We start from the raw sequence: 144,179 nt of genomic DNA, 5'->3' as shown, positions 1-144,179 counted from the left end.
GTTTCCAGATTCAACATTTTTCCGTGGTAAGCATTTTACTTATAAATAAGCATTTTAGCTTTTGTTAATAGCAATAAATATACGAAAGAAATCAAGCAAAACACAACAAAATCTATCATTCCTGAAGGTGACATGTCAATATTGCACTTCAGTGGCTGTTGTCCTTGTAAAATGTTGACGTACATTCCTTCACGCTGTCTCTGTGTAGCAGCATGACTGTTGAGGCAATCAGGGTGCTGCAGCTAGCAACTCTTGTAGAAGAGCCTATTACAAGTTAGTGTAATTAAAGTCAGCATTCAAAGCATTTCAAATAATCAAAAGACCAGCCAGCCCCCAAATATAGGCAGAATCAAAGAGTCTGGTGCAGAAAGAAACCCAGTGACCCTGAAGGCATGAGCAACCAACCCAAAGAGATTCAATGCCAACTGAGGGAAATGGGGGAGGAACTAATGGCATCAACAGTGGAATAACAAACAAATTCAGGAGACTTCAAAAAGTGAATAATTGGGCTACCAAATTATATATGTTCTATAAGCATTTGGACTAAGAAGAAGTCTATGTGGTTGGGGTGCCCAGGCTTGGTTTAATTCCCCATCAAGGAAGGCAGTGGGAGTTTCCTTCTCGATATCAGTCATGGCAGCCAGCAAGCACCAGTGTAGTTTTGAGTGGCCCCACATGCACAGTCAAACCAGGAACACTCTCTCCTCTTCTCATTAATCTTGAAAATGGGTTTGTACACTGAAATGTTCATCTGTTTTATACACCAGCGTCAGCTGGTCCCTACAAACCTCAACACATCAGTGCCCTTAAGCCATGATAATGCTATCACGAGGTTGCACAAAATACTCAGCAAAATATAGTCTGCTGCTCATCCTCACAGCTGGTTAGAGCTCTTATTGAATACTCAGACTTCCATGCGAATTCATGGATTCCCCAACTGTTCAGTAAGCTAAGCAACACTTCCATCAGCCATACATTGGCTCTGTCTGTGTTTCTAATAACTTTAGGAGAGAAGCAGAAACTCCTCATTGTCTGCGTGATGGAATTCTCTTAAATGGTAGACCTGGGACCAACTCATCCTAAGGGTAAGGCCAGCAAAAAAAAAAAAAAAAAAGAGAGAATTTGGTCCAATTAATTTAGCAGGCTGTCAGCCTAATGTTTGTTTAACCAATGTGGATGAGAGTAAAATTCCCCCACAGCCCCTTTTAAACACCTCAACTAAGAAAATAATCTTGAGTATGGTAAAGAGCACGTTGATATCCCAAGGGAATAGAGAAAGTGCAACAACAGAGCGCCTTATACAGAAGGGGGAGTGTTAAGCATATTTAAACCAAACATTTCTTTCCCTTTCCTTTGGGATAAAACTATTTCCCATAGAAACTAAGGCTGTGCCCCTACATGTGTAGCCCGGGGAGAGATGCTTTGATGTGAAAGAGAATCCTGGTAAAGTACCGGATGCAGAAGCCAATGTGGAAATAGGAGGGACTTCCAGAAGCAGGAAAAAGCATTGTCCCAGAGGGGCTTCTATCACCCCCCCAGGTCGTCACTCAGACTGTCTGGCTAGTTTCCTCCTGCCGGTCACTGTGCTGCAAGGAAAGTCCTGTATTAGACGCGGGGCAAAAGTTTATAACTTTTCCCTTACTTTAGGCAGCTGACAAAGTGAAAATGTGAGATTTTATGGCATAATGTGGATGTAAAAACTAAAGTGAGCATCTCATGAATTATGAACCAAACTCTGCTTTCAAGTGTACCACAGATGGAGACTCCATAGGTATTTCAGCAAAGCAGGAATGCCATAAATTGGATTTAATCTGGGGAAAATGGGAGAGCAATTTCTCCCTGCAAGCTTTTGGAAGGAATACAAATAAAGGAATGAGAATATTAGCATGAAATTCTTATGAGTGTACACTCTTATGAGCTATGTGGTAGGATGCAGGGAACGTGCACACGAAGTGCTGATGATTTGCTTGAAATTTCCTCCTCCCATCGGTCTCAAAGACACATGATGCTGGGGGACCTGTCTGTGTGTAAACACTTGCCCGGTAATCCAGGACTGACAGCCCATGGTGAGCCTGTTCTGGAAAATAACATCGTGCTTTTTCTGTCTTGTTCTTTTGAAGAGCCTGCGATTACTGCCTCCTTCCTGCACCCCTCACTGAGATCAGTGCTGGTGGTCGCCCGAAACTCAAACAGAGAGCTTAGAGAGAGCACTGCTAGTGCCATCATGTCACACACAGGTAGCAGAAGTTCTGCTCATGGGCAGCTTCTGGTCACATGCAGAGTCTGCTCAGCAGCAGCAAAAGAAAGTATCAATCATGATCACTCGTCATTGTACAGTAAGTCTGTCCCCCAACCTCCCATCCCCCACATTTTCATCAACATCAGTGTTCCTGTGGATGCTGCTTCTGAAACAGTGGATAAGCAAATGAAATATCATTGGATCAGAAGAACTTACCCAGGCAAATGGCACTATGATGGCAACTGGCGAGTTTTGCCTCTGTCAGGATTTCAGTGCAAGCGCATGGATAATAAACTGCATCATTTCTTTGCATGCTCTGGGTCACAATGACCCATCAAGCGGGGCACTCTGCAACAATGCATTTTTCAGCACTTTCACGGTGAAGCCTGAGATGTGAAGGCTTGACACTGCACCCCAGAGTAAAATCTGGCACCTTGTTTTGCACTCAGAACAATGTATTTGTTGAATTACTTAAACGTATTTCTGTGTTGACTAGAGGGGACTTCATATTTGTGATCTCTGAGGTTAATGATTCAGGGATATTTGTTAGGAAGTTAGCACTTAATGCTACCTCACGTAGATTAACCTGCCTTCAGCATCTCCTTGCACTGACTACCTACCAAATACTCTACATGCTCTACCTGGTGTTCTTAAAGCTAAACAGAATATAGGCACTTGGACCTCCAAGCAGCAACATCTCTGTCTGAGGGCACAGGGAGGTTGGGACCCCTGCAAAGCAATCCACAGCATCAGCATCTTCAATGTCACTGCTAAATCTCATCAACATTTCCCTGGGTGGCCAGCTGGCAACTCAAGGTCTTTTGAAATAGTACTGAGAGTCGGGGAAAGCTCCAAATCCTGTTTGAGGAACTGCTCCCGTACAACGACTGGTTTCCTCTATCTCTTTAATGGGAGTAAGAGTATTTTGCTCTTGCATAGGGAGCCCTGAGGTATATTTAATTAATGCTCATTATGAACTCTAAGAGGAGCTTGAGACATAAACATTATTATAGCTTCAAAGCCTAGGGGATCACTCAAGTTTTACTCAGCCCTCTTACGCTGGCAGAGTTCTTACTGACCTCTGGAAAATCCAAGTAGATGGAAGAAAGTCTTCAGAATTTGACCCATAATGTAGCTGTCTCTCACTCCTGGGCTGGATTTCACTCTAAACTATCCTACATTCTTCGTGCCTCATTTATTCATTGAACTGAGCAGTCATTCAGAGGTGTTGCTCCACCAATAATGGTTCTCACACAAATGCCTGCTCACTATCAAACAGCCTGGCCCTATTAATAATAACTTTAAAGGGAACAGAGAAAGAGGAGACAAGAAGTAGATTCAGTTTAATAAGACTTTTCTTTCACCCAAGTTTTATGTTCTCCTCTTTTATCTTTTTATCAAGGCAACTGTATTCTGAAAAGCCTCAGGGTACAATAAACAACAGAAGGTGATGCAATGGCTGCTCGTTATTGCTTGATGGGTGAATCATCCTGCTAGCTGTTATCTGTATTATTGGAACAGATCACTCGAGGCTTGCATTGAACGTGGCCCACAAAATGCAACACCACAGTCATGTCATGATGTGACACGTCGGTCTCTCTTTCTTGACGAGTTTCCTTTCAATTACGCATAAATAAAGATACGAGAAAGGGTGCACATGGGATATATTAACAATTATACCTGGGCCTTTCTTTTATCGATGCTTGGTTGGTACCAACTGGCCAAAATCTGCAAGCTTTGCACATGTCAGGGAGCAGCTGTTGATGCAAAAAAAACCTCCACTGATTCAGCAGGGCATCTCAAATGAGCGAGTGCTCTCCTTTCAGGAGTAGCATTGAGACTTCTACCCCACTCAGCTGCTTTACCCCAAACACCACATCCTATGTAATGTTTACAGTATCTCGAGGTACTCTTTTTTCCTGTGTTTCATGACTATTGTATTACTGAGACCAAACCAAGAATGCAGTGCTCCCACCAGGGATATCTCGTCAATAAAAAATGCCAATGCAAACATCTCTACCAAGAGCAAAATAACCCCTTTTATCTTTCTCACACATGATGTCTAGTTTACATGAGGACCTCAATAATTAAGACACCTAAATGATACACTTTTGACGTTGGAAACCTAACTTTTGGTGTTTACACAACTTAGCAGCTGTGATATGCTTTTGCTTTGGGTTTTTAATTAGAGTGACCTATTGTCTTTTTACATCTGGACTCCATGAAAACACTTTGGTCCTCCAGGAAGCAGGCAGGGAGGCAGCGAAGTAAATTTGTGACTTTAGGAAGTGCCTGTGCCGAGCTGTCTCTAGTCAGCCTCTGCAAACCAGACCTTGTTTATTCCACAGTATTTTGTGGCATTTTCTCCCTTTGTTTCTTGCAAGTCTGTGTGTGCCATGTCCAACGCTGAAGCCTTCAGAGTATGAAGTAACAGCTCCAGTACCATCAGCTGTCCCCTGGGAGTGGGATGCGGCATTGCATGGCTACAACCAGACCACATAGTGCCTAGAGGAGAAAGAGGGGCTTACACTTTATGCTGAGCTATCTGTTCAGAACGAAAACAGGACAGAGATCTCCCCAGCCAGCCCTCCAGACTAGGCTGGGAACTGCAGAAAAGCCTGGGATGGGATTAGGAGTAGCTGCTTGCAGCGGTGTCGGACACCCGTTCCCTCCCTGCCAAGAGCACGTTCCTAGAGGCTCAGCACAAAGTCCCAGCAGTAGTCTCATCATCCTTTATGAACCTCACAGACAAACGGAGCCAGTTTGACTCCCCTGTCCCAGGCAGAAACGCTATGGAATAATAGAGAGGGATCCAGGTGGGCACCTTGATCAGCGAGGTACAGCACAGGCTGCATTTGGAAGCCAGAATGTGGCTGTGAGTGTGTGCCTGCAGCTCCTTTTAGCTGCAACCGTGTTTTGAAGGCAGATTTGTCACTTAGATTTTGATTTGATGCGTAGTGAAGAAGCAAACTTTTCAGTGATAAGCCCTTTCTTCCTTCGCCCATTAACATTTCTCATTTTCTTTTGATTTAAAAGATTTACAATGATGGCAATGAACGCTCATGCATTAGGAACAAGCGATGCCACTAAATTCTTACAAAAGAAACGAGAAAGAGACATCCATCGTTGTGATTTGTATTTAGCTCTGCTTTCTCTGTGAAGGAGTGTTTCTAAGATGAAAGAAGTCACTGTTATTGCAAAGCACTCTCCATTTTGAATCCAGAAAGTACAGGAAGCTGAGCAGTCCCTTTGTTCATTCAGCTAATACTACTGCTGGAGACAAAGCAAGTCATGAATCTACATAGTTTTATGTTGATTTTGCTTTTCTTAGACAAAAGCCTTTCTAAGGGGTGGGGTCAGTCAACAAGAACGGAGGAAAAGGGATTTTCAGTTACAGATGTACTGCCTTCTGCGTGCCCTTGGTCAGCTTTCATCTATTTCACTGCTGTATACATTAAGCTATGGGGAGATCAGTCCAAAGAGAGAGGGAAGGAAATCTCAGAATAATGCTGGCATCCTGGGAGCAACCTTACCATGAAGATAGGGAAGAGCAAAGCCCCCGCTACCCCGATTCACCACCCAGCCCCCCCAGCTGCTGCGTGTTGGGTGTTCGGTAATCACCAAGGACATATTGATGGGGTGTCCCGGCCTCCCCCCATTTTCAAAAAATTTATTTTTGAAGGGTTAAAATTTTAATCAAACCTTCAACAAATGATGAATTTCTAACTATTCTAAGGAAGCATGGGTTTAAAATCTTCTGGAAGAATATGGTAATTTAAGAAAGATGAGTAGATTTGGTGGCAATTTGAAAGTGAGTAGTTCTCAGATATTCAGAGCACTAATTACTTTCCGAAATTTAAACATTTGTTAGCTCTACTTGAAAAAAAAATAGCATGAATTGTACAAATTACATCATATTTACATCAAATTTAACTATAGGATCTTCTAATAGAAAAGGATTTTTCCCTTCTTGATTTTCCTCTTTCACTTCAATTCAGGGTCATAATACCAAGCCAAGGAGACCGATGATCTTGGGTTAAATCTTCAGCAGATTGCTGAGCAGAATTCAGCACGGTAGACGAGGCCTTGACAGAGTGCACTATTTCTCTTCTTGGTACATACTTGAGATAAAAGGTGGAGTGACTATATACGTGGTATAGTAGCCAAAAAAAAAAAAAAAAAAAAAAGCTACAAGAGGAATGAGGCGAGTTAATTGCATGACAAGAAAAGACAGGAAAGTCTCAGGAAAACAGAAGCAATGCTAAGCTGTCCCTGCGCTCACTGACCTGAGTCCGGAGACATGTGTTAACAGCGCACACCGCAGCCTGAGGCAGAAAAATGTGATGTGGTTGACAAAACTGTGGCATGACTAAAGACAGAGCATATGAATTGTATTTATGTACTAGTCTCTGAAGTGGAGAGCATATTGTCCAAGCAGCCCGAGGGAGCTGGATCATATGCAGCTCCGTGTGCAGCATAGTATAGCTGTATCCCATTAAGAAGCTAGTAACAGAATAAATTAAATATCCTCTTGGAGGCTAAGAGTCCAATCCCTCTGCACTGAAATCAATACAATTTTTGCCATTTATTTTTAATGGGAAGAGAACCGAGCCCTTTCAGCTGTTACTCGTCTGAAGGATTCACATGCACACAGAGCAGTCGGTAGGACTAGCAGCACAGAGGTAGATGGCTTGTGCTCCCACAAATGCCCCTCTGCCCCTCAGAACAGCTTGCATGGTGTATTGGGACAGTCCTACTGAGCCCTGCCCAGGGCCAGGTGATGCCATTCCCTGAGGCAAAGCTACCAAACACTGTCTTTCACAGCAACTAGATCAGCCTAGAGAAGAGCAACTTGTTTTCTGGTTGTAATATACATCTAGATGTATCCTGAAAGATAGTAGGATTTCATGGGCTGCTGTTAATAAAGCCACCACCTGCTACCTTCTTCCCTTCCCTCCATGATTTTGTTTTCTTTCCTTTTCTTTTTTTTTTTTTTTCAGCTTCATAATTCACCTCCACACATGTATGACTTTGTTTCCATCTCTCTTAGGAAACATACAAAGGTGGAGAAATAGCCAGAGCCTTAGTACACTTGCTGTCTCCCTGCCCTGCTTTTTGGGAAGGACAGACTGGATCCCGTTGAGCCTTCCTCTGGGCAAAAACAGAGGACCCTGGTGATGTCAGTGGAGCTAAACCAGGGTAAAACATGGAAAATCGAGAAAGAGTTGGTCACAGAGAGGACCATGAGCTAAAAATATGGGCTAGGACTCTGGGTCCTGCATGATGTGGACCTCTGCATGCCCCTGGGGAAGCGCTGCAGCACGGCACACGGCCTCTTGCCACCGCACAGTCAGCAGGGGCTGTACTCTTTAATAAATCATCTTACTGCACTGCTACGTGAACACCTCTCGCTCTACATAGGTAAACAAGGACACGTTTCATGTGCCAGAGCGGCATATTTTAGGTGACTGCTTGCTTATCTCATTCCCTTAACCAGTTGTTGCTCTGTGCGTCCAACAGCAGCCTGTAAAGGTGAGGCCTCTCTGAGATTTTCATTGCAGGTACTCAGCAAGAGGCCATGCAAGCTTTATATGAAGCATTGTTGTACAGCACCAGCTTCTGACCAAGAAGTCAGTTGCTCCACAGTGACTCCAGCATCTCCGGCTTCAGACAGGTGTGAAGCAGAGAAATAAAACAAAATTCCACAGCTTGGATCATTTTTTCTCACGTCCGCTGTGGAGACCTCAGGGCAGTTTTCCTGTGCGCATGGAAAGCGCATCTACTTACATGGCCACCTGCACACACAATTGTGTAGGATGAGGACATATGGACAGCTCATCTGAAGTGCAGGCATGCACTGATCCTCTCCCCATTCACACCTCTGCAGCTGGGAAGCGTCCTTGGGCTGGCAGAGCTTGGGATCTGACTCTGGATGGCTGACCCAGGGCAGACAGCCTGGCTCTTGGAGCTCTTCAAGGCTCTGCGGGCGGATGGCACTTCCCCACAGCCCATCTCCTGACCCCCCAGGAGCTGGTGCTGTTGCTGGCCAGAGGCATTTCCCAACAATTTGTGGTCTGGCTCTTCGGTGTGTGAAAGGCCACACGTTTCTGATATGTAGTGGTAGTGAACAGAACTCGCTCTGCCATAGCCAGCCTGGGGGCTGCACAGCGAGCTCTCAGACAGAATCACACTGCCGTGGTCTGGATGCCTTGGCTTTATTGGCATCCATACTTTTGGGATGCTTTCTGAGGGCTGGAAATGTTTTTCCCAGTAATTCAAGCAGATACAAGACCTGTGGCATGATATTGAGTTCACAAGAAGAAATGCAGCATTGGGAGTTTTCAAGGTTTTCAGCTTTCATATGAGAAGCAGCAAAGGGCAAAACAGAACTTGGAGTCTGAAACAGCATCGATCTATCTAGACGACTAAAAGACAAGAAACCGCTGAGGTAAAGAGAATGGCTGATCTGAGAGCATGCAGAGCCATGGCAAGTACTCTGAGAGCCCGAACGACAACACCAGGAAGGGATCGTGGATAAACAAATGCCAACCCATGGCATATGGAAGCATGGAGAGATGGCCTGGACTCACCAACATAGCAGGACGACGAGACCACAAATTGAAAACATCCACATCAGGTTCCCTGCTTAATGCTAAATTCTCCTGAGCTGCTGTTGGAACGAGAAGTGTTTCACCCTCAGCTGTTGACATCACCTGGATCTTCCCACCACCGAAGTGAAATATTGTCTGGATACTCCCGACATGAAAGTGAAATATTTTCTGAGCATTCTCATCTTTTCTACATTATTAGCAACGCTTTCAATATATTCACATTCATTTGATTCCAAAGAGACTACATAATTCCTGGATTATTCCTTCAAGACATATTTTTTTTCTTCTAGAAATAATCTCTTTTGCTCTGTGTTTCTTAAACTTCTTTTAACTTATACCAATTGCTCTTAACTTCCTAGTTTTTTGTTTGTTTGTTTCCCATCTCTTATAACTGCTTTTAGGTTCTTTATCTTGTTTGAATAATCATTATTTTTACTTGCAGGTATTTTCTCTAAAACCAATAGAATACAAATGTGTAATTCTGGCTTTTGGCCATCTCTGAATATGTTTCTAACCCAGTTCTCGATTACAATGTGTATTTCATTTTCAAAACTCTTCCTCCAGCTGATTTGTCCCATAGGACTAAAGGAGGCATCCTCGCCCCTCTGCCAGCACTACTGATGGGCCTGGAACTTCACAAGGGAAGCTTGGCATTTTCATGCCACACAAAAATAAGCTGTGGTATCCCAGCCACCAGCGACAGCTGGGCCTCCAGTCAGATGGAGTTTCAACTGTGTGTTTGGATGTTTGGTGGAGAGTCTTCAGACCATCTGAAGGACATTGCTTGTAGCTTCCCAAACACCTTACCATTCCTCAGCGTAGTAAATTGGACATCAATATCAATTAAATACCATTTTTGGTGGCTAGTTGTGGCATTAAAAAATATAATAATACAAAAGTATGTGTTGCTCATATTTTGCCTCAAAACACTAACTGTGATCTTGATTCTCGCCTTCGGGGGAAGCTGTTTCCACTAAGACTGAGCACAAAGGGCCGGTTTCCATTATTTTAGCCTCATACATAAGAAAACTTCTCCTACCACATCAGATCTCCAGCAGTACAGTCTGTATCATACATCTAAGTGAGGAAACAGAAAATGAGCTGGACTTTGCTTCTACAAATGGAGCTGTACAGATGGCACAGTGCTTACAAAGAGGCAGGAGTATTGTCTTTTGATCTCAGCAGGAGGGTGGGGACAGAGGAGGGGGGAATGTGATATTACCCATACGCCGGAGAAAGTTTCAAATCTCTGTCTCAAACAGGCTGACAGAGTATTTGCTGCTGGGTTTCTGGTTTTGTCCCTGTCAACACTGATATTAGCTCTTGATGCTCCTTCTTTATTCTCAGTCAGTTTTTAGAAATTTATAAACTTTTAGTTTGTAAATTATGAACTCCATTAAAACAAACCTTCCAAAAACACTAGGCAGTAAAACTATTTTACTAATGTTGTGTTCTTTCTCATGAATAATTACCTTAAAATCCTAAAGCGGGGTAAAATTTCTAATAAGATCAATGGGAGATTTGTTTGGACTTTGCCAAAAATTTGTAAATCAACAATGCTAATTTAATTTAGCAAAAAGCAATAGTTTTAAGATGTGACTTTGACAATACATCTGGTGAAAGAAGGATATGCCACCTTCACTTTTTTTAACCATACTATCAAATAGCTATGCTGAAGTCAATAATATTACAGAGAAAAATATGATAAAAATGGCAGGACTGGGTCCATTTAATTTTGTAATCTGTTCTGCAATGAACATCCTGAAATAAAGTCAAACTTGAAAGTAAAGGCAACAAACCAACAAACAAATAAAAAAATCTCTGGATAAGAACAGATCATTTTTATAAAAATACAGCTTTATATGTATATTTTTTCATCGTTATTGTAAATATGAAAATTCAAGAGTGCCAAACTATATTCTAATCTCAAAAGAAATCCTAATAGTTAAAAAAAAAAAAAAAAAAATGTTTGCTTATGTGTGTGCACGAGCATGTATCTCAGAAAGGAAGGAAGAACCTCCTAAGAGCCAAGACAATTACTCAGGGGGCGAGTAATTCCCATGCCCCACTAACGTAAGTGCAAACTGAGAAGACTTGTGCTTGGCCCCAGCACGAGGCAGACAAGGTGTTACACCTTTTCATTACATATTTCCAGTCCTACCAGATGTATCTACATTGTCATGGAAGATAATATGATACTTTTCCCTAACTCATATTGCAAAAGGTAGACAAAAACTTAAAAGCGTGCTTGCTTGATTTATAGGGTCTCAAACCTTTTGGTCACATTCACCACTTAACAAAAAAGTCATTTAACATCAGTGTAAAGAAACATGTTAGAAAAAGAGAGGAAAAGCAGGCTTTCATGTAGCACAAAGCCCTTTACATTTAAATCTGAGGAAAACCTCATCAATATTCAAAATTTTGTCTGTACATACTGTAAACAGGCTGATATTTATATGCCAAATAAGCAGAAGAGGTGGAAAAAGCTAAAGAACTGTGTGTGAAACCGTTATGAGAAATCCCATTTATATAGATAAAATAGAACGGATGATCTGACTTTGTGAGGTTTTTGCATTAATTGGCTGTAACACTAGATATAAGGCTGTTTCGGAGATCAGCGTAGACTCCTCTAAAAGTAAGAATAATTAATCCAAATGCTTAGAAGAGGAAGCTTTATATATAAACTCAACTTAGAATACGTGAAAAATCCTGCATGCAAGTTTCTCTGGTTCCTGAGTAGTTTTGTAAAGTTTTTTTTCAATGAGTGAGAAAAAGATAAATGAAAGCATTAGCAAACTGGAAAACCTCTAATGCTTATTTATGCCACAAGACCTCTAACTGTCTATGGAAAAAATTTTGCTCCAGTTTTCATCTCTTTTGATAGGGCTGGGATTCCTATCTGGAGATTATTCTCTCTTTCTCTTCACTGACTACAGAGGGAGCCAAGTTTCCTAAATTGGAGAACTCAGGTAAGTTCCTGAACTTTTGCAGCTTAAATCCCTCTACAATATCTAATGTGAAGAGCATAAGCAAACTGAAAAGCTAATTCCCTTCAATTTCACAATGATTTTGGTGACATAGCCTTTCTGGGTGGAAGTGAGGTCTTCAGCTAGTCTGTTTCTCTTCTGAACATTTTCAGCTCAGAAGTTTCTGTACTTTTCCTATATAACAAACAGCAATATAAAAGACAATAAATATATTTATATAGTTAGCTGCAGCACCAAGCAGAGTCAAAATCATAAACTGAAAGCAGTACAGGTATCATTTAAGGATGATTTTTGATTGCAAATCTAGGGAAGTGGTAAATCTGTGTTTATCTGTGGAGGCAGTTACTAAATTTTCCCTGTTTAGTATTCTCCAAGCTTACAGTTTCCAGGAGAATATGGGCAATACTTGGCATATGCAGGAAGCAATTTCTGGAGGACACCAACAGAAGGAGCATCTTGGTGGCAAACACCTCAGGTTCTGGCACTCTGAATCTTCGTGGACAGCTCTGCTAGAGGAGACCTGTGCTGCGTGATAATCGCCAGGATCTGTACAAGCTGCCCGGCCGTCGCATGCTGCTGGGGAAGGCCAAATGGGGCAGCCACGTTCCCAAACAAGCAGAGGATCCCAGCCCCCAAGACCATACAGGCTGCAAGTGTCACAAGACCAAATGCTGCAAACCTCATGGGATACGGTGAAAGATGAATGCCTCATCTGCCTCTCTCCTTATTAGCACTTTGAACTCGTACACTGGTGTGAGATCACGTTTGAGGAAACTGCAAATGGTGGCACAGTGAGTGCTTTGCTCCCAAGGAAGGAAGACATTTGGTGGACCATTACCTATTTGGTGGACAATTAACTATTTAGTTTACTTTCCTGCAAACTGAAATAATTACAGGCCTATCATGTTGATGTGTTTTCTTCCTCGATTTCTTTTGTGACATTTTTGTCACTCAATTCCTTTCAATTTTACAATATTTTTGCATGGTCAAAAAGTAGCACACATCTAGAAGTATTTCAGTCCCAGATCTGCACTTTGATGGTACATCGGTTTGTCACTAATTTTCTGATCTGCTGTGCACTAGTATGTCTGACTCTGTATGAACAGTGAGAGTCCCCCACAGTACGGATCAGCGAGACTTAAAAAAAGAGGTAAGAACCTGCTTAGTACTGATTTTAACATCATGATTATGTCAGAAAAGAAGCATGCATCGCTGACAACAGATAGGGTAGAAGGTGTACAAGATGCGCATGCCTAGAAAAATCTCTGAGGAAAACTTAGCAGCTTTCCTCCTTTGTTCCTACCAAACCTTACCCCATCAGTTTGCTGAGAATGAAAACTAAAAATTGTGTTTAGCCTTTTATTGTGAAGTAATTAACCAGTAGAAATACTATGTCAAAATCTACACTCATGACATAGAACTGAGTATCCGTCCAATCTGGTCAGGTAACACTTCTGTCCGTACCGTGTCGTCTGCAATCTGAAACACTGTGCATTCAGGAAATGAGAATCATTTAACAAATACTTGCTGAAAAACCTCAGGAATAGTTACATCGGCTGAGAGTCTGCCCCCCCTGTGCCTTCAGTACCACAGGATTCACCTTGCTGTACCTACAGACTAACACTCTCAGCAATTTTGCCTTCCTTTAGACTTTCTCACAAAGGCAAAGCAAGGTTGCCCACAGCCAAAAGCAAGCAATTCCAGGTCATGCTGCTCCATAAGGCTGTATCAGACCTATTTCCATTTGACGAGTGCTCCTGGCATTCTAAAAGTAACATGGGAAATCCCTGTTTTGAGGTAATGCAGAATTAGAGATAAGTGGCTCTGCAAAAACCTGAGGCTGGTGAAGTGAATTTGGATTAAGACCACAACCAAAATATTTTTGAAGTTCTATTTTTTTCTGTACAGATGAAGACATGTATATCATAATTATGCTTGACGTCTGTTTACTATTTTGGTCTTCATACCTGTATGTGCATCTCTGCAGACATTAGCAATTATGCTACATGGCCCAGAGATGAACAAATGTGGGTGTGCTTAAAGGGGTAACCGAGAGGATCTTTTCTGATAGCATGAGTGCAAAGGCTCAGGGGGGAAAAAAAATCAAAAGAAATTAGGTAAACGATTGTGCACTAAACAGCTTGATGCCCAGGGAGATGTAACATTCATGTAGGCTGGGGGAGGCCCACCTCAGACAAATGAGGGCTGCTGCAGCTGCAGGCCCACGGCAGCACGGGGCTCCATCGGCGTCAGGCCTGAGCACTGCCTTCTGCTGTCAACAAGCTACTGAAAAATTTCCAAGGCGTTCCAGTTCACGGCCCTCAGGAAGCAGGGAGACGAAAGAGGCCTCTCAGCACGTCCCTTTTCCCTCGCTCTTCCCATAATATTTCTTTATTCCATCCAGGCCTGGAGAATTAGGCCGTATAGACCTTGGCCAGGCCAAAAGCGCAGAGGGGAGAAGTCCCAGTCATTCGTATTTTCTGATGAGTTGGAAGGGAGAAACCTGGAGGGGTACTTTTAGCTCCCCTGGAGGGCAGCCGGCAGGGAGCGGGCGATAAAATACCTAGCAGAGCCAAGGGAAGGGAAGATTTGCCTTGATTCCAAAGGTTGGTGTTAGGTCTTTTGTCAAAAGTCTCTTTGCCTTGCAGTGGCAGGAAATAGAGAAGACAGCCCTACAAAGACAGCAGAGCAGAAGACCTGAAAGGGAAAAGTGCTCTGAGAACAAAGTGGCAGCAGGGCCACGGGAAGGGAGCTGCAGGGGCAGGGGCTGCTTAAAGATGAAGGCTTGCACACCTTTTATAATTTGGAATAAAACCTTCTGATCCAGACAGACATCTTTAAATAATTCTGACTCATCTGGAGGCAAATACACCTCCATGGCAACTCCCTAAACCCAGCTAATGTGGAGAAATACCCAAGGAATATGTTTGGAAATGTTGTTAACTTAGCTGCATCCAGCTCAGTTCTTAATACACTGGAGCCCACTTAAACAAGGAAAGAGCTCTTGAAAGAAGCAACTTGTTCAAAGAATTGATTTCTTTTTGCTCTAAAAGATACATAGAAAATACAGTGGAACTGTGGAGGAAAATAAACTCCCTTATGAAGCAATAGACCAATTAACAGGAAGAGAAGACTGGAGCAATTCTGCTGGCGTGATCTGATCAAGCAGAGATTTTGTACAAAAATAACGAGGGCCAGTTGTTCGCTGCTTTATGTGAACCTACCACAAACAACCGCTGGAAAAAAAGAAAAAATATATTATATAGCCGTGTAACTGGCAGGAGAGCACGCTTCTCAGCCCTCATCCAGGGAACCCCAGCGAGACTCACGCTCTCTTGGAAGTCACGCAAAGAGCCACAGCATCTGCCACCCCCCAGAGCTCAGCAGCTCCGGATGGTTTCCAAGTGGGAGGGAAGGAGGCCACCATAAAAATCTTTCTGCTGTCAGTCCCCTGTAGACGCTCTGCAAATGACGCAGATCCTGCGCAGGTCGGCTGCTGACTGACCCTGTGGAGGCTCGACGCACAGAAAGGAGCCGTGGCCCGCGATGTTCCTGCTCCGGTGGGACTTCCCCAGGACCTGGGCACAGGGCTCTTCCCTCTGCTGGCTGCAAACCGTGCCTTGAAAATCACAGACCTCAAAGTGTTTATTCCTTCAGCCCCTGATTCAAAAAGGCTGCCCACGACTTCATTTTTAGAAGAGTATTTTAAGTGAGTGAATCGTCCCTTTCAGAGAGATGTTGCTAAGACATGACAGGACATAGGGAAGGTGGGTTTCATCACCCTACAGTCTGTGCTTTAACAGCCCTGAAAAAAAAATATTAACTAAAACTAAAAATAAAAATAAAAAATAGTCCCACTGTAAAACTAAAGCAGCCTCACTAAAAGCCAGGGGGATAGGTTTGGTTTTGTAGTGCTACAATTAAACCCAGTTCAAGTCCATCTAGGTATTCAGTATATCTTCACTGTCTAAACACTTACTCACTGTATCTCGTTGCATATCACATATAAACAGTGACTTTCCCCAAAAGGCATGAAAAAAAACAAAGTTCCTATCTCTTACATTTTTTTTCCCCTGCAAAGCTAAATTGATAATGAGAATGAATTATGAATGCCTTTCAGTTCAGCTTCAGAAATATGAGGACTGGATTCCCCTTCAATGAGTGTCAATTAATGGGGACATGCCATGTGTTCATTAGAAAACATAGTTCATCAAGATAGAGAGATAAAATGTGTTTAATATATGCATTTAAGCCATAAAATTTCCTCCTTTTAAAAGAGAATGTGCTCTAACCAGGGTAGCCAACATGGGAAAGAATATGAAGTAGTGTGCTAAAGAGAGCAACAGATACTGCACAACCCCTTCTTGGTTTGGGGCATGGGGATGGGTTGATTTTTTTTACGGATTACACAGTTCATTGAATTTCGACTTAGTCTGTAGCACGCTAAACGTAGTAACACCATTTTTAATGCCAGCATCTTTGCCTATAAAGCTAATAAAACAGGGCCAGGAACCTTTTTACAGCCTAACCACTCTGCGTAGCACTTGCCTGGGTCTTTCGTAGGCTCCACAGATGCCCTGCAGTCTAATACATAATTACTATTTTTCATGTGTTTATTTCAGTTCAAAGTGTGTGCAGTAATGTGTTGCAGCTTACCAGATTTCATAGCAAGATGCTGAGGTTATGTGTTGCATGCCCTGGGGTAGGCATGAGGGGGCCCCCTGAGGGTGCAAAGCCTGGGAGGACGGTCATGTGCATGGAGGTAAGCAAACCACAGAAGCTGGAAGGAGCCAAATGGTGCAGTGTTCCCCATACTTACAGTTGGGAACAGTCCTCGTGTACACTTTTCCTTGGCTCGTGTCAGGAGTGTGCTAATAATTAGGCTGTAAAGACAATCTGTGGTCCAGCTTGCTCCCTGGCCCTGTTTTACTTAGCAGGCTAGATGTACATATGATTTCGTTGATACAGCATTCACAGAGACAAGGATCAGACTCTGCCTGGGAAGATTCTGCTGATAAAGGCTGGAGACGCATTCTCTCCTGGATCGAGATTAAAGAGACCCTTAGGGAGCTGGTTATAAATTCCTGACTCTCAGGTTGCTGCTATTTCCTGAACGAAGCTAGGGGAGCGTTATACTAGCTGGCTGTGGGTTATAGGATATTTAGCATTGTGTATGGATTGGTGAAACTGGTGATGAGCCTACCTTGTCACCGCTGTGAGGCATCCCCTGATCCCCTCGTTTTGGTGCTGGGTGAAAGGGAGCTGGAAGAGTTGTACTGGCCGAGGAGCTCCACCTGCCCCCAGAGCACAGACACCAGCCACACGACCTGGACAGATTCCCATTTCCATCCGTTGCCCTACAAAGGGGTGCAGCAGTGGGGCAAGGAAGCATGATGTTTCTCTAGATATGGCACACTTGATTCTTCCTACATTTTTTAGAATAGTCAAAATCATACTGTATTCTGTGATTTCAGCGCTTGTGGATATTAACATTTCTGAGGTCTCAGTGTGAGTCTCAATTATTGAAATGGCCAAGATTCTGGCAAGAAACCACAGGGAGGAAATCAGTTCTGTGCGGAAGATGCCAGGAGGCAAATATTATTTACATAGAGTGCAGAACTACAGAAATATAACAGTATGTAAATTTCTTGACAGATGCCCTGTTTGGCAGCTGCTCAGATTCAAATTTCACCCTCAGCCAGATCTGCAAAAACACAGATCAGTAATCCAGGATAGATGTGATTTGGTAGAAATTCTGGATGACAAGTTACAGCTCCCAAAACTACTGCTGAATTTACAAAGAAATAACAGATCACGTTGTAACGGATAACGGCTGGGGGCCTGAATCGGGCAAGGTCCCTAAACATATCAGAAACCTCAATGAAATCAGAGGGATTGTTGCCTCCATCACCTATTGAAATATTAGTGTTGTTCACCTGACTCTGTAAGCAAACACAAGACTCTGCTCAAGAAGGTATAGCCTGCCTGTTAAACCAGCGCACAAATTTGAGAACTATTTCAAATCCAATCCAGAGACGAAACTAAGATCAAACAGTATTAAATTCTCACGTCTGTCTGGTGCCCTCCAAAATATCAACTCAGGTGTGCATCTCACAGGGTACTACCTGGTGCTAGCACAAGCCTGTTTTCATTTTTTTTATATTTTTAATTTTTTTTTTTTTTGTGAATAATAATAGAAGCTGAAAAAAAAATAAGTTTTATGAGACTTGGAAGAAAATGCTGAATTGTTTCTTTCTTAGGAGATGCAGGACTGGAAAAACAGAATTGCAGCTTAAGGCGGTGCATTTTTACAAGGCTATAGTCATATCCTGAGGGCCTATACTTAACCCAGGACCCAGTGATTACCTGGCTATTAGAAGACATCATGTTATTAACTGACTGACGTGGTTCGCTGGGAAGGTTTTTCTGCTACAAGTAGAAATTCAGCACCCTAGTTGATTAGCAAACGTTGCTTGCATTTAGAAGACTTTTCTACTGCTGCTCACCAGAAGGTCTCTGAGCTCTCACTTACATAAACACACTGTGTGTGACTAGGATTTTTCTCTGAAAGCAGCACCTTCACGTTGGTGTGACAATTTCATGCACCGCTGCATGGGGATGCTGGGCACAAAGCCGTGCTCAAGCCCCTCTGGAATATACAGGGCAGTTTGGGCTCCTGCCCAGCACGAGAAACGCTAAAGCAGCTCCAGTGTAAATCTGTCAGCTAGGTTTTATTCTACAAAGAATTTCAGGTATTACTGCCCTTCAGTTACTGTAGGGGGAAATCCTACTTCAGCTTTGAGATAGTTGCTGCTTTGAAGCACCTCTACTTCTGGAGTCATAGCCCTGGGCATATTCCTAGCACCTCTGTCCTGTCTTGTCACAAGCCAGCCGAGCAGCTCCCTCATGTCTTTAAACAACCTATCTGCTCTGCTACAGCAGCATCCTGCCCCAATCTGCTCCCCTCATCGCCCCTTCCCAGCCACCAAATGTTATTTTTTAACTCCAGACGAAGTCTCTGGCCAGGGAGCAGGCAGCCCGGCAGCCCTGGGATGCGCGCATGCCTGCAGCTTGCTGTGCTGGGGCAGCCCGGCAGAGCCGCTCCGAAAGCTGCGAGCAATTCAGACGTTAAGTAGCAAAACTTTATCAGAGAATCTGAGTTCAGGATTTCTTGGTCATTTGCCCTTATTTAGAGATTATTTATGCCTTCTATTAGCCTTGCTAAACCATGGCACGTGTTACACAGATGGGAAAGCCAAAGCGAAAATAAGCCAAGTGGTTTTCCCAGCTCATGCCGGACAGCAGTAACAGTAGAGATGAAGTGTCCATGAGCCCTGCTACCTAGCTTTCTTTGATCAGTAGGGCAGGTCCCTACACACATTGGAAGCAACGTGATCGACGAGGATCATGCGTGTGTTTTTGGTAAGAAAACTCCAGGTCCCCCTGGCCCCGTGCCCCAGCCCTGGCCGCATCCCCCGCTAGATGGGGCTGAGCAAATGGAGACATCCCAGAGACGATGCCTTTCCCTCTCCCCTCGCTATTCCCCTCCTCTGGCTGAGCCTCTGAAAGTGTTTCCTCAGGAATGTCTGCCTGATGATAACAGCATCCCTTTCATATAGGAGGCAAACGCGAGCCAAGGTGGGCAAACACCGTGAGCCAGCCCATCTTTTCGCTGGATGCCGAGATGGCAAAAGCCCGGTTGCATGAAATACAGGCTGCTGAACAATAAAGAAGCTTTTGAAACGCATGGATTACACATTAATACATATATATATATGAACCAGGCATCTGACTCACCCTTTTACAACAACTGTTCGACCAGGCGCCACCCACATAATCAATGCCCTGCGTGAGCTAACCCGAATATTTATAGGTGCAAAACAGCATGTCATTTATGTAACACTGGGAAATCATGCACGCACATGAAGAGTCCCTTGTAAAAATAAGTCATAAAAAAGGCTGCATCAAGGTATTTAATCAATTTTCCTTTTCAGTTAAGATTCTTATATTTAGGTCTGTAAAAATCCTCTTGGCAGCCTGAAGTGTATCTTGTTTAAACAGGAGTTTATACTCAATCACACCTTTTTTTTTTTTTTTGGGGGGGGGGGAATGCTATTCCCATTTAAGCTCTGGACAAAAAAATAATATTGAGAAATCAGAAAACAGGAATAAAGTCATCTTTGTTTCAACCTTTCCTGTCCCTTTTTACTAGAAGGGAATAAAAGTATCTAATGATCCTTTTGTGTCACAGGAGAACAGCTAAGTGATCTACAGGCTCCAGGGCCACTCTGATTTAGAGCTCTTCTAAAGTCTGAATGATGAAGTGATACTACTGAATTAAGTTTGTGAAAAAGGAGCATTTTATAAGCATTTTATATGCTTTCAGGAAATATCATTATTTTGTTAAATCACTAATTTATGTAGAGCTTCACAGAGGTTCAGGATATGAAGCTCAAAGCCATTGGAAGCGTGTTTCCTTCTGACAGTCCAAAGTCAGCGTTCAAGGGATGCTTTTCTTACTGCTCCAGCAAGAAAAATAAATAAATAAGAATTCACCAACAAACCAACAACCCAGATGTTGTGAAATAAGCGCTATGCGAGTTTTCCTCAGTGGTAGCCACAGTGTCAGGACCTTAGTGTCAGGACATCACTGCGGGAGACATCAGAGAGAGGAGGGGTAGGAAGAGAGACAGGGAGACTACATGGAGCAATTAAGAAGAAAAAGGAGCAAACTAGAGATGAGGAAAGTAGACGGGCATTCAATGGGCTTTATATGGCATCTCTCTGTGTGGAAATCTTGGGACTGAATTTATTTACAGGGGGCAAGAAAAGGGGACACGTATGCATAGCACATGGGAGAGTGGTGGGATGAGGAGAGTGCAGAAGGGAGCATGCTGAGCTGTGTCTGGGCTCTGAGCATTTCTTCCAAACTGCTATATTGTTGAGACTCTTGAGCAATAAAGCAAATTTTCATTCTAATTAAAGATTCAAGGGTTTTAGAACAATCACCAGAAGAAAGAAGGGGAAAAAAAGGCAAACCCTCAGAGGACTCGGTAATGAATAACAAAAACTGCTCTTGCGCATTGTCCAAAATGAATGGCATTCAGTGTAATTGCAGAGAGGATTTAATGCCACAGTCCACCGTGGTGTTCTCTCTCTGAGTGGATGTGGGACGGCCCACAACTGACAGCAATACTCAGCCCAGGACATCTTCTGGCCAGTGTGTACCATAGATCATCCTTGGTATGCCTGATTGCAGCCACTGGGGTGGCAAATATTGGGACCGGCAGAGGCTGAGGGCAATTAGGAACTGCTTAAGGCTGTTAGAGTGGGCCTGCTTGCGCAATGTGAACCGTATCTCATACACAGGGTGCTTCTCTGCCGGTGTTGGAGCAGGGTATCAGGCAAGCCTGTAAAGCCACTGCAGCTGGGGAGCGGGTAAACCCTGGGGAGCAGAGGGAAACCAGGTAAGGGAGCTCAAAGATGAAGTACGAGTTGTAGGAGGTGGAGCAGAAGATATGTATGTACACCTTTCTATCTTCAGCGGTAGCCACAGATGGGGTAAATCTGCCTGGTGTGCCTGTGTTAGCTAAGTTCAGGGTGGAAAAACTTCTTTAGAGCCATGTGGCAAAACTCCCGTCTGCGGGCACGACGCTCAACTCTCACTGCGAGGTGAGATGAGAAGGCAGCTGCTCAGCGAGCTCAGCTCAGCCTGCAGCTGGCAAGCTGCTGTGGCCAGCATCGTGCCACCAGGGGCCAAGTGCTGCAGCCTGGGCGTGCCAGCCCTGCCCAAAGTGCTCACACAGTTCAGGAGCTCAGTTGAGATTTCTTTGCCCTAGGGGAAAGGGGCCTGGATTAGGACCCAGGAGGTTTACGCTCATTTGTCAGGTTAAGTACGACCTGAAGCGAGGTCTTTAATCTGCTTGAGCCTGGGTATCCTTTGGAAAGGGGTGGTAGTTCTGCCCTAATCCCTAAGGGCTTGGGGAGTAAAACTGGTAAATAACAGAGCAGCGCTCTGTTGGGATGCCCAGCAATATCGCCAGCACAGCTCTCCTGGCTGCACCAAGCTCCTTTTCTGACAACCAGACATGAATCGTGCAGATCTGGGGTGCTCACAGTCAGTATTTTCATAAAACAGAATATAAAATCAGAGGGAAGCAGCATCTACAGGGGAATTTTTATGCCCCCCGACTCACACACCTTTAAGCATCACTCGCTGTTGTGAAGCATCCACTGGGGAGCTGTGCTCCCAAATTACATTTAGTGCCTAAACTCCCTCTGATAGCTCAGGCGCTGCTAGCGCTCGGGTACTATCATTCACTCCGCAGGCACACGTGGCAACTCTGATAAAGATGTAGAAAATGCCAGTACCAGAGCAAAGCTGCTTTAGCGGCACTTCCAGAAAGAAAGTTAATACAGACAGCGGGTCCCTTTTTCACCTAACTGCATGTGGGTTGCCTGTTCCCTCTCTGCGAGCTTTGTCTGCCTCCTTCCCAATATGTCCCCTTCACACGTTCTCTGCGTGCAGGTCTGCAGTTTGCCTTCCTGCTGAGCTGCAAACCCGCTGCTGCTTTATTCCCCCGCTCCGCGCGTCCCTGCCCCGGCTCGGAGCACGTCGGCTCCATCCCCTCGCCGATCAGCTGAGGAGCAGATGGAGGATCAGAGGAGCGGGACGGCTGCTTTACGAGCCATACCCACAGCAGCCCTGACGGAGCCGAGCAAAGGGTGGCCGCAAACTGGGATTTCAAATGCTGCGATATTCAAAGCTGGGATGCAGGGGAAGGTCAAAGCCATAGGTCCCGGGGATCGTGTAATTCTGGATTACTCTCCGCTCCCGTCTAAAGCGAAGTTTCTAGTGTTCTTATTCTCAGACAAAAGCTTGGAAATGGGAACTACCAAGGGCTTGAACATCAAAGGGCAAATAAAAGAATCCAGAACTGATTTATTTTTTATTTTTTTAAATCTCATGATCTTGCCATCAAGCTCACATTATGTTGGAGGGTAGCTCAAAATTTTTGAGGATGAAAGTCTGGCAGGACTACAGATGCCTCAAAATCATAACGAATTGAGGCCACATTCAGCTTTTGAGAAGGCTGCTCTCTTTCAACTGAGACAATACCAGGGTTATGCAGAACAGTTGGGTGCTCCCCACGTACCCTTCCACTGGGGAGCATTGCTATCCCTGGCCATCTCTGGCCCAGATATTTTCTCTTTTCCTCCCAATTAAAGAGGAAGGGCATGTTTTAAGTCCCAAGTGGCTGCCGCATTGCCCGTAAAGGTGGTGAATACTGTAGGCTCATGGAAATGCCCACAGAAGATCTCCCAGGCTTGCCTTCAGGGCCGGCACAGCTCCTTAAAGGGACACGAGTCCCTCGTACTTGCAAACATATGCTGAATGCAGTTAAGGCATATGGAGCTAATTACGTAAATAAACAACTCAACCCATGATGATTCTAAATAATGCAAAACATAAAGAGACAAAACACTAATGTTCTAGCTAATGAAAATAGATTCTTAGGGTGATTAATTTACAATAAAGAGAAGCTGCGTATGTCAGAAATGGTACGTCATCATATGATTTAATATAATTAGTCGCAGCTGCATTGCTCTTGAAGTTCTTTAACAATGATATTGTTCACCTCCTTGGGCATCTGTACTGCAGTATTAAAAGGGAAGAAAACCGCTCAGCAGAGCCAGCAAACACTTGCAAGAAAAATATTTTTAAAGCGTCTCTTGATAAATATTTACTAACCTTTGGGATTTTTGAACGCTTGAGGTTGTGTCAGGAAAGAAGCATATGCTGATAGCCTCCAAAACAACACAAGTGGTCAACAGTCTGTGCACAAAAGGGAATAGCTCAATACAATAGGCCACTGTTGCTGTGACTCTCAGCATTGTTTACCTCTCACAGAGCTTCCAAGTACAAACCACTTCAAACAAACTACAGCAAGACTTTAAACTGAATCCACCCAACAGGTTAATAAAACAAATATTGATTGGGTTTGAGAGTCGTTACAGTAAACAAACCTTTGCGGATTAAAAGGGCTCCTTTGTTCAAGCAATATTGTCCAGAGCCTTCAAGCAACATATTACAAACTCAGCTTAAATCCTCAGGCAATATTTTACAGTGTTTGCCCTCAAATCTGCCTTTATTTGTAGCATGTGTATAAATACAGATACACGAAGAGATATGGGCAAGTATTTCATGCATGCAAAGGAAAGAAATGATGCCAAACTCAAAAACATGCTGGAAATACTGACAAGACCGAAAAATAAATAAAAATTAAGTGTAGATAATGATTTATACAGCTAAACCATGTTCCAAAAACTGCTACTTGGAGACTCTTTTAGTTTCACTGCTTTAAAATCCCAACCTCTGCAATGCAGACAAAAATCACATGAGCACACCTAATGCCCTTTCCCAAGGTCTCCCATAAGGGATCAGAGGGGGGAGGAAAGGACCTTGACATGGTCCAGCATGGAGAAGAAACCCAGATGCTTAAGAGCAAAGGCAGAAACAGCGAGGATGCAGTTACACATAAAAATTTGCAGAGAATCACTGCCCCAGGTTCAAACTGGTCTGGACAGCTCAGACCTGGTTGCCTGGTTACTTGACAGGGAGTAAAGGCATCTAAATAGCTTTAGATCCTCACCCCACCTTCAGAAGTGGCTTGGGTTCCTAGAAACCTTTGTCAACAGATGGCCTAGAGCTGAAGGAGTGACCAGGAGGTCCAGCTCTGCCACCTTCTGTAAATGCTTCAAGAAGTGGACCGAGAATGGTTAATATGATAATGCAGAGAGAAATGGAAATAATAATAATAATAAATAAAAGCAGATAAATATCAGCAGAAGGTGATTCTCTAGACATTTGGGCAAACCATACTGCAGGAGCTTTAAGAGGCATTCAGTGCGTCTCATTATTTCCATACATAAATCAATTAAATACTCATTTATTCTCTGTTCCTGGCCACGTGAAGCATGTCATGCTAAATACACGAGGCCAGAGCAGAAAGCTGGCCACTAGGCAGGACTACAAGGTGAGTAGGAGCCTCCTTGCACTCTGGGTTTCTTCTTGGCCATCCAAAGAGAACCACCCTGCCTTTTTGGTAGTAATTCACAATATTTGGGTAATTCTCAGGGGAGGATTCTCAGCAGAGCCCAGCCGGTGATGGAGACTGGTGTAGCACTACGGTGAGTCACTGTAGGACGAGGCCGTGTATCTAAGTGACAGTGCAGGGTATTGAGAAATTACTCTACGATTGAATGAAAGTGCAACGCGTATCCAGCACTCAGCATCTGCCTTAGCTTAAGGGCACAGCATTCTGCACATCTTGTAAAATCAGGTGGTTGATCTGATAAGGTACTCCCCATCGCTGGGGCTCTGCCTATCTGAGGACAGGATCAAACCCTGTGAGCTTTGCTCAGGGTATCGCACTCACAGCTAGACTTCTTTGCTGGCAGAGTTATGCAATCTTAGCTTCTATCTTATCACCCGTAGCGCAACAGTCAGACTGCAACGCTTGTCTCGCAGGCACCCACTTTATTCTCATGGCTGGGTAGCAGCATTAGACACACAGCCTTCGAGTGAAAGAACAACAGGGAGGGAACGAGCGATAAGGAGCAGAAAGAGCTTGCCGAGTTAGCACCTGCACAGCAGACTTACGCCGAAGCTCACTTCATTGATGTGGAGCATTTCTTGCATCTGGAGTGTAATGATTAAGAGCATGAAGTACATGTCCTACCACACTGAATGCCAGGAGTAACTGTCATGTTCACTCACGCTGCGCTACTGAGAAGATGATACGGGCTATTAATTAGGTTCGGGAAGGACAAAACGTGTTTGGAGAGATCACACAAAGCATCAACGAAAGGCAGAGAGCAAATTTATGAAACGAAGAGTGTTATTCTATACCCTTATCAATACTGTGAGAGGATCAGTTAAAAGCTCCATCTTTTTAAAATTAAGACAGGAGCTTCTCTACCAAGTCTGTATCTGTGTCCAAACACAAACGTGTACACTGAGGCTTTTGCAGGTTTTGGCACTCAAACTCCCTGTGGTTGTGGTTATTCTGTTCTTAACCTTCTTTGTCCTTTGGCATGGTGTTGAGAAAATGAACAGGGATTACTTTGGGCTTCTGAAGCATTCACTGCTTGCTGATGGCCAGCAATAGCTGAGCTGCCCATAGATGAGCAGAGGGAGCCCCCTTGTCTTGCCCCCACACCATTGCCACATACCATCTCCAGGCACCTGGCCCATCTAAGGTGGAAAAATCCTGCATAAGGTGGTAGAAATCCTGCATTCCTTCCCACTACTACTCTGAAGTATTTTTATTTTAGAGTAAGAAAAGTAATAAAAAACAAAGTAATACTTTAATGCAAATCCTTTGTGCTGTCTCTGATTGCCTGTCACTGAAACTGTGGGTGCAGTTGTACAACACCTCACACATTTTTAGAAAACATTGTTAGAAACACATTTTTAGAAATACTACAGTAATTTAAAAACAGAAACATATTTGCATAAGCAGACAACACTAAGGGACCAGGCCTACCTGCTGCTATACATATGTTTCTCTTTCAGTTTCCAGGCACTGGTTGCAGAGGGGATTGCCAAGGGGCAACCTAAACCAAGGGCTCTCTAATAAGACTGAGCTTTGTGGCCGTGATTTTTCAAAAGCGTAACAAACCACTGAAAAACAAAGCTAAACCTAAAGTAAGATAATGCACTCCTGAGTTAACATTTGCAGCCTGCCTGCAGTTCTGGGAACCAAACACCAGTCTAGACCCATGCGTATCCACAAGAAGCTGGTAGCCAGAGGAATGGGAAAGCTCCAAAATAAAATACAAGGTTGCCTATCAATAACAGAAAGCAATGCATTGCACATAAATTTAGGATTATTTTTTTTCCTTAGACATAGGCATAAATAAATCTTTATTTCTGATCAGATATGGAAGTAAAGGGATTAAAAGAATCAGACGAGTGATTTGTAATTGGTCTCCAAACTGTACCTCTTCCTCTAGTAAAGTGCATGCAAGTGAATAAAACTGCATGGATGGACTTTATTAGCTGCAGCTTTCCTTCCTGACTCTGGGATTAGAGGAATACTTTAACCTTGACACATTATATACTTACACTCACAAAGATCCACTTTTAACAGTCCCTTCTCCTTTCCTTTTCATTTGTCTGGTTCTGGCACATAATTTTCTAAATTAGAAGAGGGTAGTGCTCTCCCTTAAAAAGAAAAGGAATTCTGACTTATCTTTGTTAGCCAGAACATGGAGAAAATCAAGATGGTTTATTATTAATGCATCCTAAAAGTCTATTGCAGATGGCAAAAAATACGGTAAGAAGATAAGTTTGTATAAATAAGGCTCTTGAAAGAATGCATTAGGTTGTCACTGAAATATATTCATGCAAAAACAGGAGTGTGGTTTTATTGTTAAATTGCAATGTAAAGCCAAGTATGCAAACACATAGTTTATATGTTTTTGAGAAATGTTATTTTTTGAAGCTTTCTTTACATTTCACTGGAACAGGCTGCCCAGGGAAGTGGTGGAGTCACCATCCTTGGAAGTCTTCAAAAGACGTTTAGATGTAGAGCTTAGGGATATGGTTTAGTGGAGGGCTGTTAGCGTTAGGTTGGAGGTTGGACTCGATGACCTTGAGGTCTCTTCCAACCTAGAAAATTCTGTGATTCTGTGATTATAGAAGTTTGCGATGAGATTTTCAAAAGTACAGCACTGCTGCTCTGGCTCTGCTCGGAGTGAATACTGTCACCGCTGCCTTTCCTGAAGGCAGAATTGGGCCATTTTGGAGTATTTGTGAACAGTCCACAGCTGGTGAGATAACAGCTACGCGCATCTGTTGGCACACCTACCATCCACACACGGAAGGGAAAGTGTCCGTGGAAATGTTTATTCAGAGGGCTGGGGAAAAATGAAAGTGCAAGGAAGATTTTGCATGTTTGTGTGTGGAGTGGGGTGGTATTTAGCAAAACACTTGAAAGTTAATTGCAAAATAAAAGAATATCCCTCAAAGGTACACGCTTCCTCAGCACACCGATTTATTATAATTACAGAGTTTACCCTTACCTTTTTTCTTTATCCAGCCACATATTTGAGTTGCTTTAGATTAAAGTATATGTCTTGTTAATTATGGCATTTAGTTCTCAAATCGTAATTGGTGTCTGGTGCTAAGCTCCTATAACTCTTCTTGTCACCGTTTCAAGGGGGCCTATTTAATTTGCCTGAGGTAAACTAAAATGGAAAGTACCGTCTTATTTGAGTAATGTGAGATATTTCTTGTGGCTTTAATGATTAAATATTGTGCTGCTTATGAGGAGTATGGTTGAGGGGGTGACAATGGGTAGTCCTACCTGCCAAGAGCTAATCAAGGTAGATGCTGAGATCCCCTAATAATTTCAAGGGGTTTTACTACATCCTTTAAGCCGATGAAAATAATACCACTTAGAATAAACAAACACCACTAGACGCTGGCTAAAAATCATTATAGTGAGCTGCTGAGAACTTTCATGACATGTTTTCCTTTAAAAAAAAGAACTCATAGGAGTGTGGGAAACAAACTTTTACCCCACCTAATCACAGCTTCATCCTACCACTTGGGAAATGCATCAGGGACAAAAACTTAAGAAACGGCTTTGTGGGTATTTGGGAGGAGAGCACCTGACAGCCGTCAGTTGCAGGCTAGAACGGGCTTTCACATCCTGTTGTAAAAAGAAGTAAAACCGCACTACCCAAAACTAATGCGGGCAAGCTTCCCCAAGACTTCTCTTCAGGTGCTTTAGGTATTGTCTGGTGACTCCTCTTTCAGGTCAAGATAAATTGATATCTTCAAATTCAACTCCGAAGCAGTGTGTCAGCATCAGCCAGATTTGCAAGGCACTTAAGTAAAGAAACTTCTAATTTTTTTCTCCCAGTGGCAATTTACCTCAATAAGTATTTTCTCCCACAGTTTTCCATTACATTAAACAATTAGCCTGTTTGCTAGCTTTGAGGGCCTATTCTTTCTGCATAAATAATGTGTGATTTTTCTGCTCCTATTTCCTCTGTCATTGCCCACACTATTTTTTTTTTCTACTTATCAATATGGAGAGATGGTTAGACAGTCTAGACAGCAAGTCAGTCCTATGTTTTTCCTGAAGAAATATATACCCAGGAGATGCTGCACTCCAGCTGTGTTTTCACACTAGCTTTTTCTTCTGTTAATGGATCTTCTTTCACTGTTAACTAGATTGGTGGTCACAAGTTTGCTGGAGAGTCGCCCTGTGCCAGGCAAGGACCAATCCACTTCATCTCACATTTCCATACAGAGGTTTTCCTGCTTTTACTCCATCCCAGTTTTGTGGCTGAAAGAAAGTGAGAGAAGTCCACAGTAGGTCCATTATTCGTTCATGGAAATGCTGAACATGGAAGGTCTCTCCTCTCCTTCGGGTCTCCCTTTGGAAGGTGAGAGGTTAAAATCTATCCTCCTAGCCTTTGGCTCTTGTTGGCAAAGATCGATGTGACAAATTATCTCTAAATGTTTCTACTCAGAAAGAGGTTTCCAACAGGCATTTCAAGCAGGCTCACACTTGAATTGCTCTGGTTTCAAAGAAACAATGATCAATTCTTTGGTGCACAGTCCCCTCAGGTGAAGATATATGCTTTGTATGCATCATAAGAGCACCTAAGCTTTGTGTGGCATTAATCCCTATCTGTCTGAGTTGCCATTTTTCTTGTTTATTCCAAAGGAAAAAAAATAAAATCATATTGTTTCCTGTTCCCTTCCCTCTTTCTTCAACCAGCCAGTGGAATGCAGGAGAGCCATTTGACCACTGTTGTAATTCATTGTAATGACAACAGAGAACTTATATTTGCTTGCTGCTTCAAGTCCGTCCAATCTTTTCCACAATGTGCCATCAAGTTTCTGCTAATCAGTGCTGGATCCTGCTGGCGAATACAGAAAAGCAGCAAGACTTCTCGAGCCACTGAGAGGTGAGGAGAGTGTTCAACCAGCAAGCACTTGCAATAAAACCTCTGCTGCTGCAGGATACATAGCCTCCTGAATGATGAGATGACAACTCTGGGACTGGCTGAGGAATTCAAGCTTATCGTGGGATTCTTATGCATAACTTTTATATTATTTATATTATCTTGAAGCCAACTAGATAGACTGTCCCAATCAGAAGCAAACTATGCCCTTTGTAGTTCTGCAAGACTAAGAAATTTGTCATCGTAGTATTGATCATATTTCCTATTTGCCTCACATTCAGAAATAGTGAAATTGTAGGCTTGCTGAAGGCACACTTCTTGTCTACTACACCATTAGTCATTGTCCACAAAATTTAATTTTACAAGCAAATTGAGCAAGCTAACAAGGTTGTTGTCACCTGTGTTGACTGTTGGACTGCACCACATGTCTCAACAACGCAACTTCAGCAGCTTGCTGAGAATTTGCCTCCTCTGGAGATGGAAAGGTGACCCTTTTGTGCATCTCCTTCCTGAGGAGAACTTTGGAGTCACCCAAGGAAAGGTCTTTTGCACTGAATGAGGGCAAACGCATATAAAGGAAATTCGTATTTTGGAAAACCTCCATGAGCACACTTTGTCATGATGGTTGTCACTGAGGATCTTGCCGGAACTTTGGGAACACAGCCACATCCGTATCATCAGCCAAGACCGATCACCCAACTCTCTGCTCAGGCTGGGAAGGACATCTGTGATAGTCTTTATTTAGCAAGACACTCATTCCAGGACAGTGAGAATCATTTCTGGAAAGAAAAAGAACCTAGGGAAACACAGAAGTCTGCTGAGCCAAGGGCAGCAATCATTCTAATTTTCTTCAACAAGAAGATGAGGAGGGATGTCCACAGCAGTGACATACACTGAAAAAGCTTTCACTATTGCTCTGTTCAAACGCAAATTCCTCCAGCAAGAGCCTCCTGAGAAAGACCATCAAATCCCTGAAGCACTTTCTGAAAATGGGGACTTTAGCAAGGAGGACTAGCATTGTTCCACTGGGATATCTTGTCTGAGCTAGTCAATAAATAACATCTCCTCCCCTTCAGCCAAACATTGTCAAAGAACTCAAGAATCTCACTGGCAAAGAAGCCCCAGAGCAGGCCTCACAACAAACATGCTCCATCAGTCGTACCAGGATAAAAGCCAAATGGTGTCATGGAACATGTGGTAATCATAAGTGCACTGGTACCAATCCTGAGCATACCTCATATCAATACTTGCTGAAAATCAACCATGCAGCGCAGTGTTAGTGCTGAAGGAAAACTTCTAATGAAATTAGACCTTACCCAATCATACAAATAGCTGGTCATTGATAAGGACATAGGTGATGTTATTTAGGGAGAACAGGTAACGCTAACCACTTTCTGGGGTCCCTTTCCTTCTTACCCCTCCAGGAACTGCAGTTGTCTTAGTGCTGTCCTTGCCTGTTCCTTTTAATATCTGTTTACAAACCTCTTGTCTGTGAATTTGTCTAATCACTTTTTGAACCTGCTGACACTGTCTGCCTCCAAAACATTCTGGGTCAGAAAGGCCAAAAGGTAATTACTTGCCTTATCAAGGATTATGTTATGTGTTTTAAATGATCTCCTACTGCTTATAGAAGGTGCCTCCTAGTTCTAGAATTACAGCTTTTGCTGAATACCAGTTCATTATTCAGTTTATTTATCACCTTCATGTGATACGTACTGCATTTATGTTCCCTTTCAGTCTTTTTGTTTCCAAACTGAAGAGTCTCAGCATTTTTAATCTCTCCTAGTATTACAACAGCTCTCTTGCCTTGATCATTTTATTTACCCTTTTCTGGGCATTCTCTAACTCTGCTGTATGTTTCTTCAGATGCAGAGACCAGAGCTGTGCCTAGCTGTCAGGTTGAGGATGCACCAGTTTTACATATGGACAACACAACATCTTCAGTCATGGTGGGCTGATGGTGGGCTGATGTCCACCATTTTGTTGGCTTTTTGTCTTCTTCAGCACATGAACAAAGAATTTCAAGGAATCACTAGTGATGAGCTCAGGATTTCCTTTTTGAGTGATAACTTCCATTTCAGAGTTCAGCACACAGTAGTGCTGGTTAAGACCCCATTTTCCTAGACACATTACCTCACATTTACCTAAGCTGAAGCTCATCTGCCACCTTTTTGTTCATTCAGTTTTACCAGGTTCTTTGGATGCTGCTTGCTAGTGGTGTAGCATCTGATTTCCCAGAACATCTTATTCCAAAATTAAGAGATTTCAGTCCTTGCTCTGTCACTGATGAAGATTTGGAATCAAACTGGTCCAAGTACTGAACCAAAACAGAGGCTACTGACAACTTTTTTCCATCATAAGAAGTAGCCAATAAGTGACTCCTTTTTTTTTGCTAACCCTTAATCAACTTTTGGTTTGTAAATGAACCTTTCCTCAAATCCCACAGTAATTTTATGTCATTAATAAGCTCTCATGTTGTCCACGTGAGATTTGCATAGGCCACAAGTCACTTCTGTGACTATCTTATAATGCGCCTTGTTATATCCATATGAATGCAGAAGTGAAATATTTTACTAAATCTTATCATTTCTGCAAGCCAGTAAAAACATCCAGTACTGAGCAAATTGCCACTGTAGATGTGAGTCCAGACTGTGCTACTTCATCCTCATTGCTACCTTTGCTGCTGGAATATTTCCTACATTTGTCCATTCACACTGACTGGGTAGCAAGGCAGATCGACGAGTCAACGCTGCCCTGAGATTCCAAACGAAGACAGAGGAAGATAACCAGCGAAAAAATCGTCCAAGAAGTTCAATCCATGTTTAACATGACAAAATGAGCCGCCTACTCATATGGCATGAGGACGCCATCCTGTTATTCTCAAAAGAACTTGTTGACACTTTTGCTATCCTAATACATCTTATCCAAGAAACATGCGTGGAAGTGCAGGTATGATATTATATCTGATGGCCCAGAACTGACATCAGATGAGAAAGTTCTAAAGGAGTTCACAGCTTGCCAAGCTCCTTGGCATAACCAAAAGCTCCAATATATATGTATATATATATATTAATAAAGTGTCCAGGAAACCCTGATCTAAATCCTATTCCAACTTCACTGATTCATTTATGGGAAATTGCTTTAAAGATTTATCTAGGCAAGGCTTGAGGTGATTTTGCTCTCCTCACTAACAGCTAGTGTAACTGCTTCTGCTCTTTCTCAACTCTGAAACTTAACAGATTTTTGGATACTGTCACATCTGACCCTAGGATCTCCTTTTAACTCTGGTGATTTTAAGAGCTTCACCAAAAGTGCACTAATTTGAGCTGTCACTATCATGCTGTGCTGTCTCCAAGCACGTGGTCTGGTTGAATGTAAGGTGCAACCAGCCAAAGATTTAATCCTTTCAAGCTGTTATTAAGGGAGACTGGCTGATGAGGCTTGCGGGGTTCCTCATTGTTCTGCATGTCACTCCTCATCTGACTACCGAAGACAGCCCCCTGAAGCTGTCCCATGGGACAAGTTATCAAACCATGCCTCACTCGTCGCAACCCCAATCTATCCGAAGGATTGCAATACAAGCAGGAACAGGTTTTGGCTTCATCTCTGACATCATCTACCTGGCATTCCTTTGCACTCCGAGAGAGTATTTGCTCAAAGCTACGGAGCTGTGCCAAAGGCAACCCCCTCTGTTATCAGGGCCACCACACTTGACTTGGAAGTCCAGATCGCCAAAGGACAAGCTGGAATGGCTGTGTCAACCAGACAACAAGACACTTGTCTTTCAGCTCTTCAGAGGCCTCTCCCCAGAGCACAGGACTACTACTGCATTCACAACCTGACAGCCCAAGCTTAGCAAAGTCTTTACCCAAGGGTGTGATATTCCTTTCTTGCCCAGACCTCACCACTCCTAAGAGGAAAGAGAGGGGACCACAGAGGAGTTAAACTTGTTTCCTTTAGATGGATAATTATATCCTTTAAAACACGCACAAGAGAGTTTCGTGCAGTCCAAACGCCCACCTACTAGAGGTAGTGTTATAGGTGGGGGATGCTGTTCCTTGTTTGTGCAAAGAGAATTCATGCCCTGACCTGTTCCTCTACTTCTCCATTCAACCAGAAAGACCCGAGGGGTGGGGGTGTTGTTTGTGATGTTGTTTTGCTCATATTGCTGAGCAGCTACATTCACATACCCCCGGCTGCTCCTAGTTTGTGTGTTCTGCCCCTCAAACACAACAGAGAGCATGAAGGAATCCACTGGCTCGTACACATGCAGAAAGCTGTTTTAGGGACAGCTTCTCTTTGCTTTACCCATGAATGACTTCTTAGTGGGATTATTCCACATGAATAAGGAAGGGTTATCTGGTCTGTAAGACCTGCTTTCATTTGAGTCTTGCAAGGGAAACAGTGGAAACTCTATTGTTGAATCACATAAAACTAGAACAGACAAGTTGCTACGGACAAGACCACGCCATTTAGACACAACCCTCTGGTGGGAGTCATGTAGAAGGCCCTCCCGCTAGAGGCATTTTCCCTTCCAAGGCCTCACATTTACTAATCCAGCCCTTAAAATGATAAAAGCATTGTCCCAGCCTCCTCGTGCACTTGGAGGAAGACAGTTTTCTTGCTGCCTCTCACCCCTCTTGGAGCACAGTGCTTATGGTGCAGAGCAGGCAGGGAATAGCCCCACACAGAAGGACCAAGGAGCTCTGCAAGGGGAAGATGGTTCTGGTTCATTCCAGATAACCATGTATAGGAGAGGGAGAAGTGAGCCCTATAAAAAAAAAAAAAAAAGTCCTGTGCTCCTGCAGAAGGCACGGAGGCTGGGTGATGTGCAGAGCACTTGTTTTCCCAACGCTAAGTCAGACAACACGAGCTTCAGCCGGCTGTCTAGCACTCTAACACTCTTGGCTTTAGTTCTGCCTCTTTTCTCCTATCACTGGCTTTTGCAGTTTCAAAGACAGCTTATCAGGCAGCATCTATTTTCTTTCTGAATGTGTCATAATCTCCTTAAATTAACCACCTCAGTTTCAGGGATCAATCATGCATTCACCGTGTACACAGACTTTGCTTTTCCGATGACTAATCGCGGGCTGTGTGCCCCCTAAGCACTAACATATAACTTATGTACCTTAAACTGGAAGCACACGCAGAACTGTGCACAATACTTGTCCATACACCGATGCAAACACTTTTCCCTGGGCTTGTCTTGTGGTAATTTGTAGCACGATGCCTTCAAAGCCAAGAAGCAGAAGAGTTGCTCTCCCCAGCAGCCTTGTGGATCTGACAAACAGCCTACGGAGAGCAGTTTAGAGCAGCAGCTACAGCAAGGAGTTAAAAATCATTAAGCTCATTCTAAAACCCTAGCTGAAGGGCTGGTGCACTGTTTGGGTTTGAATTAGTCACTTGACCTCTGTTTGTTTTATTCATCCCAGCTGGAGAACTGGGCATAAAAACAGACCCTTGCCGCAAATCTATAGCAGATTAAAGGAGGGAAAACAGAGCGCACTAAGAGGAAGAACAAAATGCATCCCACGATATTTTCATCAGCATAACAGCTGTGGGATGCAGGTAGAGTTTTAAAAATGTCTCTCTGACTTAGGATGCAGTTTCTCAAGCCACAGGGTTACTGTAGATACCAGACCAACATGCACAAGGCAATGACAGGAGGAGGTACCGAATATTCCACCCTCGCTCCCCGGCTTATGCTGCATTCAAACCCGAATCCCAACCTTGTTAGTGCAGGTCCAGGTGCACCAGAGCTTAAGAAGCTAGGGTTAAATGTCCAGCTTTGCCAGCTATATCCACTTTTTTGATGCTGGAAATTTGATCAAGGTGGAATCTGAGAACTTTGGGAGATTCGTCTAGATCTCCTACAGCCCCCTCAGGGCAACAGACCTTTTGCATACAGGTGTCGTTCCCACAGAACCACTGCCAAAGCTGTTTCTGGATCTAACTGGGCTTATTGTGAACAAGGGGGACCCATGCCTTGCTTAGCAAATTCAGCTACATCTGATTTATCATGTGTGCGCTCCTCCATGTACTTCAGCTGTGACGTATGTGAACCACGGCCAGAGACTCCTCAGTCGTGAGAACTTGAGGCTTCTTAGCTCAGACTCAGTAGACATAGCTATGGTAAAATATGACCTCCAGAGCCAGATGTGGTCTCCCTGTGCTATGCACTGTCCTGCTTCCACTTAGCTCGTATCCAGTCAGCTGGAGTATCCTACACCTCAGATGCACGTGTCTCCCCGAGGACAAAGTCACATTTGCAAGAGTTACTTCAAAGCTGTAGAAATTTCTCTCCGCTGACTGCTGACCTTTGGATAACTAAAATAAGATCCCAAATCCTTTCTAGACAGTTGGCTTCCTCTGCAGAAACACTCAGAGATTTGTTTTGAAATCTGGAAAGTTTTATCAGCTGATGAGCATGAACAGTGTAAGATCACAAATGATACACAAATGTACTGAAGTAGTAGGGCAGCCAGAAAAACTCCACTCAGAAGCAAGAGCCAATGATGTAAAGGAGGTTTACAGTAATTTGTGTGATGCAGCACGTATGCGCTTTTCATGTACACAAGAAGGTGAGTGTCATTTTTTTTTGCCTGCTATCTCCCTGTTTGGCCAGTACACCCACCCACCTGTCTCTCTGTGTGTAGCATTGCAGTAGTACCCAGCAGTGACTGAAAACTCTCCAGAAGCCTGATAGCCTTTTTAAAGCTTGCAAGCCTTCCACAGCAAGGACATGCACGTCCCAGCAGTCTGTCCTGGGGTTTTCCTTTTGCTCAGAGCAGTGGGATGAATTAAAATACACAACTAAATAAATACATAAATAAAAAGCAAGGCTTAAACAAATATTCTGTGCAATCTTTACTGGGACATGTCATCATGGTTAACTCTAAATAAACTTCGGCCTCATTGACGTCAAGATCTCAGGAGTCGACGATGCATTGGTGCTGCTTACAACTGACCACTTGCTGATGCTCAGAAAGTAAAACCCATCTCAGTGCAATGGATCAGTGTACGGCCCAAGTGTCGTTCAGATTCCTACCCAGAAGGCTGTCATGGAAATTCAGCCTAAGCTGATGCCTTGCACCAGAGGCAGTGTATCAACAGCACTACCCGCAACAAAGACAGATAAAAACAAACTGGAAGGCAGATATCAGCGAAGGTCTCTGGGGCTGGCAAAGGGTTTTTCTGTGTTTCTTTTGCACCAAAATACAATGCCCTGATCCTGGCAAGGACCACATGGTGCTACAGCACTATAATGCATATTACTAACAACATCAAAATCCTTTGTCTAAGAAAAAACAAGTATGGAATTCTTACTCATAAGCACGCAATAAAATTTTAAAGTTATAGCATAATAAAGTTATAGCAAGTCCTAACTGTTGAAAACTCCCTTTTATATTTAATACAAAATAATTTTCTTATTACGTATGATGAAATTCAGGTAATCTGAGAAACTCAGAAAGGGATTCTTGAATTTCTCTCCCTCAGGCTACTCATAAACAAAATGATGTACAACTTTGGAAACTTTATTTTAGAATCATTATAGACCTGCATTTTTAAGAGCTGTTCAGAGGCGAATTCTGGCTGAAAATTTAGAAGCCTTCTTTTTGGCAAACTTTGTTTCAGAAGCTCTTCTTTCGACCACAGCTTAACCTATCCAGATATACAGCAATCTGCCAGGAACTGCCTCTTGATCCTTTACCTGGCTTTTGGCAATTTAACCTGTGAGAGGGCAGAAATAGAGTAAGACCATCACAAGTAGTAGAAGAAGGACACGTCTTTAAGGGAGTTTGCAGTTCATGCAGACAGGTGGCTATGACCACAGAACAGCTCATCAGTGCACGCGATTTGGGTAATCCTGCATGTGAGTACCTGCACTCTGTCATGGGCTTACATACGCAGAAGGAAGACGTTTTTGTAGGTAAATCCACTGAGCCTATACCAGAAAGTTTAGCCTTGAAATGATTGAGAGGAAAATAAAAACTAACAATTTTCCAGTTTTTTTTGTTCATAATTGTATCATCACAATAATCAATGATAATGCAGCTCAGACATGGAAGCTACCTCCTCCACCACGCTTAACTGCCCGTGATTTCTGTCCAGCAGAAGACAACAGTATTGCTAACTAGGTGTACAATGGCCACTTACTCAGAGCCAATGCTGCTTTGCCTTTGGGGGCAGCAAAAAAAGACTCTTCACCACGTATGCAAGGCTAGTCTTGAATCTCTCTGCTGAGTCAACCAAGAAGGCCCAATAAATGGCAATTGGGAAGCAGACTCCTGACCACTGTGGCTGAGTTACAATTCAAAGCAATCATTCTTTCTTCTCTTTCCCCCTTCATTAGAGGTCTCCCTGACGAGTTAGCCTGGAGTGCCCTTCTAGGTTATCTCCACCAGTTGCTGGCCCCATCCTGTCCACACAGGTAACTTCCCAAACTCCTGCAGTCGTCACCACGAGGGAACCGTCGTGATCAGAACATAGCGGTCACTGGAAATCCCTGATCAGTGTTCTGGATTTTAACAGCTCTTGGGCTGATTCAGGAGCAGTCCAGGCTTGAGAAAGGCAGAAAGCTGAGGCCAGTAGTCACACATGCTTCCCCATCTGAATTTTCCCCACCAGTCCATCATTCTGCTTGGATCCTTAAGCCATCCTTCCCTCAAGCCTATGCATGTCTAGCGTGATCCTATTCTCACATCAGCTAACTTTGAATAAGATCCATTGAGGCCACATAAAAACAGGACCTGAAGACTAAGGGAGAAAAATCTATTGCATTTGTGTTGGTGTAAATGACAGGAACATAGTCTACCTCTTCCTCCATGGCAACTTTACCAAAGTGAAACTTCTCAAAGCCAAGACAAAGAGTCTAAAGCATCTATTTCCAAGACCATGGCATTTTAAACATAATGATTTCCCCAAACTTCAATCAATCATGAAAAATTACAAGCAAATATAAACAAGATAAATATGGCCCTGGATTGCCTCCAGAGGCCTGTGGTACACTGCAGGCAGAGGATAATGTAATTAAATATGGGCAGCTTGCCGATTACTCACTGTCGGTTTTGTCCGGATATGAGCTGAAGAAGTTTGCCCTATTGCAAACATTTGTTTTACAGTGGTGCAACTTAATTGAGCTTGGAAAGCTTCCGCAGGCATTAACAATGGCTTACCTCGCTAATGAGTAGGGATAATATGACCATTTTGACTTGGTGGGCAAAATCCCCGCTCGGATCCGTTTTGTGCTCTTACAAGGGAAGTAGGCACTTATGGATATGTGTGCTCAGGGAAAGAAAAGAGTGATCAAATAGACCAAAAATGGTTCCTTGTGTTGGAAACATACTGCTGTGAGGAAGAACTCAGCTCCATCTGAATTACTACATGCTACGTGAAATATACTGGTATAATTTACCCCAAAAATCAGTGGGGAACTTCCTCTCCAATTCTGATGCTCACCCCCATCCTGAAGTTGCTTAGTCACAAGTGTCAGAGAAGATTTAGCCCAGGGAATGACAGAAATATCTCCTTTTGCAATAGAGCAGTTGGCTTTCAATGAAAGAAGCCACCTCTTCTTTCCTGGTGTCTTTCTGGCCACCATATTTACTTGAAGCTTTACTTACAGCTGAGCACTCTAGCACCAACATATTCAATCTACCTCTGAAAGAAGAGCTGAAACATTTTCAGCAAAGGTTATTTGCTGGGTGGTGCTGTTTCTTTCTTTGCTTGTGTTATGAGACAGCGTTTTGATTTGAACGAGAAAACAAATTAGTACATTGCCCAAACCCCTCCCTCTCCCTGGGAATACATACACTCTGCCCACAAGGTTTATCCCAGACTCTTTTGTGGATGCCTCTTGTTAAAAATATTGGCAGTTGCTGCAAAAATGGGACTACAACGCTCTGTCTTCCTGTATTTCATACTCCGAGACCTAGTTTAAAATGTGCTGCCCAGAATGGCTGCAAACTAGTGGTCTGTATGGCACTGTAAGACAGATAAGATGGAATAGCTGCTTATCTGCTCTACAAAACGGGATCAAAACGCTTTCCTTAAAAAATCCCATGAAGGATGGCAATTCGGGCTAGTGGTTTGAGCTCCCTGAAGTATGACATTTTGCAAGAGCATGGCTGGGTTTTGAAAAAAAACATGTTTGTCTCTCAGAAGGTCTTTTAACAATGCTCAGTCTTATACTCGAACACACACAATGAAGGCGGGCACAGGAAGGAGACTTGGCCTGAGCTCAAAATTCCCTGGTGGTTGGGACTTTGGGGTTATTTTCATTTTGTCTGACTCGAACACTGTAATTGCACTGGGGCTGCAGATGACAAATTAGCGTTTTTGCCACTGTTTACAGGTATTTGTTTGGATTCGGGGGGTGATTTTTTTGCACACAGGGATGTGTCAAGCATGTGTGAACATTGCATTTCATAAGATTAGCATTAAGCAATGCACCTGGGAGATGACATCGCCTGCAGCCCATTGCCTATAAGAATAGACTTCTAGAAAGCCGTGTCTGTGTTATGTATAGAATATGGCATAAGGTTCACACATAAAATGCGTCCTTAACAATACTGCCAAGACATATTTGGAATGAACAGTCGTGTTTTCTCCCAAATGGGCAGACAGTTCAAAGTTAATTTGCTCACCAGCATCACTTGAGGAGAACCTCCTTCTGTTTATATTTGTACATAAGAGATACCAAGAACAGATAATGTCAGCACCTGGTTTGCTCCTGACTCATCCCAAGTGACTTCCCACATAATTCGTTTGGGTGGAGGATGGCAAGCAAACCATCGGTAACATTCCTATAGGTAGGTACAAAAACAAACAGCAGCCTTTTTGCTCTTTTGCATAAAAGGCGACCCACATAAAACATTTACCTTGAATAACTGAAACAGGAAGACATCTGACTTTGTTTATCCTGTCACAGGCAAGGAGGATTTGCCTCCCAGCTAAGGACAGGACTGAGGCCCTCTTGAGATCTCCTGGAGGCAGTAGCATCCTAAGCAAGGAGAATACCTGGGCAAACCTAAACATTGGGTCACAGAGTAAAAAACACATCTGGGAGAGTGCCCTGGAGTGTTTGGAGCAGGCAGCTCTGGATCAGAAGCCAGACTCCATGCCTAGTTCTGGGTGGACTTTTAGAAAGAGCCTTTAACAAGTCACCTTACCTCTATCTGCTACGTACTCATATATATGCATAAGAACAGCCATACCACATCTGACTAGTGGCCTGCCCTTGGCAGTAGCCAACACCGGCTACCTAAAAATTTAACAAACAGCCACCCAACATGGACTGACAATTTTCTGGAGAGGTTTCTAACCTCCAGCCTCTGGGATAACGCCCATCGTTGACTAAGTGTTACAAGCAAAAGGTACCTTCAAGGTTGGTGCAGCTGGGCACAAAGTAGCTTTGAGATTAGAAAGTAAAAAAAAAAAAAAAAAAAAAAAAAAAAAAAAAAAAAAAGATGCAGGATAACACTCACAATTTTCCATTTCCTTTCCAAACACACACACACAAACATCCTACATTAAGTGTAACTGGCTGAAACAAGCACTGATCTTTATTAAGCGTTTATTTCCCCATATGTTGAATAGAAATTTTTTTCAGTAGCTTAGATACTCCTGGTAAATGTCTGCTACTGAGCTCCAGGACAGCTGTGTTTATGTAAGCAAACAAAGGTAGAGATACGAAAGAGAGCCAAGGAAAAAAATGTTGTTTTCTGAATTGTCAAGAAACATTCTGTTCAAATGTAGACAAAGGCTCAGTCTGACTTTGTTGTTTGAACACACTTGTGATAATGGACCCCTCCTGTAACAGTGAGAACAATGTTTCTTGTGAATTTAGACGTATTTTTCCTTGCAAAGGTGACCTCTTTCAAGTCGCACAAAACCAGGGAGCGCTGTCTGAGCAGATGATTACATTTTTTTACATTATAGACTTCTCATGCTATGGCAGAGTATTCTGGCCCCAGATGGACTCTTTGAGCTAAATACCACGGAGAGAAAGAATAAATGACAATTCCTACCTGCCACAAACATCTTGGCAAGATCCAGCCTCTCTAGTTGTCCTTAGTCTAGGGACAAGGAAAGAGCACTTACCATGGGATCTCCCCTGCACATGCTTCTCCTACGTTGTTGCACCCACCATCATCACAGATAAGTTGCAGTAACTCCTGCACGAAAGAGAGGCCAGGGTGGGCTGCCAGGACTAGCACAATTCCTGCAGTTTGCTCCTGGCACTGTGTTTCACAAGAGTCCCAGCTTACAGCTGCGGTTGAATGAATTTTCATGGTCCATTTCTTATGGCCCAAGGACTGTAATTTGGGCACCCTCGTCTAAGGCACCAGGAATGAGAAGAACAAAAAGATCTGTGCCGTGGTAGAGACATGGAAGAACAATAAGCCATTTCAGTATAAACTGGCAGTATCCTTAGTCTATATAGGTGAACATAAATCCAGATAACAGCAGCAGGGGTCTTAACTCATCACCAAACTGTTACAAAAGGGCAATAACATTTCCTCTGAGCATCTTTTCTAATTTTTTCTTTATTTGCCCATTCAGGGCTATTCATGTGGCTTACCAGGTTAAGAGACTAGGGAAAAAAAAAAAAAAAAAAAAAAAAAAAGAAAAAAAAAGCTTCCCACATAATATTGTTGTTGTTGATAAATGAAGAAACAGAAAAAAATAAGCACAGAGACAAAGTTATGAGTCACCTGAATTCACTTAAGCCAGATGTAGAATTAAGGAACAGGCACTGACATGCACTCATGAGAAAACACAAAGTTGCTTTAGCCTCTCTCAAAAAGCACTGCTGCAGGGCAGTAGGACTAAGGGGAGTTTAAAAAATAAAAAGAGAATGGGGGAGGGGGGGAGGCTTCTTAACATATAAATCACAGTGTCAAAATCCTTTTATCTTTTGGCGCCCAAATCTCTCATCTGCCTTGGTGAATGCTAAACAAGTCACTAGCAACTCTTTGTGAATTTTTAATTGGTGTTTTCACAACCTTATTCTTATTATTAAGAGGCATTACCAGATGTTCACAAGAAGAGTTTTACGGAGAGAAACGGCTCAGATAGGCTGGGAATGAGTCTGAAAAAGAGCTGAACGTCCACTACACTAGTCCTGGCTGCTACAAAACCTCCTAGCTTTCATTAGCTTCAGAATATAGTCTCCATGACTGGAAAATGTAGGCTGCAATTGCCTACGTTTGTGTGAGCATTAGGTTTTACGTATCGAGCCTGCAAGACTGGGTTAGCAGCATCTGGTCTCCAGTTAGCACACAACAAGGTCACAGCAAGACAGAAGTTCAACCCTTTTCCCAGGTGCCAACACAAAACTCTGTTTTATATTGCTACAGTATGAAGGAAGAAGTGAAAACTTTAAGATGTGTAGTAAATAGTCCATAACGTGGTTCCAAAAACTACATTTTCTGATCTGGCCTACTGATCCATCAGAAAGCTCCTTGAAGGGGGAGGTAGTTAGGTCTGCTCTTGGAAATGGTTTATGAATAGTTAGGCAACACTTCTGTTAGTAAATCCTTCAAAAGATGGGTTTTGTTCAAAAGCCAAGGAACAGGTTGTGTACTTTCATGGCAGAAATGCTAAAGGTGTTTTTTTCAACATTTTTAAAACTACATTTTCCACTGTCACTGTGCAATGCCATTTTCATTTAGCGGTGGATCTGTGAAAGCCTAGGAAAGAAAGCCAAATGGGGCAAAATTGAAATAAAACCTTTTGTCTGCAGCTGAATGAAATTGTCCAGGTTGACTCAACAGGAATTTTCTCATTTTGCAGTTTAACCAATAGAAAGAAAATATATGGTTTTGATTGACTAAACCCAATTTTAAGTCAGCCACTGAAACAAAGCATCCATTATTGACCCAACACTGCTAATGACTAAACCTCCTGTTGCTAGAATATGTTGGGTACAAGTAAAAAAAAAAAAAAAAAAAAAAAAAAAAAGAGAGAGATGGTGTTCAGTTAGTACATTTTTGAGGTCAATGCTTTTTCCAAATACTGTATAGCTTGAGCAGAAGTGTGAAAGGAGCCATTAAGCAGTTCACCTGGCTTGAGCCAGGGCTGGATTATGGCAGCTAGAAACTCGGCTCATCATCTCACTGTTTCTTTTTCCCTCTTTCCCACCTCTACATCACAGAGTCAAACAGTAAATTCCCCAGGATGGCAAACAAGAGTTTATTTTCTGTATGGGCAGTATCTCCCTGGTGTATAGCAAAGGCTCATTGGCACTAATCAATACCACCACAGGAGCAACAATCGTTTTAACTCTTCTCAAATGCAAAGCTTGTTCTCATGTTTTCCCAAAACGCTCACCTCCTTCTCTTTGATAATAAAGCTGGTCGAAACAATTTTATCGCCCTGCCCCCAGTGGAAGGACAACTTTAAACAGAAATAAAATCCTCATTTTCTACCAGTTGGAGATTTTAGCCCTCTAAAACTGGAGAAGAAGCCCCAGCCTGTACGTCTGAAGACAGATGCTGTTAACGAGAGCCTGGGCCTGTGCTGGACTCACATTCTGGGTTTTGATGTGGATTCTAAGACCAGAATCCACATCATCCTTCATCTCATTCGGATTTCTTAGTCTTAGCTGAATTCTCTGAAACAATTAATATTTGCAGAAACATCTTGGACATGGTCAATGAAAATCTACCCAGAGAAGCTGCAATTTTCAAAAGGTACCTAGCACAGCTGCACCATCAAATCTAACAGAAAAATCCGATTCTGAACAGTTGGTAATTCCTAAGTCAACTGGCTTTCCCTCTGCCTCCTCAAGCCCTGAATCTTGTACCAGCTGTGCCTTAAAGCTGCGCTCAAGAGAACCAATAATAAATGCATTTGTAAAGTTTTTTCTCTTTTTCTTCATGCCAGATTAAGAGGAGGGAAAAAAAGCATCCTGAAAAATGAAAGAGCCTTTCTGTTTCTTACACATCTGTAGCTTATTAAGGAGACTGTCATAACTGAAGACACTCTGACCAAACAACTTCAGGTTTCCTCTGGTACAGCATAAGTAGCCCATGGTATCTGAGGCTGACAGGATGCCAGGGATCACCAGCAAACTGGCAGCAACAGGGGTAGCCAGCATGGTGCGAAGTGTGTTATTCAGTGCAAACACCCTTGGAGGACTGAGAAATTGCCTAAGAAGTCTAAGTCATTTGAAGAGATTGTGACATGTTAGAACCCACAGAAAAATGTTTCTCCAATGCATTATTTATTGCTTTTCTGTATTTATATAATATCCAGCTTCCTGAAAGTAATTTGTTTTGGATTGTGTAACACTGGGCAGCACATCAAACGTATGTTAATCAGTGGTAATAAAACACTAAGTTTTATGGTCACTGAGGTATTAAATATTGCTAATAAATTATAGGGCTAGCATTTTAAATGAGCTATAGTTTGGAGAAGAGCAGTAACACCATGTCTGAAAGCATTAATTGCCATTGCCCGACTTCCTAATTATCAAGAGTTTCAAATATGTTTTTTAAGCTAATATATCACTCTGTTATGTACGCAATGAAATACAGCTGCATTTGAAGAGCTTCAATAGCACTAACTACATTACCCCTTCAAAGCACTTCATGGACATGAAAACATGGTACCTCTGTGAAACAGTTAATTATTACTATCCCCATTTCATACACGGGGGAAGCAGAAGTGCAGAGAGGTTAAAAGTCTCCACTCAGACCACCCAGCTTGTCAGAGGCAGGATTTGCATCAACGGGGAAATATATTCCTTGGGCTTACAGTGTAAGGAGCAGGCAGGGCTCCCTTTTCGCAGATGCAGCCTGACTATATGGTGACAGCAATCCAACCTCAGCAGTGACATCCCATCCCCACACCGTGTTTGTTCTGCACGTGGACTGGCAGGGACTGGAAGAATCAAGAAGCCTTGGGATAACTAACAGAGGGAAACTGCACTGCGTGTGACATCTTCTCCTGCTGTCTGTGCGCTGGGACTTATTTTAAAAGCAAGATTTTTGTGAGTTTCTATCCTACCTGTTCACCATGGGATTGCACTGTCCCAACCTCCTATAGCCAATGGGATAGGTCCTCGGCCTCATCCAGCTAAATGTTTGTTGCATGCTTCCATGCACCTTTGATACAGGGGCACAGCAGAGCTGCTTACATAGAAAAGTGATATAGATTAATATTTTCTATACATTTACCCTTTGCAGGCTCCTCTTGTCTCAAAAAAACAGCTAGGGCCCAGCTCTGCCCCGATGACACTCTGATGTAATTCCACTGAATCATTTTGAATGAGCTAAGAATCTGCCCTCCCAGCTTGGGCTATCAGTCGACAGTTCATGTGAATGTTTCATGGAGCTTTACAAATACCTGCTGCTCCCGGGACTACTGATTCACCCTCTGCTTTGTGCCCTGCGGGCTGAACGATCAATAAGGCACTACCTAATGCCTGATCTGACAAATGGCATCCCGTGAGTCATGCCCTTTCCCTGAAAAGACGTCGCTGGTGAAGCACAGATTGCACGCGGCGTGCATGAACGCGGCAGCTTCTTCCAGCACGGTGGTAGAAGCATAAAGACAGATGGATCCAGCAATTGTCCCGCTGTGAGTTTGTCTTGAATGAGGGGTGAGCACATGCCGTGAGTCACGTTGACAGGTGTGTTATTAGTGCAGTGATTCAGGTGCTCTGGAATGTGGCTTTTACAGTGGCAATAAGACATTATCCTTAAACCAGGCAACTGCCTCAGCAGTGGGAGAGTCCTTACTGGGAATTAACGTGAGGGTTAGGTTTCAATACAAGAACTGTGGAAATCTGCTACATCCTTCAAAGACCATGACATTCTCACCTGTAGAGGACTGCTAGCCAGCGGGGCAGCTAACAGGCTGCATGCAGTGGGTTTGAGGAGTCTGGCAGCACTCAGGGATGAACATGGTCTGGCCTCTGCCTTGCACTCACTTTGTTTCAGTCCAGCTCCCACACGGTATGAAAAATATGAGCCATGTTTCCTCTATTACTGTCCATTCAGCTCTCCCCAAGCACAGTCTCGATAAATGAGTCTCGTGCTGGAGTGCCCTGATCTGCATCCGTGCCTCAGGCCTGCAGGGCACTTTTCAGACCGCTCCAGGAGCTTTGTTGCTGCTCACCAGACCATTTTGGGGGGCAAGACGGCACAAGAACATCTAGCCCTGACTCATCTGTATGATGCACGGCTTAACACAAGGCTACAACCAACCAACCAACACCACAGTGAGTCTGTTGGACTGGGGATGACCCACGTAACCCAGGCAGGGCCCAGGTTTGCTGTGCTGAGCTGCCTCCTGGCCCCCTTCTTGCTGCTCTGCTCCCACCCAAGGCTGCTACCTCACCCTGAAACATACAGGGGCACGCACAGCCTGGTGGTACAGCCAGATAGCTCCCTGCTCACTACAGAGGGGCAGAGCAAGCCCTCACCCCATCTGGGGCTGGGCATCACACCCCACTGTGGCGCAGAAAGCCACCTTTCCTGGCAGAAAACCTCCTGCTGATGTGGCAGCCTTGAACGAAAAGGCTGAATGCCGAGCCTGTGCTGCAGGGCTTGCGAAGAGGCATGCAGAGCATAAGGACATGATATTTGGCAGTGGGAGCCTGCTCCTTTGCTTTGTGGGCTCTTTGCTGGCTGGCTTGTGCCTCCTGACGCAGGCGCTCTGCGTGTGGTGTGGCCCAGACCGCCTTGGGGGCGCTGAGGGGGGCCGGCTGGGCCCCGGCATCCCCTCCCTGGCACTGCAATTAATAACAGCACTCCTGCTGCTCTCCAGCCAGCCTCGGTGCCATCGCTGGGTGACCTGTCAGGGAGTCTGGCCTCGGGGATGCAGCAAGAAGGCACAGCTGAAAAAAGACGTCTTACTCCAACAAGGCAGTTGCTCCGCTGCCAAAAAAAGAAAATTACTTAATTTCTCAGGACAAAAGGGAGCTGAAAATTGGGATGGGAAGAAAGACAGAAAAGAAATAATGCAAATCAAAGCACATTCAGACATTTCACAATCGTATAGTAAGAAAGCATAAAGAGCATTCACAAACACCCAGGCACAGCCATCAGACGTGTCCAAACCTCAAAATCAGAGATGACACAAAAATTGCTCTTAAGGAAGAGACATTTATGAAATGAGGAGTTATGTGGAAACTTCTGTGAGGGAAGTTCCTTCAGCTTCCTTCAGAAAACATATGTGAGCTCCTGAGATGTTTCCATTTCTTTCTAGCTCTCTTATCTTCTGTTCCTTGCACAGACTTTGTAAGGAAAATGAAAACTAGTACATTGCTCTGCAGTACTCTGAACACTCCTGACTATAACGATCAGTGGCACCACATGTTGAAAGAACATATTTTTTCTTTAAAACCTATTTAAAGTTACAAAGAAGTCAAAATCCATCCCAACCCCTACCTGCCTGATCTGCTGATGACCCTTGCGTATTCTGCTGAAACACCGACGTTCACTTGGGAAAGCCATACAGGTGCTTCGTGCAAAATGCTGCTTATATTTCTTGTATATTCAGGGCAGTGAGCAGAATACAGCCTCGGGTCAGAGTAAATGGGCTTGGACTTACAATAACAACAGATTTGAATACTTTCCCAGAAGTCTGCAGCCTGGTCTGCCCTGTGCAGCCAAACAGCACTGGAGCACATCTGGTCACAAACAACTCAAAGAGGTGCATAAGCAAAGATTTGCTCCCCATTTATCCCACCCGCCTGAACAAGACCTAGTATCTGAGAGTAGCTTCTTCTGTCTGTCAGTCTGCTGCTTGCCCACTTGCGGCTCAATCAGCCACTACCAAACTTGAAGAGATATCAGATGAACAGGATCGGGAGTGTGGTAGAGCAACAAGACAAAGCCCACAAACGCTCTGCTTGGATTTCTGCCTGTTGCTGTATTACAGTGAGTCACAGGCACAGCACTACCCGAGCAGCTCAAGACCATTTGAAGAGTCCTTACAGGCATGCCTCTACTTGAATACTAAAATTTTGAAGATATTTTTCTCTGTAGGCCACCCCAAAACATGTATTTATTAAAGTTGATTTTGGAAACGATAAAACATGGCAGTCCCACTGCAGACCAGAACCACTTCCACATCAAAGCAACCCAGTTCTTTCACCAGATTTATAAAGTCTCAATTCTTATCCCTCCTGAAAACCAAAACACCACAAATATTTACTTTTCTGTCCAACACACACCTCGTTTCCTGCTTGAGTATTGCAGGCAACACCACTTCAGTCATGCAGCAAACAGACACGACTTCCTTTTTGCTCCCTCCCTCTTGCTCTCCCCTTGGTCCCTCTGGCTTCGAATTCAAGCACATCTACTTGTTCTCCTGGTGCCAAAAACCGTACATAAGAATCCTCTCTTGCTCAGACTGGTCTGCTTGTCCTGAAGGGGATAGCAAGTTCCAAAGGCCCACTGAAGCCAGGGCTTTAGTAGCACTAACATCAGTCACCAGTGGTCATCTCACTTCTGACTCTAACCACTGTGAAGACACAAAAGTAGTAAAATCATTTTGTCTTATTACTGCCCCAGTCCTTACCAAAAATTGATCCCGCTGCTCTATAGCAAACTCTATCACAATCCTACATCCCTCCACAGCAGCCAAGGAAATGAGAATGGGATTAGAACTTGAACTTTACCATTATCCAAAATATACTTCAAAATGCTCACATCCAGCTCACTCTATTTCTGAAATCAAAAAATAAGGAGATGCATTTGGGCTTCTCTTCTACCATTTTCTCTTTTTTTTTTTTTTTTTTTTTTTTTTTTTTTTACCCTCATTCTTTCATTCAGTGTCCTGTTCTGGAAATGCTTGTGGTATTTCCATCCATTTTGTCTCTTCAGTAGATCTCCTCATCAGAAAACTGAGTGGCCTCTGATGGTTCGAACTCTCCTGAAGAGCCACACGTGGAGCTACTTGAACCTTTTGCTGTATAATGCAAGGAGAAGTTTACACCTGTATACTTCTGTAATGCACTTGTATTTCTTGCAGCCCAAGATGAGACTTGCAACTGGCAAGGATTTAACCTACAATGTCTAAAAGCTTATACACATACTCCCAAATGGTGGCTATTAAAGACTTAATTGGAAATAATTGGGAAAGGGGAATCCCACATTTGGATTATGTACCACAAGTCCTAAGAACTAAGAAAAGCAGACTGTCAAATGTAAGAAGAGAAAGTTCTGGGAATTTTCAAATGATTGTTGTTGCTAGGAAACCTTCTTGGTATCCACATGTTCAGCATTTCTGTCGCATTTTATCCACATTTCTCAGACAGTGCTACTCCGTGCCATGCCCTAAAGGAGAAAAGTGCCAAAAACAGCACTGTAAAGCATTTAAATGCCTTAATAAAAATACTATAAGGATGAGAAAGCTATATTGGATTAATTTTAGTCTAATTTGAAATGTAGAGAGATGCAAGAAGGAAAGAGGAACAGCTTTATCTGAAGCATTTATATGATCCCCGTTACTGGAGCATCTTAATTCTTTACAATCTCTAACATATTTATGCTAACAGCACACTTGCAAAGAGGGAAGTATTATTTTCTGCATTCTACGAATGGGGAACAGGGATTCCGATTCTTAAAAAGCCTTTAGGAGTCAAACTCTCACCGATTTCAGCTGAAGTTGGGTTCCTGTGTGTTTTGAGAACACAGAGCAAAGCAGCTACAGCATGCACAAGCAACCACGAGGTCAGAGGCCTAGCGCCCTCTGAGCCCAGCTACCCAGATGCAGTGCTGAGCATGAAATTCAGGTCCCTAAACTAACTGCTCCCTACCCAGTTCTGCACCTCACCTTCCTGCAGCTGATTACTCCTGATGCTGTGCTGCTCTTCTTCCTTGCTGCTGCTGAAGAGCATCTTGCTTCCTTCAGACCTTCGTCAAGATCATTTGGACTCCAAAGCTCACCCCCAAAGTACTGCTCTCCCTCTCTGCCTTGCTGTCGTCGTGCTCTATTCCACTGCCTAACTGCCTGCCGTTAGTAATGAAAACCATCAAGCAGAACGAGACTCATCTCAAATCTCAGCTATGCTTTACATATTTTTCCATTTGACAGGGAACTGATCATCATTCTCCGAGAATGCTTTTGCCCTATTCCTTCACAATGTCGTCTTGAGGCAATGAAATCTATGCCCCTAAGAATGTTGAACACCTTGCTAAAGTCAACTTAAAGTCAAGTTGTTGCTCCTCTTACAAGGCTGTCCTAAAAGGAAATCAGATTGATTTGACATGATTTCGAGTGTGAGGACCAGAAAATGGTAATACAGCAAGTATAAAATAATACGAATGCGAGTCAATGTCTAACGAGTCTAACTATCCCCTGTCCCCTCCTAGAAATAATAAAAAAAAAAAAAAAATCCTGAAGAATACTCACGTTGCTGCTTTCTCCCATTGTTTGTTGAGCAATGACCAAATAAATACAATTTCTCTTTTAGTTCAGCCACAGACAAATAATTTATTTTCCCAGGCCTTAATTCCTTTATACCCTACAATCCAGCTAATACCTGCCTTTCAGGATTGCTAAGACTTTGCTATTCCCCATTCAGTATTTACAACAACCTCATGAAAGAGATCCTGTGTAACTACTGTCATTTTAGTATTTGGGAAAAAAAAAAAAAGTCACTCAAGTGTAGACGCACCGATGTCACTGAAATTACTGTGAGAGAAGAGATAATCTGCCCACTAAGCTTCTATATATTCCTTAAGTATGAGCCGTTCTGGTCAGTCTCTGGTATGCTCGATGCACATAGTGCAGATGCACTTGTAGAAGTAAAATCTTTCCATTTGGGGTTCATTAGACCTAAGCAAACCATTTTCTGCTTTGGTCTTAGTGGTTTTTTTTGCTTTCCTCCACTTTTTCTGATGGCTCTCACACAGACTGCAGTGACAACACTGTCAGCAGTTCATAAGGGGGCCAAACCCCTTCAGATGTTGCATACAAGTTTCAGAGCTGTTTTCAGATTTACTTGCTTTCTTGTTTCCTTGCTGATATCCCTTTGATGCCAGTGAGTAGATTTGGACATCAGATATACAATCAGCATGTGGGACAATTTCCCTACAAACTGGCCACATTCGCAGTCATGACTCGTCTGTTGGATCTCCAGAGATCAAAATGAAATGCATCCAAAGTCTGTGTTGTTTTTCTACACCCTAGACTGCTACAGCAAAGTAGTCTTGGAGCCAAACTTCCTTAAAGTTGACAGGACACCAGACTTAGCAGTCATCTGGGCACCAGACTGGATCCAACTCCAGTAGCTGGAAATGAAGATGATAAATCTTTCTAATTTATCATGGGAGAGATTAAGAGGTGCTGATCAAAGTGCTAGTAATATCGTCATTGTCTGGACCACTACGATTATTTCATTTAAGCTGCCACTCACTGGCACCTAAATATACCTCCTTTTGTTTCTCTCTCCAAACGTGTCTGCTTTATACAATATGCTAAAAACAGAACTTGTACCAGGCTGCAGGGGATTTTGGTTTATTTTTTGTAAAAATACTAATTCAGAAAGTGGAGAGCTACAGTCCATGTATTTAACAGTCGATGCAGAGTGGCTTATTCTTCACTGCCGTGAAGTCTTAGGTCCATGCTCTTGTTTGGCAGGCTGGAGGCAGTGGGAGGTGCTCTGCCTTCAGGGCAGTGGGGAGTCTTGGCTCACTCAAAGAAAAAACACCACATTTTGGGTCTGGACATATCCTACAGGAGACTGCCCTTCTGGTTGGTGGCAGGGATAGCAGAGAGGTCTACAAGTAGGAGAAGGAGGGCAAACCCTTCGATTACTCAAGCAAGAAGGAGCAAGGGCTACCAGGAAGGTGATATCACACATTTACTGGCTGCAGCTCTTTTTCTTTAGTGAAGTGAACACAGGGAAACAACTTAAAGTATAGAACAGAGACAGGAACAAAACGATGCTGATTAATGTACAGATGGGTGCAGTTTAAGTAGGAGACACGAGGCTCAAGCCTACAGTCCCCAGCAGGACTTGGAGAAACAACAGGACCACATAGTCAGGTGCAAGAAGGTCAGGTTGTTCAGAAAGATTTCTTTATAAAAAACATCAAGTGGGTACAGGGACTCTACCTTCCCAGGCTGTTCTGTACTCTCATAGTTACTTCAAATTATTCTACATCAAAAAATTGGGCAGGTACAACAAAGTGACAGCCAGAGACACAATGAGAAGACAGCCTCCTACAGGGAAGAGTAGGACCAGCACCTTCATTAGGAGTGATTATGAAAGGGAAAATATTTAAGCCTCCTTGCTTTGAAACTAGTTTCACTTGGTTAGTTTGAAAGATTTTGCTAGTTTCAGAGATTCCTCATTTCCTGGATTGACAGTTTAGCAATATTTGTTCCAGTTTTCTTTCTTTTTTTTATATAATACAGGTGCATGATATGGAAAAACAAGCACAAATCTTCTATAATTAAGGCAGGGATTCTCCTGAAACTAGTCAGGGTTCAAAAGAAAATATATGTTTAAGCACAATCACAGTATTTCAGGAAAACTGTAAAAGCTTTAGTAAGAAGGAAAGGGAAAAGGCATTTTAATTTCAGGCACAGCTCAAGCATCATCCATCTTCCTTCCCTTCCATAAAGGCAAACATTCTCAAGTTACAAGTTTTGAAAGATTTTTCCAAGTCTCCATTTTCCTTGGAGCTTAATGCTGTCTTTAATCAAGACTTCCTCCTGGAGCTCTACAGCTTATTCTCCAGTCCTTGTAATCAGCATTATTTCTAGCCGTTCATTTTTCCAGACTCAGTAGTAGCAAATCAAGAATTATTTTCAAATTCACGATTGTGTCAAAAGTATCATTTAATTTCACATTATTTACTTTTTTCCTGCCAGCTCACATAAATGATCCTGCCAAATACTGTAACAACTGTTCAGCTAGGAAGACTCTTTCTATGAGGAATGCAGTTCCAGTCCCTCTGCTGTAAAGATTTGTGGGCAGGTTTTTGTTGTTGTTTTTTTTTTTTTTAAGGGAAAAAAAAAAAATTAAATTCTGAACTAGCTCCAGGTTGAAATTTAATGACAGCTCCCTTTGGGAACTAGCAGTCAAAAAAAACTCAAGGTTCCAAACAAAACTAAAAGGTATATAAATCCTACATACATTTGCTTTAGGGTAAATAAAACTGAATTGGTGCAAACCCCAGACAAGGGAACAAGATATAGACACTGTGAGTGCCTGGTAGAATTAAATGAGATACCTCTAACATAAGCATGAGATACATCCTAACATAAGCAGAAGATTTTCTACTGTTAAGACAATGTGGAAAAGATGAAGTGCATTGAGTCTTTTAAACCGATTTTTGATCACAACTATGAAAAGCACAGAAAGTGTTTATGGAAATTACAGTTTGGGGTGAGTTTATAGGAAGACCAGCAATGTGCAGTCCCCACCAACAGCATATGTAGAGGGTCAGGCTGACAGACAAACCCACAAATGGGGGAAACTGCTTTTCCTGGAAGGAGAGTGAAATACAGTTTCTTCCTCCTGGTCTGACAGCAAGAAAAGCTGAAGAGAGTTCAGCTGTCTTGCCTGGGTGCATCCATGCACCACTATTTTTTTATTTTATTTTATTTTATTTTATTTTATTTTATTTTATTTTATTTTATTTTATTTTATTTTATTTTATTTTATTTTATTTTATTTTATTTTTTGTATCAGCAACAAGAATCTGTTACTCAAATTCGAAGAAAACACTCCAAAATAATTGACAGATAACAAATGACAAGGAAGAATAAAACATAGAAAAACATTTGGAAGAATAGTGTACATTTTCTATCCTAAGTGTCTCTTGTATCAAACAAAGAAGATTTCAGAAAAGAATCTGAAGGAGAGATAGGCAACAGAGCAATTCAAGGAAAGTGTTCCTTGGGTACATACAGAGAGGACAAAGCAAAACAAATAGGAAAGGTGACAAGCACAATATGGTGATAGCCATTGTCATGAAGCTAGGTTGAATGGGTTCATGGGGCCGATTTTCTGAGGAGTCAGTGAAGAAAGAGCTGAAGATCAAGGAAGGAGTGAAGGGAAGGGAAGCAATAGCTAAGGTCACTTCAGAGAGCAGACAGCAGAGAGAAGATGCTGAGAGTGACAAAAAAGTGATAGACATTAATGGATTGGAGGTCTCAAGAGGGCAGGGTGAGGCAAGGGGCAGAGGGTAAATATGCTTTGTTGAAAGAAATGGAGAGGCAAGAGAGAAAGCGGTGCTCAAATGGATCAGAGAAGGACCAGTGTTTTGGGAAAACAGGAGCAAGGCTCTTTCAGTGAGTGGGAGTGCTGCTCTGGGCTTGTAAGTCAAGTGAGGGGGCGAGGGAAAGGAGACAAGAGGCTAAAAGGTCGGGTAGGATGTCGGTGGTGAAGGCAAAGTCAGCTGGGATGAGACGACGAAGAAAAGCAGGTATCCTTTTAAAAAGAGGGCACAGAGAGAGTAGCTGTGAGTGAGCGAGGCAGGAAACAAGGATGCACTGCCTGCGCCTCCCTACCTCAGCAGAGGCTGCTCGGGGCTGTCAGACACACTGCAGGAATAGCGCAGGGCCTTCATGAAATCTGGCAGGTCTTCAGATCCCAGCCTCTCCCCACCCACACCCTGCCTGCAATGAATAGCTCCATTCATCGGGGCCGAGGTATTGATTTCAGCATCTTCTCTAACATGGAAATTCATGGAGGCCTCCGTGCCTTCGCTGAGCTGTTTCCTGAGGGTTGCTGCGAGATCAGAGCCTTCCTCCTCCCAACCCCAGGAAGAGGGAGAGCCCAGCCCGGAGCACTGGCGAGGCTGTTAAAAAGTCACTAATCAGCAAATCAGCCCGACCACACAGCCCAGCACTAGGGTCCTTTTCTTATTTGTAAGCCCAGCCAACGCACGAAGGAGCCCCTATTGCTTCCTGGACTTTGGAGTTGGTGCAAAGAACACAGTGTGTGCCTTTAGGGTATGAGCACTCACGTTTAAAACTTACAGAAACCTGCAGCGATTTGACAAGTAACAATGCCAGTCTTGGTGGAAAGAGCTGATACAACTGCCACGAGGTTATCGTGGCACACCAAGTAAAGCGGTAACAGCTGGGCTGCTCCCAGACTGCAATCTCTGCCCATCAGCTTTATGGTTCACTTGTTCTCCCAGCTATGCCTTCTTTCTGCCTACTGGTGTTTGGCTCTGTGTTTATCATATGAGTGCTTACTGCGCACAAACTATGGTTTTGCTCTCATGTTGGACACATCTAGTGCAACACATTCTGTCCAGCATGGAAGAGGACAACAACAACAACATAACATAAAAACAGCCCCTCTGTTGAGATGCTAACTACTCTTCAGAGCCTGCTTACAAAACATACACATTCAATGTGTAATGTGTTTAACTTAAGACACTGCAGCATTAAACACACCAAAATAGACACTTCATACTAACGACAGCTGTTGCCAGCTGCGTCCTTTGAAGAGAATTTCTGACAAAACTGGACTCGTAAAAATAAAAGAGGTTATTAGCATCATCCCAGAGAGCAAACAGAAAATTGTTTTGCATTCTCTCTTCTTAGTTCCTCTCACTTGTTGTTAGAGTATCTGTGCACCATTTCCAGTGGTTCTAGTGACCCCATAAATCTTACCCAATCTCCATTTTCCTCCAACAGGTTGATGGTTGACTGAGTGTTAATTCCGTGTTTTGTTTATTTGTTTTTTTAATCTGAGAATCTGGCAGTTGAATTCAATAACTGCATCAGATCTACTACTGAAAGCAAAGAGTCAAGTGACTTTGGCAAAGCAATCACCCTAACAAATTAATGTTTGCACAAAGCTCCTGAAGAAATAACGTGTTGTAGAAGCGCCAAGAACACTATACGTAAATTTGCCTCCTCCCAGGCCTTTCGCATGCAGGGAAGCACAGGCGTATGAGTAGAGAAGTATGACTCAGTTTGAACTTTTGAATGAAATAGGTTTGACCCTTTTTCTGAAGGAGCAGGTTGCAGCTTTGTCCTCCAAAACCCGACAAACAAGTTCACTTACAGAGCTGACTTTCTGCACTTCTTGCCCTCTGAGTCTCACTCTTTCTCTGCTGTGCATACATCTACTGGTTACTGTACATAAAAATTCTATACTTTTACCATACCTAAAACCACATTTATCAATTTTAGGCAAAGTAAAATAGTTCGCTCTTTAAAAGAAAAGCAAATGATAGACGGTAACAAGAATAAAGAACAGGCCGATTGCCTAAGAATGAATGCAAAATGATTTCTTAAAAATTCCTGCTGTTTTCTGGGGGCGTGGGGGATGTTTACAATTCAGTTGATCAGACTTTCAACTAATCTCAAAGAAGTTTTACGTCTTGTCTTAATGAGGCTCACAAGAGGTCCCTTGGTAGTTTTCAGTGTATGTGTTACCAGCTTAACATTATAAGCAGCCAAAATAGGAAGAAAAAGGCACTGCAGGAAGACAGATAGTAAAACCTCACAGAGCTTCCATTCAAGGAGTCAGTATGAAGGTTTCTGTAGGCAGCAGTGATACTTGCACTGGGTGTTAATCCCATCCAGGCTTTAACGTCTCCAAAGAGGATAACAATTAGAAGAATTAGACTCCAACCCATCTTAAATTGAGCTACAGTGAAAACACAAATACATGAGTCACAGTATCTCTTGGGGATTGCACAGAGCTGACCTGATTAACACTGAGAATAAAAGAGCAACCTCCAATAACATTGTCCATGTTATAGATGCTGCAGAAAGCCACCACCAGAATACACGTGCACTCTCTGACCATGCCTGGCGCACCTTTCAAAGACAAATTTGCCTTGGTATCAAATACACCAAATGAGGGCTGCCTCTCCAGGCTCCAACTAAGATCTTCATGTGTATCACCTGGCCTTGTTATATTTCATTACTCTTTGCCCAGCACCAAAGCGAGGTATACATGATCTTACAAAGTTCTCCTGCCCTTCTGTTCACACCATGGAGAAAACCTGCTCTGATGACATCTCATTCAGGTCAATAGTGAGCTAATTCACATTGCACGTGGGTAACTGCAGGATCTCCAGTCTCTGTCAAGCAATATAAACACGTGTGCTCTTTAGATTTCTATCAAGCTCACGTTTCTGATCATTATTCCCAGGTAAAAATGTACTTTATAATTTGAAGGCAAGATTTATAGATATTTGAGCATCAGAATTAAATAACGATAATCCCTCTTCCACATCACAGTTTAATTCTACAAACAGGGAGTATACTCATTGAAGCCATGTTGAATTAATCCTTCTCCGACAGTGTAGAACTTTCCAGTTAGTCTTTATTGGAATATGGATTGGATTGGATGGTAGCACCCCTAGGTATTACTATGCTATCCAGGCCAGCATTATATGACAACACCCATCCAATGTCCAGAAGACCTGAGCAGCCAGGTCATTACCTCATACTTTTCACAGCCCTTCTTTCTGCATTATGCTATGAAAAGAAAACTACTGATAAGAGGTGAAAGGAGATGAGAGAAGAATTAAGCAAGGCTTACATTGGCCAGTCATTAGCTAAAGTGAAAATAATAAAATATATATATATATTTTTAGAAACTTCTGCATCAACAAGATCCCTAAAAGAACACAATTTCCTGTCTTCCAACATTATTGTCCTATACATCAAGAACTAAATTCTAAATAGACTAGAGAGCTATATGACTGACAATAGCTACTATAGCAAGAGTTATAAACTAAGTATCATTATTATTTAAAATATATTAAAAAAAAAAAAAAAAAAAAAAAAAAAAGACTGTTGGAGGGAGTGCAAAACTTCCAATTTTTAGGGCATAAGAAATCTTCTAAATTGTGGGATTAGGAGAAAAAAAAATAAAAATCTGCCACTAATTTATCCTACAAATGTCACTTTAAAGGTGTTTGCCAAAGATTACTGGAGGCAGTTCAGTACAGTTGAGTGGAACTGGCTCTTAAAATCCCATATGTTTCCCAACGCAGTTGTTAAAACCTCCATTAGTAGAAGAGCGTGTTGTGTCCTTCTAGTTGTATCCATTCTTCTCCTCCTTTCCTCATCCTCCCACCAGGCTCAGACCAGGAGGACCTTGGCTTTACCTTCATCCTACACTACTCATCCCAGTACTGGGACTAGCCGATGGTGTGGCAGAAACACCCCCAGAATCCCAAACATCTGAATTTCATGTCATGGTCAATGTCAGCAAGAGGATACAGGGACAGGGGGGTGGCTGAGCGCTGCAGCTCCCGTGCTGCAGGGACACGATCACGCTAGGATGGCTGCGGCCAGGCGGGTAATTTACAGCTGGTGTGAAGGTTACCAGAGTGGGGCATACCAAAGCCATCTCATTAACTCCTCCTACCCTCCAATCCAAAGCGTCACACTTCAGGTAAGAGCACAAATTAAAGGAAAAATAACAGCAACACAAAAACCCATAAATCTCTTTACCACATAAAAGCTGGGAATGGAGAGAAAGTTGGGCAGAGGGCCAGCTTCCTGCCACTTTGCAGACAAAGCATGTCACACCTTTAGTTTGGAAGTTCATAAATAGATTAAAACTGTTGATACTTCAGAGGCCAGCGAGCAGGAACAAGGTAATTTCTCTTTAAACTCCAATGACTACATCCAACAACAAGACTGCCATGTTGGCAGTAGGTATACAGTAGGTTTTGGGGGACCTTTTGTGGCTTCCCCCCAGTATTAGTGCCTGCTGTAAGCTCATTTTGAAAGAATGATCTCTTTTTGTATCTGCATGGGTGTGCACGTGTTGTCCTCAAAGCAAGCTATTAGATTAATGTCATTTTAAATTAGCTAACAAATTAGCTAAGCCCTTATTCTGTGATCACCATAGGAATGTGTCCTATTATCTAAGCATGCGGGACATCAGGATCTTTATTTGGGGATATGGAGGGCAGGTGAGAAATCTTTAAGTCTTCTCCTCTGACTGTGTGTCTTGAACAAAAAATGAGAGCTGCCTTTACTGAGGACATAGGATTAAGCTCACTTATTGGAACTTGTTTCCCAACCCTCAATGGCATCATACTCTCATTTCTTCCTCTTTAGTTTGCAGCATCTGTAACCAAGGAGAATCAGAGATGGGAAGTAAAGAGAGCATTGACATTTTTCAAACGATCCCCCAAAAGCGGTGTATGAGAATGGAACGTTTCCATTATGCAGTTGGTACAACTCCTAGTCAGGTCAAGTATATCTCCCTCACATCACACCCAGTGCTGGTAAGCGGATCACTTTGCACACACGCATCCAGCTGGCTCGGCTCACAAGTGCTCTGCATGACTGCGCATTCATAGGCAGGTCTTAGACATCCAAAGCTCTGCATAAGCCAGAGCAGCAGTTTCCTAATGAGGAGAGTAACGCCTAGTATTTGAGATACAAGTTCCATTCCCTCTACATAATAAACTCCTTCATTACTCTGTTGTGCCATTCTCTATCTGAAAAATAATCCACTTCTACTGCATGAAAGAGTTGCAAGTGTAAATAAAGTCTTGTAGACACTCCTATTAGAAGAGCAGGACACGTAAATCTCTACAATGTAGCTGGAGGAGCAAAAGCAAATCTAAAATGACTCTGCAAAGTGCTTAAGTTTAGACTTAACTGCAGCAGTTGCCCTTTGTGCACCTTTCATAACACGGTTTTCTGAATTCATTGAAGACTTCGGGGAAGAATTTGGTTTTAATTCAGAGAACAAGCCTGCTTAAACCTTGCTTCTGGATGGAGTAATCAGAGGGGGGGTCGGTTATTTTATTTCTCCCATAACATAAATTATGTGAGGCTATGTGTCGGTCTTAGAAGATCCTGCATCTGGAGATGGGACTTTTGCCAATTATGTCATAATTTTTCTTGCCTGAAGTGCCTTGCATTCGTTATATAGGAATCAAAATTCTAAGCAGTTCAGGTGGTGAGTAGATTTCCCTGTGACGATGAAGTATATTTTATGTTAGACTCTTAGGCCAGCTTCCTGCCACTTCATAACAAAAATATGATTAATGGTACGTAAAATCCATATTTTAGGATAGAAATAAATTGGGCCATTGCAGTATTTCTATTTATCTGGGGAAATTTTATTCTGTCATTGCTTGACAATGTAATTCTACAGAATAAAACAAGGCTTTGTACTAAGGGAATTTCACTTCTGTGTTTAAAAAATATTTTTACTGTAAAATGGTGTGGGAAAGGCCTGAATTTAAGAGATTAATAAATTAGATAAGTGCTTTCTTAAAAGGATATGCCAAGGCACTTTTTACAGATGGAATAGTAGTAGGCATAATCTTATTTTAAATAAAAATAAATAAATGAATGAATGGAGTTTATTTTTACACAGGAGTATGAAGAGCAGATTTTTGGTGACTAGGAGAATAACGAGTTTTAGCAATTACAATGAATTCACAGAAATCTGCAGGAAGAGAAGGCATTAAAATATTGTATCAGCCAAATACATGTTCAGTGCATGTGTGTATGTATAATAAAATAACATTTAAGTCTTGCTGGAGAGATTTTTAGCCAGACATCTCAAAGAGCTTTCCTAACGTGGAAAATACCATTTCACAAGGGAGCAAGGGAAACACAGAGCAGCAAAGTCACTTTTCAGGGATCTGCTTGGTCAAAGAACAAAGAGTAGTGTCCTCTCTTAGAATCTGGTTTTATACACTGGACTTATCACACACTTACACTGAAGACACAGTATTGTTCTGTAGAAAAACTGTGTCGATTTTTTTGGCTCAAAACCGCAGTAGATAGCAACATAGTGCCCCTTACCCTGGTTTCCCATGGATATTGGTTTTATTCTGGGATTTGAAACTTCCTCATTTTGCTGGAGGAAGGCTTCATGTTCATGGGGGAAAGGAAGTGACTAATGAATGGTGATGAATGGACAATGAATGAGTTTGCTTTAGCCAACCTCTGGACAGCCCTTCTGACAATATTTCTGAAAATGTCACAGGATCACAGCAGGGTTGGCATTGCTTGGGGTTGAAGTGTTAGAATCAAGACCTGAAAGTGGTGTTTTTGTGGACAGACCTCAATGCAGATGGACAATGCATGGAAACCTGATGGGGGGGGATTTAGAAAGGAAGCCTTTGGCTTTCTTCTGAATGGCAGCTTTGAAGGGATCACAGTTACCTACATGGTAAAGAACCTGCAGACACCTGAGGGTTACCTTTATACACCCAAAACATCCTTCACTTTGAAATCTCTAGCCTTCATCCAAATCCCTTATGTGTGGTCAAGGAACAGGATGTTTCTCTTTTCTTGCTTCTCCCTTTCCCTTTTTGCCATCCCACTCTTACTTCCTTCCCCTTCTCACCAGAAGATGCACCTGTGCCATATCCTAACTAATCCAAAGGCATGTTTCTATGAAACAAAGGCAGCAGCCACACTGTGCATGGTCGATCAGCAGCAATGGCAATTTGCACCCAATACCAAACTCAGCTGCAAGACAGCAGCTTCCTCCTTCCAGCTGCAGCCCAGAAATTCAGACATCCAAGGCTGGTAGGTGCAGCATCCTGATGTGAGATGAAGAAGTTTGGATATGATTTACTGTTAAAATCACTCCTGGAGCTGGCTAGGCTACAAACAGGGAACACATCACACATCTCCACAGTTGCAAGGCAGTGGTCTAACTACTGCAACAGTAGTTTCTTCCAGATGTAATCAGAAGTCAAACTGCACATTCATATTAAGATCAGGTGAGGCTTGCACATAATTTTAAACCCAGTTCTTTGCCTCTCTCATCATTCACTTTTAAGCAGGTTGTCCTCTTTCACAAAGGACATTTTGAGGTACTTTTCTGAACTATGACAAAGATTTTCAAGGCAGCAGAGACAAAAGTTAAGCTGCAGATGCCACTGGAAGATTAAAGAAAGGAACTTAGCACTTCGTTCTTTCAAACTTTGGGTATAACGTATCTGTTGTGGTTTAGCTTTTTTAGATGTTAATATTGCAAAGAACTTCTTCCTATTTGTGCAAAAAAAAAAAAAAATACAGGAGATCAAGAGTTATCTAACACGCATAATGTAAGCAAATCATTTATGAAGGCACAGTAAGCCTTGTGGTCAACTGTGTTGTATAAAATATTAGAAGGAAAATGTGGCCTCCGGTATCATTACACACTTATGCTCAGCACTAATAAAAAAAAAAAGTAAATGACCCGATATCCAAGACAAATTCAACCTTCTGGTAGGAAACAGTATGAAATTTTGTTGTCTGAGTTATGTTCTAATCATAATTTTGGATGAATTTGGCAATGCAATGCAAACACAAACCAAGCTGAACACCATGGTGCTTTGTTGCCAGAACAGATTTCTTACATAGGTCCAAACAGTCTGGTATCACACTTTTTATTATAGATGGGACACAATTAGAATGTAAGTGGATAGTTTTTTGAAGGTGTGTGTGGAGGTAATAACCTTGTAAAACCGAAGGACAACATACTAAGACTTACATTTAAAAATATGTGACTAGTTCTTACTGACTCCAGTTGGTCAATCACATTCCGGAGCAGAATGGATGTCTGCTGAGCTCCTGGTCCCTGGCAGTTCTGGGCTGCCAAACAAAACCAAGAAAAAGCACTTGGAACAGAGCAAAAACTTAGTTACTCAGTAACGTTTCTACTGGGATTTCCACCTGGCAGTTGAACACTGGAACTTGAGCTTACACAGAGGGTTCAAGTTCAGAAACTGCTCCAAAACCTCAAAGCAATTACTTATTGAGTTGGGCTGGAAAAAAAAAAAAAATATATATATATATATATATATATATATACACACACACACACGAAACTTGATGGCTTAGCTACACTTACAAAATTCCTTTTCAGATACCAAAACATTTATGTGAACAGTTGGTGTTAGAAGATTTATACCCCTTAAAATTAGAAAATCATCTTCTGTTATCTTCTGACAGTATCTAAGAACTTGGTTCTAGCCAATGGGTTCAAAAACAATTAAATATTTCATTTGTATTGTATCTAAACTCTTGTTCTGACTTGGCCTCAAATCTTAGCATAGACTGACGTACATCCCAACCTCATGCCTGTTGCTTGCCATATCCCCTACTACTCTCTTTACATTTTTCTGAGTAGGGGAGGAAGACAAGAAGTCAGGATAAGGGTTGTTTACATAGAAATAATAAAAAGTATTTTTGATAACCTAGGATGTGTATAGAACCCATCAACTTTAATAAATTATATTCCTTATGTAACAGGCTTAATGAGAAAATGAGAAGGCAGAACTGCATTTTGTGTTTATTTATTTCCTTTTCCTTTTGGGCTGTATGATAAAGCCCTATGTCAGGCCAAAGCTATTAAACCCATCACAACATGTGAGCAAATGTGACTCAGTCAGAACACATTGCATGCAGGAAGGGAAAGATGCAAAGATAAGATATTAGGACTGAAATCAATACAGGATTCTCTTTTACATATCCCAACAGTCTCATTAACTTCAAAGTAGCTGATATGAATGTAATTAAAGAGCAGAACAAACAGCAAAAGGGGAAAAAAACATAGGGCCCTGTTTCAAGATTCTCACTAAAATGTACAGCACAGGGCTGTACAATAAATTACAGGATACACTATGCCAAACCTAGCAGATTTTTTTTTTTTAAACAAATAATAGTGACATTTTAAACAATGTAAATTGTATAAACATGGGCATCTGCAGTTTAAACACAAATAAGCACTGCCACCAGGGAATAACTTTAAACCGCAACAAACATAAATTCTTGGTGCCCTAATGTGCTAACCCAAGCTCCGGTGTTGTAGCTGACTAGTAGAAGCAAACCTGTGTGCCACTCACACAAGATATTCCTGTACGAAAAACAAAAAGAAGCCGGCGCACCATGGTGGAGCTGAATACCAAAGCTTAGCTGGGGAACTTGCAAATAATCTTTGAACAGTGCCAATCACAGTGGACACCCATCATGCTTGGAGCAAAACAAAATCACAGGACAAAATCTAACTTCAAGGGCATTATATGGCAGCCACTGGAAACTGGATGCTGGGTTGCTCGTAGGTGCTTTCCACTTGCCTAGGTGGGCAGCAGGAGGGAGCCTGCACTGCTGCCAGCAGTATCACCCAGCAGCCAGACAGGACACCTTGGTAATGGCCGAAAACCAGCTCAAGAAATGGGTGCAGAAGGCCTGGGGAAACAAGTCCTCTGGCATTTTCCACGAGCTCTAAATTCCTAAATCCTCTCCCTCCTGCTCACCCCACAAATATGAGTCGAGGGATCGATGGGATGACAGTGCAGAACATCCTCAGTGGAGCATCAGCCCCTATTTCAGATATACATTGCTGAATGCTCCTACCAAGTGCTAAATTAAAATTTACAGTAGTGCTAATTGAAGTCATATTTCTGTGTGTGCTGCATGCTGTTAGGCAAGAGGAGATTTCTTTTCCTGGAGATTAAAACATCACTAACGTCTTTTTGTGTTTATACCAGTTTAATGCAAAAGCAAAACATAATTATAGGAGGCTGTTAATGGATTAGATGGCCAGTGTTGCTCTCTAGCTGTGTTCCAGTTTTTCCTCTCTTGGCTTTGTGCTGTCTGTTGTCATCTCCTAATTATCTGTTCCCTGTTCAGTTGGCAGCTCTAATAGTTTGGGGGTATTATTCAAACCCAAATTAATTTGTGTTTTTCAGGAATTGCTGAAAGAGTAGGAGTTTTATTTGGAGATAGATATGGCAATAAAATTTTTATCAGATGCGAAAGTGAAAAATATTTTTTTTCTGGCTGACTTTCACTGCCAGAAACTATTCACACTGATCAGCAAGAGCAGAGAAGGCACTGATATCACAAAATAAAACAGGAACTTCTGGAAGCATTTGGCAGCTCATTGGTTTCCACATAGCCTAACATCACTACGTACCATTTACAGTAGTTTCTGAGGGTAGAAAGCCATAACACTTCTGTAAAATGTCAGTGTATTCATTCATGCAGCTAGTGAATTAGCAGTTCAGAATAGCACATAGCACTTACATAGTGACAAATCCTGGTAGGGATTGCAAACCTGCAAGTCCCTTACAAACTGCTTGAGCATTAAATGCCATGCAGCCATTCTTCCTAATTTGGGCAGCACGTTGTCACCATCCACAAAAATATACAGTGAAAAATAGTCACAGAGATCTATCACAAGCATTCTAATGAAAAAATAATCGATGAATGCATTTCATAGATACTGAGAAAACACGGTGTTTCCTGAATCTAATGTTCCAGATGCATTCAGCTCCCAGTGTTTCTTTATAGAAAAGCAGGTTGCACAAAAGAATTTCTTGCAACAGTCTCATACAACCTTTTAAAGATGAAAACATCCCCTTTATTAGATCTTGGAAATGAATTTTGGGGGAAAAGAGAATGAGAAAGGGGAAAAAAAAGAGGGAGATGGAGGCAAAACAAACAAACAAAAAAGTTCATTTGAAACTGATCAAACCCCATTTTCTCCCTCTGCATCAGAAATCTCTTTTATTTCGGTGATGAATTCATTTTCAAAGACATGCCGATCCTTTTGAGGGGAATTCCGGATCTTACAGCTGTGCAATCTGCCCTGCAGTGTACGCCTTGCTCGCCCACCTGCTTTCTGCAAAACACCACGAACTTCCCAGAGCTGAGGCTGTGCCAGTATCACTGTACTTTATACTTGTCACTGATCTCCAGCAAAGACAATGCCCAGCCCGTTATATTCCCAAGTAAAAGTGGTAAAGTTCAAAACTGAGTATGAATGAGTTAGAGGAACTATTGTTACCTTGCAGAGGGTTATATTGTATTATGTATGGTGTCCTGTTAATAATGCATGGTTTTACACAGCACTTAAAAAGCGGTTTCATTAAACAGTTTCATTTTAAGAATAATTTGTTAAGAATGCAGCTTCTAAAAAAGGCTGAATTCTTGTTCCATATTCAAAGTGTAACCCACATGCTGAGAATAAAGGAACAGTCCTATTTTAAACACATATTACAATTCATGCTTTGAAACATCTTATAAGTCTTGCCTTAAGTACTTCCCATTTGATAGTTACTTCATTTTTGCCTGCTTTTGTTTTCTTCTTCATTCATGTTGATTTAACAATATATATTAAAATTTTAATTTCTTCTCTTGCTGCGCATTCAGGTGCCCACAATGAGCTGAACTCCACTGTTTAAAAGCATGTTTACTGGGGCAAAACTACGTCCCTTTGTTCTCATGAGGGCAAACGTAGTTTTATTATCGTGGAAGATTAAAAGACCTGACCCTTGGCACTGAGAAATATTGTGGCAACTCCTACAGCTCCTGACTTGAATACTCTAAAGTATGGTCCCTTGGTAGCTGGCAGAGCACTAAAATGTATACTGTATCTGGCAGAGGTGTTTATGTTCAGCTTTCATCTTACGCGTGCATTAGCTGCAGAATTGACTATATTGTCAGGAGAACAATGCATCAAGTCCAGGCCTGGCAGATCCTATCTGATGGGCAGGTAAAGCAATAGGAAAGCAGGCACTCATTTTAAGAAAAACACCAAACTGCAGTCAGATGCGCACTATACCTCCCTTGCTGGTGGAATTAAACCAATTCCCTCCTCCTTGATGAGGGCTAATGCACAGCCAGCTCCAGGAGCACACACATTGCCAATGGGGAGCAAATCATGCTCAGCAGCGTGCCAAAATGGGGGTGGAACAAGAATTCCTACAAGGAAAGCCATCACCCATACACAAAGACAAAAGACAGCAAGTGGAAAAAGATAACCATTTTTACCCCAGCCCGAGTAAGGCTGAGCAGGCTCCTTTTTTCTTGTAACAGAAACCACAGGCTTTCCCAGCTTCAGCCAGCCACTGCGATGAGAGCAAACAGCACTGCCAACCTGCCTGTTTTCGTTACGAATGTTGTGCTGCCTGATGTCTTCTTTCAGCCCCTGCTTCTCAGAGTCCCTTCATTACGAGACCCTCTCTTCTCCGCTCCAGAAGAGCTGCGACACCTTTCTAGCCCTCGTGGCCGCAGAAGCAACCTCAAGAACAGCTCCCAGGGGGACAATAAGCTTCCCGCTGTGGGTGCTCACCCCACAGCCCTCTAGACCAGAGACTAGAGCAGGCTTGGATGACAGCAGACTGCCCACAGCAAGAGTTCGCCAGGCAGGGAACGCTGATAACCACCAGCTGCACCAGCAGGGGATGCCAGCATCTAATACCAGCCATCATCGCCAGCGAGCTCCGGGTGATCTGTGCCAGGGGCTACAGGGTCTAAATTCAGCCCAACATTTCCACTGCAAAAGTACAGAAAAACCTAGCCGACTTTTCTCTATTAAAACTGCTTTTACAGAGAATAACTTTTAAATTACTTTAAAATAAATTAACAGAATCAAATGTTTTTGCCTTTCTTTCCCCATGTGGGCAAAAGAGCGACCAGAGAATAAAGTAAGAAAAACAAAAAAAGACAGCTTCACCTACAGATACAGAATGAGTTTTCAAAGCCAGCATACTAGGAAAAGCATTTGTTTGCTTACAAACTCTCAAAGTGCAATAGACTAAAGCACAGAAAGTATGTGCTAATGTTCACAGCTCCTTTCCAATTCATTTATATAGTCACCTAGAAGACTGTGCAATTTTTGTTCATTTCTGTAGACTGCTGAAGAAGTAGTTCATGACTGAGCACTAGGAAAAGCTGTGGTTGAAAACGCACATTTCAGCTCAATTTACAGATGGTAACTTTTAAAGACAGAGATTTTTGAAAAGTTTATTCGTAAAATGAAATTTTTACCTTGTACCAGATGATTCTAAATTCTCTATTTCTTTAGTTTAGCATCTCTATCATGCAAACCATTCTAACTGCCCTTGAGAAAGATCCCATTTCTTCAAAATTTTGCTTCTCACCTGCTAGATTACCCCTTCTTGACCTCCCACAACAAAATTATGAATGTGCCCTTATGAAACCCACCCCATGAATACAGCTGCTTTGGAACACAAAGAAGCACTTCCTGAACAACTTAGGATAGGATTTTCAATTGCACTTTCATATAGCCCACTGCTTTTGTTTTCAGTCAGTGATAAGACACTGCTGATTTTACTGAGAACTATGAAAAAAACACAGCTTGCCATGAAAATACAGTCTTCTGTTTTCTCTTGTTAATTGCAATACATTTAAACCAGAATTTTCAGAAAGATCATGATCACAGTATCACTTGTCCTGCTTTTTTTTTTTCCTCCAAAGAACCAACATTTCTGCATTCAGAATAATTCAGAAATGTTTTTTAAAGAAAACTTCTACACCAAGATTTCTCTGCACTCAGCATGTATTGATCATGTTTTACTGCAGAGTTTATGTCCTGTTCTGGGCCTGCATTCTTGCAACTATGGAAATTGTCTGAAATTCTAGGTTTTTCAAAAGAGACTTTTACTCTAGACTCCAAAATAAGACATGCTGAGCATGTGGTAATATAATAAAATTGGGAAACATCCAGAAAATTCTGGTAAGATTGCCTTTTAGAGGAATTTCACTCCATTTACTTTTTTTTAAACTTGAAATCCTAAATTAAATTCCTTGCTACTACAAATAATGGAAAAAGTAGATCTATAATGGCAGACTAATCACCACCTTGCAGTGCCACTTTGAGAGTTTTGGGTGGTAGGGAAGGGTTGATTCACCTTTTCTCTTTTCTAAATGTCAGAATCTCATAATGGCCTACAAACAAAAGACATCATCAATAACCATCCCAGTCCTTGCCGCAGAGAATTCCCACTTATATTTGCTATGACATTCCCTATTTGCACTTTAAGTTTCCTTGTTCATAACTGCAACAATGGTTAACATCTTAAAAGGACTTTAAGTTAAATGGATGGTGTTACACAAGGAAGTTGTTTTCTACTGTCTATGTAGAAAATTTCAACCAAGTTCTGTACTTGGTTGTACTTACGGTTTCCCAGAACAGTCTCCTATTCTGTCATCATAGTCTTAATATTTGTCCCCTCGTGCTTCTTCCTGTCCTGATTGTATGTACATTCAAATCATTAACTTTCCCCTACCTTATCAATTCAGGCAGAAAGCTCTCTGCTGCTGGCCTCTTCATAATCTTCAGTTCTTCCAGTCTTGTGTCACTTGCAAAGGTAATCAGTGAGGATCTTCTGTGTTCTTTCAGGTTATCACTAAGCTGTCACCTAGTACAGAGCAGAAGAGAAACGGACAGAGTAACTACTCTAGTCACCATAGGCCTCAAAATTCAAAGTTGAAAAAAAAAAAAAAAAAAAAAAAAAAGCAGAAAACTGCAAAAAAAACTACTAAGCAGCAGCTTCCAATCACCCTTTGTAAACAGCACATGGATATAATGCTGTATCCTTAGTGTGTGATCTAAAAACTTCTTCTAGGAGAAGCAGCCTCAGAAAAAAAAATGTGTAGACTGCTCTCCATCATGTTTGTGATAGATTTTCTCAGTCTGTTCAGCCTGAGGTAAGGAGTGGCCACAAGGCCTCACAAGACAAAGTTTACATGTCTCCAAAAGGACAAGGATCGTGATGGTGCCAAGGCAGTAACCACATTGGAAATGCACACAATAAATATTAAAAACTTGAAGCATATCACGTAAATACAAGTACACACACTTGCTGAATATTTGTTATTGCATATTGGTAGAAAAATAGAATTTGTATAAGAAATGTGAAAATAAAGGCCAATAAGAGACTCACAAAGAACTGAAGTTCTACTTTAGTTGCCTCTGTTAGTAACTCATACTTTTCTTTCCTGGTCGTTTTTGCACAGGAAGACATTTTACATGCACACTACATTAATTAGACGTGTAAAAGACATCTCCAGCCTGCCAACTCAACTGCTTTGGGCAGTATTCCACCAGATTTCCAGACAATTAGCAGCTGGAACATCTGGAAATCCCAGACAAACGGCCACCAACCATGCAAAAATCGACTCCATATCACAGAAGTGTCTGATGCATCCCAGGAGTTCAGAGGCATAGACATCACAGGAGGCACTTGAGCCTCCTGGAGCACATGGTGAATCTGGCGTGTCCAGGACACACTGGAGTAGCTGAACAGGCATTGGGCACGTACATATGCACAGGTTACTCACATGCACTCAGAGAAATGCCAGATTTATCATTCTGGGGCTTGAGGAGGCTGGAAGTGATGATACAGTGACCATTTCATTGCTGAGTTGCACGACATTGTTCAGGCTGTATGTTATCTTCCTAATCTCTAGGACTCCAGCAGCACGTCCCCCAGTTGGAGGAGGAGAGCTGAACTTCTGCTGTGTGTTGCTATTTTGATTTGGTAGTGTCAAAGATCAAGTCTGAGGAACTCAAAACAAAAACCTCAATCTGTTTCTTTTCTTTCTCCCACTGGCCTAGAGATCCATCCTCTAAGACGTCAGGAAGGAAGTAAATACAGTTTATATCCAACTGTTGTAGTCATTGAGATGGTAAGTCTGACTTATGATGTAAAATCCTGGTATTTTCAGCATTCTGGCTAAGATTTTTAAGCCCCAATGCCCAGAATTAGGCCCATAAAGCTCCTGTGCACAGTGTCTTGTTGTCAAAGTGCTCAACATCCAAAAGTTGTTACAAGATGGTGTCTTTCCTGGTCTGAACAGACTTCTGTGTGAAAAACTTCTGGAGCCTCTACGCTGCAGAGCTTACAGCACTGGTTAATGGCTCTCACGCTATAGCATTGCCTGAATCCTGTGCCTTTGTTTTCAGCCTGTTCCTGATACTGTATTATGGCACAAGAACAATGCACAAGCCCTCAGCAACTTGCTGTCTCAAAAGGAATAGCATTCCTACAACCGATTAATCTGCCAAAAAAACTGAAAGGGTCACATCTCTGACTAAAAAGGCCTTTCACTTCAAGGCTTATTCCACAATTCAGTTTAGCTGACAAATGCACAGATGAGGATTTCTCAACTATGCAGTTTTCAGTAAGGGATGACCCACCCATATTGTTAGGAGGACTGGAAAAAGAGAAGCAATCCCCTGGAAACTTCAAATTCAGAGGGCATCAGGATGCAGCACTGCGAATGAGCTCCCTCCTGGCTAGGGGAAGATAATCAATATCACATGGGATCAGTTGTCCACATGCCTAGAGTCAGCACATAGGGAGTGGAACATGGCACAAAATGCTGGGAACGTATGAAAAGTTACTCCTCCTCTCCTCTTAAAGGTCCTCAGCACCGCTTCCTTGCTTCACATCTGAAATGGCAGCTAGCAAAGTGGGGAGAGAGTCTATGGCATGAAAGTTGTGGCACATTTACACCACAGGATGCAAAGTTCAGTGGTGACAGAGAGGATCTGAAGGCTGCATGACATGCTATAAAGAGAAAAACCTACAGGAATGTGCTGAGTTCTGTCCATATCCAAAATCAAACATTTACCACCCTGTTTATCCAATTACCATCCCATTTAGCTGAGCAGTACTTAAATGAAATTCTTCAAGGTTAGGGCCCCAGGAAGAGTCACTTCCCTGGGCAGTTCTTTGATTACCTTTACCTCCATCCATCCAAATATGCTGGATGCCCCCAAACCATTTGAGATCAGCAAACATGGGCTGAATTTTATATCTAGTTCATTCACTATTTAAGCAGGGGGAAAAAATAACATAACAACTTTGCTTGTTCAGCTGACTTAATATTGAGGATAGGCAGTGATCTTCTTTTTCCATGAATATGCTAAAATTAATCCAATTTGCATGGGAACATATAAGCAGTAAATATTTATTCATGATTGGGAGGGAACTGATCCAAGTATGTAAACTAAAGGTAGACATTAAAAAAAAAAAAAAAAAAAAAAAAAAAAAACCAGCATAAACATCGATCACCTTAACTTTCCTACAATTAGCTGCCAGGTATAATTAATCTGTGCTTCCAGCCATATTAAATCACTAACAAGCATAACATGTTTGAAATAAAGAAATAATTCAAAAAAAAAGCAATTAGGGAGATCCAGTTATTTCAGTCTGGGCAAAGTGACCCTCACTCTAATAGCCTAGTAGTTAATGAATCTGACTTTAAAAGAATTCCTTTTTCTCCCCATGAACACTATCTTTATTTTTTCCTAAACTTCATACTGAAGTTGCAAAGTTTAATTAAATATGCTCCAGTCTGGAGGAGTAGAAAGTAAGAGATGTGTCAGCAATAGAAATGGCAGACTTCATGTAAGCAGTCTGCCAGCTAAGGGAGTCATATGCTGGGTTATTGTTAAACTAAAGCAGAAGGAGATAAAAAACACACTGGCGTGTATTTTTACGTACTTTTAGTCGAGCATTGTGAGAGGACGCGTTCCTTAGCTGAAATCATTCCTACCCTGACTAAGGACAAGATTTCAAGGGAGAGGTAAAATTGCCATTCTGCATTTCCAGAATGCATTTTTTACCAGAAAACAAATCTCTAGTTTAGTGTAGAGGAACTTTACTTCTCAGAGAGACCTCTGTGGTTTGAAAAACACTCCTGGCTTTGGGCTTAAGGTTGTGTTTGACAAAAACCAGCTCAGAAGCATCAGTCAAAGTCAGCATCTCACTGTCTTGATGCTTTTCTGCTCAAGGCTCTTAAGAAGAGGACTGCCATGACCAGGGAGCAAAGAAACATTGCTGTGAAAGCCTGGGTTACTTCCACAGCAACTATGTGTGTAGATGAACCATACACGCTGACCAAGGCCACGGGCAAACACATGCATCATTAGTTAGCCCTCTAATTTGCTAGTGCTCTTCTGCTGGAGATGTATTGCCTCTCTCCATCAGAGCCGTAAGAGCGGATCCATCTCTGTCTAAAGCAAAGCAGTTGGTTTGAGCTAAGCTCAGAAACTTTTCACCAAAGTAGATGAGAAGAATCCATGTGATCTGCTCCCCCAATCTGTTCTGCTATGAAGGAGTGCAAAGAGCTGTGGAGCAGTTGCATCTGCGATGGTTATTTCTACTCTGCCTGTAACCCAAATCTGGTCAACACGGTGCTTCAGAAAGATTATAAAGTCAGCTTGCGATTCTTTATCTCAAAGGTTCAGGGTATAGGTTGGGAAATCACTGTACTGTTGGGGGAACAGTGTACAATTTCAGACCAACAATTTTCCTTAGATCTTTCTTGAGTTTAACCTGAGCTCAAAGAACTTCATGCTCTTGAAGGATAGGGCCTCATTTCTGCTGATGGCCACATCAGATTTAGGCAGCCCACAGACATACCAGTCTTGGTGCAGGAGTGGGAACTAGGATAAAAATGAGAACTTCAGAAGAAAAGAGACAAAGAAAATAATCAAATAATCTCACTAGCACTTACATTCATCTGGTGCCCTGTTACCAAAATATTTAAGCACCCAGTAATTTATGTATTTATCGTTCTGTGAAGGAAGTACGCACTGTTATTCATTCTGCCCGTGAAAAATTGGAAAAGGGACAGCATCTCAGTGTGGCTGCACTCCTGAATCAGAAACTACGATATTGGTAATTTGATTTTGAGAAAGAAAAAAAAAAAAGAGAGAGAGAGAAAAAAAAAAAAAAAAGAACTCCTTGGACAGGAGTAATTACAGATCACAGCAACCCTTTTCTTCTTATTTCCATTTTTTTTTTTTTTTTTTAGCAGAGGAAATCTTGGCACATTGTAAACAAGCAAGGTTGATGCAACAAAGACGGGATACTTCCTGTAATTTCAGCTTCAGAGCCAGCCATGCAGAGATGGCCATATAAATACATGTGGAAGGAGGCAAAAACAGAACTCTGTTCCCTGCTATCCCCCAGTCCTGCAGTGAGCTGTTGAACTCCAGCTCTCAGCCCCTCCTCAGTGTTGGTGCAACCTAAGTTGGAGAAGCAAGCCCAAAAAGAAATTATTTGAGCCTGTGGAAGCAATGGCATAAACAGCCAAGGCACAGGATATTCAGAAGACTTTCTCCAGCTGTGACAGGACTTTCTCTACTAGCTGCTGACCAAGGACTTACTCTAATCCTCACATGAGCTGTATTCTTCCCATAATTCTACATCAGCCCCATTTCTGTCTGCTTCATCACCATTCTGTTGCTCCTTCTCTTAATAGATCTTTCCATGTGCGCCACCTCTTCCTAGCAAAATCCAGCTTATAAATGCTTTATTAATTTACATGAATTCAACAGAGATGCAAGCAAAATTATCTGTCAAAACATAATTTACATATTAAAGAACAGGCAGCCATTTGCTCCATTGAAGTGCACTAGGTTATGTTCTATCCAATTGCCCACTCTGGGTCTAGCTTTCTTCTGCTTGGGTTTCAACTACTGTGGACTGCCTAGTTTTCTAAATATCAATTCAACACTCGGGAGCAGTCAGAAAAATAAATAAATTAGGAACTTACACAGTTCGTAGCAAAGAACACCATTATGTCACTGGATAAATCCATGGTTTGCTCATGCTTCTTATACCTTGTGCATCACTACCATTTCATTGCAAAAATGATAGGTTCGATGCTCAGACAAGGGTAACAAGGATGAGCCCAAGTGGGGAGTTATGGTGGCTTCTTCCTGAGTTTTATTTTCCTTGGACATAAAGCATGGACATGTGTGTACTAACACTAAGACCAGCATCACAAGTATAGCATGTCTTGCACCTTAGCCACAGTGGAGATTTCTCCAGTTGTCCCCAAAGTCACAGAGACTGATACGATGCACTCAGTGTGAGGGCACAATCAGCATGCAGGAGAAAGCCAGAAGGCCCTGACACCCTGCCTGACCTGTGATTTCATTTGTGAGGTGCGTGGTGAGAAGTTATTACTTAACTGCAAGATTCAGCCTTCCTTCTCTTCTAAAGGGTTGAAGAAAGTAGACTATGTTGAAAGACAAGTTCAACAAATGCATGACAGGGTTCTTGGGCGTTTGCTTGGCTGTGCAGTTGCCCTCAATGGGCACTTTGCTGGCTCTCACACTCTCACAGAAACGGGCATGTTGCCGGTCAGGCTGAGCTGCAAAAAGAGGGCACAAAGGAGAACAATACAAGACCCTTTACAAGGTAATGGCTATTTTTCCTGTTCTCCTGCTTGAATTGCAGTTAAAGAATAAATTTCCTATTTATACTTATCCTAGAATAAATATCCTATATTATTCTTGTTTTGCATACTGTTCTCTTAAACCTTCGGTGTATTTTATATATATAAATGTAAATATGTTTATATTCTACATGTAAATATAAATATGTGCACATGCACACACAGAGACACAAATCTACTGGAAAATCTTCTGTCAAGATCCCCACTAGTGAAAAAGCATTAGAGCCACCATCTTATGCAATATTTTCCACTCAAGGGACAGCTGAGCAGGCAGCGACTTGTCAGCCTAGAAAAGAGACAGTCTGGGCAGGCGACACATGGCAGAGGGCAGTAAATTAAAGGGTGTCTTCAAAAAGGTAGATAAAAATTGACTGTTTGCCGGTTTCTTCCCGTATTAGAGCTGGGGGGCACCAAATGAAATTTGCAAGAGTGAGGCTCAAGAAAAATAAAAGAGAAATAAATGTTGTGTGTTCTACAGAGCTCTTGAGAAAGGATAGTGTGAGTGGCAAAAGTTTATTACATGGGCTGACAAAGAACCTGTACAAGGCCTTGAAGAGAGAGGCATTTAGGGTTACAAAACAGAAAAAGGGGGAAAAAGGGTCACATTTGTGAAATCTCCCAAGCCAAAAATGTTGGGAACTGGGAGAATATTTGGAGGAATTATGTTCCTTTCCTTGTTTCTTTGTCTTTAGTCTTCCCTGTGCATCTGCTAATGGACACATGGATAGTGGACTCAATGAACCCCTAGACTGAGACAGGACAGATGTTCTAAAATTCAGGAACTGCGTGTCTATCACAAGAGAATCTCTCTGGGGTTTGTATTTATGTAGAGCCCTAACAATTAGAAACACATCAGTCAATAGATGGGCATAGATTTTAACTCAGACTTCTCAAACCTAGAACTAATGTTTTAACCAGACCAGAGCTTTCCTCTCTGATACAAAGCATCCCGGTGCATCAAGTCTTTTTCTGGAGGACAAAGTATCCTGAGATGTGGCTCACAGATCCAACAGTTCACAGATTTACAGTACATTAACTATGGTCATGGGAAAATGTTGGGTTTCTCTTCTATAAAGAGGGTCTTGTGTAATATGTAAATGCCATAAGGGATTAGCACAAGATATTACTTTTGCAGCGTGTGAAAGTACGTTGTGCCAATTCTCAGAATGTCCAGCAACAGCCAAGCCTCATGACAGACCCAGAGGCACAACTCTCAATCCAACTGCCCATTAGAGATGGCCAGACCAGCTGAGAAGCCAGAAACATATGCTAAACCAGCATTTTGCAATAGATATCTTCATAGACCAATATATCTGAGCTAGCTCTGACAGAAAACAGCTCAGGCAGAAAATCCCCTTTTTTTCGTAACATATTTCACAAAGACTCTGTCCTTATAGAAAAGTGCTACAAAATTCAAATGAGACGAAAGCTCATATGCTTCTGTAAAAAGTTACTTTCATCACCTATAAAGCAAAGATTTTTGTATGTGTTTTTATTATGTTGGTGCAGAGGTCTATAAAAAGACAATAATGTTTTGATTCAATGGTAAAAATAAGTAAACAAACAGAATAGTAGATATTTTCCAGATCCTGTTCCAGAGGACTCTATATGAAGACAGTATTATTTTTCAGATGGTGAAAAAATGTGATTAAAGAGGAATTAAGCTCCCTCTGTATAGCTTATAAAAGTATGTGCAATACTATCACAGAGTACGTGAAATCAGGTAGGTTCTCTGAGACTGGGTGTAATAAGGGGTTGACAAAAAATGTTACCATGTTTTTCAATATACAGGAGCTAAAGTTTTCTAAAAATATTAGCTTATCTGATGCTCTAATGCATCCAGTATCCTTCATGCAAATAACTTTCTCTTGATATCTTTTGATGAGTTAATTCTTACTGTTAGTTGTGAGAAGAACCATCTAATAAACAGTCATGTAAAGATGATGAGGACTCTGCGAAAGTATTTTTGAGCCTGATATCTATTCTGCACTCTATATAGCAAAGTATAAAGGGACTAGAAGATGAAGCCAGGTCAGGAATGAGATTTTTATTACTTATGCACAAACATGCCAGTGTAAACTAAGTGTATTTGTTAAGTCTGGGGTGGTTTTTTTTTGGTCAAAGTACAGAATAGAGGGTTACCCTTTTTGTACACTTGAACAAAGGCTTTTAAGGACTGGCTTAAACGAGTAACAAGCTGCCTATTAATCCCCCAAATGATGATACAGCAGTTCTCCATATTTAATCACCTGCTCTCTGTTCATATTTATTTTTGGGGGTGGTTGGGGCTATAAAATGGTGTACTGAAGGTCAGACATCTCCCAAGTGAAAAATGCTAATGAGAACCGTGAACCCTTTTCCACATTTGAAGTTACTGAAAAATTACGAAAACAAAACAAAAAAAAAGGGGTCGGGGGGAAGTCCAGGAGACCACAAACTACAGAAGAGAAACTTGCAGGATCAGACACAGTTTAAATAACCTTGTTGAAAACGTACAGTAAAGCTTAAATATAAAGCAAAACATAGCGTTGCATAAGAACTCGAACAGGAAGGGGACTGAAAAACAACTAGGAGCAAAAAGGGAAATGAATGAGTCTATCTGATCTTTCCAGCTGACATAAATGTGAACACTAAAAAAAAAAAATAAAACAGTGACAACTAATTTGTGATGTAAAATTATTCCTGTTTTAATTAAATTAAAATAAATGAATATAATTAATTATCTAGGTTGGGAGACGCATCTACCCAGACAGAATTCCTCTCTTGGACCCACTGAGGGGAAAGAGGTGGATCAGGCTGACCTAAATTTGGTTCACTGAAACTAAGGGTAAGATTTTCAATGCTGTCCAAGAGATTTCAACTATATCCCATGTTCCAACTCCCTGGCTATGATCCCTGGAGCCTCGAATGACTTTTCTTCCACCTATACTATTTTTCCTGCTGTGGTGCAGCATGTGAAGCCCATATGCAATGATTTTATTTGGGTTGCCTACTTGTTAACAACATTATATCAAGTAAGGTGCGGGTCAGAAGTTACTCTCATGCTACTGCCCACCATATTTTTTTGATTCTGTGCTCAGTGTCTTTTTGAAGGTTCATGAAATGGAAGCAAGACAGCTTCTGTTTCTGCTGGGTTTAGTCCCTACCCTGTATTAAAAATTGTAATACAGAGCTGCTGTTCGGGTTATGGAAGAACAGCGTTTCTGATATATTAAACAAAGACAGCAGACTTTCCAAGATTTTTTTTTATGTAATCTCCTGGCCTGCCAAGTGGCCCAGCACATGGTGTATGCAGATGCACTAGAAGACAGACAACTTTCATACCATAAATTCCTTTGCTGCTCTTCTGCTGTGAATGACAACAATATTTTCCACTCATTTCAATGGCAACAATTCCAGTCTTATCACAGATTGCCAGGTTAGTAACTCATGCTTAACAGGAGTTTGAAATTGAGAATAACTTTTTCTGACCCCCTTTTCCTTTTTGTTTCTTTACTCAACAACCTCATTCTCCTCCCCCTTTTTTTTTTTTTTTTAAAAAAAAAAAAAAAAAAAGGCAATTTGCTTTCTGCCATTTGGTTTCTCAGCAGGGCTGTTATCAGCACTAGTCACTAAGGGAGGACAGCTGGCAAGGGGGAGAAAAAGTCAGATCCTTAAGAACATAACCATGGATTTAAACATGTGAGCCTGCGCCGTAAATTATTTTGTTATGCAATTTGTATCAAACTCACTCCGTAAGTCAGGGGTATACCCTGCAGCATGTAAAGTTCATGGAAACTGACAAATAAGAGCCAGAAGCACACGCTTCTACAGATAAAGCAAACGATGAGCCCATTTGTTGCAGAGCAGCGTTTGTAATTCTGAGAACTCTCCCCTCATTCTGAAGCAGATAAAGTGGTTTGCAGAAAAAAGACGAGACTCACAGCTGGAGGAAACACAGGTGTCAAAGTCTGTTGTTACTGCTTTTGTTGTGGCTCAAAACAGGCAGGCATTTTGATATGCAAGAACGACCAAAAAAAAAAAAAAAATGCTTAGTCTAAGGCAGCCCAGGCTTAAATGGGTTCAGCAGCCAGGTGGGTCATATTTTCCTCTTGCTTATTCTTTGTGTGAGTAAGTCTTTCCTGCTGAAAGCAACCCAGATACTGTATGCAAGATGAAGATCTGGACCACTGGTTTCAACCTGACTTCAGCAGCAGTTTCGGATCTGGCTTCAGTAGGAACTGCCCTTAGACTCGAGCTGAATTTGATTCACCTCAAGGAAATTTTTTAAGCCCCCTTTGCTGGTTTTGCTGCCTGGGCATTATCTCGCTGGCTTGGCTCTAACATTGTCAGCAGCACAGTTTCAAACTGAAGGCACCAGTGTAAAGGGGAGCAGGAGCTTCCTGAAGAAATCTGCCTAAGAAATCCGCTTGCCCCATGTACAAACCGGTTGACACCATTACTGATACCCCCCTTTGGTTCAAACCTGTACTAACTAGCAGACCTTGAGAGCTGCCTCTGTTCTTTCCTATTACAAGGCTCAGAGGAGAAAGTTGCAGGGGGGAATCACACTCAGCACTGGCATCCCAATGGTTTAATTGAAGACGAACACTTTATTCAACTCTTGTCCTTTTCCCTGGGGTGGCCAGCATTGCTTCAAATGCCTGCTGACTTAAATGGTGACAGCTGCAGGACACAGACTCATGTATCACAAGCTGCGTGCAATAGGAGATAGCTGAAGGGCAGAACTTCAAAGACGCTGGTTGTAACCACCCGGACAGAGTAGGGCTGCTGCCGCTGCCAGTTGGTAGCTCCAAGCTCAGATGTGGGGCCGTGGCCTCACAAGCAATTGGACATTTGCCACGTCTTGGAGGTGCCGTATATCTATCCCAGAGAGAGGCCGGAAAACAGAGGTGGGTACAGTGCTGACTGCTTTAACTCTTCCATCAGCCTTGTTTGGTTCCCCCAAAACCTGATGTACACCGACGTGGGGATTCTTCTCTTTTGAGGAAGGAACTGCAGAAGAAGTGACCTGATTTTTGCTTGCTTCCTCCAACACATCAGCTTCAAAAGATATGTTGAAACTTTTGAGGAATAAGAACAACCACAGTTTAAATATTATTTCTTGGCACCTGAAGGGTAACTTGCAATTCTTCTGACTTCACAGGAAAATTATCCACATCCTGATCAACATCAAAAACCTCAGGCACTATTGGCTGAGAAAGGCATATTGACCTCTAACACGAATTTGGATGTATAATTTATTTTCATACACATGGAGATTCTAGACTCTACAGGGCAACACAGATTACCTGGTGTATGGTAATAGTGCTGAAAGGGTACATTACTTACCATGCTTAGAAAATGCCTTCACGGGGCTTGCCAAATCGCTTTCCACATTTCTGTCGTTACATATGAGATGCAGACCTCCTCACCCACGTACATTTTATGTCTCTACAGGTTGGCATCAGGCCTCTCTCTTGCTCTGTGACCTCTCATACTAGTTTCCCTTGGCAGAAAGGGCTTCGGGGAAAGACGTAAGGCTGCTCTGCAGCTAGAAATAGTCTATTAAGTTGGGCCCTCCCTCAAAGCAGCTGGGTTGGAAGGTGCACTTTCCCTGACTGCAGCCTCACCTCATTTACTTCCATCCCAAAACCAAACCCACAGAGAAAAAAGTTGAGCAGCTTCTCTTCTCACTGCTGGAGAAGGAAGAAACTACAGTAGGATTAAAAACAAACATCACAAACACAGTATTTAACTGCAGAGCCACAACAAGAGCCCTAGGTTCTTGTTTCCTTCCCAAGTTCTGCTTCTGGGATCATGTCGTTAACAATCTGCCAATGTTCCAAATTAAGAGCAAATGAAAGGTATAGCAACCACAACTGGTGGCCTAGTGTTGTTGGATGTTTTGCATAATTTACTAGCCCCCTCATCCTCTTTTCTTTTTCCCTGCTGAAAACAGTGGGTTAATTCATTCAGTCACATAGGGCCTGCAGAGTTGTGGTCCAGATGAAATTGGCTCTCAGGAGTCTTCCATAGGTTCTTCACCCTGTAAACTATTTTGGACCAATTTCTTCAGGAATCCACATGGTTTTGTATGAGATACTGTCCAACAATGGACCTCTACGGATGCCATGTTTTTCTGTGATCTAAACAGAGGCGTTCTGGAGACAGGTTGTAATTTCTGGCACAGTACACTTGAACCACTTCTTGTTCCCACAACATACTGGGCAATTCTGTTTAATTCTGATGCTTAAGCTCGGTAGAATGCTTGTCAGCAGGTATAGTTGTCACAACTCAATAATGGATAGCTTATAGCAGATTTGCCAATAGAAAATGAACCCTTTTTACTATTTCTGCCCAATTAGGAAGATTCTTCTTTATTCAGGTAGTAAGGAGCTATGACTACAAGCACAGGCACCAAGAGACCTCATTCCAAAATCAACACAAGCAGTTAGGGTGAATGACACATTACTAGTGGAGCTTAAAAAACACAGATATGCTGACCGGTACAAGGCACATTGGACTAAGTTTGTTGATCTCTTGCAGAGTGAAATTTTGCCTCCAGTTAGATCCATACAGCACTATTATTTTAGACACAAACTTGGCCCTCTAGCCTCATGTTAACTGTTCAGGAGTCTGTCGTGTAAAAAAAAAAAACAAAAAAAAAACTCGTGAAGTGTTCAGAGTGCCACATACCTAGAGCCACAGAAGGGTGTCTCCACAGCAGTACAAGGGACAGAGAAATCCAGGCAAAGATTTCTCGTGGCAAGGCATGATAGCGGGAGAAAACATCCCTGCAGTTCTTTTGTCTTTCCAGAGCAAGGAACATTCCACCTGTCGGCTGTCTGCCAAATTCCAGGAGGCTGGAAGCAAGCTGGAAATCATACCACCATGACTGCAGCTGAGGGAAGATCTGACTTAAAACCTTGCCACAATGAAAATCCGTCCACCAGTATTGGTCACCAGTACCTTAACAGGTTCTAATATCAGTACAAGCAGCAGAAATTTGAAGGCATACCAGAGATTTTAAAGAGTGCCTACTAACTTCCAGAACACTAACAATGCAACAAGGAATAATAAAAAACTAACTGGTATACTTGCAAATAGTTTTCTATCTTCAGCTGATGAGTTAGGCGCAGAACCCTTTTGGCCACACAAATGCAGTGTTATGACACTAGGAAGAGTCTTTTAAAAAGTGAACCTTAGAGACCCAAATTTCAGAAGGCAAATTATGAGAAAAATATATCTTTCAACTATGATTTTTTCAAGCAACTTATGACTGGAAACAATTGGAGCTGGTCGCACTGCAAGCTGTTGTAAGTCTGTGCCATTCTGCATTCTGTCCTCAGGCAGCCCTATCAGTAAGGAGGCATGTTACAGCTTTTTATTTATTCTAACCTGCTTTGTTGTTTTCTGCAGCGCAGAGATCATTAAGGAAGAAGTTTCTCAGATACAGAAAAACATAACCCAAATTTTTAATGACCTCTCTAGTTCAGCTCCCCACTGCATATGCAGCTAATTATTTTTCACTTACACATTTCCTAGGCCTTTCTTCATTCTGATCAGCCATGGAAACTAAGAGCTACTAATAAAAAGTGACCGTTCCTCTAAAAATTGTGGCACCTGGGGAGAGGAGGTACTACATGCTCAACCTGTGAGGCATTCTGCTCCTAACCTTTGAAAGGTCTGAAGACAGAATGGAGGTGTCATCTCCTCTACAATCAGATTTCCCTGTTCAGATTTGGGTTCCAAACCAAGGCAGGAAGAGCAGGAGTGAATACTCCTGGGATTTCTGAGCTGCACCTGGCTATGCCTCCTTCAGCATTCATTCCACACACACAAGTGAAGAGGACAGAATTTGAGACAGAGGAGGCTCTTTCAGAGCAGAGGGGAATTTTGCAAGTGTTCAGGGGAATAAAAGTAAGTCAGAAGCATTATAACTCTGTCAATAATGCATTATACTTGAAAGGGCCTGGGTATATCTATCACTTAGCAAGTTACAGTCTCCCTTTTAAGGGAATCTCTGTATATAAAACCCTTACCTGATCTGATGGACCAGTGCTTTCAAACTAGTCAGCACCTGCTCTCAAACTTGATATACTCTCAAACTGTTTTAAGTGAAGCCAAAGGATCAAGACTTAATTAGCAGTGAAATACCTCTTATACTGATCAGTTTGCTCCAGATCTCCTGAGGGACATAGATTTGTCTCTATCTGGAATCTCCACCCTACCCTCAGCTGCTTGTTAGGAGGTTTGCATTTTGTCATTTGGCAGACACTTACCTGCCGCGTGTGCTGCGAAGGAAGAGTGCTTTTGGCAGCAGAGGCTGCACGGCTCTGGAAGAAGGGGAGGCAAGTTGGAGCAGCTTCATCTCTTAAGAGCGTCCCAGCTCTGCCAAACCAAACAAGACAAGGTGACATGCTTTTCTTGCTGCTCCTTAGTAGACAGACTCATTAGTTATTTGTTGGTCCCATAAGTTGTGGGGATTTTTAATTTTTCCTTTTTTTCCTGCAGGGATAACAGTCATTCAGGTGTAATGCTTCAATTAAAAGGCTTTCCTTCTCTGGCAGTCACAGCAGTGAGAGTCACACCTCTGCTTAGGAAAAAAGCTTTGCTTCCAGCAGAAGCACTAAAGATGAAGGTGCAGTCATTAAGGGTGGGATTTTCACAGGTGTTTGATGGTATCAGGTGCCCAATTCAGTCTCAGGCTTTTGCATTTTAGGCAATATAAAGGTACAAAGTGTTGTCAGAAGGGAATGATGATACAAAAATTGAGGTGATAGGAGTCCTAACACCTTTACTGAATGGTTCCAGTTAATAACAGAAAGAACAAAGCAAACTCCATCACACTCTAGACCAGCTGGGCCCTGATGTCTTGCTTGCTTGCTGTGGCAAGGACACTTTTTTGGTCACTTAGATAACACAAAGTGAGCCAACCTTGTTATTCCCTTAATTTTAACAAGTCTCTAAACACATCTGTCTAAATATCCATGACCCGGAGGGGAAAAAGAATATATTTAAAATATACAATGAGTGCCAAATCTAACTCATCAGTCTCTGCTGGGATTCCTGAGAGTCTTGGGAGGTGGGAGCTGAAGCAGTTTATTTTGGCATCATTCTCAGCTAGGGAATCTTTTGATAACAGTCGCTCTGGAATGGACCAATGCTTTGAGAAGAAAGCGTGGTAAGCATTAATGGGAGAGCAGAGGGAAGTCTTATACTGCAAATGCTGGGAAAAAGTGATAAAATTCATCTGACTTCCACTGCTTTTCGTTCAAGGACAAAAAGAGGGAAAGAAAAGGAATAAAACACAGTTCAATGTTCCAGTCAAAAAAGAAATGAGACAAAAAAAGTGAGAAAGTCCTTCTCGTCATCAAAGTAATCCTTCTGACTACACAGGATTGCACTTATCACAGCTTAGGTGCTTTGTCCAGCATCCCCTTCAATCTCCAGACAGAAGGAAACTATACCAGTCTATAGGTATTGGTTTTGAGATGTTTTTCTTTGAATAAAAATGTTTCCATCAATAATTTCAGGCTACTGGCACTGCCTCTCGTAGCTCTGCCCCAGGATTCAGCCCAAGGAACAAGAAACAAAGGAAATAAAAAAAGTGCTCCTGTAGTTGGAAAGCTTATATGCCTTTTGTCTTCTATATTCATTTTATGGTTGCAGTGTTTTTTAAAATACTGTTTGATCTGGCAAGCAGTCCTAAGGTCTTACTAAAGTTCTGCTTCCCTTTCTAAAGCACGAAACCAACAGAGTAATCAAGGTAACCATCAGTTATCTATCTCTTTTTTCAAGTCGTAGCTGCAACTGGGATGTCAAGCAAAGAACTGGGCAAAAGGGTTTTCAGCTAAATGTGGTTTCTTATCTTCCCACAGCTACTTTAAACATCAGGGCAATGTTTTTATCTTTGTCTGGGGAAGGGAAAAAAATAAATTGTTGCTAGATTTAAAAGTCTTCCAGAGTAACCGGAGAGATGTCACTCAGGCACTCAGCTGGGCTGTGGCAGATCTGGGACCCATCTCCTCCTTTGCCTGAGCCAGTGCACACCGGGGTATTAACCTATCTGCCAGGCTGTCAGCCTGGGGCCTAGGGTCAGGCTGTCTCCATCTCTCCTGCTGAAGCTGCTCTATTTTACATAGAATAAATCATTCATTAGGGCTCAGACAGTGCGCAAAACAACTTCATCACTGAATGGTTAGGCGAGTCATGGGGGATGCAGGCAAGGATTGCGGTCCCTGCTTCAGGAGAAGCTTACGCTCAGATTAAGTAGTCAGTGTAACACAGACCTCACTTGTCCGAGGTGAGTGCACTAAGACACAAAATGATTCCCTCCATGGCCTCCAAAATATTTCAAGTATTATCCCAGTAAAAGCAGAACAAGAGGAATTAAGAACTTCTCTCTCCTCCACCTAAACAAAAGCCCCAATATCTGAGTGATAATGATTTAAATGTCCTCAAGCTGAGGAAGGTATTTAACTGTGGCCTCCCACATACAAAATAAATGCCATAATCACTGGGTTCTTGCAGGAAAGCACTTACATCTATTTTGTCATTTTCTCTTCTTGAAAGCGGCATAAAACAAAACGTACATTTGATGCTATTTTGTGCTGAATGAGAAAAATCCAGTGGAAAAAAAATACTACCCCACTGAAGTTAACTTTTAGTTAAACTCAACTGAATCTCTTCTCTAATTTTTCCCATTTAGCTACCAACCAACGTGTAGTAACAGTGGTTCACACAGGCATAGCCCTAGTCTTTGTTAATCAATGAGGTGATTTAACTAAAACCTTTTGTAAACAATCAGTTTGAAAAGCCAACACTTTCCTGTGTTGGAATATCCAGCCCTTCTTTCTTAGGGACTTATGTTTGAACACGGGAATTGAAAAAAAAAAAAAAAAAAGAAAGAAAGAAAAAAAAAAGCAGTTATTGATTCAATCTTGTCTTGTTCAGTCCCAGCTTGTAAGGAATTTCATTTAATTAAATTGGCTACAAATATATAAAAACATGTGCATATACGTGTGTGTGTGTTTGTATTTTGCTTTGAAAGAGAGAGATCAGCTAGGAACTCACCTGTTTCCCACCAGCAGCACCAGGTTCTCAGACTTATGCAGTCCCCATATGTATTGCCTGCAAGTGGTTCACCAGGGCACTGGGTTAAGCCTCCGTCCCATCAGCCAGGCAGGCTTGCACGCTGTGTCCAGGATATCACCTGTAATTTTGGAAAAAAAAGGAATGTTCTTAATTTTTTCAAGAGCTATGGGCTACCCCTTCATGTTTTGTCTCTTATTTTTGACATCTTCATCATGCCCTCTCACACCTGCTTTTCAGAGTCCCTACCTAGGATCTGTCTCGGTGATTCTCTGCTGTTGACCAATTTGGCAAGACACCGAAATCCTCATCCCCCACTTCTAGATTCACCCACCTGAATGGCATCTTCAAAAAAAAATAAATTATAAAGCATTCCTTATTCATAACTGGGCCAAAGGTTCTTGCCACAGGTACTGACAATGTCCATCTCATTTAATTAGAAGTTTTATACTTGGATAATGAAAGGTGCTGAAAACATGCACAGTTATTTATCCTGACAGGAATAAGGTTGGTACAATCCTTACCAGGACAACCATAGGAAAATATGCCTTTTTATGCTCTGTTTTGTAGTCTTCCATCTCTCTAGAAGGAGAGAGAATGTGAAGAGTCTTGAAGTATGTGTCCTTTCCTGGAAACAAAGGAAGGTTTCTGGAAGATGACTGGCATTATCCTCACTGTCCTTTTTCACTAAAACTAAAAGGAGTTTCTTGGCATGTGAATAAAACAACTGGCCGTAGTTTACAAAGACTATAAAGACTGAAGTTGAGCTTGCTGAAAATTGAACTTTTCAGTCAAAATTCTTTTGTGTTTGAAATGATGAAAAGAGGAGAAAAATGAAAGTGCCCTGTCCCTTCAGGAAAGTCGGGGCTCTAGGAAAGTCGGAGCTGGCATCCCCAGAGGCAGGTTGGTGGGACTCTGGGGAGGCAGACCAGCAGGACAGTCAGCACACCTGCCACCCCATGTGTCAACGAGCTCAATGGATTCCTGGAAAATAATCTGATTTCCCCCAACCAGCCCTTCCCCACAGCAAAGTGTTGAGTTTGAACACTTGGGCTGAATTTCTGAACCACCCTTGCTTCCCAAGCACCCTTTTTCTGCATTCCTTTTGTCCCACGTTGCATGGGCCATACAGGACATAAAGGAACTGGGACTGATGGATGCAGTTCTACGTGTTCCTAAATAATACCTAAATAAATACCTTTAACAGCAGTTCAGATCCCCTAGAAGGACGTCAGATGGTTTATCACAGTGCGTTTTGATGGTAGGTGTGTATGCTTGCGTGTAGATGCAGACCCGTTTGTGGGTAAACAGAGCGGCAGCACTGCCCTGAAGAGTTTGTATTCTTTCAAAGCTTTTACAATCTTTCAACACATCTATCACATAACTCTCCCTCTCAGCATCCCGCTGACCTCTGCAAACTCACGAGCGCTAACCCGCTTCTTTACACCTGCTTGCTGCTGCCATTCGTCCCTTTAGGGCTGCCGTATCGGGCACGGGTGAAGTTTGCATGCTATGGACTGAGTTTCAGCAAAGCCAAAGCCATCAGTGAGCTTGTGGTGTTACCAGAGAGACCTTTGAAACCTGCATGCAGGTCTGCTGAGCCACTTTTTTTCCAGCCACTGCTCGCTGTGGCCTGTGGTTATTCACCATTTAGGCCTATTCAGCAGCAGGACTAAAACACAGAGGCAGTAAATCCCGCTGAAAGCCCCTCCATATATGACACACTTTATTATAAGAGAATAAGGGGTTCAGCTCTGTTGGACCAAATCAAGTTGGCCTGTGTTAAGTACCACATTTTAGATTCAAATCCCTGCTAAACCCTCTGCTTACGCTGGTGGTTAACATTATTTTTATATCTGTCTTCGGAAATGAAAGACAGAAGCAGCTCACACATAGCAGCAACAGCATCAGCAGCTTTTAAGGGCCGACTCCATAGATTAAAGGGTGATACACTGAGCACCACCACCCCAGTGTCTACTGATTAGGTTGGGAGAAAAGCTGAGTGACAAACATGTTTCCAATCTGCCTAGCCCATGCAGCGAAATGGAGCAATCTGGCCTGAAAAGGGATTTAGACTTTTGTTGTGCGCAAGGGGGGAAAAAGCTGATTTAAATCCATCAACAATGCTCTCCCTCTTGGTGATCTCAGAGATAAGGAACAGAGTCTGGACACAGTTCATATCCTACCTCTCACCAGGCCCCACACTTCCACTCAAAGACAAAAGCTGGCAGATGAGGGTAAAGGATGCTGTCTTGCTATTGAGCAGCCTGCTCACTTAAAAACGTGTTGTACAATGCACGGAGCCTGCCTGGGGCATTTGATCTAGCAATTTTTAAAGTGCAAGTGAATCCCCAGCCCAAAGGAAGAGAAATATAAGGCCTTTTCGTTCACCAGGAACATTGCTATTAATTCCGTGGTGCTGTGGACGTATAGCACTGCATGCGTAAAAAGGATCTTTAGAGACAGACAGAAAGGTCTTGCTCCAACTTGTTTACAGCCTAAACCAGAAAGACATTGCAGCAGAGAATAACAACAGCCTACAGCTCTTGTGTGGGGTAGGCAGAGGGAGAAGTGGGGCGGACAAAGAAGAGAGATGGCAAAAAACAAAGGCGAAGGAAATCAGGTTTCTAAGAGAGAGCTATTAGATCCCCTTACAAGGAAAGCAAATCACATGGTTTCCTTTATTCTGGTTATTTAATATATGCCATCCCGTGCATTTCAGTGTGACTGCCATAAGGAGGGAGCCATTACATTCTCTCTTTATCTCTTGTCACAAGGACTGAGAATGAGGTGATAACCCATTTTTCTGAAACCTCTCTCAGACCCTTGGAGAGAAAAAAAAAAAAAAAAAAAAAAAAAAAAAAAAAAAAAAAAAAGATTTTGCCTTGTTTCATCTGAAAGAGATGAAAAGGTTAAAAAAAAAATGCAGTTCTGGTTGCCTATAAGCATATCTGCTCTTTGCTTATTTTTAATTGAGTTCGTTTTCTCAAATAAAAGCGACTGAACGAAGGGATGTATGCGCGGAAAGTCAATCCGTGCAAAAGGCAGAGCTTGTTTTCTTGTGGCAGAAATGCAGATGATGCCCTCTGACAGTTGTGAAGAACACCAACAAAATGGTTGCTGGAAAATAGCAGCAATCACCTCTGTTACTCCATGGATGCCCCTCGCCATAGGCATTAGCGCAGAGCTTTCCCGGTCACAATTATTAAAACAGACTTCGGCAAGCCCTTATTGCTGCCATGTTTGGAGAGCAGCATTCAGATGCAGATTGCCTTAAATCCCATCAACCCATTCAAGCGTTTGTACGCAAGTGTGTCTGCCTCTGCGCCTACGTGTGCGTGTGTTTGGGTGCATTTACCCACCTCCACAGCGCTCGCTACGTGCACACCTTCCCTTCACCCCCTCGTTTGGAGGGAAAGAGCTAAAATTGTCAAAGAGGAGAATGTGAAATTTTCCAAGCTACTTTGTCAGATGTTCGTGTGCGCGTCTTATAAATATTTCATACCAAATATTTAACATTATTCCTTCCCCAATCGGATCAGCTTTGAAATGCTCCTCAAAGTGAATTCTCCCCTAACAATGGCTTGACGCAAAAGCCTTTTTTCTCTCTTAAGAAGAGGAGGCTGCACATGGTCTGCTACCATAGCAGCATGAATAGTTCTTATTTAATGGAAAATAAAAGATACTTTACATTAATTCAGTGGGGGATGGAAAGCCGGGCACATGCGTACCTTGTGCTTCGAACATGGAGGAGCATCATACCTTGACCTCCCCTCCTCTGGTCCCATGATTATTACCCAGCTTGCATTAGAGCTGTAATGGGAAGTGACAAGTTTATGTAAATGATCCACACAAGGATTTTACTCTTGTAAAACAGAGCAGTTACTCTGGGCTTTCTAATTATTTCATGCCTTGTGGTTCTGTGATGGGGCAGAGATGACTATTACTTGAAAAGTATATTGTGATTGACAAGCCACTGTCCCCCTGGAACTCATTAAGGCCTGTGCTTTGCAAGAGGGGGTAGAAAACCCTACCAGGCACACCACATGCACACAAGCACGCGCGCACGCTCGCCCCAGTGCCGGTTGCTCTTTCAGATCATTTGTTGGGGTTTTTGCACTGGTGGAGAGAAGCGCAATCTGCATGGATCTCAAACAAGTACCACCTCCTGGCTACAAATTGACCAATTATCCTCCGCTCTCCTGTTTCGAGTTTAAAATCTAAGATTATCGGCAACAGACCTGGAAGGCATACAACGGCCTTCAGATTTTAGCGTGCTGGGTGGAAGAAGTTGGCTGTTTCAGCAGAGTGGGGAGCGGAGAGGGGCTGGGGTAAGGGAAGCAGGCTGCTATAAAAGCTGTCACCAGTGCATTTCTGCTGCCACGCAATTTGTGCGAGTGCTTCCCAGTACGTATGGAGAGCCATCCTGCTGCCTCGGCATGACCTGTTTGCCTTTCTGTCTTAATTGATTTTTCTGGCCTTCAAACTTGCAAACAAAATGACAATTTGTTTGGTGAAAGTAGAGCCCCTGCCTTTTGAAACGTACACCACACTCCAACCATGGAGAGAGGACAAATCCCATTCAGCAGCTGCATTAATGCTTCCCATTGTAGAAGTGGTTTTGAATTCTGCTGCTGGTTTGGGATGTAACACAGTTTAGCATAAAATCAATTCATGGTTAACTCCATAGTGGTTGGATCTTATGGGCATGCAGCATTTCTTACTTTTAGTTCACTTCTGATTGAAGTAAACCCTCTGAGAGGCTTAAGAAAAGCACACGGCCCACTTGAATTCTTCCATTAAAGAGCACTAGCACTTTGCTTACTTCAAGTTGTCTCAATCTTTACAAATAACAATAAAAATAAAATAATAGTAATAAAAAACTTTGTCTTTCCAGTTTCAACCAGGAGTTGGATACTTAATTCACCACCTTTCTAGCAACCCGCTTGACTATATCTGCAGGGGAAATTCATGATCTCACTATTATGTTCCATAATAGCATTGCAGTGAGATAACAGTCACCCATCATCTCTGTATAATACCTTTGTTATGTCTAATTTGTCAGTAGATTTCCCTCCAAAACATCTAGGTCATGGATAGTCAATTAAACAATAATAATAATAAGAAAATTCCTCACGATCCAACATATAAAGCTTAGGCCAAAAGCTGTACATCACTGATACAAAAATCAGCATAAAGGTAGAAATATTGGAACATGGGAAAAGAGAAGAATAAAAAAAAAAAGGCATAGAAAAATCTTGGAGGTCAGTTATATTTTAGAGCAGTGAGAAGTGAATACACCAGGGACTAAGGGGGATTTTCAAACACACTGAGCATTTGCTTAGTTTGTCTCCTTTGAGGTGACTCCACCATTATGAGTCTCGTAAGCGCAGACGTAGATTAGTGCAAGGATAGCCAAGCTCTGCCTTTTGAGGTACATGCAGTTTGCAAGCAGCTGAAGGGCACTCTCAGGCTGGCAATCAGTCATATGTCCAGGAGCAAAGCTAAGTAGTCCTGTAACTCCCGTGCCAATCCAAACCTGTGGCTGTAGAAGGAGGTGAGTTAGCAGGGAGCACAGAGGCCACCACTGCTAAGTTTCTCTGGTTTTATGATCTCCATCCCTGCTTTTGACATGAGAGACCACAATCATCCTCTGCTGGTGAACTGCATCCACTGCTTCCCCTTCCTTGGCTCTCCAAGATACAACTCTCATGGCTTCCAGCCACTTGAGGAATTTGGCACATGGCTCACTGGGAGAGGGAAGTGGCTGACCGGCACTCAGTGTGCTCACCTGGTGCATACCTCAGTTGAGTCAGACTTCTTGGAAGTGACAGAAAGAACCTCGTTTGACATCTGATTTTGCAGGCCAGCTGCTAGAAAATACACAGTTTTATGTATAAGCTTAGCAAGTGCTAACCAAGAGACTCTTTATCTGCAAAGCAGAACTGTCCGCCAGCCATTTACCACCAGCACAATGCTTTTCTACTAAGCCAATTTTATCTTATCTCTGCTCAACCTGTTTAAGTTAACACTCCAGCAACAGCTCATGCTCTCCCTGAGTGTCCTTCAGAGGCAGCAGTGGAGAGCTTCTATGTTGTGTTGTGTTTTTTTTTTTTTTATTATTATTGGTACATCTCCATAGCAGCTGAATCTATTGCTTACGCACCCTCAATAGCAGAAAATGCACGGGCTACAGGTAAGCCTTCTGCTGCTATGATTCCCATCTACAATTGGATTACAGGGCAGTTTTTAAATACCTGTTCCAAGAAGCAAACTGAAAACAGTGGAGCCCTGAAAAGGCAGAGGACTCTTGAAATTGAATCTTTAGGGAGTTTGGACCCTTCTATCTCCAGGAGTTAAGCAGACACTTTTTCCATCCTACTGAAAAAAAAATTTGTCACTGCTGTAACCAATTCATCACTGACCACAGAAATGCAGAAAGAGTGGATAGAGTTCCAGCTGAAAATATTTCAATAGACAAGAGCATTGTAGCCACTCCTGCAGGGACTGTCAAAACCTTAATTAATAGAAAAGAGCCTAACTACAACCTGAAGAGAGAAAGCTCGACTACATTCACAGAGCCTCTTGGCTCTGAAAGGGACTGGCCAAAATCTATCATATGTTCAGTTCTGGTCATACTCAGCGCGCCTTTATTTTAACAGCCCGTTTGCTCTCAAAACTGTCATTTTGAGGAGTACAAGATCTGTATTTAAAGACTGAGCTCTAGCAAGTCTTAATCATGAACACGCAGCATCAGCAACAGGCACTAACTCCATCGGAAATGCAGCAGAGAAGAAGCCAGCAGTTTATTCAGAAAACATCTTGAAGCGTTTGGTTGCAAAGAGGCCGAGCTGTTTGCTGCAGTGCTGGTGGCAATCAGGCCTGTTAGGTTACGCAGAAGAGCTGCTGTCAGTGAAAGTCATGGCAGAAGTGCCTACAGCCTATACTTCACCGAGTCCGTAAGATTATCTACGGAAAAATTTAAGATGGTACAGTTCCTATACGTGCATTAATTCAAATATTTATGGAAACTGCGCTTGTAAATCATCCCGGTGAAAACCCAAGCTCGCATACTACTGGCACGTTTATCTAGTCACAGTGCAAGTGCCTGACCTTCACGTTGCTTTATGTGGCTCATACAAACTGCTGTTAGCGACGTTTAGGTTAAATTTGCTGACTTTGGAAGTCGTGTCGTGGAAATCATGTATTATTTCCCCTATCTCAAATCTCAAACTGGTCAAGCCCCAAACTGCTTTGCACTGGGAAAAAGGTATACATATCATCTATATTTATATACATATGTAAGTACATATTTATAATATTTAATTGTATATACTATAAAACTAGCTATGGATAACTATAAAACCTAGAGATGTTTAAGGTCATGAGTGCTGGCTACTTTAAGTAGCCAGGGGATACAGGCAGAAGAAGAGTGTTGAACTTGAACTATCCATTTGGTTTAACTACCTTATAATATCAGAAGCTACAGCTAAATACATGGATAATCTAAATCCTACCTACATGTAGCAGGACAAATTCTGTCAACTTCATTAGCTTAGAAGCGTTCAGTGTTAACACAACCACATTTATTCGATACCAGTCCTGAGCATTTGGGAACACAACAGAGACCGTCCTGTTTCCTCACAGAAGAAAAATCATGCAAGGTTTCAAATCCAGCTGCAATTAAATCATTTGGATCTCAAATCTGACGCTGGCCATTCTGTCTACATCTCTGCTCTTTACCTTGCCCCCATCCTGCAGGGAAACATGTAATAATTGCACAGCAGATTACATTTTTTTTGGCTTTTTTTTTTTTTTTTTTTAAGAACATGACATGGTCATTATTAATGTGGCCTGGTATTAGTCTGTTTTTCTTTTCATCTTTATCAGACATCTATCTCTCTCTCAGAGGTCTTGTTTACATAAAACAGTGCACTTGGATGCATGGTGCTTAATGAGTTTCTGTATAACCAGAACAGAGTGAGCAAAGTATGCCACTCTTTCTAATTATGAATCATTTGACTGCATTAAGAGAAAGAAAACTTGAGGAAATGATGCCAGAAAGCTTCTTACCATGTTGTTTTTTTTTTATTTGTTGCTAAAAAGAATGGCCATAAATTATGAGTTAGGACAATGCTGCTTTGGCTCCAAGCAGAAGCAGTAGGAAGAGAAAAACCCCCAACTGTGCTCGTATTTCATGCTTCAGGATCAGCGAGTGCTTCCTTCCTACATCCAGAATGCTCTGCCAAGGATGGTATAATAAAATCGGTCTAACTTTGGTCTGGGTGGGTCTGTCTGAACTGGGGATGCTGAGAACACTTCCCAGCTACAGCCACACATTTTCTCTTGGATGCTGATGGCCTTGGGTGCACACAGTCGGTCTGATACCCTCTGATTTCCTCTGGGCAAAAACTTAGGCATCAGGGCAGCGATGGAGTCGTGCCGTGCCCATGTTCTGGCCCGCAGCACCCAGGCATCCTTTGCAGCTCAACAGCCCTGGGCATTTCACCACAAACTCCTAGAAGTAGGAAGATTCTCACATTTTGAATTGTAAAATTGCCTGCTTGGTAAGATTTTCCTCCCTCCAGTGGCATCTCCTGTTAAAATCAAAGCCTTGGCTAGAACAAGGTAGATAAACTATCCTAGCTTCCCGCTTGGCTTGTGGAGCATGCTGCATTTGCTGTGAGGTAGGACCATGGGGAAAATCACAAGGCACACAGAGTGCAAGAGCTCTGAGGTAAGAGACGTGTTATAAAGCGTCAGAACAAACAAGGGTTATAGCAGAGAAAGAGTTAAGCCAGTCATGGTAAAGAAAGAAAATGCTGAGAGCTTTAGGAAATCTCTTTGGCTCTGCTTATAGGTGTAATTTGGCCAGGACATTGTTGTTGATCACAGGCTGAGGAGACATCTTTTAATGTTAATTATGTGGGGGTTTGTCTACATGCATCATCTTTTTTGGATTTAAAAGGTCACCTTTATATTTAATTATATCCAGTTTATTTCCCTGGATAAAGACTGATACTATGCAAGCATGCGGGATTACAAATCGTGACACACACTTGAGAAAACAGAAGGATGGAGATGAAAAGAATTCCAGATAGTCACAAAACAACACTAAAACTTAACTTGGTGTGTTTAAAATACTGAGCTTGCCTTGTAGCAAGAGCATCAGCACAACACAGATAACTGTACTGCTACTGAGTGAGGGACATCCAACTAGCACTTTGCTCGAGAAATGCCACTTGGAGGGCTTGGAGTTCTTCAGGACATCGGTCCAAGAGGTTGGGAAAACAAAAGCCTGCAATAGTTACAGAAAGTCTCAGTTGGTGTGGGGAATACGATAAAAAGAAGCAAAGGGTCCAGGAAAAGAAAATTAAGTATTCCAAAAGTCCGAAGAGTTTCAGAAACCCAAAGCAGAAGAGGAAACAAATAATAGTAAACCATAACAAGATCACTTTTTTTTTTTTCTCTTTTTTTAGCATATAGAAAGACTTATTTTGATGTTTATGGAGCAAGAAGAGGCAGGATCCTTCTTTTATCTAGCTTATGGTTGAATTCAGAAGCAGCTGCAAGAGAAAGCCCAAGCGTGTTGGGTGTTTCACATGTTCATCTTACAATGAAATGCTCCCAAGCAGTACGCTGTTCCCTTTCAGTGCAGAAAAAAAATCCCAGGCCTTCTAGTCAGATAGGCTATTTATTTCTGCAACAGTCTGATTATGATGAATCTGCTCCCACAGGCTTCATGCAACCCCTTTCCTTAAGACTATTTCCTATAGCTCCGTAATCCACAACGCTGTTCCACATAATAACAGGCTAATCACTGCCCTACTTTTAAAAATGCAAAATATTTTTGACATGCTGCATAATGGTACTTCCCAAACAGCCCATAAACCTGTCCAGAGGATTCCTCCTTCATTTCCTTGCTTTGTTGTTATCTTTCTCAGCATCTTGTCTTGTAGAGTTCAATTTAGATTGCGATGTCTTTGGGCCAGAGGCCGCGTAAATCACCTGTGACTCCACACAAATATTAAGTAACAGCAGAGCCTGACTTTGGAGCCATAAAATGCTTTCCAGACTCAAAATCCTAGAAGTCCTCTCAGACTCCCAGGCAGTCTGAGGTGTGTGACAAACACAGTACTCCACAGGCAATCAAATAAGTGAGAAGAGAAGCTGAGGGAGAAGGGAAATTTTTCCAGAGCCTTCCTGAGCATTTTCACTCCATTGCATGAGTCTTCAAGCTACAAATTCAGGTTCCTGATCGCACAGGTTTGTATCAGTAACTCAATTCCTAACTTCTTTTTGAAACCAAAACTTTAAATCCCGGTTCTGTTTAAGATAATTTTGTATTATCAGGCAGGCTTTGCATCTAAGACACATGGTACTCCCACAAATGTTTACCACTGCGGGCTTTGCTATCAAAATTAAGTGCTCGCACACTGACCTCGGCATCCTTTGGGCAGTTGCCTTCCTTCACAGTATTAGGGTGTTCAGGAGGTCACTTACCTGATAAAATTATATGTTATATCACAAGAAGTGCCAAGAGTCTGAATTTTGCCAGTGTCTTCAAAAAGCTATGGCAAGGAAAAGCACCCTGAAGCAAGGGATGTGTGATTCAAGTACACAATACAAGTGTTGAGATCTTAAGGACAAGGGAAATTACTTAACCGCTCACTTCACCATGTGATATCCCAGTGCCCAATCACATGAAAAGGTACAGGTAAAGAGGAGGAATAAAAGCTCATTCTGTCCTGAGCAAAACATGTCTGGGAAAAACCTTTCTGGGTCACCCAGGCACCTCTCTTAACCAAAGGCAAGGGAAGCTCGCTGTAGGAACTCCAGAGGGCATAAGAGCCATAAAAGAAATTACAGAAGTTAGTTTTCAGGCAGACTCATGCTGCAGTGTGTGGAATAACGCTTCCCTTTGATCGGCTTCATCCAAAGAAACTCCCTGGCATGAAACAAAGGCGGCATTCAGGGATGTCTCCCTGGTCCACGTCAGGATGCGGTGGTTGCCTGCAGCGGCGGTGCGAACCAAAGCCTCCTGATCCTGCTCTGTCAGCTTCACATCCGATTTTTGCTATCTGTGAATGAAACGTAAGGATGAGGTTAGGAGTCTTGCTCCTAGTTGTTTGGGTTTCTTTGTGTGTGTGTTGTTTTTTTCCCCTCTTTCCAGTCATAGTAAGAGAGTCAGCAACACCCAAAGCGTGAGTCATGTACACGTACCAGCAGCAAACAGCCATTGTTCCAAGCTGTCCTAGGGACGTGGATTGCAAAGTCCAGATTTGGCCCTGGATTTATTTTTTTCCCCCCAAATCAGAGCTTTTCAGATGCAGAGCTTAGTTTGGTTGGACACTTATGTAAGAGAGGTTGGTCCTGGTACACCACAAAGGGCTCCTGCCCTGCCCAGAGGAGAATCCCACCCTTCACATTGCAGCACGCAGGAAACAAGGGGAAGAGAACGGAGACATGCGTGGCCAAATCCCCCTCATTTTGCCTTGAGGGTTGCACATGTGCAAACTGCTCAGTCCTCATTGTGTGCTGTACCACTTCAGCACCGAAGTCTGTTTTCCTGTGACTTTTTACTGGCATGTTAGACACTGAAAGCTGATGCAACAGAACAGGAATAGGGAACAGGTAATTTGCATCCTTCTGTTTGGGAGCAAGCAGCTTATTAATAATGTGGCTTCCAGGCTCAGCCCTTTGTCTAGTGCAGCTCTGCTTTATCCAGTCTTACCCCACGTAAAACACTTCATTAACACATGGTTAGGTTTATCAGCACTTGCTGCACAGATACAAATCAAACAGTTGGGTCTTTGCATAGCAGGGTGCCCAGCTCTCCTCTACAACTCCTAAACTCCAGGCTGTCAGGTGAAGTCACCTACTCACCCCAAACACGTTCAGGTATTCCCACATAAAACAGCACTCCTACTACAGGAAATAAGCCATAGTACACCAGTAGCGTGTTGTACAGGATCTCCCAGTATGAGATAACTGGGAAATATAAACGTGAATGTTACTTTTCTTAGCACTTTGAAGTTGCCGTGGGTATCTGGTTATTATAACGATGCCCCCCTAATGACAGTGGACACAGGACAAGTCTCAGGTACCATGACATACCGAGTAAGAGATGCATGCAAACAGTGCTCCCAGGGGCGAGCACCACAGCTCCTTCTGCTCCACAGCTCCTGCAAGAAACTGCAATTTTGATCTGCTCTGAAGAGCTGATATGGTGCCTGGCTGTCTTTGTTGTAAGAGTCTGGGAATTTCCTGCAAAGCATGTAATATGCTTGAGGCATCAAGTTTTTAGCATTTATTTGCCAAAAAAAAGGGTGTATTATTTGGCATTTTTCCATGGTGACTTAATTCAAGGGCTATGAACAAAATGGAAATGGAAAACACCTTTCAGTTACAAAACGCCACTCGCATGCACTCTGAATCCTGATAGCTTAAGCCACAATAAGCACCGTAAGAACCAAGGTGAAACCCCAGAGAAATTCATAGCAGTTAACTGTTAGCATCATTAACAGCAGAGCCCTTCAGTTCAGTGGCTGATGCAGTGGGGTCAGCATGAAGAATATTGTCATTTGTCCCCACTCTGGGATCCTGGGGTGAATAACATCCCTGCGCCTCCTCCCGGCTTCCACACCACGAGGGGATGAAACTTAACCTACCCTGTGGTCAGAGATGGGGCAGGATTTAATACAGAACACTGCAATCTCACTTTCCCTCAAGTCCTTAAAGTTTCTTATTGCCTTTTCTGGAGTTATGGGATTCTGTAAAAAGTCTTCCTTTGCTTAAAATAGGTTTCAGCCTTTCTTCATTATGAAGTGTGATGCCACAAGCTTGAGTTTTCAGGAAGGCGACAGAGAGGTGGCCGCGTTATCAATAACCTAATCTGATTTAAGAGCTTGCCTTGCTTTGAACATGGAGATTGCAATACCCCATACAGGAAAAGTAGTTTTGAGATACCTAAATGAAACACTACAGAACCAAGTCTTTCAGATTTTTTTTTTGTCTGTTTGTGATTTCTTTGTGTTGAACTCTCCATATCCCAAACTACCATGAGGGGCAGCTGCTGAGTGCTTTTTTGTTGTATGGGTTTGGTTTTTTTCTCCTTTCATCATAGTCCTTTAAGCAGACTCCACAGAAATAGAGGCACTATCATCACTAGTGCTTTTGATAAATGTCTCGGTTCTGACCTCAATTCATCATTTAACAGGCCTAAAGAGTTGCTAACCCAAATCTTAAGCTACCAGGATAACTCAAGACCACCTCCAGTTTGGTACAGAGCCACCTGCCCAAGTCAGGACAGACACAAAAAACTTTTTTTCTTTGAAGAAGTGCCCCATTGTGGAGAACAGGATGGTCCTATAACACTTATGCCCTGGAAGATACTAAATCCTCTTGCCTCTGCCTGCCTTGCTTCTCAGATTGGGATTTTCTGCAAGGAATGGTGAAACCTGCTGGTTGCTCAGATCAACTACTTGGTCTGAAGAACTTCCTCAGACAGATTTTTATGTCTGAAACAATCCAGCTATGGGCAAAGCTTTCAGTGTCATGAGATAGATATGAGGCCAGCAGGGCGCTCAGGAGTTGATCACACAGTAATCAACTTCTGGGAGAGCCGGGATTTATCGCAGCCATTGCCACCATTCGTTTCAGACTGATCCCTTAATGCAAACGTTGGCTGCAGATTTCCTTGAGGATATTTGTAGGATTACAAGTTTACATGCAGAGATAGCTAGACCAATTGTTAGATAGCAAACAAGGGACGAGTGTCCTCAGACTTTCTACGAAGTAATGCTCTTCCAGTCACTATCTGATTAGCTCCAAATCTTCATATAACGCAAGCTATAGCATCCCATCTTACTCAACAAGCATTTCAAAGCCTAGGTCGCTACACAGCTCTGCAGCAAAATGCTACAGATTTTTAAATAAACTCTTAAATTGCTGTTGTCATTGTCTTGACTTTCATTGTGTTGAATTTCATACAGCCAGCTGATGTTCAAATGTGTTTTGTGATTTCAATCTTCTCCCTTAGGCTTACCCACAAAACTCTACCACATACTTATTCAGCAAATTAACTAAATTATTTCCTTCCCGAAGAAAAGCTTAGATCTTCATGGGGAAGGCTGATGGGTTTTGGCAGAAAAGTCTGGAATTATAGAGTCACTGACTAACTGTAAATCAGCTACAACCACGGATCAAGGAAGTGTGGATTCAAAGAAGGCCATAGTGAGACAAATCCTGACTTTGTTCGTGATCTGTAACTTCATTGACATCAGCTGAACTACTCCAAGTCAGTGAAATTCAGCTCCAACTTCTTCAAATTCTCAGGCCTACAGTACGCCAAGTTATACATATCCCTCACAGAAACTTTCTTTTCACCACAGCCAATCCACTTGGCCAGATTGCTCCTTTTCACGTCCATTAAATGTACTGATTATAAGCAATATACATTAAATAACCTGTAAGTTACAATTCTGATTAGGGCCTTTTCCTAGGCCTGATGTCACTGTCAGTCCCATTTACACAACCTCAGCTGGATAACCTGTCCTGAGTCCTCTAACCATTGACCCATACGGCCTTCAAGTCAAAGGTGTGGAGCCTCTGCAGCAAGGATGCCCTTTCGCCGCCAGCCCCCCGTCCCCTTTTCCTCCAGCTCTGGATATGCCCAACAGGACTATAAGGCACCCAGCTGACCGAGAGGATTACCCTTCTTTTAGCAGCAGCAGGAGCTATCTCATGGCCATCCATCCATCGTACGCAGGAAAGGGAAGATGGATGGCCTCGCTGGGGATCACAAAGCCTGTGCAATCCCACACAGCACACATCTCAGTGCTCTGTTTCAGATGCTCTTGGCTGCAGGTTCGTGCTTTAACCATAAATTTCAGCACCTACCCCTCACCAAACCTACGTAGCTCCTGGGTGGCCTTTTTGACAGACACTGGAGGCTGTCCCCCACCACATACCCCAGCAGAGAGACCATCCGACCATCCGCGGCAGAGCTTGGGTTGGAGATGAAGGGTCTCTGTTCCCTTCATTCGTAACAGAGGAATTCGAGCAGGAGCTGGATCCTGTCAAGCGCTTCATGTCCTGCACACACCCTCATCAAAGAGCTCTTTGGAGAATACAGAAAGAGGATTAATGCTAATAGGTATCTATTTTAGAAGGAGTCACCATGGGACTGCATTCCCTCAGCAATAGTAACATAGCACTAACCCCACAGTCCTCCTTACACAGCACCTGCACTTGGACTTGCACCTGTGTAACAGACACTACGTTTCTTGGACCATTGGTCAAGCCCCAATGAAGTGCCCAATCTTAACTCCAAAGGAACCTTTAAGAGGAGCAACTTGTGATCCTCAGGAGCTCTGTTTTACTTAAATGAAATCACCAGAGCAATAGCAGAGCCCTTGGACACATCGCGTGTAATTCTTGGAACAGGGCAGCACAGGAAGACACAAGGTGTAAGGAGTTGATAAGAAGACCAAGAGCTCACCAGCTGATCACACCCATTAACACTCAGCTCTCAAAGAACAAGGCGGCCTTCCAAAATCCCCATGGATTACTGACAATACACAAGGGAAGGCCACCCCTTTGCAATGTCTTGAATTCTTCTTTGCTTTGGCAAGGGGAGGACTGTCAGGACATTCATGCTGAACCTCTTTGAAGAATACCCTAAGGACTCAAAGATGAGTTCCTTTGGCTCCAGGAACAATTCCCCTACACCAGTACCCAGCAGTCTCTCATCCTCACCTTCCTTCCCCTACATTCCTAGCTCACCTCCTGCACCTCCTCCAGCTATCCTAAAGAAGCGGCCTCCCAAAACTTAGGTGAGGTGTGAAATCTGACTTCAGAGCCCCCCCACTGACAAACTTCACATGAGTCAGGCAGCCAGCCCACGTACCCAACACCTACTCTTCATTTGACACACTTCTGCCCTTTTAGTGACATAACTAACACTAGGTTTGGTGTGACACCAGCAGCAAAACACACCACTTCTCTTGATTCCATTAGTTTTTTTTCTTTTATTATTTTTCAGACCTTGAAAAATGCAATTTTTTTTCCTTCTCCCTTGGGTGTCGTGCTCTTTGCAAGCCACATAAAGGCCTACAAGATACTTGCCAGCAAGTGGGAAGCAGAGCATGTTTTAGGATAGAGAAATCGCCAGGCACTGAGGTTTGGTGCTCTTCCTACTCGGTTAGCAACTTCTCTATCTTCTGCAGATTAAGCTATGTTTATATTTACATGTGCTTCAGCAAAGAAAATCAGGACTTTTTTTTTTTTCCTTTTTCACACTAAATGAGCATTTCTATAAAGCCCAACACCAACCAGACTAGGCATCAGAAATGACGACATAGATATATTTAAGACGCTGTCAAAAATAGACATTGAATAAAGTATTCCAATGGAGCGTGGGGAAAGGATGTGCCTGAACCCTAACTGTGAAGGGAAAAAGAAAGGGGACTATTCCAGCTGTTTCTGTAAAAACAAAAAACTGCAGAGAGTAGAGAAACTGGCCAGGCTTGTAGCTGTGAAGGCCGGCATTCCCTGCCAGCCCCAGGCCGACAGGCTTTTACTCTTTAATGGCTTCATGCCCTCTAATTAAGTTTTCCAAGTACAAGCCTTTTGAACAAATGTTTACATTTGTCTTGTTAATTCCCTTTACTTAATAATCAGAGGCCCCTGCAGTTACCTCGACACGGGGAAGATAAACCAAAGACACGATCATATCAGGGGGTTGACATTTAAATACCTGATTTGCACGAACATAGCAGAAGTGAACACCTGCAGACATAAAAAATGGATGAGCAAAACTGACAGTGCACATTTAGACTCCAAGGCTGAAAATACAGCTGGGGGGATTATAAGCTAAGGTATGAGATGGTCTCACTAAACACCTTGTTTAGAGCTTTTTAAAAATACCTTGCCTGATTTTTTCCTTTAAAAACAGAGTTCCCCAGAAAAGAAGGAAAGATGCCTTTTACTTATGACATATCGGACTCAGTCATTTGTTGTCTGTGCTGCTCTCCTCTGGAGAAGTCATTAAATCTCATTTGGGCTACAGTCTCTCAGCTAAATGGGGGTAAATAGCACTTCCCTATGTCACCAGAGTGCTGTAAAGGAGTAGGCCCTTGAACAGTTTCAAGCCAGGCAGAGCTGTGATGGTTTAACTACAGAAGTGCCTGGACAGCTGGACAACTGAGCTAGAGGCAGGAGAGGCAAACAGATTAGAAAAGATAAGCAGAAAATAACTTGTCCTTCATAACTTATCTATCCTGAGAGGTAGCACTGAAATCTAGGCCTCTAAGAAAAGGAGCACAGAGCTACAGAAAAACGCGTAGTCGTGTGGGAATCAGTAACATTGGTTTGCTAAATTTTTTTGTTTGTGGGTTCCTGTGATGGGAAACACCATGAAACAAACAAAAAAAAATCATTGCTGCTCCTTCTTTGAAGGAAAAACCCCAAAGATAAAAGCCAAGGAGAAAGACAAAAGAGGCTAAGGGGGATGGAAAATGTGTCGTGTCTTCTCATGCAAGAATTGAGGCTATGGATCAGCAGAGCCACGAGGTGGTTGCTCAGAGGGTTGTAGCGTGGCAGATGTGGCAACCACCGGTTCAACCGAGGGCTGCCAGGCCAACAAACACAGTGCCACAACTCGTTTTGTGCTTCCCGGGGCTAACGGGAGCATCACACGACCCCACCAGGCAGTCACCAGCAAGGTGAGAGGCTCTCAGCTCGCCCCTCAGCAGCAGGAGGGTCCCAGTTCTCCCCCACAGCAGGCATACCTTCACCCCGAGCCTACGAGGTATTCTCCTCACAAGCACCGTGCCCACCTGTAGTTTAACTTGCAATGGGCGCTGAAGTTTTTCCTCCTTCCTATCTTATATACCACATACCTGCCTAGAGCAACATTTTATGGACAGATATAAAACTGAGATAATGAAGGTTCACTGCAAAAGTGCTGGCACAACTGTTATGAACGTGGGACAAGCTGGCGCCTCTGTAATTAAGCAGATATTTAAATGGGCAGCTGCTTGCTCAGTAGGATGACCATCTGAGTACAAGGTGCGTAGGTCATTTCCCAACACCTCATGCTACCACCTTATCCAGCCAGCTCTCACCAAATGTTAATGGCCACAGGAACTGCTTTTTGTGGTAGCAAAATGCTGCTGTTCTTATGCCACCCTCACTTGCTTCATGCCAGGAGCCACATGCCAAGCTGCTAGAAGCAGCCCAACAAAATTGCTATCAGTCATTGGCACTGGAATCATGAAATTTGGTGAGTCCCTCCTCGAATGGCAACCTGTTGCAGCTCTCGGAAGCTGTGCCTTCATCTGTTTTCTGCTCTTTCTCCAAGGGACCTGCTTTTACCTTCTTAAGGCAGCTTTTCTTGATTCTGGTTCTTCCACCCATGCCAGCTCAGGTGTGCTCCCTTAGCTAGGTGTGGCATATCAGGTACCCAAGCAGCTCACCAGCCAATTTTATAAGCTTCTTGATACAAGAACTGAAGGACAATATTTAAAGTGGTCTACCTCAGAGGAAAATACAAATCCTTAAGTGTTGTGAAACAGCTGATACGAAAATAAACTCCTAAGATACTGATACTAACTGGCGTCACTGAATTCTCTTTTTAAGACATGTGTGCACGCTTCATCTACCTCTGCAGGTGGGAACCTGTATGCTTGCTGCATGGCTGTCCTTGCTCTCTCCAAATATAATCAAACTCACTTTCTTCACACGCATTCAGCCTTTTGCCAGGTAGGTGCTCTAGGGGCTCAAACACCCAATGTCTTAAGACATGATTCATTTATTTCAAATTTATTTATTTCAAATTTCATTTATTTATTTCAAATGCCACTGCTTATTTCTTCTTGATGAGCTCTCCCCTCTTCCTTGTTTCGGCATTGCCCCTCATTACACAGACTTTGAGAAGTAGCTTATCTTGCATCTTTCTTTCTTGCTTATTTCTCTCCATCCCTCTGTATTAAATTAAACAATATCATTATGCAGTAAACAGCCCAATAACCCAAGTCAGCATATGGTATTCATAAGCTGTTACTGTGCAGCTCTAAATCTGTCACAGCCCCCATTAAGTACCTTGGGCTGTGCAGCAAAGATACAACTTCAACCGCAGCAGAAAAGCCACCAAAAATCCAAAAATCACTGGCCTGGCCTTCACAGTGGTCGATCCCGATGCTTTGGAACAGGAGCGCTCAGAGCACAGCTGACAACACAAATGCTGCTGCCAGGCCAATGCACCTGCCCCAAAGCCTGCTCTCGACACTCCCCCATCCCAAGAGCACACAAACCATTTCGTTACCAAACTTCAGATGAAGGAATCATCTCATCGACACGGCCATTGAGTCTGGTGGCTCAGTTAGTTGTATATGCACAGACAGTGGCAAAGACAGCAACAAAAAAGCACAATACACTCCTCCGATGTGCTTGGTGGTGCTCTACAGGTTACTTCTGGAGCTGTATTAACATATGACCTACATTTTAAAATTAATTTTGTTCTTAAGTTAGGTATTCGGGTTTTATTTTTACTCCTGCAGGCAATCGGTGCTATTGTATGTGTATTAATACATCAGCTCCACCAGGTGTTTCCCCTCCCCTCCAGTGTGTGGAAGGGAGGTTGAAGCAGCAAGGGGAGGGTCTTCTCATAATCAAGGTCCAAGCATTGCTGACGCTCCCGTTCTGCACACTGCAACACCTCTGTCAGCAAAACAGCACCAGCAACTGATGAGTGTTCACGCGGGACCACTCAAAGCTCTAAGGACAAAGAATTACCTCTGTTGGAAATGGAGAAGGAGGAAGCAGCTAAATGAGAAGGCAGAGCCAGTTAAGATTTGCAAGAAAGAAATTATAAAAGGCTATAAAAAAATCAAAAGGAGAAAAGGAAAAATAAGATGATCAGAGCTGGAGGAGGGTTAGGAGAATTAAAGGTTTATACAAACATTTGAAGGGTAAAGCACAAATTTTAAGAGCAAGGGGAGTTGATATGAAAATATAATAGATGCAGTTTTGAAATTGCCTAATAAGCAGAAACTTTCAAAAAGTGGGATGTGGTATTTGATTTCTGCTCCTTCCTTGTAGAGGTAAGGTTATATATGGGAATGCTGCAGGCTGGGATGATAACTTAATGGGTGCGGGGAATTATGACACGTGGGCAATTAAACAACTTCTGAGAAAGACTTTAAAGGTGGTTGGGAAGTGAGAAAACACGAGGAGAAAAAACAGATACGCTGAGCTTCAAGCAAGGAGTGAGTGATTGCAGCAATTGTCACCCGGCAGACCACTTAAAAATTACTTGGTAATTTCAGACACCAAGGAAATCAGAGGAATTAGTACCGAGTCCCTCGTGTTAAAGGTGAAATCTGTTATTTGAAAGACTTCTGTGTGTACTTGCGGCACACAGTCTGGGGCCAGCTGTCAGAGGCTGCACCATACCCTCTGAATCAGTACTTCAGAGGAGGACACTGCAGAGGCTAACAGACAGAAATTGGATACTTACACAAGAACTAAATCTCTTAGCTGGAGAAACTCCCTCTTCCCTATCTGGGAAATTTTGTTCAATCTGCTTCATTTCACAGCATCTTTTGCATCTGTTACCTGCAACCAATTTCAGAGAGCTCGTATCATTTCAACTACCAAATGGGTAGTAAAATATTGTTTTCCTTTTTGTTTGGTAGTGGTTTGGAGCAGAAGCTGTCCGGTTACTGTGCCTAATCCAGTGAGCCCTGGCCAATACAAGTAACCCCTAGTTCCTGGCTGAACTAGCCTTTCAGGGGGCTCATCACCTGCCCAGATGTGTACTACTCTCAGTTAAAGATATTCAGTGGGTTCCTCCTAAATCGTTCCCTAGCCAGAGACTGGAAGGAACATCATGCAGCCCCCATCAGGCAACCCACATGGATGCACACGCTCCATCAAACAGCACCACATGTACCCCTCACACAGCAGGGCTGGGTTCCCTTGCTCGTGTGCTGGGATGGGAGAGGATTTGCATGATGAAGGCTGGAGTACCAGGGAGCAGATAAGCAGGACCAGGGGCCTGCTGGACAGGGAACTCTAGCAAGTCATACCCACCCCACAAGCCCTGGGACACTATTTTCAGTCTGCACAATATCCTGTGCAAGGTGGGATGCCCTCTTGACCTACATGGCAGAACTGTTTTTCATCTTCATTCTTTTCTTGCCCTTCTGTCCCCCCCCATAAAGCTCGAATAATATCCATCTTTTCCACACTATTCATGGAAACTGTGGATATTCTTTAATTTCCTTCTTTTTTTTCTTAGTTTGGATAACTCCAAGATAAATTTAACAAGAAACTCCTTCCGTAATGCCCTCAGGAGAAAAAAAAGAAGAAAAGTGAGGTTTAAACGCAAATGAAAGATGACAGCTAAATCTTTAAAATCATAGAAACACTAATCTCTGTTAACTACAGTATCTGAAAATCACATGAGTTCACTGATCAGAGCGTGCTATTTGTCCTTCTAGGTAAAGAGACGCGTTTTGAAAAGCTCCAGTGTGAGCCAGTGGTATTGTACTTCCTGAAAATAATTAAAATGATAACTGTAATCACTACCAAGAAATACAATTTAATTAAAGGCAAGGATTCTTTGTCAGTGCCTAACTAGAGCTCTCAATGGATGTGATTTTCAGAAACACTGTCATTCCAGAGGGAAAAAAGTAATTTTGGTCTTTTTCCTTGCTAAGTTACCAATTCACGAGAAAAGATAATATTTGAGCATATCTAGTTCTCAGAGGGATTCTTAGGTCATCAAATCCAGTTCCCTGATCAAGAAAGGAGACACATCATGTAACTTTTTTTTTTTTTTTATAAACACGTACCCAAACCAGTGCTGGCTGCAGTGGTGTCCTTCAGCAGTGCTGGAGGAGACATGTGCTGGTCGGTGGTGGGTCACAGGGTCAGCTTCTGTAAACACCTAGTCCCACAAAAGCAAGCAGCTGGAGCTTGAGCAGCGTGACTCTGGAAGCACTCCTGGAAAGGTTAGACACAGATGCCTCTCTCTTCTTTAAAATGTCATGCTCAGCAATACAAACCAAAACAAGGAACGCTCCCACTCGCACCCATTATCGTCAGCAGCGCTTGTCAGAAGATGATCGGTATCATTCATGTATGGGAAACCAAATGAGCATTAAACAAATTCAAGCTTCAGGGCTCTTCTTTTGCGAGATATCATCAGATATTAGCCACCATTTCTTGCCTCATCACATGCTGATCCCTTCAGTAATCAGGATTTTAATTACACAGATCTGTCTCTGGGTATTTTTCTAGCATAACTACTAAGAGGCACAAGTGTACTGAACTTGTGGCTATAGAAGAGATGTGCATTACAGACAAAATCCAAAAGTTTGGGTGCGCAGAGCTACACCCAATGGCTTTATATCTATGGCTTTGTATCAGGCTGTTTAAGGATTCGGTTTTGTGGCTTTTTTTTTTTTATTTTTTACTCTGACCCTAGGAGTTTGATAATTAGATACGTACGCATATATCTGCATACGCAGACATTTGCCAGCATGATGTGAGAGATGTTCACACTGGGAGTTTGCACAGTGCTGGCTCTTGCCTTTGAAAACTTGTTGCAGGGAAACCTGACAGAGCATCTGACCTGTGACCTTCAACTCAGATCAGGATAACTTCAAGCAGCTCTGAAGCCTGGTTACTTCTGCCAAACACTCCACTTTGATTGCTTAATAACCCGTCTGGTAAGCCTTCACAGCCTGAACCAGAAAGACCCCCAGGTCCAGGCCCTCTCAGCATTTCCCCATTCCTGCCCCTCGTCTCAAACATAACCAAAGAGCCTGATGCTCTAAAGATCAAAACTATGGATAAGCTCAGCTCTGTTTCAGGGGAAGCAGAGGCAAGGCTTTAACCTTGTCCAGGCACAAGGATTTTGTAAATCTCCCTACAGGGCCCGTGTTCCCATCTTTTCAAGGTGGAATGGTTTTGCAGTGACACGTGGACAGCAGCTACTTTCACATTAAACATCCTGTTCGGTTGCATTAATTTTTGTACTTACTACAGAAAAAAAACAAAATAGTGTTTGCTAAGGCTGGAGACGAAGTGATTTCAGCCCCTGAGACACAGAAGACTTATTAGCATCCTACCTGAGCAGCTGACATCACCCCATGATGAGAAAAGCTTGGAGCAGATGGCTCCCAGGACAAGAGCTGGACTCACAATGACCCAATACAGGAAAACGTGATCGGACACCAGCCTCAAGCCCTTCCTGCTGCAGAAAAATTAGTTCACAGTTTAACTTCTTTATTAGCCAGCTTTTACTACCACTTGAAGGCAATATATGGATTAAATTAAGATCCTTAACAAGATAGTTAAACATTACCAAAGCCCTGGAACTGAATTAAGATTCAAAGATAGATTCAAGGGATGCAGGGAGGAAGAAGCAGACAATGATGCTTAGTAGAGATAAATTTCCACAGAGGCAACTGCGGAGCAGAGCTGGCCACCTTCCATTTTTGTTAAATAACTCGAGAGGAAGCACGTTGTGGCATAGGGAAACTAGAAAATCCCCAACCTTTTCATTGCTATTCACAACCTATGCTTTTTTAGTTCCATTATTTCTCTCTTCTCAAAGTGCAAGGCCCTCTCTTTCAGCAGTTTCACAAACGAGTTTTGCCTTAATATCTTTAGGATGGGCATCACAGATGCTGCAATGCCCATAACTCAGAAGTTTTTCCAGAAGAGGTAGGCTTACAGTCTAGGTACTTGGAAGATCTCCTCCTAATTGCCTGTCTCTGCATTCACTACAGGGAGATTATGCCCCTAATTCACCGGGCTTTCAATGCCTGAAGCCAGCTGATGCAAAGCCTTCCCACTGCGACACCGCTCCTGTTCCCCTTAGAGCATCCCACGTGCAGCGCTCTGAGTTGGAGGTCACGGGGAAGACCTTCAGTTCGCATCCAAAGACATGATTTAAAGCATCGTTGAGTACTTGCCAACTCCAAACTCTGAAGGCAAAGCAGAAAGACTGCTGGAGATCATTCAAAGACAAAATTATAGAAGTCTTTCACGGTAACATGGTGCTGATGCAACCGCGTCTTCCAAAACGGAGCGAGTGATGCCTCCACTTTCATATCACTAGAGCCACGTGGTGAGCGATGCAGACAACACCAAAGCCAACTCTTCTGCAGCAGACAGGCTCGGGTTGCTTTTAATTTTAATTTTTGGGTTGCTTTTAATTTGTATAATATACAGCTTGCCCTAATTTATACACACTGCAGCATTAGACGATTAGACATGCTGAAGTATTATTATTCGCCTGATTCACAGCGGAGCATCCTCGGTCTCCGCTCCCCTTCTGTCCCCTGAGTGTGGACCATTATCCTCATTTTTGCAACTCATATAGAATAGGTGTCCTGCAACTATAATTAGTCCATTCCTCACTTGTTTTAATCGCTGTATTTTCTAAACTAAACCTACTGTTCTCAACTATCTTAATTATTGGCAAATTTCTGCCTGCCTAGGACACTTGTTTCAATCATCTCTCCCCTATTTTCATGTTTTTGTTGGAGAAGGAAAGACACTCAATTACTTGATTAAAATCAAACTTAAAGTCAAACTTAAGTAGTCAAAACTTAGGTATATTATAGGATTATGATCTTCTCATTTTCAAAAATTACTAATCTTTTCCAGAAAGTGTCAAAAAGCAGAAGAAAGGCAGCTGGAGAAAAAGTGTTTGCAGCTGCTTTATAAAGCAACTCTACTACGAGGTTTACAACTTTTTCCCAAGACAGAAACAGCGCTTTCCCCATGACCTCGAGTAAAATGAATATAACGCACGGATCACCACCAGTAATGCGTGTGCAGCCAGACACTTGTAAAATGTTGGTAAACTTTGCCAGAGACAGCACATGCAAGCAGCACAAAACACAGCAGCATACTGAAATGCAGTACATATGGGATGCTTGAGAACGTGCACAGGAAAATTTTGCTTTCCTGACATTATTTTGAGTGGTACGCTACTTTATGGTAAAGAGTATCCCATACTCGTGCCAACAAATCGGGTCATGTGTTTATGTATTCCTATTTATTCACAATATCAGATGTTTGAGAGACTTTAAATTGCTTGCTGCGACTATTTTTGTGTGTGTGTCTAAACCTACACTGCATTAGTTACCATTAATCCTGCTGTGTAGCTCCCAAATGGGGAGAAAAATAACCACTTTTTTTGAAAAATGCCTAAAAATGACACTACTTTCACATCCATCATCATACTCCTGCCTAGCCCTAAGGACTTCTTGTGTAATCCTTTGAGAAACTTGGAATATCTGTCACTAATAGGAGAAATATCCTATTTTAAATCTACATGCTTGAGATACTTCAGATCTAGTTTTAGTTTATCCCTAAACATTTTCTGCACATCAGGCGTTTATAATTTTTGAAGAGGCAAGCAGGGAAGAAAGAAGGAAATAGGTGGGCAGCTAAACTGTAGCCTAAGTTATTCTTTGAAGATTTTTCATGTAAGTTCTGGTGAATTTATTAATAAGGTGGGGAAAAGAAAAAAAATGTAGTTTATCACATGAAATTTACCATGCCAAACATCGGAATGGACTATTAAAACAAACCCCTAGCCTACAAATTTCCTGTTATCACTGAATATTATCTAGCAACTCCCTCATGCTGGGATGAGCATAATCTTCGTATGCTTTTTCTGCAGTGATCTATGCATTAAAGTACTATCACTTCTGAGGATCAGTATTCCTGGAACTAGACAGGCATGTTTCCAGATTGCCAAAAGTAGAACTAGAGAATAACTCAGCCTATCTGATCAAGGCAACTTCATGTTCTGCTCGGGATCCTTTCAAAAAAATAAATATGACTGGATTAAATTTTTGATCTATTTGGATAGTTCAGAGTTTTTCTGTCTCAAAGGGGGACTGAATGGCTCATGTCTGGCAAAAGCTGGTGAATTTGCTGCAACTGACCTTAATAATTCAGATCTTCCTTATTTCTTTACTCACTCTTCAGGCAGGACACGAGTACGGGGAGTTGAAATCTGCAAGGATTGCTTCTCAGAGCTGAACAGTTTTGTTGCTCTGAAGACCTATGCCATTTTTACTAGCACTTGCTCATTAGAAGTAGCACATTTGAGCAGAGAGATGGCCACAAGGGTTAGATATCTCCACTCAAAAAAAAAAAAAAAATAAAATAAAACACAGAAAAGCTTTAACCATAGATTAAAATAGCCAACCTCAGGCAACAGCAAGGCTTAGGTGAGAACAGTCAGGTGTATCAAGTACCTGAGAGGCATCAGCAGTTTCCTAGCAGCCTCCTGTGCCATTCCCAGTTCCTGGAGCTCAGCAGTGCCACCACTTCCAGCCCCTCAGAGGTGGGGAGGCAGACAGCCCCTGCACTCTGCACTGTGTCGGTGGGGAGCCCAGCAGGCTTCTGGTGCATCCGTGCTCTTGTTCCTTATGCGGACTTCCTGCAGCAGAAGGGAACAGGCTGTTCATCATTACAGTCAGCCACCATCTGTAGCTAAAACATCAGATGGCAAAAAAAAAAAAATAGGAGAGGGGAGTTGCTAATCTCTTCCAACCCTATGTTTTCAACATGACTGAGGTGACTTTTGAGATGTGAAGTGAAAGGAAAGATAACTGGGGTAGAGCAAAACTTCAGTCTACTGAGTCAGGTGGCCAAACACATCCAATAGCTCATAGATGGCCTGTCTGTGGCAGGGCTGCTGCTAGAGCCTGTTCTTAAACACACCTTGAGAACCAAGCATTAGATGAAGTTATGTTTGTCTATGATAGAAGTCACCGGCCAATGCAAAATATATTTCATACTAGCCAAATCCCAGAACAAGAATCTGCAGGCAAGAAAACAACATTATACAGAAGAGAATGAAACTAGTAGCCCAAACTGAAACACCATTTCCAAATCCTATATCATTGATGATCACGAACAAATGTGAAAAAGAAAAAATCTGCTCCAGCCCAACAAATGCAGATGTTTTTTCTTGAGAATCCGTGGCCCATTCATGAAATTAGGTAATTACCTTACAGGGTTAATAACAGAGTTTAAGCTTGGGACTATTTCAAACAAACTTCTTCCAAAAGACCCAGAAAACAGAACAAACCTAGAAAAAAAATCCAAGACTGTGTACTTAATCCACAGCCTGTTTGAGTGGAAGCAATATGCTTTGTGATTGGGATGTGACCAGAGTCATTGAACACATAGCAGTGTTAACAGAACTCTTCAGCCCCAAAATGAACTGGCAAGAAGATCACCAAGTATCCAGCAGCTTGAGCCTTGTATTCCTCAAACACTGTGCCAAGTATTCAAACTTAACCTGATTTGGATGAGCACATGTCAGGTCTTGTAATCTCTACCTGTTGGATAGCAGGTCAGTCTTTCATCAGTCACAGACCTCTGAATATCCACATGCACATTCATTCTCAGCTGGTGGCATGGAGCACACATGGCAGCCTGTTTACCTGTCACAGTAGCCTACTTTACAAAATAGAATGACCCTAGTCAAAAAATAAAAGTAAACGTGAAGGAGTTCAGTCAACTCCAGTCTTACAATGAACTGGGCAACTGGGAGGAGAGCACTGCTCATGAAACAGACACAAGAAAACCTTCTGAGTATCTGATTTATTCCTTCACACATTTCTTATTCTTTGGGTGTTATTTCTAGACCAGTATTAAATATCCTAGGCTATGTCTCCAGCACCTCTGGAAATCAATCCAACTTAGGAGTTGTCCCTAGCACATCTATACCATGCTTCAGTATGAAAAACCCAGGGACAATGGGGCTTCCACATTCTCAGGAATGTGGAAGCCCCATTGAATTGAATTGAATTGGAAGCCCCATTGAATGTGGAAGCCCCATTTTCCTGAGCAGGTTCCCAAGTGCATCTTAAGTGCAACTTAAGATGCACTTGGGAACCTGCTCAGGAAAATCATTCCACAAATGCTCTGGTTAGACTACAGGAAATCATGACTGTTGCTCTCTATTATGCAACTTGGTCCATCTTCTATTTTATTTTTTATACTCTTCAATGAACTGCTAGATGTTTATCAATGATAAAAGGGAGAATCATTAGAATTCTGGTATAATTATTAGGATAATGTATATGCAAAACTACAGATGAATGAAATAGAGAAGCTAACACTAAGCAGATACAGTACACAGAATCTAAAAATACCTCACTGCTGAACTGCAGAGGAGATGAATAGAGATAGACCTTTATACAGTATTTTGCTGGGGATAAATAATGCAATTAATCATGTGCATATGAGTTTGAAGGAGAGAAAGAATATTATCCCTTCATGTTCTGTACACTGGAAGCCTTAGGTTAAATATCATTTCAAAGTGTTTCTTGGCTGAATCTAGTATTCCTCTCTTTTAAGGAAAGTTGCTGGATCCCACTTAAAAGACTGATAATCCGGCAAAGAGGAAGACCACATTACCACAAGTGACTAAGAAACCCTCTGACTATCAATTAGTAGACAACATCAACCAACAGGCCTGGCAAACTCTAAAAAAAATGAGTTAGCATTATCCTACGGTAATTGCAGGATACGCTACTGCTTAAGTCACACGCTGAACATGATAGATCAGTTCCCAGTAAGGAAAATCTCTTGGGTATGTACTCTAAAACCCTCACTCACCACAGCAAGAAGCTTCATGATCTGTCCCTTATACTGACATTATGCCTGAAGTTGGACTACAGCAATGAGTGTTTTTTCAGGTTGGCAACAAAAAGGGAAGGAGAGGATAGGATTCTGACTGCAACCATTCGAAAGATTTAATTTTTCTCACAGTAGTGGGAAAAAAAAAAACAAACATTTGGCTGGGCACTTAACTTTTTTTTTTTTTTGTATGAATATTTGTGAGTGCTCAAAGGGAAAGCAAATGAAGGGACAAACCCACCAAACTGCAGAAGGCCAGCGGCAGCTTCTAACCCACTTAGAAGTGGACAGAGCACTCACCTGGTCTCAAACCTCTTCTCTGTCTGAGGGACAATTAATCCTTACCACAAACCTCTCCCAGGAACAAGCTGGCATAATGGTACCTGGTGCTACAGGAGACAGGGACCCAGGGAGATGTTGCTGGGGGGGCACTGCATGGTCCCATACCAACGAGGAACCACTCAGAGCAGAGAAGCAGAAGCCAGAACAACCCCGCTGTGCCCTACAAACAGGCTTGCAGGGTTCAGGAGGGGTGGTGACTGCCTCTGAAATGCTTGGCTTTCACCAAATTACTAGTCTCTCATATGAAATGCTTGGATAACAATTGAGAAAGCAATAGTAGGATCAGCAATTTTGTCCAAACAGTCACCAAGACCACAACCTTCTGAGAGCAGACCTCCGCTTTCCACCTACCCTCACTACCTTCCCCTCCCTCCACCCCCAACCCATCTACCCAAAAAGCCTATAGCCCTATATATAGCCCTATAACTTAACCTAATACATGGAGAAAAAAAAAATAATAATAACTTGAGGAAAATATTCTTCCCCACATTTTCCTCAGCCTACTCTTGTTGGTCCCCTCTGTGAGGAGACGAGCAATTCACGGGCTAACTCATCCCACAAGACCAACACCACACACCTGCCCTCAGAAAAGGTGCTGCCCACACTTCCATGAGCAAGCTGGCTGAAGGCTTGCCTACTTGCATGGTTGTCGCAGCCTCCTGAGGTCTTTTCCTTCTGTTCTCACAGGAGAAGGATCAGCTCCTGCTCTCCGCTTTTGGGAGATTAAGCCCTAAGGAGAGGCTGCTGTATTACTGAAAAATCTCATCCTTCCAACTGTGTCATTCATCACACCGAAGTACTCCTGCTTTGGGGTTCCAGAAAGTCTTCTGAGAGCCTCCCTCAGCATGCTCTGAGCTCCGGTGATCTGCAGCCACCAGATAGCGTTGATGTCCCCTAATGAAAACAAGCCCTTCCTTTTCCCTGGCTGCGAGGCAGACTCTGACTCAGCAGAAGCTACTGTACGGATAAACAGCGTGGGCCAGATTCCTCTTGACACGAGCAGCCCTTTCACACCCTTCTGGCAACGCCAAAGGGCCCCGATGCAATTTCAAGTGTGCTTTATACCCGCTGTAAGGTCTCATCGCAGTGCCAGGAATGCGTGAGGAAGCCTCAGAATAAATGAAATCAGGCCCAGAAAGGACAGAACTGCTACAATGGCATTTCTGTGGGAACTTTCCCAAAAGTCATCTCCCACTGAAACTCCGCGCGAGGCTGATGCTCATTCTACTGGTCACATGTGGCTCCCAGATCTTTGCAGTTCATCGGCCTCTGAACATATGTGATGGCGTCTCTCTGTGGTGGAAAAAAAAAATAAAGAAAGAAAGAAAAAAGGTGGCTCCGCTTCCAGCTCCACAAAGGATATGAGCAAGCTGTGTATGCTTCTGCAGCCCTTGTCAGTCAGTAAAATTAGATCCTTACAGCCCTCTCGCTTGAAGACATGTAGCTAGCTAGACGTCAGGCAGTGCAGGGCTGTATTTGAGGCTTGAGCACAGCAGCAGAATGATAAGAAGAAAGCTGGATTGGTTTCTGGCACTGCCAGGATCTTTCTGATAGCTGGTAATCTCAACCAGCAGCAGCGAGCAGACTACAAGGGTTGTGTGGAGATATAATAGGCACTTCTCAAATTATTAATTCCAATATATATATATAGTATATTCTTTTTATGACCTCTGGTGAGCTTTAAATAAAGCATGGCAACAAAATACCTGCATTTGTAATTATTTTGAAGTATATATCCATGGCTTTGTTTTTCTTGCTTGCTTTCGAGTTTTAAGATGAAAGCAAACAGCCCGGGGTTATTGTGAGGAGAATCTAGGTATATGAAACTTTTGTTAATTTTACCTATAGGAAAAGCAGCCTGCTTCTTCCCAAACCTTCAGAATAAGGTTTCATACTATTACCAGTGCAATATAATGAGCTGATTGTTTGGGAAGCGCAGGAGGGGCTAATTTTCCAGGGATTGCTAGTGCTGTCTGTGGTGCAATAGGGTCCCTTCTAAATGCTGAACATTACACTCAAGCCTTCTAGAGCACTGCTGCCATTCCATGCAAATTCCTTTGCTAACTTTATATTGGAAACATTTGCAGTGATCTTTTTAACCTCTGTCTGTGTCCCCAGCGAGAGGGAAGCTGACTGAAAAATGTAAAGAGACCGATGAGCACATCTATGAAATTTAAACTGTGGACCACCTCCCCCCCAAAAATATATATTTGTCACTTTTGACATTTGCTGACTCTTTTCCTTTAAAAGAAAAAGTCAAGAGCTTTAAAGAAAAATTAGGGAAAGCCGCCTGAAAGGGTTAAACTTTTTCCCTACAGCTTCTCTAAGCGGAACTGATATTCTTAGTCTGACTTAAGGATATGGAATAGAAAGGCTGCCAACATCTGTTGTGGTCAGAGACAGATAAAAGAGACTAATTCAGAGCTGGAAGAACCCATGTACAGCATTCTGTGTTGCATTACCCTCTGCATAAAAGCACGCAAAATAGCATTTGATAGTATGGAAGATAGGTGCTCACCTAAACTTCTTCACCGTAGGGACCTGGGAGCTTCACACGTATGGAAGTTCCCTCATCACCATGGAGGGAGAGAGAAAGCACAACGTGACACATTCAGCTTCCAACTGGGGAGCTCTGGGGCTGAGAACATTTCAGAAACACTGAGTTTATAATCACACTGCTACGTAACAGGGCCATAGGAATGAAACAGAAAAGAGACAGGTGATTTGGGAGCTCACAGGTATTGAGAGCAATATCAATTTCACCTGCTGGCCATTAAAAACTTAGCACAGAACAAATTAGGATACTAATTAACTTTGGAAGTGGATTAGCCCAAACTCCATGAAGGCACTCAGAGCAAGAGGATCCACAGAGGCTTGAAGAGCTAATGTGATTTACATTCACACCCCAATTCAGTTCTTAAATGTACTTCATGTAGACAAGCCTTCAAATTACTGTAATCAGTAATTATTTCCAAGGAAGCCAATGCCATTATGGCAGTACACAACAGGCACACAGTCAAAATCAGGCCTATAGACAACAAACTGCAGAACAAGTGCATCCATCTATATTTACTTTTGCCAAGATTGTAGGACAATCCTGTAGGACAGGAACTTCAGGATCTGAAGTACAGTTTGAATGACAGCCATTTTACTGCAGGAAAAGAAAGTTTTACATACAGGCAACTTAATTACGTTACGAGTGAGGCTACAAGTGACACCAAGTGTGTAAAGTCTAAATGCTCTTCTGCTGTGAGCTCTGCTGTCCTTATTCCAAACAAGCATCCAGCTTGCCTCTTTCACAGTAAACCTCGCTTTACACCTCACCTTTCATATTCATCAGGAGCTAGGATGCAGATGGAATTAAAACTCCCTGTCAGGAGTCGTGTTGCTTTCAGGAGCACAGAGCAGGAGCCAGAGGCACTGGGCCCAGCTTCTGAGAAGGTAGAACTAGAAGTCCTGCCCTAAGTTCTGCTCCTGTGAGGTGATCTAGTCCTTATTCTAAAGGACAATTGAGCTGAGCAATATTTCTTATCACCTTTTACACCCTGACATACCCCTCAAAACATTCCCCTCATCTTTCAGAAAACAAGCAGAACATTGGCAGGTATAGCATCACCGATCAAAACTCTACCAGTTTAGAGAAATTCTCCTTCGGCTACCTCCACCCATTTTAAAATTTTCTTTGCACATCTTGGCAGTTAGAGAACTTCACCAAACATTTCTTGCTTGATATAACAAAAAAGAACCAGATTATGAAGCACTGGCTTGCATCTGTACTAGATCAATAATTAAGGATTCTTAACATAAACACCAGTTTCTTCTCATAGTTGCATAATGCAAGCCTTTCACAAAGCAGGTGTAAATTTACAAGCTGGCTTTGTGAACTCATTCCTTCATTGTCAAACTCTTAATTAAATCTGATTTTTCAGCTCAATAGCATGTTTGTGTGTTAAACATACAAAGAATTATTAAATCATACTGAGTTTTTACCACCATTACAGATACACATTTTGCAAGCCTCCAAATATTCTAAATTATTGATAAGTATTTAGTCACACTTTTTTCCCCCAAATATGTTTTTAATAACTGATCTTTATTTCAGATGCATGAAAATCAATGATTTAAAACATATTTTGAGGTTTAAACAACTACACCACGACTACCTCTTCTGTAATCTCAGACTGCATATATCAGAATCAAGATGCACCCTGGCAAAGACATCTTGCCATAGCTAAATGTAGCATCTGATACAGCTTTTAGATCCCATTGTATTTCTCAGTTGCTAAATAATATGCCCAGTAGGCTAATAGCAGTCTGTGCAAGGTCTGATCCCGTGGGATTTTGCCATCCAAAATCTGCCAGCCTCTAGATCTGTATTTCTATGACTGCGAAGGCAGCTCTCCGTAAGGAGACATGGTTTGTGCAAGAAGTAGGAGGATTTTGTACACCACACAAGTTCTTCATGTTCCACAGTCCAAAATAGACTTATCTGGAGCCAATTTACTGAATGTAATTTATACCAGACCCTTGCTGGAATGACTTGCACTCTTGCGGCTCTTCAGATGTATATCCAATAGGGAGCTATCACTCTGCATGAGTTTTAATACAGAGGTCCAAGTACAAAATCCAGTACCCTGAGACACCATGTGGCTTTGGAGCTTTCCTTGAGAGAAGCAGAGCCAATAGCTCAGCAGCCAGGTTATATACACTACAGAGTTCTTCTACTTGTAACAGGTATGATATGGGTTATTTTCTTTTTAGGATTTGACAGTCTTCTCCAACAAATAACGAGGTCAAATAGTTAATCACTTTTTCAGCCTAGAAAGTTTTCAACTCAGCTATTATTTCAGAAAGACAGGCCTAGCCCTTAGAGATGCTGAGCATTGGCTATGCTATTGGAACAAATGCATAAGGAATATACAATTTTCTTCTGAATCTGTACAGCCCTCATAGCCTTTTTCACAGTGTTTATAAGCATGAAATACCAAAGACACTATACAAGTCTGGTACAGAACTGGACATGAGATGTATAGATTACATGCATGTAACCTGAACAACAGTTTGTACATAATTAAATACTCCAAACTTGAAATCTCATTCTACAGAGTTTTGTACTACAGAAAGGTCTTCCGCATATAATCTGGAACAGGCAGCCAAACAACTACATTGTACTCACCAACATGAGCTGTGCATTCTTTAAATTTATGTCTCAGGCAATTTCAATACCAATCCATTCTGCAGCTGAAAAATGAGGAAGTGAGAAATCACTTTTGATGTAAACCACCAGCATGAAGCAAGAATAGTCAGTAAAGAATATCCACTGTCTTTGAAAGAGCAGTGCTTCGGAAAGCATACACTGAAGGTATGTCTTTACTGCACCCTGCAATGCAGTGAAGCTTTTAGTGAACCAACTCCCACCCATACCAGAAGCAGCCCAGGCAAGGCAGCATGAAGCTCAGCAGGTGACCTCCTGATACTCACTGAAAGAGACCCACCATAAGCAGAATTATTTAGTTGCAACTGCAGCACCTAGAAGTCCTTGACATAAAGTGTGACATTCTCATTATTTTTTCTTTCAGATTGATAGGATCAGCTTTTGTGCAACACTTTCCGAATATTAATATATAGAAATTAGATTATATTCACCTGCATGTACACCTTAGAACATACTGCTGCTGTACTATCAAAAGGCAACTTTTAGCAGCATCACAATAGCACCGTGTCCTCATTATATGCCTGTATTTCAGCAGGGGGATGAGATGCTTTGAACCTAATGCTACAAAGTCAGTCAGTGAGGGAGCAAAGAGGTGAACTTACACCTGCAACACCATAGGTCACAACCCTGATTTCTACAGCAACCATTTTCCTTGGCCACAGGGAAGGAGCTCCCCTGTGCTTTGGTGCCCGCAGTCCCTAAACTGCAAAGGGAGGCACACAGCTTGTGGGGTAGCAGAACAGCAGGAAATACTTCACTGAAATTAAAACAAGTAGATTTTCACTGCTTAAACATGCAAATGGCTTACACATTACTGCAACATGGCAGGATCATATTAATTTTAATAGGCCTGCTCCCCACTGCAAAGCACTAGAGATCTTTCCTGGATATTTTTTTCTAAAATAGCTCAAATTGTTACACTGTCAGGCATGGTATCAGTGTTTAAGGCTCTCCTGTTGCAAACACTCACCCACAAGCAGCAGTCTCACCTGCTTTGATATTTATCAATGATAGGAAAGCCCTTTTAAATCCTCACAGCAGAGGAAACAGTGTAATGACCCTGAAGTCAGGGAAATGTAGTTACTGATTAGCAACAGCCCAAGAAAAAGAAGTGTCTGCAGGAGGGAAGAAAAAAAAAAAAAAAAAAAGCAGTTTGGGGACCTTCAGAAGTTTATCTCAAAGACATCTGAAAGCCCAGAGAGTATTTTTGTTTGCTAACAGTGCAGCTATAAATGTGTTTTCCTCAAATGCCTGTGCACCAGGCCCACAACTCAGTCTCTGCCTCTCATGAGGAGACTCACAGCAACCACGTCCTACCTGCCCTCACCAGGCACCTACCAACCACCCTCCTCCAGAGTCTGCCACACGGAAGGAATAACACCCCACCCCAGGACAGCAAAGCTGGGTGGGCAAGGAGGATTTCAGACATTTCCTGCTGTTTTTTGCTGTGCCCACGCAGCTCCCTCAGTAGCGCACCTCAGGCCAACACCAGGCAGCCATTACCTGCTCTAGGCCAGTCACGGCTGGTTCACTCAGCAGCAGGAGAACCCTGCTACACACCAAAACCTGACCATTGCCCCCCAAAATCATCAGCCCCTAACTTGAAAACACAGACTGCATCCCTTCAATGCTTCCCAGACCTTTTTTACCAAAAGTTTTTACCAAAAATTTAGCAGTCACAGGGTAGGAAACACTCCTTACTCCCCCTGTTCCAAAAGAGCAGATCCTTCTGGAGGCTGCTGGATTGGTAGAACTGTTTCTAGGCTATTAAGTTTATGTAAGCATTTGAAGAGCATTTTTTATTTCAGCTGCTACATCTCTTATTAGCAGTAATTTCCACTTAATAGATATTATTTACACATTGTTTTAAATATATTTAAGATCATCCCCATGCTTCCTAGCTTCATAATGGGTTCCCTTTCATAACTACGAAGGCTCTCACAAAAGCTGATTCAGTAGTAGGACATCATAGGCTACATCAACATCAGATTCATCTCAGGCAGATATATTTTGGCTTTATTCCCCCACACTGCATCTAAGGTGTGTAAACTGTCAGGAATATCAGCTTCAGGAAAGTGACAAATATTATTACTCTCACAAAACCACGCATTGAAATATGAGATGGCTACGAAGAACACGAGCTTGTTGTAGACCATTGATATTTTGAATAAGTTGAAATAATAACATCCATTCAACATGATAGCCTGTCTCTAACAGCAAACCTACTTGGCACCAAACAGTTATAAGAGTCAAGAACCATATCTCAAAAGCCTTGCAGTTAAAAATAAATATATATATATTTCTCAAAGCAATCTTGTAGGATCAGTAAATATTATGCTCCCACTTCATAGACAGATAGACTTCTCTGTGCCTTTTTAAACAGGCATAGACAAGGCCTGCAAAGTTAAAAAGTAAAAGCTCTAGCAAGGCTGGGGATTAAAATAAGAAAATATGGAGAGTTTGCCTCAGTCTTTCAACTAAGCATTTAATCAAAAAATAGTATTTCTATTCAAAAGCAGCTTGAAAAGCTCAGACATTTCTTAACCTCTCTTCCATCATAGCCCCAACTTGCCTCCATGGTGCAACATCTTCTCCCTTAGCAAGGAGGCAGCAACCATGCACAGCACAGCAGGGAAGATAACTAGCTTCCCAGCCACTCTTTTAAAGTTTCTTTTGCCACCTGATGTGAGAGACAGCTGGGATGAATCTTCCAGAATTGCTCCACCCAAAAAACTAGGCTGAATATTTGATGTAGGTCTAATGACTGTCAGAGTGGCACCAAGAGGCAATCGGTCTTCCAATGTGGCAGCAGTTTTGCCTGCTAAATGGAGCAGTAAAGTTTTGCATAAGGCCTAAAAGAGAACTGTAGCAAGCTCGTTGCAAGGTATCTGTAGAAACCTATCCAATATTCAGCAAAAAATAAAAATATAAAATATAACAAAATAAAAAAAAATAAAAATTGCTCCCTCTCCTCCATTGGAAACACCTTCCCAATTATGTGCTGCTTGCAGTCAAAATGATGTTGGTACTTTGTTGACACAGATCTTTCCTGAACAAACAAAGATCATGAAAACAGTCAAGAGTTGTCAGATGATAGGGAAGAGCGAACGTTTCCCCATGGCAAGGAAAAAAAGCTATCATCATCAGCCTAAAGAGACAGGGGTTGATTTTTATTTACAATACTTGAATGTGAGAGCAAACTGGGCCACCCATTTAGAGATGGATTCTGCTCCTTGATTGCACAGTTATTTTTAACTTCTGTGTTTTTATAACAAGTCTGGCTATGAACTTTGCTACAGTTCCTCATACAAAGAGAATTCACAGACTTTCAGCAAGACTGCTGTATTTTAGATTAGATGGCAATTTTATTTGAAAAGTGACAAAGAAAAAAGTGGCTTCTCTAGCTTGGCAGATCTGTGCCCTGTGTGTATTCAGTTATAATTTATTCATGCTGGTGATGAAATACATTCCCCTGGTTTTTAGTCACTCAGCCCTGCAGAGCTGGTGGAGCTCAGAGAGACAAGAGCAACTGTATTTAAGGGCTTCCCAGAACATATCAGTGTGAAACTTGAATGTTTTTTATTTATCTGTTGGGTTTTTTTTTGTTTGTTTCTGATGTGGTTGTGATTTCTGTAGGTAGCAAGTACAGGTGGATGTCCCCTACATCAACCCAACAGAGCTAATGTGCATCCAGATGTTTGTGCCATTAAGGCACATCCCAAGACTGTGATGGGCTCCACAGAAATTCCCAAGCCCCCTAGTTCCTGGGAGGCACCAGGCAGAGCAGCTGAGTGCGTACATATCAACTTGGCAGAGCATTGTGTACCACCATCAAGGCACAGTGATGTGGCTGTCATCAGCCTGGTGTCCCTCAGAAGGGTGGCCCCACTGCAAAGGCTCTGTGGGCTGCATGCATGTGTAGTGCTATGCAGGAAATCACAGGAAAAAAAAAAAAAAAAAGAAGAAGAAGAAAAGAAAATAAAAAAAAAAAAAAAAGAAGAAGCTTTGATGTTCTTTGGTCTGATTTCCTCAAGTAACAGCAGAATTGCTTGTAGTATGAAGTGGTGAAAAATTCATGGCTCAGACTTTTCACCCTGAAAGCTGCAAGACCTGGTTTCTACCAGGTGATTTTGAAAATAATAATAATGCATTGGAAGTGTTCTCATTTCTGCCCCTTAGGATGTATGCCAGTTATCTTGCCAAGCCTCTTCTGTTGCAAACCTGGAGGCTAGAAATTTAGTTTTAAGGAAGACCTATTCAACTAGCAGTAGGTAACACACTATGAGATTCGCCATGAAGAAAAATCTATGAGATTCTGACATAAATCCCTTGTCTCCAAAACCAAAGGCTTTGAACAAAAGTTGTGAGATTTATGACAAAAAGCACCAGGGCTGTCAGCAAGGCATATAAAAATGCTGTTGAGGTTAAGCAAAAGCTTTAGAAGACGTAGGTCTGCAAAGTAAGCAAGGCTAGATTTTGGCCATAGAACCACCTCTGCCATTCAGCCCTTTGCCACAACAGTCAGCTCTGCCTCTTCCATGACAAGCAAACTTGTCATGGAGGTCACAATTTCAACCAGTTACCATGTATATCATGTAATGCTTAGGCCTCCCTCATTTCACACAGTATGGGTCAGTTCCTCCATCTGTTACGTCACAGGAGAAAATCATAGAATGATAGAAACACAAGGTTGAAAAGGACCTACAAGATCATCTAGACCAACCGTCCTCCTGTCACCAATACTACCCACTAAGCTACTAAAGCATATCTCATAGCACCTTGTCCAGGAGCTTCTTGAACACTGTGAGGGACGGTGACTCCACCAATCCCCTGGGCAGGCCATTCCAGCGCCTGACCACTCTTTTTTTTTTTCCTGACATCTAATCTAAATCTCCCCAGGCACAACTTGTGGCCATTTCCTCAAGTCTTATCACTAGTTATCTGAGAGAAGAGGCCGACCCCCAGCTCCCAACACCTTCCTTCAGGCAGTTGCAGAGAGCAATGAGGTCTCCCCTGAGCCTCCTTTTCTCCAGCCCAAACCCCCCCAGCTCCCTCAGCCGCTCCTCACAGGACTTGTGCTCCAGGCCCCTCACCAGCTTTGTAGCCCTGCTCTGGACACGCTCCAGCACCTCGATGTCCTTCTTGTAGTGAGGGGCTCAAAACTGAACACAGTGCTCAAGGTGCAGCCTCACCAAAGCTGAGTACAGGGGACGATCACCTCCCTGCTCCTGCTGGCTACACTATTCCTAATACGGGCCAGGATGCCGTTGGTCTTCTTGGCCATCTGAGCACACTGCTGGCTCATGTTCAGCCAAGCATTGATCAACACTCCCAGGTCCCTTTCCTCTTCACAGTCTTCTAGCCACTCTTCCCCAAGTCTATAGCGCTGCATGGGGTTATTGTGGCCAAAGTGCAGGACCCAGCACTTGGCTTATTAAACCTCACCCCATTCACCTCAGCCCAGTAGTCCAGGCTATCCAGATCCCTCTGAAGGGCCACCCTACCCTCAGGCAGATCGACACGACCTCCCAGCTTGGTGTCATCTACAAAGTAACTGGGGGTACACTCAGTCCCCTCACCCAGGTCATCAATAAAGATATTAAACAAGATAGGCCCTAGTACTAACCCTTGGGAGACACCACTTGTAACAGGACATCAGCTGGATTTACCTCCATTAACCACAACTCACTGGGCACGGCTCTCCAGCCAGTGCTGGAGAAGAGTGTATCTGTCCAGGCCATGGGCAGCAAGTTTCCCCAGAATATTGTGGGAAACCATATCAAAGGCTTTGCTGAAGTCTAAGTAGACTACATCAATAGCCCTTCCCTCATCTACCAGTCTGGTCACACGATCATAAAAGATGAGGTTGGACAAGCACAAGTCCACTTACTCGAGCAAGGAAGGTCTAAGCTTGTCATTTGTAAGAAAATCTGTAGGTCCAGTCCCAAATTTTAAAAATGCTTCTGCCTAAAGACAGAGAACAGAAGGGAGTGGTCCTTCCTATCCAGAGATGTGTGGGACAGCCTGCTTTAAGGAGAGGCAATGCTCCTGCAATGTGTTATGTGTATGTGTTTGGGGGTATAAAAAAGTGCTATTCCATCAGGTAAATGACACAGATGACAAGGATGCAGCAGAAAAATTTCTACCTTCCCAGTGGCTCCCTCCAGAGTCTAGATTTTAGCTTCCTAAACTTTAGGGGAAAGTTTTACTTGGAGGAGCACAGGGGTATTAATGGGTTGTTGTTGTTGTTGTTGTTGTTGTTGTTGTTGTTGTTGTTGTTGTTGTTGTGTGGTATTTTTTCATTGGTACTTAATTTCAGTAGATTCCCTAAGATAGAGAAGTTTAGAAATCAAGCAGCCAAATATATAAATAAAAAGAGGGAGAAAAAAAATGATGTCACCCTCAAGCAGTTCCATCAAGGGATGACATTTTAAATCACATCATGTCTCACACCCATTTCTTAGTGCAAAATAAATCACTTGAACAGAGTGCAAGCCAATTTTTACTTTAAAAAATGTTGTGTCCTAAGGCTCTCTTCTTGAACTTCAAAAGCATACTTCATAATTACTCTACCTATCAAAGGAAACTCAATATTTCACCTCCAACCTCCCTCTGCTTGTGTTATAATTTTTAATTGTTAATAAATTATATTAATTTTAAACTGGTTATTCTCTCTCAAAATTACATCTTTCAAATGAGTATGGAAAGTTATTTTAAATTAACATATTTACCTTTAAATTATATTTTAGTAATTTGTTTATGACTTTTCTTCCCTATTAATTCTTACATGAGGATTTCAACCTTGGGATACCCCATTTAACTTTATTTGAATACTGCTGTCTCAATTTAAGAGCCTTAAATCTATTTCACGGAGCTTGAGATTTCTAGAAAACAGGTATTTTTGTTTTGTTAGCATAGTTACATACTTGAGTTTGGAGGCATCACTATGCACTGCATGGGCTTCTGTCATCACAAGCTTAAGACACAGGAGGAAAATTTGAAGTCATATTTACCATCTAAAAGCAGCTTTTGCAGGTGTGTACAGCACTTGTAAAGAATATGCATATCAATATTTCTGGTGGGGCTATATTATTTTCTTTAGCTAGCAGGTATATTACTTAACGCTCTATCCTTGCAAATGCATTCAAGAAGGTTAGATGCAGCATCTACTGCAGATGCACTCTTTTCTGTAAAGGTGAGTCTCTAAAGGTGAGGGTGCTTCTGGATAAAGAAAACTAAGTTCCTGTGTGTATTCCAGCCTGGTAATAAAGGCATCGTTCTTAATAGTGCCCAACAGCCAGCATTTAGGAGTACTCACTGTTTTTTCAAGGCTGGTCACATGCTTAAATGAGTGAGTAACTACTGCAAAATGGTAGAAAAAAGCCAGCATGCCAATTTTAGTATTATATATAGCAATGCTCTTCAAACTCTAGCACATGGCAATTACCCTCATGGCAGGACCAACCAAAATAGGTGGCAATGTCCTGAGGTGAGACAGAGGCAGAGAAGTTCATGCCTATGTGATGTTGAGTTTGCCTCTTGGGCTCCAAGAGTCAAGCAGAACTGGAGCACATGGCAAAGAAACAAAATGCACCCAGCTGGTGAACTCAACTACTTGGCTGAACAAACAATTCCCCCATTAAAAGGAAAATCTTCCCAGATATGCTTTTGGGATTCCTGGGCAGCCCATGGGAAAGAAAAACAGAGCACAGACTGTCTCTGGATAGTAAGTTGTGAACGTAACATTAAGCTCAATGTGTACAGGATGCTGTTCAAGTGCCAAACAGATACCCCTGTAGCCTGCAGTTTTCAAAACTAAATAAATACTGGGACTATCTCAACATCCCTGTGTTACACAGCCACATACAAAAGTATTTTTTTTCCCAATTATCAGTAGACAACTGCAAATTGTCCATGTTCAAAGAACGCTGGCTACCTAAGGTGTGAAGCAGTCAGTACCTCAGAGATTGCTCTGCACTAAACCTGCCACATTTTGTCACCTTTCCCTCATTATTCTGCATACACAATAGTCTTCTCATATGAAAGAAATCCGGGTTTTCTCACTCTTCAGTCATTTCTCTGTTCAAAACGAAACCCACAGAGTCAATAACTTTTTGTGAGTCCTCATGACACCCATTGCTGGTGGATCACAGGAAGACTAAATCACAGGAAGAAGTACAAGCAAAGTAAAGCAAAATAGTTTCAGACCAAATTTACACTCTTGCATAAATCTCCGTACACACTCCCAAGTCCCAGCTCGTCGAGATGAAAACGCAGCTCCTAATTCTTCCCATATGCCTCAGACAAAACGTTATGAATGAAGCACAGCTCCCCGTCCCACTTTGTTCCCTTCCAGCCCAACCCACCCAACTCTGGATCAACCCGCTTGGTTCTCGCTCCGTCTCGTCTGCCTGGTCGAGGCAGGCCGGGGAGCTGTGCCAGCAAAGACGCTGCACTCCTCCTCGCGAAGGGGACGGGAGCGTGAGGTGGATGGCAGCATGTGCTGGAAGGCTCAGAAGTGCTCGACACATGTGCTCCTCTCCTGCAAAAAGGCAGAGGGAGGGGATGCGAGGAACGGGGCAGCGCAGTTCCGCTCTTTCATGTGACGAGGGCTTCCAGAGGAGTGTGTTGCAGCCAAAGGAAAAGCACGGAAAGCTTTCTGGATGTTCTAATTTATTTCTAATAGTTGTCTTCGTTTAAGGAGCAGCGTGTTTTCTCTTGAGTCTGGCATAGCCACTGGCTGAAGCAACAGATGTACCACTCTGATGATCCTGAAGAAGGGAAAAACATCTGTCTGCAGTAGCGTTTTTGGACTCTGAGGACCGAGTGTATAAGCCTATGGGAACTTCACAGGCACTTGAAGTCCCAATTTATTCATTGTTGATTTATTTATATACCTTTATGCGAGAGCCTTGGTGGCACACAGCAATGTATAGAGAAAAGTTTCAGCATATAAATTAAATTTTAAGACATCGAGTTACAAAAAAAGAAGAGGCTTTAGGTATGTGTGAAGCGGCATGTCGTTAGATATTTGCGTATTGAGGCGGGCATCTGACGTTTTATAGTATACACAATTGACACATCTGGGAAAATGCATGCACTGCCAGCTAAAATGCCTAATCTCTTCTTTAACACATCTGTGGTTTAATTACAAAACCTAGCGAACAATTAAAATTCAGGTCAGCACACAGCAGCACTACCGTCCTTTGATGTGGGGTCAGTGTTGGTCACAGTCCTGTTCTCATTATATAGGTTAATCAACTTAGTGGAGTAACTATGACAGGGCTGACCAGAAATCCATGTAATTACCAATGCTCCGAGAGCGGTGGCAAGCAGGGCTGTTTTATTTGTTCGATACACAAATATTATTTCTTCTAAATAAAAACCAGCTCGAGATCCCAGATCCGGAGCTGTTGCTCTGAAGCAGATTTGTTTATTCGGCGAGTAACTCATTACTGCTGTCGCTCTCCTTATTGCCGTCCATCTGCACGCGCCCACGCGGCGGGGTGCGCACCCCCCCCCCGACACACGTGCGAGCACACACCCACACGGTAGCCTTAATCTTGTAATTAGATTTGTACCGGTGACTACTTCTGCCCCTGCAGCATCCCACTGGCTGCAGTTGCTTGTGCTCTGCACCGACTTGCAAAGCCACCGCACAGATCCGCTCGCAGCAAATTTAGGACGAAACGACGCACACGTTGCTTTTGGTCTGGGAAAGAGGAAGGCACCGTGTGACACCCGCACGGAAGGGAGTGGGAACGTAGGTTTGTGACCCGGTCACCTCCACCCATTCGTCCATCTCACGGGAGCTGCTTGTTGTTGTCGCAAATTTGGGGGTAACTTCCATCCAGCACCCATTTCATAGAAGCGGCTCGCTGTGGCTGGATCAGATGTTGCTTTCTCTTGCCCAGATGTAGATTCTCCTTGATACCTAAACAAAGTAAACTCACCCCAAACCTCCGATGGGTAATCCCAAGTCCAGCTTGAGGGATATAGCCAAGGCCCAAACGTCCAAACCCTCCATGCAGGAAAGCAGAAATTCCTGCCGGCTTTCTGGTAGGATGCACAGTGCCCCGAAAGCCAGGAGTTATCAGGCTGCTCAGCCTGGGATTTTCGCAATAGGCACCCGTTTCTCCCTGAAATGAGAGTGACAGCTAGGAGGTTTGAGCTGGGATTTTTGCAACAGTCACCAAACTCCCGGGGAAATTCGGTGAGAGCTGAGAGTTTTGATCCCCCACATGAAAGTTGACAGGAAATTAATATGCATTTCAGTGGGGGTAGGACTCGGTCCGGGTGCCACACTCCCATAAGCTCTTTTGAAAAGCACAGCCTTAAAAGGTAATATTCTGATATCCTGACTATGCGAGGTTGGGTATTTTTTTTTCTAAATCTTAAAAATGTCTTAGTTATAATTTTCTCCAGCCCTTCCGTCCCCATGAGATAAAAGGAGCCTGGCTTTACACGCAGCAAGATTTACCAAAGTAGCCTCAGAGAAGCTTGAAACCGCCTCCTAAAACACTTCCAAATCAGTTTCTAGATTTTTCTTCCCGCACATTGAGTGCAACACGGGCAGGCAGCTAGGACTGAGCGAGGTGTCCCGGCTGAGCATTTGCCTGGGCTGAAGCTGGACCATTTGCTAGCGCAGCGATAACCCCAGGGGCACCCTCCCCAAGAGCAGCAAGCCAGACAAAGAGGACGCTGAGCCAACAGAGAAGCCTCTGGACATACGCCGAAGCACAGCCATAAAAGAAATGACAGCACAGTACAGCGTGGCATTGTGGTGGCACGCTGTGTTTTCATTAGGGTGTGTCAAAATTTTAAAATGGGACAATAAAGAAGGAAAATATTTTGGTAATAAACCCTGGGTTGTCCCTTTTTAAGGGAAAAGTTTAACTGCTGTAGGGGGGCAAGGACTGTGTTTTATTAGGTTTGTTGTCGGGTGTCTATCTCTTTGGCTTTTGTACTGTATTGGAATAGCAATAAATAAGAGGAGCCTTTAAGTGTTGCCACAGTGCTAATATTTACTACTTGTAACAGGCGTCGATGAGCAGATCTTTACTGCTCCTTTTCTGTTTGAGTCCTACTCCCTGAGACGCTCTGCTCTCTCATTCTCCCCACCCACTACATTTAAACTAACAAACCAGGTTTTCTTTATGTCATCTCCATCCATCCCAAGAGCTTTGATCACCAAAGGGAACATGCCAGCGCTGGCAGCGTTCTCATTTGAGAGGAAACATTGATATTTCCAAGTTATTTTTGTTGTGCGGCTGAATGACAGCAAGCATTTTCAATTGTTTTAGTCTTCCAAGAAGAGAAAAAAAAAAAAAAAAAAAGTACTCTGGTCAGGATAGCTTATTTAGATTAAGTTTAAAATATCATTTATACTTTTTCTTCTTTTATTTTATGAAACGACTTTTTAACTGCTTCCTAAAAAAATAAAAACAAACCTTCAAGAAAAAAATTGTTTGGAAACGAAACACTGAAGCTCCTTGTTGTAGCAGGAGTCAAACAGGACATATTCATATTTTGCTTTCTTATGTTCAAATGAAAGTCACTGAAAAATTCACAAACCCGTTAAACATTCACATTTTTAATAAAAATGGCATTTTGGGTAGAAAGAACATTTGGATTGATTTTTCATCGACCAGTGGAAGCTACCAGGGACTAGCACGATGTCTTCTTGCTGTTTCTCACTCCTGATGTTGCAATTTTGCTGCCACCCATTCTGTGGTCTTCATCTGCGTCGGGCTGGTTCACTGTGGAAAAGCACAAATGGAAACTCTTAAGACCCTCTTGAACAGAGCTAGAGGAGTACCAATGCACCGTTATGGGTTGTGTACGTATGTGTCTGTAGCAGACTGGGGAGCGTCCATCGCCAGAGCCATCTCTATCACAACGCGCAGCACCAGAGCTGGTCCCACTCGGATTATTTCTCTCAAGAAACCTCCCTTGGCTTCCTTGTTATTCCCAAATCTGAGAAACAAGTCCAAGAGCAGTGCTGTGCTGAGCCAGCAGGAGGTGCTCCTATAGCAAGAAAATCTGCCCAACAGACCAAAACATAGCTATGTGGCACCAAATTTCCTTGCCATTACCATACAAGAAGCCTTTGGCATACTCAAAAAAGGGGGTTCGGTATGGCAGGGAAACTGGTTTGAGCTATCCTACAGCAGGAGCCTAGACAGACACAATATTTTTCTTGTTTTTAAGTTATTGTAATCAAGCATATTGCAAAAGAGGGAAAAAAAAATAAATGAAAATATGTTATTAGGTCCTAGTAGACTTGCAATTTCTGAATTTCTTTTACAAATGCCCATAGAGTATTCCGTCTTTATCCTCCCAAGTCACTGAGAATAACACATCAAAGAGCATGTTTGCATTTCTATAATAGATAACAGCATTGACATAAGCTTCAGGGTTCATACAAACTATAAACTGAATTACCAATCTCCTATCTCACATATTTATAAACTGTAAGTCGAGCCTGGAGAAAAAATTCCAACTCCAGGTGAAATAATTATTCTGGGGCTTTTGAAGCGTCACTTCTGAGCTACAGCCCGAATTCCGGTGGACATGAATTATCCTGTTGGCTTGCACCAGCCTCTCTTGGCGTAGCAAGAGGCAGGCAGCAGCCTGGCCTCTGCCGGCCACTGCCATGGCGAGGTTGGGAGCCCGCAATCGAGCAAGCCTGGATTGCCTGGAGCTCTGCGAATCTGAAAGCATAAAGCAAGACACCTTTCTCCTTGTACCTTAAGGAGGAAGAACATAGTTTCCCTGATTTCCAAGAAAGCTCACAGAAAGGGCCCGTTTTTGGAGAAACCAGGCACCATACACCCTCCATGGACACCACAGCATCGATAAAGCCAGGGCACGTTGCCCCAGAGGTGAGAGCAGCAGGCCGAGAGCTTGCAAGAGACCACGGGGAACCAAGCAGTGAGTCTGCCCTGGCGTTGTGTCACTGGAAGAAGTCAAGGAAAGGAGCTTTTCACCTCCTGCCATGAGCTGGGCCGAGTGTGACTCACCTAAACCACCGGGTGAGAGCGTGGTTCTCGTGTGAGACACTCTTGAGTGCAACACCAGGTCTGGAGACGACGTGAGTCACCCGTGCGGCAGCTCTCTGAGCAACCCTGTTCAGTTTGGGGGCACTGCGTTGTCAGAAAGGAGAGCAAAGCAGGAAGGAAAGCATTGCCAGAAAGGGTTGTAATGTCACACACGATTACCTTCACTGAGAAACCAAAAACCTGAAGCCAGGAACACTCGTGGGTCTCAAATACTGGTCCGAGCCATCAGCTCCAAGTCACAGCCCCTCAGAAGGTCTCTGCTGCTGCTGCCACTGTTCAGCAGGCTCAAAAAGAGAGGAAAGACAAGGTGTTAGAGGAAATAACAGCCTGGTGTGTGAGACAGGATGTTCTTAGGTAGTTTTACAAACGGCAACTGGAGTCTAAGCTGGGCACATCTCTTTGTAGACCTCATACAAGACCAGTAGCCCCGATGGTGTTACGTGAACTCAGCAGGGCACAAAGGTCATCTGGTTCTGGACTACATAACAAGGCGTGGGCATTTAAGGCACAGAAAATTACAGGGGACATTTATTACGGTTTTGTGATGAGGGTTCAGACCTCTCCTCTTAAGGTCCTTAAAAAGCATCTTGTCAGAAATAGCTGTCATTTTTCATTTCGTGACTTTCCACTGTATCAGCCCTACAGTTCCTCCAGATGGCACAGATAAGAACAATCAATTTCCTTGCACCATCCCCTGTTGCATTATGCAAACACTGGGAATCCATTAAACGCAAGATTTTTAACTAACTTGCAACTGAAACCAACTAGCTTTTTTTGGTGGTGGTGGTGTGTTGTTTTTTTTTTAGCTGTAGGATGAAAAGCTTTTCCCTAATGTGTGGCTAATTCACTGAGCATTTACCAACTTCAAAACCTTCCCAGACAGACAGGACTGCTGCCAAACCAGACCAAATGTAACGTACCTGAAGCTTTGCTGCTCGGTGACAAAACCAGCCTGTAAGCAGCCTGTACTTTTTGGAGAATGCCTCCTTACCCTCGCAAGCCCGATCGATTCATGTTTGCTTGCTACCGCACCAGTAAGAACAAAGTTGGCAATAGGATTTGGGGTCGGATCGGCGAAAGGATTCTCGTGACAATGGCAGCATTCACAAGCTCTGTCAACGCTGCATGGTTTATTTAATTCAGCAAACACTTAGCTTTGGCGGCAGAGAACGGCCAAGCGATGGAGACAGAAATATTAAGGTAGAAGGGCAGAGCAAAAATTTCTCCTGGCTAGACCATGACTAGATTCAAAGGGAGACTGAGGGGGGAGAGGGACTTTTTTGTTGTTGTTTCTGGGTTGTTGTTTTTTTTTCTGAAACAGAGTCCTGTTCTTGTGCTGCAAGTGGCAGAAACATGAGGTGAGGATCATTAAGCGATGAAGGCTCTGCAGCTGACAGATTACAGGACAGATTTGGCTCAGCCTCTTTAACTTTGCTCCCCTGCGAACCGAAACACTGTTTTATTTTTCTCTTTGGAGACATTATCTAAGAGGATCAATACATGCGAGAGAAGCATGTTCAGCCTTCTGGGAAACCGAGACATGGCACTGAAAAGACGCTCAAAAAAAGGCAGCAGAAAGTACTTGACTCTTGAATAGGTTTGTGTTTAAAAAATTGGACTGCGTAAGTGAAAGATGAAAATCTGTTCCAGTAGAATGTGCAACAAGCCCTTAAAATGGGAGTTTACAAACAAGAGCCCCTTTGTTCAGTGGTGCCATTTCATTTGGGGTTTGGAGTCTTTTTTTTTGTTCATTTCTGGCTCCAAATGGCCTTAAGAGAAACTAAAAATAAATCTTGCTCCGAAATCTGGCTGAAACAATATTTTTAGGTTACAACACACAAGAAAGCACGTGAGCATGATGAGAGGGCACATTTGGCCAGCTCCCCTATCAAAAGGTTTCAAAACTTGCTAGCAGTATAGAAATGGGGCAGAGCTTCCCATGCATCGGGGAGATGCCTACCACCACCCCAAAAGTGAGGCTGGTCAATAACACGGTGTATGGAGGGTTTCACATGCCTCTACATAACGCCTCACTGCCAGTTGCCTTATTTTGATCTCCCAAGGACTTGCAGCTTTCCTACTTGTGCTACTCCACACCCAGCACGGCTGGTGGAGGTGCTGGAGCCAGATCTTATGCTGTTCAAAGGATGAAGGGCTTCGGGGCTTCAGAAGGCACTTACGTCAAGGAGCCCTACAGACTTAGAGAGCTGTCCTTATAGTTTTCGTGTGTGTGTAAGTGAAATAGATGAGTATTCCTGCAAAATTCCTGCCAGTTAAACCTTCCTGTTATATCAACGTGTCTGAAAGGCCAGATTCACTCACCGTTATTAAACCGGTGATGGACCACGCACAGAAACCCTCCTAAGTTAAGTAAGGATGGGTAATTGTATAGCCCCACCATGCAACACAATGGGTTATTTACACAAACAGCAACTGGTGCAGAAGAAAACCTTTAAATTGAAAGGAAAAGTATAGCCAAGAGGTCCAGCTAAACTGCATCGCCCCACAGCTGCAGCTGGGAGGAGGTGGGATCGGTTTATGCCGGGGAAATGCAGGGGAGCTGTGCTCCTGGCTCGGTAAGAGGAGGGCTGGACCCGACCACGGTGAGGTCTGCTTGCCTAAGCCATGGCCTCGTCCACAGAGATGTTCACACCGATAGCTCTCAGGCTGGTTAAGTGTGTGACACGTCCACCTACACGTACACACACATGCAGATACGTGTATTCAGACACCGGGATCGGAGTCCCTCTGTGCTCCTCGCTGTGCAAACACAGAGGACACCGTGGGCCAGTTCCAAGACCCAAGTCTCCGAAACCACAAGCCAGGATTAATTTTAAGCAACTGCTGCCAAGACTGCTGGAAGTATGTGCCTGAAAATCCTTTCATTGTCCCTTGTGTTGGAGGCCTTGAGATTAGTAATTAGCAACCGGCCTCCTTTGGCAGTGTTTTCCCTGCTTTGCTGTGGAACAATTGGCATTAAACGCTTGCAGGTCTTGGTCAATATTGTTGTCTTCTTTGCTGGTGTCATGTCCAAGTCCCATAAAAATAAGACTATGGGACAGTAAGGGACCTGGGGGCAATTTTCAGCCCATCCTACTGTTGCACATAGCTTCGCAGGCAGAAGGGCCGTGCCCCCACTGCACCCAGCACGGAGGGGTAGACACCTTTCTTCACACCTTTTCTGTGGATCCACCTTTGTGGTATGCCAGAGGATGTTTTCCAATCCAACCATAATAGCTCCCAAAGCAGCATTTCAACATCTACGCACAAAACCTCCTGATGTGTCAGGTTTTAGAGGACCATGAACTACCTTAAAAACATGACATAAAATTTAAGACTTAAAAATTTAAGACTTAGGCTGTTCACAGCTCCCGATAGGGAACCTAGTAATTAATATGTAGCTTAATCTACGACTTCTGCTATCCTTACACAGCTCTAGCACTTTGGCCTGCAGCCCCTGTGTTTTAATTGCTCTCGCTAAAGATAACGCTGCTCTAATGCAAAATAATCTGGTGACTCCTATGCCCGTATCGGGGCCAAATGCCGGGTTTGTTAGACAAAAAGAAGCCAGCTCAGCACAACAAGGTGTTTGCCTGAGTTCGAGGGAAAACAGAAAGGTTTACTGCAAGTCAGAATACTGCATTGAAAATTAAATTAAATGCCACTAAAAGCTAATTTTTATGGTTATTGAATATTGTTTTTTTGTGGTCAACATTTCACGGATAATCTTTTGTTAACATATAATAGTGAGCCACAACTTGTCTGCATGCCAGTGTTACCCTCTTTAAAGAAATATAAATACCGTGCAACACTTCTGATCTTTCTTATATAAAGATCATTTTTTTTATGAAACACTATTTAGATGCTTCATGGCCAGCAAACATAAATAAATGTTATTAAAAGTAGTCTCGGCTGAGAGAGAGGTCTGAAAGACTGCATTCCTCGAGGGAGAAGCAAATAAACCAGGGAAAGTTTTATTTCATTATCAACGTGGTAGTGGCATGCACACATCAGCTGGTATTAATCTTGGTTATAGCTTGAGGCTAGCGACTGACGGCATGCTGTAAATTCAAATTCGGAAGGAAAAAAAAAAAAAAAAAAAAAGGTGATCCTCCTGATTAATATATTAAAGCTCATTTTAAGTTGGATCAGATTGCAGACATCTGACTTTCACGTCACAGCAAGTGTTTGGGTCGGTTTCCGCTGTTTTGGTTTTTCCAGGCCGCTTTCCTCCGCTGCGTTACGCTCCTTGTGCCGGGACGGGCTTCCTGCGGTTGGAGGTTTAGGGACTTTTTAAGCCGGAGGTTGTATCCAAACGGTCGCGTTTCGTAGCCAAAATGAATTTGCCTAATCCTTTTCAGAATCCATTTCTAATTCAGGCCTCCATAACATCCTATGGCAAGGCGCTTCATAATTTAATTACACGTCGCGTGAAAAGGTAGTGAAATTAGTAGAAGTTATTAGGGTTTCTCAGCCAAGGAGAGCATTGTTAGCTGGAGCGCCTTGTTTTGTCGAAAAGCCTTGTTGGCTGGGGAGGAAAGGCTGCTCCTGCTGTTCTTGCTTTCGGCCAGGAGTGTGGAGGAGAGGAGGAAAAGCAAAGGCATGAGGGAAAGCAGGGCTTTCTGCTGGGATATGAGCAGCCGGGCCTCACCCCTCACACAGGGCTTATCCCGAGCAGCTCTGGCTGGGCTCAAGAGAAACTGCACATGGCTTTTGCCCACGTCCAGCCCTTTATTCCCCCGAGCCTTTGGTGGAGTTTCTGAAATATTTGACTGAAACTGCCCACGGAGGCAGCAGCCTGCAGGAGCTGGATGTGGCCCTCTGTGCCCTCATCCCCCTGGAGGTGCACATCCATGGGCTGCTACCAGAGCCTGAACCGTGGGGCTATGGTGCTGAGATAAGAAGGCTCTCGACAGCACCACAGCCTCCTGAAAACTCCTCTCTGACTGCACCACAGGCTCCTGCAAACTCCTCGCTGCGTTTCTCTGTCACTGGCCTAGCAAACCCTGCAGGGCCGGCTGCCCTTCACCCACCGCCGTTCAGCACCTCAGCCAGGCAAACCGACCTCTGCTGCCTCTCTGGGCGGCGAGAGCCGGCGCTCCACAGCAGATCCCAGCTCCAAGCAGCCTCCCCAGCACGCAGGGAAACTCGCCGCCTCCCTGCCAGCTCCCCACGCTTCCCACGGGGGAGCGTTTCCCTGCTCCTCTCCTTCCCCATCCAGCTGCGTGTGCGCGGAGGACACGGTCAGGCAGAGGTCAGGGCGTTGGAAAAAGCAAAAAAAAAAAAAAAATTTTTAAAAAAAAAATCAAAGAGGAGTCACGCACGCGGGGAGCACATTCACCGCATTGCTGAACTGTCTCACCAGCCCGGGAGCAGCCTCCCACACGCCCGCGCCGCCGGTGCGCAGCTGCCGCTGGAGAGCTGCCCGCGGATCCGCCGCCCTCCCACCTCTCCCCGGGGACCTTCTCTGGAGCCACCAGGCTTCTGCTGGCCATGGGTGGCTGGGCACGCAGGAATCCTGTGGCCTAAAAGTCAGGCAGGGTCCACAAGGTGCTCCCTCCGAGTGCCTGGGGAGTGCAGGGCAGTGCTTCCGATGCCAGAAAAAAAAATTTTAAAAAAATAATTAAAATATAATAAAAACTAAAACTGCTGGTGCGGTCAGCTCTGTGTCTTAATTCTGTGTTTGGTGGGATACGTAAATTGGGTTATGTTGAACTCCAAAGTAGGCCTAGCTACAGCCAGGCCGAGGGCTTTTGCAGAAGGATGACTTCTCCACAAAGCGCCTCGCGTCCTTCTGGGACTATAAATACTAATTATGCGCCGTGCCAGCAAGCACCGGTAGGAAGAAACCTTTTCAGCCCCGGGCTCCCAAGGATGTGTGCACAAAACCACCAGCAAAAGCCCTTCCGTGGCTTTTCCCTGCTGCAAGCAAGAAGCCACAGCGTGAGGTGTTCACCGAGGTTCCTGGTCAGGGCCACAGGAGCTGGAGGTGCCGACCTCGCTGGAGGGGCCTCTGGATATCACCCCCTGGCCATGGCACCCTGCCTCTCCAGGACAGGGAAAATTGCCACGTCAGGGCCACATATAGCTTTTATTTATTTGGGAGCAGAATTTCTGCCTCTGAGCAAGGAGGAGATGTTGCTGTAAATGGGCAAAAGTGCTACTCTGCCATTAAAAGTCTTTCCTTCGGCTGGCATCTCTCCTAAGGGCCGCGTCCAACACAACTCCTAAAGTTTGGGTTTCCGAAGGCACCCTTGGGGATGGGAGACCACGCTCCCTTTGGGTCCTTTTAAAAAACCCAGCCTCAGCATCCCAGCTGGGGGGCAGCGAGCTGCTGTGCTCGTCCCGGGTCTCACCTTCCCTCCACCACTCGGCACGCGGCGCGTCGAGCACTCAGCGCTGTGCCTCCCAGCCCTGCCTTCCCTTTCATCCGCACGCTGCGGATTATCCCATCTGATGAGTCATCAGAAACAGCCCTGCGGTGGCAGGGCGCGATGCGAGGGGTGACTTCGCACGCTGCTTCGTGTCACCATTCCTGGGAAGAAGCCGTGCCGCTTCCCCCCTCTCTCTCTTCCGCGCTGCGCCGCGCGGAAGAAAGCAGCCCCTGAACCGCCAGCCGTTTAATCTCAGAATAAGATAACCTGAGGCATTCAGGAGAGCTGAGCCACCAGCGCCTTCGTCTAAACAAAAGTTCTTACAGCAAAAAGCACGCTGCTGGGATTTGCCCATTCCAATCTCATAAAGCCCGTGTTGCCGCGCGGGCGAAGAAAACCCGGCTCTTTAAACGAGGTAATTCCGGGCTAAGAACATTAATGGCATCCCAGAACCGGAAAGCTGGATGTGTAAATTAAAAAGCAAAAAAAAAAAAAAAAAAAAAATCACATACACACTCTTAATATCCTAATACCTATTACACGCGATCTCTTTCAAAGTAGCTTTCGGTGAGCAGCGCGGTGATTCCTTGCTGCAGCTGCCAGGCACGCAGCCGGGATGGGATGGGATGGGATGGGATGGGATGGGATGGGATGGGATGGGAAGGGATGGGATGGGATGGGATGGGATGGGATGGGATGGGATGGGATGGGATGGGATGGGATGGGATGGGATGGGATGGGATGGGAAGGGATGGGATGGGATGCCCTTTGTTACAGTCCTGAAGCCGCATCCGCATCCCTCAAAGAGTCGGGATCACCCAGTTTCGGCAGGGATTAATCCCCTGCTGTCTCTTCCTCTCCCCAAAGCACGGATCTGGGGCAAGCACAGCACCGTCCCCCCCGCTGGGCAGCATCCCTCTGCTTCACCTCCCCAAAACCCGCACCCCAAAGGCGAAGCTGCCAGCGTTGGGGTCAGCCCACAGCACCCACATCTGCTGGGGAAATGAACACGAAGGAGGGGGGGAGGGCATGCACGGGGGGTGGTGTTTCCCTGGAAAACCTCCCTCCAAAGCCCCCCAGCGCCCTGAGGAACAGGGGGGGGGCCTTCCTGCCTCTCCTCGCCCCTCCGGGGAGGGCACGGAGGGGGCGCAGCCCCCCGGGGGGGCTCAGCCCCGGCCGGGCCGGCCGCAGGGACGCGCCGTCGGGCGGCAGCTGCAGGCGGAGCCGCTCGGCTCCACAGCCCGGCGCTTTGAAACAAAAGGCTTTTTTTTTTTTTTTTTTTTTTTTTTTTCCCCTTTCAGAGAAGAACTCCAAACGTACATTTGCAGAAATATACGTTTTGTTTTCCTTTTTTTTTTTTTTTTTTTTTTTTTCCGGGAGAAAACGAGCTCCCCCCCCCCCACCATGTGCGCGGCGCTCCCCCCTTCCCTCCCCTTTTCTCCCCCCCACGCGTCTCCGGGCTGCGTTTTCTTTTTTTTTTTTTTTTTTTTATTATCATTCCTTTAATTATTATTATTATTACTTTTTTTTTTTTTTTTTTTTTTTTTTTTTTTTGCTTTTCCTTCCCCAACCCCCCCCACCCCCCCTCCCATCCTCCCAGCTTCATTTCCACGCACGTTTCGGCTCCAGCTCCCCAAACTCTTTGATCTCCCCTTGCTGTCTCCTTACCCGGAAGAAAACCCTCGGCCGGCTCAGCTGGGAGCTCGGCGCACACGTGGGCGCCCTGGCTCGCCTCCATGCTCCTGCCAAATTTAGTCGCACAAAGGGCCCGGGGGGGGCTTGGGGGGGGGGATGAAAGGGGCCGCCGGCGGGACATCAAAGGCTCCGCCGCCCCGCCCCGCTCCCGCCCTCCCCTATATACCGGGCGCCGGCGGCTTCGCACGCAAAGGGGGTCCCCCCCCTCTCCTCTCCTCTCCTCTCCTGGCTGGCTTTGGGGCACCCGGGGGGGGATTTGGGGTTTGGGGAGCCTGTGCGCCCCCCTTCCCCTAACCCCGACTCCCCCCCCGAGCCCGCTCCGGGGTTGGCATCGGGGGTCCCGTCCCCGTCGGTTCGTGTTCCCCCCTCCCCCCCCCGACCTCCCCAATTTCCATCCTCGACCCCTCGGATCGGGGCTGAAATTAAAAAATTAAAAAAAATAATAATAATTAATAATAAAAATCACCCAACATCACTAAACCGGCGAAAATAACCAAAAACGTTTTGAGCTAAAACGCCCAACACGGGAAAAAAAAATTAATAATATAAAAAATCCAAACCCCAAAGCCACCCCCCGCCCCAAAAGATGCCCGAAGTGCACCGAGAGCAGGCGGCCGCCCCCCCCCCCCTCCCCAACACCCCCCCGGCAGCCGCCAGCTCTGCCTCGTCTCCAGTGAAATCTGGCGTCGGAGCTGAGGTTTCCTGAGTTTATCCCCTTGACATAAATCTTGCCGGTCTCCACCCCCGCCGCCCCCTTCTCCTCCTGCGAAGCCCGAAACCTGCTCCGGGACCGGCCCCAAAGCCCGGGATGGGGGTGCCGGGGGGGGGGGTCCTGGGGGGGGGCTGCCCGGCTCCGATCCGATCCGCAGCATCCCCGAGGTGCCGCTTGCTCCCCGCTTGCCGCCTCCCCACGGCCCTTTTTGGGCTTTCCATGTCCCCTTTTTCCCTTTCTCCACTCTTTATTTTCGGTTTGCCCGGCTGGACAAATCCTGACCCCCCCCATTTCCCCCTCCCCCAAAGTTTCCCACTACCTGCTCCCCGTCCCGGGGCTTGCGGCTCCCTATTCCCCAGCCGGTTTTTTAACCGCTCGCTCGTGGGAAACACGGCTTTTGCACCAAAAAAAAAAAAAAAAACGGCGTGTTGGGACATTTCCGAGTGTCCCCAAAGCGGAGGGGGGGGGGGGCAAAAAGGGACAGGCACCCCCAGGCTCCCCGCGCCCCTGCTGGGCCAATTTGGTGGGAGGCGAGCGGGGGGCGAAGCGGAGCGCCCCGACGCCGAAATCACGGGCAGTGATTTGCAGCGAAATGCAGGGATTTGCTCGCTTACATTTTATTACATTTTGAGACAAATATATATTTTTTTTTTAATTATTAGTGTTGTGTTTTTTGTTGTTTTTTTTTTTTGTTTTTTTTTGTTTTTTTTGTTTTTTTTTTTTTAACGCGTCCGTACCCTGTCCCACCGCGGGGCTAACGGGGCAGCGCGACTTCCGAAGGGACGGCACGGGGAGGAGAGTTGGGGGGGGGGACACACACACATGGGGACACCCCCCCACGGCTCCCCAAAACGCTGCCCCCCCCCCCGGCCCCCCCAGATCCCGGTGCCCCCCCCGGCGGCTCCTTTCATCCCCGCCCCGACGGCGGAGGCAGCGGGGGAGGGCGGCGGGGGGGGGGCGGCCGCTTTTTTCCCTTTCCCCCCCGTTTTCCCCTCCCTTTCTCCCCCCTTCCCGGGCCGAGCCGAGCCGTGCCGAGCCGGGAGCCGCCGGACAAAGCCCTGGGGGGTGCCCCCGCCTCGCTTTTTGTCACCCCCCCCTCCTTTTTGTGTGTCCCCCCCCCCCCCGCCCCCCCCGAGCCATTTTAACCCGGGTGGCCGCAAACTTCGGGCGTGGGCACGGCTCGGGCCGGCTCCGCTCCCCTCCGCGACCCCTCAGAGAGAGCCGGGGGCTCGGAGGGGGGGTCGTGGGGAG

The 144,179-nt window shown here is 43.3% G+C and overlaps 4 long non-coding RNA genes across 8 annotated transcripts; 1 reads left to right on the top strand and 3 right to left on the bottom strand.

Annotated features, from left to right (window-relative positions):
• Positions 1–63,142: 63,142 nt before the first annotated feature.
• Positions 63,143–93,168, bottom strand: LOC311435814. 3 transcript variants are annotated; one of them, XR_014692420.1, is made up of 5 exons: positions 93,095–93,168; positions 86,820–86,958; positions 84,026–84,134; positions 69,791–69,922; positions 63,143–63,344 (listed from the first exon to the last, which is right to left on the bottom strand). It is a non-coding gene; the product is annotated as an uncharacterized lncRNA (long non-coding RNA). The 3 variants fall into 3 exon arrangements; XR_014692422.1 differs by lacking the exon at positions 93,095–93,168 and adding an exon at positions 87,087–87,185; XR_014692421.1 differs by lacking the exons at positions 63,143–63,344; positions 69,791–69,922 and adding an exon at positions 78,684–80,824.
• Positions 84,032–85,030, top strand: LOC311435815. Its single transcript, XR_014692423.1, has 2 exons — positions 84,032–84,156; positions 84,258–85,030. It is a non-coding gene; the product is annotated as an uncharacterized lncRNA (long non-coding RNA).
• Positions 93,169–96,518: 3,350 nt separating the features above from the next.
• LOC311435813 lies at positions 96,519–123,737 on the bottom strand. 3 transcript variants are annotated; one of them, XR_014692418.1, is made up of 8 exons: positions 123,659–123,723; positions 121,048–121,112; positions 116,449–117,164; positions 113,132–113,316; positions 109,979–110,103; positions 108,698–108,848; positions 98,955–99,022; positions 96,519–97,918 (listed from the first exon to the last, which is right to left on the bottom strand). It is a non-coding gene; the product is annotated as an uncharacterized lncRNA (long non-coding RNA). The 3 variants fall into 3 exon arrangements; XR_014692417.1 differs by lacking the exon at positions 116,449–117,164 and having other exon boundaries at positions 123,659–123,737; XR_014692419.1 differs by lacking the exons at positions 121,048–121,112; positions 123,659–123,723 and adding an exon at positions 118,390–118,510.
• An 8,926-nt stretch (positions 123,738–132,663) lies between these two features.
• LOC311436016 lies at positions 132,664–143,297 on the bottom strand. Its single transcript, XR_014692538.1, has 4 exons — positions 143,248–143,297; positions 136,766–136,839; positions 134,307–134,431; positions 132,664–132,845 (listed from the first exon to the last, which is right to left on the bottom strand). It is a non-coding gene; the product is annotated as an uncharacterized lncRNA (long non-coding RNA).
• Between the last annotated feature and the right edge of the window lie 882 nt (positions 143,298–144,179).

This window comes from Aythya ferina, assembly GCF_964211825.1.
Source record: "Aythya ferina genome assembly, chromosome: 4".
In the NCBI taxonomy this organism is placed as follows: domain Eukaryota; kingdom Metazoa; phylum Chordata; class Aves; order Anseriformes; family Anatidae; genus Aythya; species Aythya ferina.
Note: the sequence above shows the minus strand (reverse complement) of the source record. Positions and strands in the feature narration are given on the sequence as shown.